General features: G+C 43.5%; 2 protein-coding genes across 2 annotated transcripts; one reads left to right on the forward strand and one right to left on the reverse strand.

Moving 5' to 3' along the window:
- Positions 1 to 43,488: 43,488 nt before the first annotated feature.
- Positions 43,489 to 85,576, forward strand: LOC311243428 (uncharacterized protein; the record flags this gene model as incomplete). The annotated part of the gene is made up of 4 exons (XM_084332659.1): positions 43,489 to 43,513; positions 46,410 to 46,502; positions 61,754 to 61,963; positions 85,557 to 85,576. Exons 2-4 carry the CDS (start codon positions 46,421 to 46,423, stop codon positions 85,574 to 85,576), a joined length of 312 nt encoding a protein of 103 aa, XP_084188785.1. The 5' UTR covers positions 43,489 to 43,513; positions 46,410 to 46,420.
- Positions 85,577 to 87,401: 1,825 nt separating this feature from the next.
- LOC311243429 (uncharacterized protein) lies at positions 87,402 to 120,577 on the reverse strand (the record flags this gene model as incomplete). The annotated part of the gene is made up of 7 exons (XM_084332660.1): positions 120,545 to 120,577; positions 119,845 to 119,954; positions 118,295 to 118,385; positions 118,041 to 118,150; positions 94,169 to 94,288; positions 90,462 to 90,681; positions 87,402 to 87,427 (listed from the first exon to the last, which is right to left on the reverse strand). The coding sequence occupies exons 2-7, from the start codon at positions 119,905 to 119,907 to the stop codon at positions 87,402 to 87,404; spliced, it is 630 nt and encodes a 209-aa protein (XP_084188786.1). The 5' UTR covers positions 119,908 to 119,954; positions 120,545 to 120,577.
- Positions 120,578 to 129,736: the final 9,159 nt, after the last annotated feature.

The raw sequence follows: 129,736 nt of genomic DNA on the forward strand, positions 1-129,736 counted from the left end.
TTGGTAGTGTGTTCCATAGTTTTGGGGCATAGTTGGCAAATGCCATACTTCCTATCCTTTTTTGGTTTCTGGGCGTGTCTAGTAAACCTGTAGTGGATGACCGTAGCGTTCTTGAGGGCAGATAACTAACTAGGGAATTTGCTATGTATTTTGGGCCTTGCTCATTAAGAGCTTTATATGTTAGGAAAAGGACCTTAAAATCAATTCTATGAGTTATTGGAAGCCAGTGCAGAGTGGCCAGGACTGGAGTGATATGTTCTCTTCTCCTTGTATGAGTTAGTAATCGAGCTGCAGAGTTTTGGATAAGCTGAAGCTTCCCAATGGTTGCTTTGGGAAGACCAGTGAACAGTGCATTACAATAGTCAAGCCGACTTGATACAAAAGCATGAATAAGTTTCTCTGCATCCTTTTTATTTACGAAAGGTCTTACTTTCGCTATGTTTCTTAGGTGGAAGAATGACGTTTTCATGGCCTTATTTATATGAGACTTAAAGGTCAGGTCTGAGTCCAAGATGACACCTAGGCTTGTAACCTCAGTCTTTACATAGGATGACAGACTCCCCAGGTTTTTACAAAGCACTTCCCTTTTCGCTTTTGGGCCGATCAATAGGATTTCGGTCTTGCTTTCGTTTAATTTTAGGAAGTTATTGTTCATCCACTTGTTTATTGCTAACAGACAATTTGTAATGGACTGTATGGCTGTAGTGTTATTTGGTTCTGCGGAGATATATAGTTGTGTATCATCAGCATAACTATGGAAGCATACATTGTGGTCTCGAATGATGTCCCCGAGGGGCAGCATATATAGTGAGAAGAGTAATGGACCAAGGCAGCTTCCTTGTGCGACTCCAAAATTGCTGTCATGTTCCTCGGATACATTGTCTCCAAGCTTAACATAGAACCTTCTCCCCTTAATGTATGTTATGAGCCAATTTAGTACATGATCGGAAAAGCCAACCAGTCTTTCTAGACGACTGATCAAGATATTATGGTCAATCGTATCGAACGCTGCACTAAGGTCCAATAGGACAAGAATTGAGACTTTGCCAGCATCGGAGTTTAGCCTGAGGTCGCTAACTATTTTGGTAAGGGCAGTTTCAGTGCTGTGATTTGTTCTGAAACCTGATTGTAGTTCCTCCATGATGTTATTATCTTTGAGAAAGGAGTTTATTTGTACTGAGACTATCTTTTCTAATATCTTGCTGATAAATGGAAGGTTCGATATTGGCCTATAGCTTTTTAGTTCGTTTACATCTAAGTTTGTTTTCTTTAGTAGTGGTTTTACTACAGCTGTTTTAAATGCATCTGGAAAAGTGCCTGTTTGAAGAGACATATTTATGATTTCAAGGACATGATTTGAGACACTATCAAACACCCGCTTGAGAAATGCTGTTGGTATAGGATCGAGGCAGGAGGTGGCGGAATTACACTCAGAGACAATCTTACAGAGGTCAGGTAATGTAATACATGTGAATTCCCCCATAGTTATCTCAGGTGGGGTTTCACTCATAGCCAGATCCATATCAGCGGTAATGCTTGCTCTAATCAATGATATTTTTTCATTAAAGAAAACTGCGAACTCTTCACATTTTGTGGCTGATTGCTGCGGTATATGGGGGGGTGGTATGTTAATCAGCCGGTCAATGGTGGAAAAAAGTACCCTGGAGTTACCCATATTTTCTGAGATCATTTTGGAAAATTATTCCTTTCTCGCAAGTTGTATTGCCTTATTGTATGCGCCCATGGCGTCTTTGTATAAATTAAAGTGAGCTGTGAGTTTGAGTTTCCTCCATTTTCGCTCGGCTATCCTACATTTTCTCTTGTTATCTTTAACATTGGTTTTATTTAGCCATGGAGAGATTCTATCAGTTTTTACCTTTTTAACCTTTAGAGGGGCAACAGTATCTAACACAGTTGACAAGGTGCTGTGGAAGTTTTGCACTTGCTGATTTAAGGAGGATTCACTGCATTGGTCGTATGATTTCATCATACTAGAGAATTTTGCTTCAGCTCTAGCGTCCAGAAGCCTTCTGTGAACTAGGAATTCGCTTCTGGTCTTATGTAATATTAGGCTTGTACCATAGAACACACAATAATGGTCAGAAATTGGAATTTGTTTTACTGATATATTCTCAATGTTTAGCCCTGTTGTTATTAGTAGGTCCAGAGTGTTGCCATGTTGGTGGGTGGCCTCGTGAACATGTTGCATCAGTCCAAAACTGTCCAGTAGGTTCAGAAACTCACAACCCCTGGGGTCATCCTTTTTGTTGATATGAATATTTAGATCTCCATTAAGAATGATTCTATCATACCTGGTAATGCAGATCGATATGAGTTCTGAAAATTCCTGTATGAAGAGTGGCGAGTACCTTGGTGGTCGATACAATGTCACACATATTACTGGCATTTCTGTTTTCAATACAATAGCAAGGTATTCAAATGATAAAAATGTTCCCAGGTCAATATCATTGCACACAAATTGAGTGGAGATGATTGCTGCTATTCCTCCTCCCCTCCCACTCTGTCTGTTTGATTGATAGAATTTAAAATTGGAAGGGCAGGTCTCAATCAGTGTTGCTACACCAGTGATATTGTCTAACCATGTCTCTACTAAAAACATACAATGTACACCATGTTTTACTATGAGTTCATTTATCAGAAATGATTTTTGTTTCAGCGCTCTAACGTTGAACAGTGCTAGTTTTAGCTGTACGGGTTCTGTAGTGGGGTGTGAGATAGTCTGTGGTTGAACACTGATATTGATAAGGTTAGATTTACATATGGGACGTGATAATGAGTAATTGATTAGTCTTTTGGTGATCAGAATCGGGATGACACTCAACGTGTTTTTTTGTAGTTTAGGCTGCTTCTGTATATAGTCTACAGAGCTAGATATGGTTGGTTGTCAGGCCAGTGATGCTATACTTTGTATGACGTTATGTATTAGCACATTTACCCCTGATATGTTTGGATGGATGCCATCGGGTCTGTAATGGTCTTTCCTGGACCAGAGCAGATCAAAGTTATTTATATAGCAAAGTCCTATAGTAGTACAGTGGGTCTGTAGCCATTTGTGCAACCAGAACAGACGGCTAAATCGCTCAGATCCACGACCTATGGATGGAATGGGGCCAGACACAATGCATATTTTACCCAGGCTTTCAATAGTGAGTATTAGTGATTCAAAGTCAAAGTAGGTAAATTACATTTCTTGAGACTAAAGTACCGAAAAAAGGTACCGTTGGGTACCGGTATCGATTCACAGGTACCGGTACCGGTATCGGTTCAAATGTGAAAGGTACCCATCCCTAGGTAGGGCGTTCCACATTGATGTGGCATAATTGCGAAACGTGTTTAGTCCCTTGTTTGAGCCGAATCTGGGTTTAACACGATTTGTGGAGCTCCCTCTGGTGTTGTGATCGTGGTATTCACTGACCTTTGGGACATGTACATGGGTACCTTGGTCGTGTAGTGTATCTTGTAGACCAGGCCCATTGCAAGTTGCTGTACTCTGTCGTCTACTCTAAGCCATCCTAGGTTGTCAAAGTGGGCAGGGGTGAGGTGGGTTCTAGGAGTAAGGTCAAGCAGTAGTCTGACCAGTTTGTTTTGAGATGTTTGTAATTTAGTTTTTAGCGCCTTTGAGGTTTGCTCAACTTGTGAAAACTCACGTTACAAGTAAAATGCACCACATTAAATGAGGTAATACATCAATCACAATATTACAAATAATAAATGCATGTGCCCAAATAAATCAAAGTTAGAACTTTGAATGTTTGTTATAATCATGCTGTTTTAGAAGCGCAGTGCAGACTGAGACTGACGACGAGAGAACTATCCTACATGTCTGATCAGTACATAGAACTATCCTACATGTCTGATCAGTACATAGAACTATCCTACATGTCTGATCAGTACATAGAACTATCCTAAATGTCTGTGATCAGTACATAGAACTATCCTACATGTCTGGGATCAGTACATAGGACTATCCTACATGTCTGTGATCAGTACATGATGAATTGAAAATGGGGGACCCTGATGTAAACAAGACGAAAGTCTTTCTCTGGTCTGACTGCATCCCCTTAACAATTGTGTGTATTGAGCTGTACTGTATTGTACCCATTCTGCAATCTGTTAATAAAGTTTTCAATCAATCAATCAATCAATCACATATAACTATCCTACATGTCTGTGATCAGTACATAAAACTATCCTACATGTCTGGGATCAGTACATAGAACTATCCTACATGTCTGTGGTCAGATGGCATGGTGTTTGTACTATTCCTTTAATACCCTTTTTGGTGCTAGCAGACTGTCCATCTCCTCTAGTGCATGATGAGCTGATTTGATTAGCTCTCTCGGGGACATTTGATCAAGCGGGTTGCTGGTGGCCATGATGGCCATGTCTGGGGACAGGACGCCTTGTGCTCGTGCTTGTATCATGAGTTTGATGCCCTTGGAAGTCACTAAGGCATGACGTAGGTTTGCTGCTAGAAGCCTCGAACCAAGGCGGTTTGGGAAGAATCCATTCCTCTGAAAGCGTTCAGGATTATTCCAGAACACATTAAAATTGTCAATGAAATTCAGTCCGTGTGTAATACAGGCAGATTCTAACCATGAATAAAAATTTAGGAGTCGACTAAAGGCTTCTTGTCCTCTGCGATAGCATGCAATTGGTCCACTGATGGATACATCCTGATATTTGTCTAGTGTGTTCATTAAACGTGTGAAATCGTCTTTCAAAGTCTCTGTGCCAGTCTTCTTTCGCAGGATGTCAAACTATCCAGAGTGAATGACAATTTTTGTTATGCCCGGTCTTATGAGTGTTGGAAGTATTTCGGCCAGCTCTTTCACAGATGTATTGTCTAGACAGATATTTTCTGTGTTTGCCATCTCCACATACCTTGTTTTGGAATCTCCAATCAGTATGCAGTCTGTTTTCTGTGTGAGGTTAGCATTTTTCTTTCCAACAGTTTTGGGGCCGTTTGTTTTTGGGCTAGGCCTAGTCTGCCGGTTCTTACCACAGTCCTGTGGCCTTGGTGAAGCCTCGCTAGCCTTCTCAATAGCCGGCATGTTAACGCTGGTCCTGTACCTTCGGCGTTGGCTACCGCAACGTTCTCCTCGGCACATGGTAGTCTCTTCGCTGTTAGCCGTTAGCTCGGTCTGGGTCGTGTTTGCTAGCCGTGTCGCTCGTGGCTCTGTTTTCCTCGTCGTCTCGTCGTTAGCGTGTGCTCCGATGTGCCGGCTGTTAGCTTCGCTAGCATTAGCGTGAGCTCCGGCATGCAAGCTGTTTGCTTCGCTAGTGTTAGTGTGAGCTCCGGTATTCCTGCTATTAGCGTCGTTAGCGTGAGCTCCGTTCCGCTCGCTGTTTGCTTCGCTCGCGTCGTTAGCCACGCTTCTATGTCTCTTTGCTTTTGGTGTTGATATGCGTGTTTCCGAGAGTAGGTTGAAACTATTTCCTGGCGGTACCGGGGGCGAGGTCCTGGTTCGTTTATTTCTCCTTTTATCCTTGACGGTGGTCCACTGCTTTGGTCTAGCTCCTTGCTTGTGCCAGGGACCGTCTTTTGGGGGGTGCTGTTCTGTAGCTAGCCTAGGCCAGGTCTCAATAATGGTATCGTTGGCTATATTTGTAGTAGCTTCAAAAATAGAGTCAATGAGTCGCTCATCCTGTTGGATTTGGTGCAGGATAGAAACTCGAGCCTCCAGCTCTAAAATCCTCTTACTCATCCTCATGCAGCTAGTACATTCTGTGGGAGAGCCGAGTCCCGGCATCTTCTAAGCTAGGTGCTTAGCTGGTGATGGTGGGTCTTGTTTTCTTTCAGCCGGGGTCTTTATGAAGTAAATATCTTTGCCTTCAGCAGTGCCCGATATAGTCCTTTGTGTGTAGCTGATAAGACGGAGACTTCTTCATCTCGCTGGTCCTCCCACGGAGAGATCTCGCTACTCTCCTTTCGGCGAAGTACTGCGGTCATAAATCTAAATAAATAAATTCACAGTTCTGGAGAAGTACCATAGGAACTGGGAGTTAACATACAGAGTATTTAGAGTTGAAAGGGCTATAATAAATCATTAAGGTAGCGATAGGTAGAAAAACACGGAGCGACAGTGAAAAGCAGCTTGCATAGCAGAAGCAGGAAGTATTTAGTATCATACTATTACATAGTATCATTGAACTGTTTGTTTATTAATTGATTATTCAATGTGTAAATGTTTATAGTGGACATATTTTAATTAAACGTATATTATATACTCTATACTTCTAAATTGCACTGAATGTTTGTGTAGTTATCTTTCTTCCAGCATGACTGTCTGTAAAAAAAATTATAGGCAATGAATAAAGATAATTTGATTGATTGAAAACTTTATTAACAGATTGTAGAATGGGTACAGTACAGTACAGCTCAATACACACAATTGTTAAGGGGATGCAGACCAGAGAAAGACTTTCGTCTTGTTTACATCAGGGTCCCCCATTTTCAATTCATAATAGTTGCTATATGACAAATGATATATGACAAATATATCAACAAAATAATAATAATTGTGTCTTATTACTGGATCTTGTAAACAAGTCACAGTATAATTGTAATGTCATGCTTTTCTAGTGTTTTACCTAGGCTACTCTATCACTGCACAGAAATTAGTAATTTTCTTTTGAAAGTGGTCATCAATGGTTACAGGCAGCCATACTGAAAGAAATATAATGACACAAACATTCCGTGCAAGGCCTCTATTGGGTAAAAAAAAGGACATTAAAGGCAATTCGAAACTGGCCCCCTCCAATGTACAGTTCCCCCAACCCCCACCGAACCTGTGTATTGAGCTGTACTGTATTGTGCCCATTCTGCAATCTGTTAAATAAAGTTCTTTCATTCATTATTTCCATCGTTGTCCCTGGAGTAAACGTTACGTTACCTCGTTCGTCGTCTGTGTAATAACAAAGCCAACACGTCGTAGTCTCTTATCACCAGGGCTCGCCTTCTCCTTCGGCATTGTCTCACTCTTCTCATTTGAAGAATGAAACGGTCTCTGCCTCGCTGTCTCGTCTGCTGCTCATATTGTGCGCCTTCTTGAAAAATGTGTAGTTGCTGGAAAAACCAAAGCAAGAGCAGAAATCCCACGACGGCACACATTTGTTGTTCCTCCATGTTTGTGCTTTCTATTCTACCTTGCCGCTGTTGTGTTTTCGCGGATCTCACTTCCTGAAGGGGGAGGGATCTTCACTCTCCATTGTGTCCAATAGACGAGCGCCCTTTTCGACCGTGTGACATTGTTCAGAAAGTTCGGTGCGCTTGACAAATTTCTATGTGAATGCATTGCAGACGAACCAAATGAAGAATGCAACAATGTTGCAACTTCACCACCAGAACCGCACCGAGTCCACCAAAACTATATGTGAAAGCGCCCTTAGTGCTGTCAATAGATACAATTAAAAAAAATAACTAATTAATCTCACAAGCTTCTGTAATTAATCTAGATTAAAAATAGCATTTTCCTACATGATTTTAGACATGATTTAGTAACAATTTATCTTTTACATTTGACATTTTCTAGAAAAAGATTTTTTAGATAAATATATATATATTAAACACAGTATTAGACATGATTTATTGCATCTATAGACAGCAGTGTGTAAAGTACTTTCTTTTGGACCCAGTCCAGGTCCTAGCCACTGAAAACAAAAAGGAAAAAACAAAGTAACCCAGAATGAAGACTATCTATTGACTGTCTCCTAGGGCTGGGCGATATGGCCAAAAACGTTATCGCGATAAAATTATAAAATTATTTTCATATAACTCGATATCGATAATTATCGTCGATATAATGTCTGTCAAGTTTAATTAACTTCTTATGCCCGGCGCTGAGGAACAGGCTATTAATAGACTTGTTTTGCTGCTGCGAATGTCTCGAGTTGATGTCGTCATCAGTCCGCGCACGTTAGCAGTTAGCCGACAAGCGGTGTATCCCATGACAATGTACTAAATATGACCCTAAAATACTCTGTTCCGCCCCAATACATTGCAACGACGTCCACCGTATACCCCACACTACTATAACCGTGGCATCAGAATTCACGCCAGACACCCACTCGGCACGTGAACTATAAAATAGCGCTGTGCAAGTTAATTAGCCTAGCCAGCCTAGTTTACAAAGTACTAAATATGACCCTAAAATACTCTGTTTCGCCCCAATACATTGCAACGACGTCCACCATATACCCCACACTACTATAACCGTGGCATCAGAATTCACGCCAGACACCCACTCGGCACGTGAACTATAAAATAGCGCCGTGCAAGCTAGTTATCCTAGCCAGCCTTGTTGACTACTAGAGTCCTACCTCTCTACCCAGAGGTGCAGCGCGGGTCTCCTTCCGCTGTCCGCCATCTCCTTCACTGATTGGTTGTTAGTGCGTGTGCTCATATCCAAGCTTGGAAAATCGATATATCGAAACTTTGTGACCACGTTTCATGTTTATTTCGAGGAAATAATTTATCGCGATAGTTATCGTTATCGTTTTATCGCCCAGCCCTACTGTCTCCCTCTATTGGTTTATTTGTTGGTGCCATAGTTTTGAGGTAATGGATCCACCATACTTCTCTCCTCAGTAGGAGATTATCTATATCTCCCCCTCGTCTTGGAAGATGCACTCTCTCTATTCCAAGGTATCTTAATCATGAGACATTGTGGTGTGCCTTTTTGAAATGTAAAGCTACTGGGCTTTTTTCATCCCCATCCGTATCGTACTCCTGTGTTCAGCAATACGTGTTTTTAAAGCATGTGTTGTCTTACCGACATGCTTTACCACATGGGCACTTGAGCATATAGATTACATTGGTAGTTTTACATGTTATTTTGCCTCTTATTTTGATCTCTTTCCCAGTTGATGGGTGATCGAAAAAAGTGCACTTTTCTGTAAAGTGACACTGAGCACACAAACCACAACATCTGTTGCCATCTGGCAGGTCATCTAAAAAAGTTTTTTTTTTTTTAGGAGGCAGGTCTGATTTGACCACAATGTCTCTGATGTTATGTGCTCTCCTGTATACTAGTCTAGGGAGGATCTGAACAGATTTATCCAATGTTGGATCAGAACTGAGATGCCAATGTTTTTTTATAGTTTGCTTAAAAAGGTTGCCTAGAGGTGAGTATTGTGTAACACACTGTAGGTTGTGCAGAGGTAGTTTTGTTTCTTGTAGATTGTAAGCAATCTTCTTGGGTTTTATGGCCTACTTTCAAAGCTGCTTTTTCTACAATGTCCTGTGTGTACCCTCTGGTTTTAAACATAGTTTTTAAAGTATCTGTCTGTTCCTGAAAAACTCATCTGTACTACAGATCCTGTAGAACTGGCTGATATATAAACTGTTCTTTAAAATAAAAATAAATTAAAAAATGTATCTCCAACCACGATGAAAGCAGCCTCTGGGTGTTTACCTTCTTTGCTGCTGATTGTTCTGGCGTGGAGTCTCCTCGCCCAGCCATGTCTCCGTCAAACATATGATGTTGCAGTCCCTCGTTTCTTGTTGGAATGATATCCTTGCTCTTAGCTCGCACAGTTTATTATCCAGAGAGTGTACATTGGCAAGCAGAATGCTGGGAGGTGGGGAGCTATTGGCTCACTTTCTCAGTCTCACCAGGAGGCCGGCTCTGCATCCCCGCTTTCTGCGTCTCTTTGACCTCGGCAGCACTGCGTTGAACGGGTCTGCTGCAGTTCGTATGAACAACGGATCTTTGTGTAAAAACTCTAGTTTTGGAGTGATTGACTCGTCAAATCTTGTATGTCCAGTAGTGTCTCTCTTGTCATATCTATAAATGCTGGTCACCTTTTGTGTAAAAAGTAGGGATGTTTGATATTGGCATTTTTTTTACCAATATCCGATATACCGATATTGTCCAACTCTTAATTTCTGATACCGATATCAACCGATACCGATATATGCAGGGTTTCCCCCCCCCCCCCCCAAAAAACTGAATAATTTCAGGTAATTAACATTACATATCTCTTATCATTGTATTAAAGGAAAATGCCAACATTTTGGGAAATTTGCTTAGTTGCCATCTACCCTGGAGTTAGACAAGAAGATACATACCTTTTTCTTCTCTGTGCATGCAGTAGGAGTAGGAAGACGTTGGGAACTAGGCTAATGGACGAACCGATTTCCAGTGACTGACGCTAAGCTAGGCTAACGGTGCACGTCTTCCTACTCCTACTGCATGCACAGAGAAGAAAAAAGTTATGCCTCTTCTTGTCTAACTCCAGGGTAGATGGCAAATAAGCTAATTTCCCAAAATGTTGGAGTTTTCCTTTAACACAACATTATGCATAATTTTGACAATAAATAAAATAAGAATTTGTTCTTAATTGTTTGCCTGGGTAAATAAAGGTTAAATAAATGTAAAAAAAATATATATATATGCCGATAATATCGGACATCCCTAGTAAAAACGTTACTAAAAAACAACATCATAACTAAAAGAGTTTCTAGGTCGATAAGGAGCGCACAACACATCTTACTTACTTATGTGGCGCCATCTTACTTACTGTCCAATGGAGAATGAACAGTCACCTCATGCTATGTATCCAGTGGAGAATGAACAGTCACCTCATGCTATCTGTCCAGTGGAGAATGAACCTCTGTAATTTCACTGTAAGGCACGGTTCCTCAGGTCTTAAAGCATACATCTATACATAGCCTTAGACTGCTTAGATCTCTTTATTTGAATGTTTCTTTCTCTCTCTGTTCCCCAGATCCATCCCCTGTCCTGCTGCCCGGCAACCAATAGAGACATGGAGGAATTAAGACGCCATTCCTGTGACCAGTGTGGGAAGAGCTTCAAGACAAAGACACATCTTAAACAACACCACATGGTACACACAGGAGAGAAACCTTACTGCTGTGACCAGTGTGGGAAGAGCTTTAAGACAACGTCTGATCTTAAAATACACCACATGATACACACAGGAGAGAGACCTTACTGCTGTGACCAGTGTGGGAAGAGCTTCAAGAGAAACTCGGCTCTTAAAATACACCACATGATACATACAGGAGAGAAACTTTACTGCTGTGACCAGTGTGGGGAGAGCTTCAAGACAAAGGCAGAGCTTAAACGTCACCACGTGGTACACACAGGAGAGAGGCCTTACTGTTGTGACCAGTGTGACATGAGCTTCAAGACAAAGACACATCTTAAACGACACCACATGGTACACACAGGAGAGAAACCTTACTGCTGTGACCAGTGTGCCATGAGCTTCAAGACGAAGACACATCTTAAACAACACCACATGGTACACACAGGAGAGAAACCTTACTGCTGTGCCCAGTGTGGGAAGATCTTCAAGACAAAGGCAGATCTTAAAATACACCACATGATACACACAGGAGAGAAACCTTACTGCTGTGACCAGTGTGACATAAACTTCAAGACAAAGGCAGAGCTTAAACGTCACCACATGGTACACACAGGAGAGAGACCTTACTGTTGTGACCAGTGTGACATGAGCTTCAAGACGAAGACACATCTTAAACAACACCACATGGTACACACAGGAGAGAAACCTTACTGCTGTGCCCAGTGTGGGAAGACCTTCAAGACAAAGGCAGAACTTAAAAGTCACCACATGGTACACACAGGAGAGAAACCTTACTGCTGTGACCAGTGTGACATGAGCTTCAAGACAAAGGCAGAGCTTAAACAACACCACATGGTACACACAGAAGAGAAACCTTACTGCTGTGACCAGTGTGACATGAGCTTTAGGAGAAGGGCAGAGCTTAAAATTCACCACATGGGACACACAGGAGAGAAACCTTACTGCTGTGGCCAGTGTGGGAAGAGCTTCAAGACAGAGTTTGAGCATAAAAGTCACCACACGATACACACAGAAGAGAAACCTTACTGCTGTGACCAGTGTGACATGAGCTTCAAGAGAAAGGCAGAGCTTAAACAACACCGCATGGTACACACAGAAGAGAAACCTTACTGCTGTGACCAGTGTGGGGATAGCTTCAAGAGAAAGTCGCAGCTTAAACGTCACCACATGGTACACACAGGAGAGAGACCTTACTGCTGTGGCCAGTGTGGGAAGAGCTTCAAGACAAAGGCAGAACTTAAACAACACCACAGACGGCGGAGGCAGCCATGCAAGGTGCCAACCTGCTTAACGGGAGCAGTTAGGGGTTATGTGTCTTGCTCAAGGACACTTCGACACACTGCCCGGGACGAGCTGGAATCGAACCAGGAACCTTCTGATTACCAGACGACCGCTCTACCTCCTGACCCACTGTTTATGCAGGTGATTATATCACTGTAATGATGTGTTTTGATCTAAATCAAGATCCGTGGTCCGAGGTATTAAGAATAGAAATCGGAATACTAATTGAAATTAATATCCGAATGAGACAATTCCTAAAGTTCATTAAGGTTGTCTATTATAATATGGATAAATACAGTTTGTGAAATAAAAATGTTCTTTCGTTAGTAAAAGAGTGGGGAAGAAGGGTGGCGAAGAGGAGAGGATAAAGAGCAGAGGATATGAGAGACAGTAACACAGTGTACATGTTTTATATCTCTCACAGACAAAGTCATATTACTTTATACATATTTAACATGTAAATTCTGATGTGTATGTTCTCATGATGCATCTACTGTGTTTCGATTATGTCCATATTAGTCCATAAGGTACATCTCCCTTCGCTGATTATATATCATAGGCCGTTTACATTATAGTGTCAGAAGCAGATACTGAGCAGAGACATGAGCCATACAGCGACTGAGAACATAGTGTACAGAATATGTTCATGTAAGGATGTGTGAATCATTTTATCTCCTTACATTCACATTGTAGGAGTCATACAGTATAATATAAACATCAGTAGCTATTCTCTATATTTACTAACAAGTTAAATATGACTATTCTTTATATTACTAACTGAAGTTATATCTTGACTATTCTCTATATTTACTAACTGAGGTTATATCTGACTATTCTCTAGTATATATAGAGGTTGAGTAGTTTCCTGTGATATATCACATTCACACTCCAAGTGAGTTAGATTAACTTCACAACTGCAAATATACCCTAACTGCAGTATTTTAGTCTGGTATCACCCTCAGTACCTGCAGTATTTTAGCCTGGTATCACCCTCAGTACCTGCAGTATTTTAGCCTGGTATCACCCTCAGTACCTGCAGTATTTTAGCCTGGTATCACCCTCAGTACCTGCAGTATTTTAGCCTGGTATCACCCTCAGTACCTGCAGTATTTTAGCCTGGTATCACCCTCAGTACCTGCAGTATTTTAGCCTGGTATCACCCTCAGTACCTGCAGTATTTTAGCCTGGTATCACCCTCAGTACCTGCAGTATTTTAGCCTGGTATCACCCTCAGTACCTGCAGTATTTTAGCCTGGTATCACCTTCAGTACTGGCATCAGTATCTGTGTATCCACATCAGTATGCATGGGACATATGAATCAGAGATATGAGCCTATAACTTACTGAATCTTCTAAACATGCACTCTTTAACTCTTCACAGTGTGAAAGTGCGGTCAAGACTGAAGCTTCACTTAAAGAGCAAGGGTTGGAACATGAAGATCTGCAACGTGAACAATCCATAGATCAAGACTCCACCTCAAAACTAGCGGCGTCTCCCTCCACTGACATAGAGGTGTTCGACTCTCTAGACGGGTTCCTAAAGGCCAAGAACATCAATTATGCGCACTGTCCCATTTTTTCTGGCCCAGAGGAGGAGGACGGCGACATTCAGACCGGGGATCAGAACCCGAGGCCACAGATGACACCTTCATGTGAAACTGAGTCTGAGCCTGAACATGATGGGGAGCTAAGTACCTCTGGAACTGAACACAGTTCTGATTACTCAACATCTTCACCAAAATATCACTATTTAACGCTGTCCAAAAGGTTTTCCAAAAAGCTTCCAAAAAGCTTCCGAAGAGCTCCCTCCAAGTCCAATTGTAAGGAGGAAGAAGGCGAGGACACGTCAGACGTATCGCAGAGTCATCCGTTACCCGAGTCTGACTCCACACATCAAGGTTGAAAGAAAGTATTCTTTTCAGCGACTGTTTATTACTGTTATCAATATTGTCAGAACAGTAATATGTTTGTAGGTGAAGTATTTACTTTGTTTAAAGGTACTATAGATAATCCTTATGTAGAGTAATCATTACAAATATATAGGCTACATCCACAGAGCTTTTAGAAAGGTGCAGAATAAATGTATTGCCTTTCCCCCAAAAAAGTATTGGTTAATGGATTTAGCATTAAAAACTAATTGTGGGTACAAAATGAATGTTGCAGCAGGCATGTATCCCCTCTCGACTTCCCATTTCTCCATGTGGAATACACCTGATAAATGACATGCTGGTGCTCTAGTGCGACACCTTGTGGCTGAATGTTATCTATAACACCAGCTAGGTGCTACAACCAGGAAATGCCCAAGAAAGTTTATGTCATAATCCATGCACATAATTCCTTTTTTACCCAGGTAATCTCTTGGTTACAACAAGATTGTAACAGTAATGTATTTTTATAGTTTATACGTGACAAGGCTTTCATTTTGGGTAAACGGAGTTTGTTTATCATGGCGACTTGTGGCCCTGTAGTGGTCTGAAAATAGTTACTGCCTCTTAAAGGTTTACAAAATAATAAAAAATGAATGTGTTAATTTTGACAGTCCTAGGAAATATGAGTGACAATTCAAATGTAAATAATTCATCATACCTTTCACCGGCCCTCTGCCGTCCACCGAATTCTGCTCCATGGCTTCTAAACCTTTCACCGGCCCTCTGCCGTCCACCGAATTCTGCTCCATGGCTTCTAAACCTTTCACCGGCCCTCTGCCGTCCACCGAATTCTGCTCCATGGCTTCTAAACCTTTCACCGGCCCTCTGCCGTCCACCGAATTCTGCTCCATGGCTTCTAAACCTTTCACCGGCCCTCTGCCGTCCACCGAATTCTGCTCCATGGCTTCTAAACCTTTCACCGGCCCTCTGCCGTCCACCGGCCCTCTGCCGTCCACCGAATTCTGCTCCATGGCTTCTAAACCTTTCACCGGCCCTCTGCCGTCCACCGAATTCTGCTCCATGGCTTCTAAACCTTTCACCGGCCCTCTGCCGTCCACCGAATTCTGCTCCATGGCTTCTAAACCTTTCACCGGCCCTCTGCCGTCCACCGAATTCTGCTCCATGGCTTCTAAACCTTTCACCGGCCCTCTGCCGTCCACCGAATTCTGCTCCATGGCTTCTAAACCTTTCACCTGCCCTCTGCCGTCCACCGAATTCTGCTCCATGGCTTCTAAACCTTTCCAGTTTTTTCCACTTTTTTCCACTTTTATCCAGTTTTATGGTGGAAAAAGGTGGGAAATGTGGAAAAACGTGGAAGAAAGTGGAAAAAGGAGTGGAAAAAAGTGGAAAAAACTGGATAAAACTGGATATAACTCAACTCAACTCATCAACTCATCAACTCAACTCATCAACTCAACTCATCAACTCAACTCATCACCTTTTGAATTTTTTCAGTTTTTTCCACAATAAATAAAATAAATAAAATAAATAAAATAAATAAAATAAATAAAATAAATAAAATAAATAAAATAAATAAAATAAATAAAACAAATAAAATAAATAAAAAAAATAAAAAAAATTGATTGATCTAATTTGAATTCTTGATCAGGACCTTTGTTTCTTTTCATAGGACACTGAGTCAAGGTTACAAGTGGAAAGATGGGAGACAGTCATGTGAAACAAAGGGTAAGACCTGCCATTTTGCTTGATAGGGTTCCTTCCTTCCTCTAATCATACACATTACTTCATCGCAATTCAGTTTCAGTTTATACTTCATTTGAACAGGGACAGCACACATTAATGAACATAAATGTAAATGTGTGAGACAGTGTTAGCCAAAGCAAATGTTCAACTGTTGTCCCTGGTCCTGGTGTTAAAGAGCAGCTAAAAAGACAGCATAACATATACAGTATGGCATAGTACAGTTAATTAAGAACAGGCAGGGAACAAAATTAACTTTTTGGCTTACTGGTAGATTTAAAAAAAAGAAACTACCAGCCAGGCAGATTTTTTACCAGCCAAACATTTAAAATAGCTTTTTAGTATATCGCCATGTGTTATTATTACTATATAATACTCTCATATCCAATTTTCAATTAATATTATAAACAACATAAGGAATATTAGCATAATTTTGAGTGAACTGAAGGAATGAGTCAGTGTTAGTTTAAAATGCAGATAATTTATTAAAACGTATATATTTAGTGTAGGGCTGTTCCGAATACCATTTTACAGGCTTTGAATACTCCTTGGTGTTTCTGCACGAGTATTCGAATACTCTTTCTCAAAAACACTATTAAAAACAATAAGATTTCCAATTAACCAATTAATCACAAATCATAAGTGTTGGCTACCATTCTGTTCTATCCAGTAGCAACCCGAGACCATCACGTCAAATTGCGTTGGCAACATGCATTCTGATCACCATTGTACTACCAGTATGCTTCTGCGTGTATAGACAATTGTGTGTACATCCACACAGAGACGGAACCGATCTTTTTCGTTTTCATAAAAAAAAAGTTCTGTGTTTTTAAACTTCACTCTTTTATTTTGAAACCCCCCGACCGGAAGTATTATTTTTGTCATCCGGTTCTGTGCTTCTGAGCTAACGCTAGTTAAGCTAGCTAATATTTGTCTTTCTTTGACTTGTTGAAAATGTCTAGGATACAAATGTTGAGATGGTTGGTGAACAAGCGACTAACTGCAGCTATGTTGCAGTGTGCACACACTGTCGAGTCTTGACTTTAGGCACAAAGCGGACATTTACGCATACAGTATAACGTAGAACATTTGCGCATATTGTTCCGGTCAATAATAATTAATAAAAGTTGAGACGTATGTAGTACCTACTTACTGGTCACAGGAGTCTTCAATAACGTTTGGATGGTAATCAATTTTGTGAATACATTTGTTGAAACAACATATTTGTTGGCAGACGACTCCTTATAAACACTGCTATCTAATGTTGGCAAGCTAAGCGTGCATAGCTCGACCTGTGTAACGTTAAGTAACGTGTGTTCCACAGGGAAAGACCGTTCATCACTGCATACAATTTGAAGTAAGCGGCGCACTCATCTCATGCTACGAACGGACACACAGACGCGTCACGTATAGAAGCGACTGCTGACATAGAAGCTATTTCTTTTATGAAAATTCAGAAAGTTGGCTCACAATTTTTTTACACTTTGTGCAATTTTTGTAGCCTCCGTAAGTTACCAGCCAAAGAGTAAATCTACACGCCATTGGCGCTTGGCGGGTGCTTATTTTGTTCCCTGAGAACAGGTTAAAAACACATCATGCAAGATATGTACAGCAGACATGTACAGACAATGTATGTACAAACAATAATACGACATATTAGGTACATACGATCATACATGTACACGTAGGCAAGCAAACAGGGTTAGGGTTCTGAAGGGCTGTTGTGTTCACATATTTAGTTATTTCTTAACCATGTTTTGAGATTGTGCTTGAATGATCTGTGTGTTTCAATATGGTGGATGTAAAATTGGTATGGAGTTCCAGCAGGGCCGCCTGGGAGAAATGCGAGGCCCTGTGCGAGATTTAACGCGAGCCCCCCCCCCCCCCCCCCCCCCAAAGGTAAAAAAAAAATAAAAAATTATATATACATATATATATATATATATATTTTTTTCTTTTTTTTTTTTTTTTTATACAGTCAACATATTCTTAAATAATAGCGCTGCCCGAGGCGGGGCATGATACAGTCAACATATAGCAAAAGAGAGAGCGAGAGAGAGCTCCCGTTCTACAGTCAATATACAGTGTACAGAGAGAGAGAGAGAGAGAGACACATTGGAAAGAAATTGAAATGCTATTTGGCCCTAAACAGAGAGTACACAGTGGCAGAATACCTGAGCACTGTGACTGAAGATCCTTGAGCACAGCCTAGCCATCGAGAAAGGCCGCCATAGGCAGACTGTGTGTGTTAGAAAGAGAGAGAGAGAGAGAGAGAGAACATGTGTGTTTGTCATGTGTGTGTGTGTTAGAGAGAGACTAGAGCATGTATGACAGATTCAAAAGGACAAAGATCAACACTTAAATCCAAGAGAGAGAGAGAGAGAGAGAGAGAGAGAGAGAGACACATTGGAAAGAAATTGAAATGCTATTTGGCCCTAAACAGAGAGTACACAGTGGCAGAATACCTGAGCACTGTGACTGAAGATCCTTGAGCACAGCCTAGCCATCGAGAAAGGCCGCCATAGGCAGACTGTGTGTGTTAGAAAGAGAGAGAGAGAGAACATGTGTGTTTGTCATGCGTGTGTGTGTTAGAGAGAGACTAGAGCATGTATGACAGATTCAAAAGGACAAAGATCAACACTTAAATCCAACAAGAAGAGGGTATACCAGAGAAACCAAAGCAGCAAGGAGCCAATGGCCGACATCAGCTAAATAGGCTAGCCAGGTACTGTGACACCAGGCCACACACAGCTTTGGCCAATGGCCCAACGCTACCCAAGCTACACAAACGACCATTCACACACAGCACATGTCGTATCTCCAAATGTTGTGAAGTAGCATATGTTTTGCCTGGAAAAAAACATCGTTATTAACAAAACATTCGGGAGGGGAAGGAAGGAAGAGTGGGGTAATGTCATGACATTTTCATTAATCCAAGTTACCTGCACGATGAACGCAGGGCGAAAGGCCGCAACACAGGTCTCCACGTTGACGAAAGGCCTCTCGCTGGCGGGACAAAAAGAAGCTATGGCCAGAGCCTTGTCATGGTGCAGGCCCGACTACATCTTCTGTCAAAGGGCCTGCTATTCTCAAGGCTAACTGATAGCATCAAACGAACGTTCCCAGCTGACGCTAAACAGCTAACTGGCTAACAGTTAGCTCACACAGTTAGCTACTAGTAGTATTAGCTAGTCGACCAGTTTGGCTCCAGAGAGAGATAGGGTCAGGTGACTCAGGTCCACGGCGGGTATATAATCATAAGTTGACTCACCATAACGCAGTATCAACATGGAAGTAGACTTTCTTGGCCCCACGGTGTAATTTCGGCGTATTGCTGCCTAACAGATTTATCTGCTCACAAGTTCTCTTCTCCTTCTTTTGAAAAGACATCCACTCGCCTCGCCTCGCTCCTCTGAATAGGTTAGCTAACGCTAGTTAGCATTTAGCTAAGCTAGCTACTAGCCGACATGGCTATACCATGAAAGGCTCCGGCCATTTGTCCCGCTAGCGAGAGGCCTTTCGTCAACGTTCCTTGGTGACCGACCGACTGATAATGACCGACCTCTTTCTTCGTCTTGGCTATTGGGCATAACTAAGCATAGTCAAAAGCTGCACGCGCGAAAATGTCAAACGCAGCCGACTCACGCTGCCGGCGTACTACACTGTCTACACATGATGTAAGTAAAACCACTCCCTTCGTTGAAACCAATGCTGCTGCAGAACCCCAGAGGCTGAGCTCCAATAGTGAGTATGTCTGCAGCTGCAGGACTGCAGACCCAGGAACAAGTCAGACACATTCTACAAACGTGTCTAATGTGAAATATATAAGCATATAAGCAAAACTAGATTTTAGGTCTGTGATGAAAAAGGGCCTCGCGGGAAGGGGGGCCTCGCAAAAAAATAAAAAAAAATAATAATAATTTTTTTTTTTTTTTTTTTTTGCGAGGCCCCCCTTCCCGCGAGGCCCTGTGCGACCGCACTGCTCGCACACCCCCTGAGGCGGCCCTGAGTTCCAGGTCTTAGCAGCTCTCACGGAGAGGGCTGATTGGCTAAATGTGCTTTTCCTTAGTGGAACAGCCAAGTCATCCGGTACAACAGTTCTGGTGAACCTGCTGCTCAGAGTGAAAAGAATCGGAAAGTGGGGGCTAGACCACAATGGAACAAATGTGAACGTAGTCACAACAATAACAAGCACACTTTCAGGTAGATAACTCCCAACTCCAACAGATTTTCTGTGGCTTTAAATATATAATATAAATAGTATATGAAATATATAGCCCTATTAAATATACATATAGATTTAGATTCAGATTCAGAGTTTTATTTGCCACATGGAAACAATACAATCAGAGTTCTTCATACTAAATCATAAATACCATACCATGGACAAAAGGAGCAGGAAGAAGAATAAATCTTATAGTTACATTACCTGAAAAAATACAATCAAGCTCACAATAAACTTAAGTCATCATATTCACCAAGACTGAGAGAAAGAGAGAGAAAGAAGCCTGTGTTTGCAGGTTAAGTATTTAAAGATCACTATTACCTATTATTAGGCCAGGGCCACGTAAACATGGGGAGAACATGCAAACTCCACACAGAAAGGCCCCCTGCTGGGGTTTGAACCCAGGCCCTTCTTGCTGTGAGTCAACACTGCTAACCACTGCTAGGGTTTGAACCCAGGACCTTCTTGTTGTGAGTCAACACTGCTAACCACTGCTGGGGTTTGAACCCAGGCCCTTCTTGTTGTGAGTCAACACTGCTAACCATTGCTGGGGTTTGAACCCCTTCTTGCTGTGAGACAACACTGCTAACCACTACTGGGGACTTGTTCATGTTATTAACGTCTTAAGCCAGATCAGGCCAAGGTTAATTTCACGTCACAAATAGATCAATACAGTCCGTATTAAGTAATGTTGCATTTCCTTTTAAAATGTAGCCAAGAGTAAAGACCCTAACCCTATCAAAACGGCAGTCAAAGTGTATATTTTCAGCACTACGTTTGTTTAGCAATGATTTTAAGTGTTATTAGCTAAATATGACCCCACACATAAATCTCTACCACATCCCCATCCAAGACACACACCCCAATAGCACGCCATGACCGAAGAAGAAAAACACGAACAGCCCTCGCGCCACTCACACCGCCAATGTGTCGATGTACACCTGAGAGAAGAAGAGGTGCTCGTACTGTGGGAAAAGCTTTCTAGAATCATTTGAAAAGACACATGTACACACACTCCTGCCCAGCAATGCTCCAAGAAATGTCCACTCGGGTCACCTAAAGAAGCATTACATGAGAGGCAGATGCTGTATTACCTACAATGACACCCTGCTTAGTAGGTTTTACATCATTTATATATTTTCTTCCTTAATTGAGACCCTTAGTATGTGATTGGACAGGGAAGGATACGTCACATTCAGCATTCTAATGCAATACATTTGGCGTTTGTGTTTATTTGTTTTGTGTCTGGGTTTAACAAAAATCCCCTTTCTACAGTGAAAAACTAATTTATTTGTAAGGCCCGACAACACACATTAATGTCCCCATGGGCCGGACACGTCTTCTTTAAACAAGTCGAGAAGAAACATCACAATTAATCAAAAACAAAACAAAAAACAACATGACATCCAAAATAAAATGTAAAATAAATAAATGCAACACTCCCAGACATGCCCCACGCGAAGGTAAGGAAAAACTCACTAAAAGCCTAGCAATAGGAAAAAAGCACCACAGGCAACGTGGAGGGGAGAAACTTTAGAAGGGCCGTTCAAGGGGGGATCTCCCTTCTTAGATGTCGGTGATAGTAGTATCAATGGGTGGAGAATAAAACGGGTGAAACAGTTGGTATGTATGTAATAAAACACAAATATGTACATGCAATAGCCAATGTGGTATTAAAAGATGGTATAAGAGACCTGTTTTATTCAAAGTGGACATATTTGAGTCCTTTTCAACAAGTTCTGTACGTAGTTCTTTGAGGTGAAGAAAGAGGTGTTTTTGCTGAAGAAAAAGCATTCTAGCAGCATCTATACCTCTGTTTCAGTCCTGTTCTCAACGGGCTGTTTCTGTGCCTGTAATGAGCGAGCTGCTTTTATTGTACAAATACAATAATTATTATACATCTAGCAGTGGTGCGTGACCCTGTACCATAATTATCATACATCTAGCAGTGGTGTGTGACCCTGTACCATAATTATCGTACATCTAGCAGTGGTGCGTGACCCTGTACCATAATTATCGTACATCTAGCAGTGGTGTGTGACCCTGTACCATAATTATCATACATCTAGCAGTGGTGCGTGACCCTGTACCATAATTATCGTACATCTAGCCATCACTGTGTTTTGATCAGTAACATGGTTTAGATTCGATTAGATTCAAATGTATTGTCATCATTATACAGCACAAGTACAGTACAACAAAAATAAGTTTGGCATCCAACCAGAGTGCAAATGTAGCAGTAAAGTGCAACAGCAATATACAATGTACAGGTGGTTAACTGGGTACACAATATACATATTACTACTGAGTGTAGTGCTAATCAAATGTATGTACAGAGTTATATTATATATATATGAGAGAGACAGTATGACTACTACTGGCCAGCAGCGTAACTAGTAAGTCATGAGTAGGATATATATAGATATAGTAAGGGACTGTGCAGGTAAGTACAGACATATATATATGGTATATACAGAATTATAGTACATGCTATCATATAGAGCTATGTGTTATGTGCAGGTGTACAAGCAAGTATATGAGGGGTTATATGTAGGTATATTCAGACAAATATGGGTATATGCTGTGATATAAAATTTATTTGTAAGGCCTGACAACACACGTTAATGTCCCCATGGACCGGACACATCGTCTTTAAACAAGTCAAGAAGAAACATCACAATAAATCAAGAACAAAACTAAAACATCATGAAGTCCACATTTTTTTTTATAAATAAAATAAATGAATGCAACACTCCCAGACATACCCCACACGAAGGTAAGGAAGCACTCACTAAAACCTAGCAATAGGAAAAAAATGCACCACATTCAATGTGGAGGAGAGAAACCTTATATATAAGTGTAAATATGTGGTATATTCAGCACCATTGTACATGCTATCATACAGAGTATATGGGTAGACAGTGGAAGCAGTTGGTAGGTATAAATTGAGTATAGGCAACAGAGTTCAGAGTCGTACAGTATGGGTAACAGAGCCTAGGGTGTAGGCAATGGAGTCAGAGTTTATATGGTGAGGGGGAGGGGGGGGGGGGTCGGTCAACGTCGCACAACGTCGTGAGTTCAGAGAGATGACCGCTGAGGGAAAGAAGCTGTTCCTGAGTCTGCTTCTTCTGGCGTGTGTCTTTAGACCTGCAGCTCCGTTGAGGCAAGCCAGGCCAACGTTTCATCGTCCAGTTCCATCAGACGGCGTTCTCCATACGGTGGCCGGTGTTTGGGGCAACTGGTGATGATATGTTCCACAGTCTGTGCAGGGGCTCCACACTCGCATGAGGCACTGTCCTTGAGGCCCCACCTCTTCGTTGAGGCGCCGTAGCGTCCAACGGCGGTCCTTAGGCGGTTGAGGGTTGTCTACTGCTTCCGGGGCAAGTCCTGACCAGGGACGTCCAGAGGGTCATTGATGTAGAGGTGCAGCCTGGATGGTTCTGCTGACCTCCACTGGTCCCTCCATCTCGTCCTGACCCAGGAGGCCTTGGAAGTGTCAGATGGTGTTGTGTGGAGTAGCCTGTAGGCTTGCATGGAAAAGGGGCGCCGTGACTTTAGGCGCACACGTCGTGGTGTCTCTGTGGTGGTATTGTGAAGGAGGTGGGATGCACCAGTGTGGCTGCTTCTCGTCTGATGGTAGCCGGGGCAATACCAGCGAGTATGGGCAGTTGGTTTACCCGTGTGGCTTGTGGGCAACCAGAGACTGTTCCTGAGTCTGCTGTGAACGTGGTTCAGAGTTCAGAGAGATGACCGCTGAGGGAAAGAAGCTGTTCCTGAGTCTGCTTGACCTGGAGCGGAGGTTCCTGGAGCGTCTCCCGAAGGGGAGAACGTCAAACAGTCCATGATTGGGGTGAGAGGTGTCCTTGACAATGCTGCGTGCCTTCCTCAGACACCGCTTGTGGTGGATAGACTCAATAGTAGGGAGTGGTGTACCGGTGATGCTTTGTTTTCACCACCCTCTGCAGTGCTTTCCGGTCAGAGGCCGTGCAAAAGACGTACCAGACTGTGATGCAGTTGGTGAGGATGCTTTCAATGGCACACTGGTAAAGGTTCACCAGGATCTGAGGGGACAGGTGGGCTTTCATCAGGCTCCTCAGGAAGAAGAGGCGCTGGTGAGCCTTCTTGACCAGTGCTGAGGTGTTGAGGTTCCAAGACGGGTCCTCTGAGATGTGGACGCTGGGTCTGGTCCTCCTGAAGTCCACCATGAGCTCCTTGGTCTTCTTGGTGTTGAGAGCCAGATTGTTGTCAGCACACCACGCCACCAGGTGCTGGACCTCCTCCCTATAGGCCAACTCATGGTTGTTTTTGATGAGGCCCACCACTGTTGTGTCATCTGCAAACTTAATTATGGGGTTGGTACCATGTATAGGAGTGCAGTCGTGGGTGAAGAGGGATGAATGAATGACTTATTTTATTTTGAATGTTTACAAATACAAATAAATAAACATAAACAAATAATTTTTTGAAAATGTTTACAAATAAACAAACGAAAAGGATAGGTTTGAAGCCGAAGGCTTATAGAGCAACCTACCCCTAATTCAAAAACTAATTCAAAACAGTTAAAGGTTTCAAAATATAACAAACAAACAAACAAAAAAATATCAACATCAAAAATCAACAAAAAACGATCCTGATGAGAACAAAAAAAGTTAAAGTTTGCAAGAAAAAACAAACAAAAAATCAACTATCAACAAAAAACGTTCCCGAAAAGAACATAAGCCAACATAGGAAAATCAAAACTTAATCTGCAATACCCAAGTTTCATGGTAGAGAAAAAACAGAGTAGAGAAAGGGGACTCAGCACACAGCCTTGCGGCACGCCGGTGTTCAGGGTGAGGGTGGAGGAGGTGAGATTAACCTAACTAACTGAGGTCTGTTCGTTAGGAAGTCTAGTATCCAGTTGCAGACCGAGGGGTTGATGTCAAGGTCCTTGGTTTCCAGAAGGTCACCACTGGTTTGGAGATGAGTTTGGAGGCGATGGTGGTGTTGAATGCTGAGGTCTATGAACAACATTCTCACATGGGTATTGCTCTCATCCAGGTGGGAGAGTGTAGCGCTGAGGGGATGGCGTCCTTCGTGCTCCCGTTCTCACGGTAGGCAGATTGGTGACTGTCCAGTGAGGGTGAGAGGCCAGATTTGAGGTGAGCCAGGACCAGCCTCTCAAAGCACTTCTTGATGATGGGGGGTGAGTGCAACGGGGCGGAAGTCATTAAGGCTCGAGGCAGAGATGTGTTTTGGACAACTGCCTGGGATAGTGACGGGTTGAATAGTGTCAGTTAAGACCCTGGACAGTTGCTCAGCGCACTTCCTGAGCACTTTGCCGGGGATGCCATTCAGGGCCAGCTGTGTGGGAGTCCAGGGTGGCCTGAGTGGCAAACATACTCCAGTCCGTGTGGGAGTCCAGGGTGGCCTGAGTGGCAAACATACTCCAGTCCGTGTGGGAGTCCAGGGTGGCCTGAGTGGCAAACATACTCCAGTCCGTGTGGGAGTCCAGGGTGTCCTGAGTGGCAAACATACTCCAGTCCGTGTGGGAGTCCAGGGTGTCCTGAGTGGCAAACATACTCCAGTCCGTGTGGGAGTCCAGGGTGGCCTGAGTGGCAAACATACTCCAGTCCGTGTGGGAGTCCAGGGGGGCCTGAGTGGCAAACATACTCCAGTCCGTGTGTTGGAACAGCTGCTGCAGCTCAGAGTCTGTCCTCTCAGGCCATATTATGACTGTTCTGACTGAGGGCTTCACACGTTTGATGAGTGGGGTGTACTTTGGGAGCATCAACGAAGAGAGGTAGTCAGATGGTCCCAGGTGAAGGAGGGGAATAGATTTGTATGCATCAGCCTATTGGTGTGACATGGTCTACTGTCCTGTCTCCTCAAAGGTTTTATAGTTTTTTCCTCCACAGATATGGTCCTGGCAGTCCAAAATGTGGGACAGCATGGAATTGAAATCCCATTACTCATGTAAACATAATCATGCAGATCTGTGCCACAAGAAGTGAGATGGAAAAACTGGGTTTTATCTTGTCTGAAGGAAAAACTGAAGCACATCCCTCGCTCGTATAGTTAAAGACTAGAATTATTTATTAAGAGTTTCCTGTTAAAGACGGAAATGACTAGTGCTGTTTTTTATTATTATTATTAGTAGTAGTAATATTATATATATATATATATATATATTTTTTTTTTTTTTTTTTTTGGTCTTTTTCCCCCTCCATTTTCCTCCGATTTTCTCCCATCCCAATGTTAGTCGTATGCCAATTCCCAGTCCCTTCCTGGTCGCTGCGCACTTACCCCCCACAGTCAGATCATCTGGGAGAGTGGAGGCTACCACGTGCTTCCTCCGACACACCGCTTCTTTTCACCTGGCAGCGCGGATTCTCATTGAGAGGGCGTAGCGTGTGGGAGGACCACACTATCCCCCTCACGTCCAATCCGCGCTTAGCAGGCGCCCCGACCGAACTGTAGGAATCGCTGTTTACAACGACCCGGACCCACCCCGCCAGCTTCTCCCACCCTCTGATACAGCCAATTGTATCAGTGCAGACGGCCAGCCAAGCTGGTGACAACCCCGGAGCTGTGAGCTGGATTCGAACAGGCAAATCCAGCTCAGCTCCGGGGCTGGTGACGAACGCAATCTCCGCTCGGCCACCTAACCGCCTATATATATATATTTCAATGTTCTTCTTATTATAATTTCTTTGACCTGTAGCCATTTATTTAGTTTTTAACTATAGGAACAAGTGATGGGTGCTGTTAGTGTTAGTGCTGGTTTTTAACTCCCATCCACTTTATCTTCCCAGTCTAGGGACCGGAGGTTGGCTGGAAACCTGGAGGCGGCCAGAAAGCACGGCTCCACCGCCCGCCGCCTCAACACCGCCACCCTGACGGGATCATCATCATCATCATCATCATCATCATCATCGTCATCGTCATCATCATCGTCATCAAAATATCACTGTTGTGGCCGAGTGTGTTGTCTCACCGCAATATATAAAGCAATATATATAGCAACAACAAACCAAAATAGTTAAAACAATAAATATATATGTTAACTTTATGTCTGAAAAGGAGTAGGAAGAAGTATAAACATATTTAATCCTACCCTTTCTCTACTACTAAGTGATTGTAATTATACATCATTCTAAGTCTAAATGCATACATACATACACATATCTACACATAGATGTACTGTTCTTTATACATTTAAATATATGTACCCACAATATTAAACTCAATAAATAAATAATAATCTATGTAAACACCTGGGCCCTCATTCATCAACGTGTTCTACGCACAGATTTGTGCTTACCCTGTGCGTACGATCATTTTTTTTTTTTTTTTTTTTGATATTTTTGCACAAATCTTTACATTATTTACAGAGTACCTTTTCACAGCATAATATGCAACATCCAAGATTCGCCTTTTTCATTTTTTGTGACAACATACAAAACATGCAAGAGACTCATACAAATACACTAATAACTGACATGGAAATTAAAGAAGCACTTACAAAAAAAAACATACTATACATTGTGCATATACATCCCTGATATATATATATATATATATATATACGTCATACGTTACATGTAGACCGATCTACCTGCGAGCAGGTATGTGCTGCATCTTTTCTTTTCTTTTCTCTTTTTTTTTTATTTTTTTACGTTTCAGCTACGCCTGTGTGTCTCCTATATACTTGTGTATCCCCCTATGTGTCAGTGAAAGCCTATATCTCAACTATGTGTATATGTAGGTGTATGTATGTCTATTTCCTATATATGAGTATGTGCATGTATGTGTGCCCCTGACGTGTATACCTTATCCTTGTGTATATGAGTGCGTGTAAACCTATTATGTACACATATGGATATGTGTATCCTAGATACTTGTATGTGGCTATATCTGCGCACATGTGGGTGTGATAGAGACAGTGACCGTTCCATAGACACACCATCCGGACATAAAATATATGTACATATATACATAATATGCGTACGATCATTTCTAAGCAAAGAGTGGGATTCATCAATTTCAACTTGAACTTGACTCCGTGCTTACGTCTACGCACAGGTCAGAGCACACTTAGCTGACGCCCAGTGGTAGAATATCGTTACTACGCATAAGCACTCCTCAGTTCTGCATTAGTTTCAAGGCGGAAATAAGCTTCCGTGCATTAGTGTTCAACTTCTGTATGACCCGTAATTAATTATAGTTCATTGTAAAATAGCGACAGTAGTGTAATTATAACGGGCTCACACGCGAACAAGAGGTTGGCCTGCTTGTTTGGCACGGGGGGGCAGACGCAAAACACCAACCTCCAAACGCGATTAAATATTGTTTCAAATAAAAAGCTAATTATTTTGTGTCATGTTTCCAAATAAGATTGGTCACGAAATGCTTTCTACTTCAATTTGTTGGTTAGAATAGATGACCACCGATGAAACTTCACTGAGACTAACAGTCTATTTGTGAGCTCCCGCACAGATGTGATGATAATAATAATAACAATAATAATAATAGCTTCATTTTATATAGCGCCTTTCAAGAGACCCAAGGTCGCTTTACATAGATAGGGGGGGGGGGGGGGGGGGAATAACAAAGTAACAAACATAGTGGACAGACACACAACATATATATATGATGATGGAATTCATTCAAGATCCTCTCCACCCTCGGGTCTTTGCCACCGGCACGGTCCATCGTGATATTGGAGATGGATCGAGCAATAGACTGTTACTGTAGCTGTCAAAGCTCCATCACAAATGCAGTTATGTGAATAGAAAGGGATTCCACTCAGTCAATGTTGCGATGCGCATTTGCCTGATACATGTTATTGCTGGATGCCGGGAGGAAGGCGATGCTGAATGTTTTCAATTCATTAAATAAAACGGATACTTTTTGCAAGGGTTTACTGACTGTCATACAAATAATCAACCAACTACATACTGTAACTTTTCAGTGCACGTTCTTATTTACATTGTGACAACAGCCTTGTGAGTTCCCGCAGTGACCCGCACACAGACATGATGGAATTCAAGTTCATGTTTGTATTGATCACATATAGGCAGGCTACACATGGCGTATCTGCTACATCATACATGGCAGTAAGATTCATTGTTCTTGTATATGCTCTCTGTTGTGAAGGGCCAGATTAAACCGAATATATATATTTATTTATATATATATATTTAATTGTATTTGTATATTCTCTAATATTCCCTGATATCCCTTGTATATTCCTTGTACAATATGCATTGAATATCCATTCTAGCCTACTGAACATCCCATAATAGTCTCCATTCTACTATTGGTCGAGACCTTGGTGCCAGGCTGCCATACCCCTCAGACCCAGTTCAAACGTACCGCTCGACATGTACGAACAAGTCCTAGTTCCGCGTAGGAATTTGGCTACCGCACCACTAATGGGACTATTTGTTCATAGTGCGTATATATACTGCGCTACTAAAGTAGGACTTTCTTTTCTGTCCAGTTTCTTACCCTCCAATAGAGTCACAGACGTAAAGCCTCCCCGCGATGCCACGTGTGGGAGTAAGGCCAAGTTCGGCCTACCATCGGTATTGAGACATCGTGTATATTAATATTTGAATAGTCATATTTGGCACTATATCGTCGAGTTGGACGTAGTCTATTAAGCTAATAATAGTCTGTTAATATATAGTGCTTCGTGCGGTGAGAATACTACCGTAGTCAGTACCCCATCGTTTCGGGCAGAGAACTGGCTGCTTACCCAGGGTGGTTGACCCTATGTGAAGCTGCACCCGAGGAGCCCCAGAGCCGACGAGCGAGTGGACCTGTATACCGGATTATTCTACCGACGACAGCCCGCCTTCCCAGGCACGGATTATGCTTTGGATACTTTGATTATTCTATGGATAAAGACCCCCGACACTACCGTGTGTTGGAACCCCCCCCCCTTGAGAGGACGCAAGGTGAGGAGACGCTCTGCAAGACGAGGTCTCTCCACATCTCTCCCCCGTGGACCGGAGAGAGCCGGCCCACAAAGAGTCCACCTGCTTTCATCTGTGGTCCAAGGATCGCCGGCGCATTGAACGGCACTACAGTGGGTTCACCTGGGATACCCTTGGCCGGACGAGGCAGCTGGATTCTACCCCCCCCCCCCTCCTACTCCTGTCGGCTTACAAGCGACCGGATTAACCCCCTCTAGTGTATCCAGCCTATAATCATTAAAGTATCATTGCTGTTATTCCTTAACTATTCCAGGTCGTATATTTACCACCTGCGCCTTCAGAGATTGGACATTATCTATTGATATACCGACGAATACTCCTTGCCATAAAAGTGCATACTATTTCAATTCATAAATGTAATTAAGTGATTAAGTACTTATTCTACACACCATCGCTGTGTAGGAAATAAAGACCTGTTTCTAATTCGTACATTTGTGTTGGATCCGTTTCATCTACGTGAGAGTGTTCATGATAATATATTTATGCCGTGTACTGGGTGGCCGAATATTAAGTACAAAGATAGTGGTAGTAAGTATCATATCTAGTAATACAGTCAGGGAATTGTACCCCTCAGTTACAATTGGTCCTTCGAGCCGGATGGTAATTAGTGTAATATTAATATAGTGTTATTAATATTGAAATGGCCTATGATGAACACTCCACGAAACGATCCTCCTAACCAACGCCCGCAGCGCGAACGACGGCTCCCTCAGTACTTAGAGGCTTACGCTGTCAGTCAACAACCTAGTCTTCTACTAACAGTAAACGCGGTAAAACTAGAAAGTAAAAGTATGTCTAACCCCAACGCCCAGACTACCCCGACCATAGAGGCCCCTACGGGCTCTAATGTAACTGACCAAGTTCACGGTGGGGACCAGTGGGAACCAGACATGACTTCACACCCCGCCAGTACTGAAGAAGTAGTCCCCGATGAGTCCCGGGAGGAATACAACGCTACCGAGAGAGAACTCGGCACGGAAGAAGACGGGGAGAGCACCGTGGAGATAGAGCTCCAAGGCTCCGCAAGGAGTACCCCGAGGGAAGGCTCCCCTATACAACCGCCTTCTCCCAGCGAGGCAGAGAGGACCCTACAGCAGGCATTCCTCGTCAGCCTGAAAGCCTCTACTGAACGCGATAGACTCCAGGGTGAACGCGATCGATTGCAGATACAGCAACGGAGCGAAGAAGAGCACATACGCCTGGAAATAAGACGCATTCAGATGGAAGAGAATGTGGCCCGAGACCGAGCAGACAGCCAGCGAGCAGCTGCTGGTGCTCTACGGGACGCAGAGCGCGACAGACAGCAAGCGCAACTAATAGAACAGCTGATCAGACGGACAACACCCTCTCCCTCCGCCAGAGGCTTTAGGAACTCGTCTAGACACACCTCCAGGGCGGCATCCCCTAGCCGAGTAAACAACCCTGAACTTGACCAACAGACGAGGTCTATACCCCCCACAGACCACCTCCCCCCACCGGTCCAAGCGAGACCTAGCAACCGGGAAGGAGCAGCATATCCTGTGGAGAGGCTAAACCAGAGACTACAAGCACTGGATGACCTAACTGAAGACGAAGAGGAAGAGGAGGAGAACCGCGCCCGAAGACAGCACAGTACTCTACCGGACCAGGAGGTCCGGTACAGCCCAGGCTATACTCCCGCGGAGCTGCGCTACAGACCCCCGACTCTATACACGGGTGAGCACGACGCACGACCCGCACCGAGGAACAGCACCTGGACAAGCGGGCCATGGTACACTGCCGGTACCAGCCCATACCAAGGAGCGGGAGGAGACTCGCCTAGGAGGCCTCTCCCCCAACGCTCGCCGATGTATCCACAGTCAGCGTCATACATTGGCACGCCTATGGTACCCGACTTCACCCAAGAGAACCGGGCCCAGTATACAGAACTCCGCATGTGTCTGGAGACCATGTTGGTGGATGTATTGGATGAACGCCACAAATACGCCATCCTACTGCAGCACTTAAAGGTGCCCCGCGCACATAATATAGCGCTCGCCTACGCGACTTCCACCACCCCATACACAGCAGCGCTGGTAGCATTGGACCAGAGGTATGGGCGCATATGGGATTACGTGATCCAGGAGATCCGACACATCGACCGCTTACCCCCAGCAATAGACAATCGAGCACTGGACGACCTGTCCATCAGAGTGCAGTCCCTGGTAGGGATGTTGGGAGCGCAAAGAGAGAAGGGGAAGTATGAACTTTACGCCAACTCAAATGTGGAAAGGATTCTGGAGAAGCTGCCGCCCGCTCGTCAGGAGCGCTTTAGGCGGCAGAGGGACCACAGAGACCCGAATGGCCCCGAACCGAACCTCCTCGATCTAGCAGACTTCCTGGCGAGAGAAGTCAGCAGCCTACGGCTAGATACATTTGGACGGAGCACCCCTGGCTCCAGAGAAGGAACCAGACGACTAAATGATGGAAGAAGATCGGTGACTGTGATGCACCAATCGGAGTCAGTACCGAGCAGCAGGAGCCACAGTACCCCCTCCAGAACGGAGAAGTGGAAGATAGTGTGCCCCTACTGTGAGAAAGAACACTGGCTAGCGCAATGTGACTCCTTCCCCAAGCTGAACGCGGAGGAAGCAGGTCAATGGATAAAGTCCAACAAGCGCTGTTTTCGCTGTGCGCGCTCACACATGGCAGCCGAATGCGCTTAAAGAAAAGGTGCACCAAGTGCGATGGAGCCCATCTGGACATACTTCACGACAGTAACAGACGGCGCCCTTCACCTGCACCATCCAGCCGCAAAGCGAGCGTCATGTACATCGATCCCGCCAGCAGCAGTGGAGCCCGAGTACTCCTAAAAGTAGTGCGTGTGACACTAAGCTACCAGAATAAAGTCCTGGACACTTACGCCGTCCTCGATGACGGGTCAGAGAAGACCCTGCTGCTCGCCTCCGCTGCGGCCCAGCTAGGGCTGCGGGGAAGCGAAACCCAAATGACAATTCGGACAATAAGACGAGATTTGAAGACGATAAAGGGCGAGAATGTCTCATTCTCTATCGCAGCAAGCGGCCAGCCTGAGCGACGGTACCAGATTGCAGACGCTTTCACCAGCCAAGAAATAGGACTGTCGCGGTACACATACCCCGTCGCCAAGCTGATGGAGAAATATGCACATCTGCGCAAGTTACCGATCCCGCTCATAGACAATGCTATGCCGACCCTGTTGATAGGCTCCGACCATGCAGACCTCATTGTCCCGATAGACCGGGTTCATACCGGACCCCGAGGCTGTCCTGCAGCAGTCGAGACCCGTTTGGGATGGACTCTCCAAGGCCCGCTCGCCAAATCTCTCAACCGAAGTACAGCCACTAGATGTCTCCACTCCCGAGTCACAGAGGGAGAAACCGCACTCCTGCAACACGTAGAGCGGCTATGGAGCTTGGAACAAATGCCCTTTAAGAATGGAAAGAAAGACATTCGCTCTAAAGATGACATTTACGCCATTCACCTCCTCGAGACAGGGACCAAGAGAGTCCCGGTCAACGGCGTGTTGAGATACGCCACGCCACTCCTGCGGCGAGAAGGAATGCCTACTTTCCACGCCAAGACAGACGCCATAGAACGGTACCTGCTGAACACGGAGCGGCGCTTAGCCAAGAACCCCGCCCAAGAGAGTGTATACCGCGCTGAGATTGAGAAGCTCATCACAGCGGGACACGTCACAAAGATGGACATTAAAGAGGCTGACCAGACCATTGAATCGTGGTACGTGCCCCACCACAAGGTCCATCACAACGGTAAAGACCGCATAGTATTTAACTGCAGCTACCAGATCGGATCCCAAAATCTGAATAAAGAGTTACTGCCCGGTCCCACACTCGGCCCCTCCCTACTCGGCGTTCTACTCCGCTTCCGCCAGGAAAAGGTGGCCATCAGCGGGGACATTAAAGGAATGTTCCTGCAGGTGAGATTAGTAGAGGCGGACAAGCCCCTGTTACGGTTCCTATGGAGAGAGAAGCCAGGAGATGAGCACCCAGCCATCTACCAATGGGAAGTCCTCCCCTTCGGAACGACGTGCAGCCCCTGCTGTGCGACATTTGCACTACAGAAACATGTAGCAGAGGACCCAGCAGCGGACGAAGAGGTCCGACGCAGCGTAAAGAACAGCTTCTACGTAGACAACTGTCTACAAAGCCTTTCAACCCAGGAAGAAGCCGAGGCTCTCCTGATTAAACTCCGCGTCTCATTGATCAAAGGCGGCTTTGATCTCAGGCAGTGGGCCAGCAGCGATCCGCAAGTACTGCGCAGCCTCTCCTCCGAGGACAAGGCAGCCAGCAGCGAGACCTGGATGGCTACAATCCCGGGAGAAGCCCAGGAGATGACCCTGGGATTGGTGTGGCGATTCAAAACAGATTCGCTTCACTACAGACACAAGCCCCTGACTACGGAGCAGGGAAGGCCGGCGGCGGCGCCGACCACCAGATGGAGTGTGTACACAACACTCGCCCGACAATATGACCCGCTAGGATGTATTCTACCGTACACCACCAGGGCAAAAATGATTGTACGAGCATTGTGGGACAAGGACCAGGGCTGGGACGACCCCATTCCCGCACACCTTGCATCCACCTGGAGAGAGTGGGAGATGGAGCTCCACTCACTCCCAGGCGTTAATATGCGCCGAAGCTACTTCCCACCCACGGTGAGGCCAGAGACATGTAAAATGGACTTACACGTCTTCAGTGACGCCTCAGAGGTCGCATACGGATCAGTAGCCTACTTGCGGGCCTAAGACCAAGGGGGAGAGATCTACACAGCATTTGTCCTCGCCCGCTCGAGAATAGCCCCACGCAAGCAACAATCTATCCCACGTCTAGAGCTCTGCGCAGCCCTAGCCGGAGCGCACCTAGCCACGCTCATCCAACGTGAGCTCACCATACCGGTGTCTAGAACAATCCTGTGGTCAGATTCCACGACGGTACTCGCCTGGATCAAATCGGACTCATGCAAGTACAAAGTCTTCGTGGGAGTCAGAGTCACCGAGATTCAAGACTTAACCGAAGAGTTAACCGGAGAAACAGAGTGGCGCTACGTTGATACAAAACAGAACCCAGCTGACGTCATCACCCGGGGGATGCCCCTGGATGACCTCACCCGTCGCAATGTCTACAGTGACGGCCCCGCATTCCTAAGACTCCCGGAAGGACAGTGGCCCATGCCTATCCCGAGGGAAGCAAGTCCAGAGGAGGTGGAAATTAAGAAGTCTGTGTTCTGTGGATTGAGCACCGTAGCCTCCACCGACCCTAACATAAACGATTGCACGTCCATAGAGAGTGCACAACAAAGAACATTCCTGCGGTACCACCCGGAGTGCAAGTCCCCCGCTGATATGTCAGCGGCTAACTACGAGGAAGCAGAATTGCTTCTACTGCAGCGAGCCCAGATAGACTCGTTCCCCGATGAATTGGCCTGTCTACAGGGAGGAAAGCCCGTCCCATCCGACAGCAGATTAATTCACCTGGCCCCCGAGAGCGACGCTCATACCCTCATCAGAGTGGGTGGTCGCCTACGCAGAGCCCCCAATCTACCGGATGACATTAAATACCCGATCGTATTGAACAGCCGACACAAGGTCACAGAGCTGATTATAAAGAAATACGATGAGGATGTACATCACGCAGGAGCAGAAAGAGTCTTCGCGGAAATCAGACGTCGTTACTGGATCCTACAAGGAAGAGAGGCGGTACGACGCTTCCAACGAACATGTCTAGACTGCCGCAAGTGGCGCGCGCAGCCCAGCATACCAAGGATGGCTGACCTTCCTCCATGTCGCCTCCGAATCGGTGACAAGCCATTCCACTCAACGGGTATGGACTGCTTTGGCCCGCTGCACATAAAGAAAGGAAGAGGAACCGAGAAGCGGTGGGGTATTGTATTCAAATGCATGACCACCAGAGCGATACACATCGAGCTTCTCCCGACCATGAGCACAGACTCATTCCTTATGGCCTTCCGTAGATTCATATCACGGAAAGGAAGACCGTCTACCCTATTGTCCGATCATGGGACAAACTTTAAAGGCGGCGAAAGAGAGCTGAGAGAGAGCTTCCAAGCTATGGGCCCAGAACTTAAGACCCACCTCGCTCCAGCACAGGTTGATTTCCAATTCAACCCCCCAAACGCACCCCACTTCGGTGGCACTTGGGAACGAGAAGTGCGCTCCATAAAGACAGCCCTGTACGCAGTACTTGGGGCCCAGACTGTGGCGGAAGAAGTCCTAATGACAGTCCTCACGGAGATTGAGGGAGTACTTAACTCGAAGCCCCTCGGATATGTCTCCAGTGATGTGGCGGATATCGACCCAGTTACCCCCAACACACTCCTGATGGGGCGGCTAGATCCCACATTACCCCAGACAATGTACCGGCCTGAAGAAGCGAACGGCCGACGAATGTGGAGGTACAGCCAAGTATTAGCCGACAAGTTTTGGAACAGTTTCCTACTGCACTACCTACCGTCTCTACAGACCCGCCAGAAGTGGGTAAAGGAGAGAGACAATTTGACAGAAGGAACAGTCGTCATGATTATTGATCAATCACTGCCCAGAGCTATGTGGCCGGCCGGCCGCGTAAGCAAAGTGATCACCGGTGCCGACGGCAAGGTCCGAGCAGCTGAAGTGCTCGTCCAGGGTCGCACTTACACCCGTCCCGTGGCAAGGCTCATAGAACTGCCTCGACTCCCAGACACAATCGATGATGACCATGACCCTACAACCCTATGACTTTGTGAAGTTGACTGACCCCTACAGCAAACCCTTATGTGTAAATAGACAACGCGATTAATCTGTCTCCGTTTAACTGATTAGGTCTGGGACCTATTCAGGGGGTGGCTGTTGTGAAGGGCCAGATTAAACCGAATATATATATTTATTTATATATATATATTTAATTGTATTTGTATATTCTCTAATATTCCCTGATATCCCTTGTATATTCCTTGTACAATATGCATTGAATATCCATTCTAGCCTACTGAACATCCCATAATAGTCTCCATTCTACTATTGGTCGAGACCTTGGTGCCAGGCTGCCATACCCCTCAGACCCAGTTCAAACGTACCGCTCGACATGTACGAACAAGTCCTAGTTCCGCGTAGGAATTTGGCTACCGCACCACTAATGGGACTATTTGTTCATAGTGCGTATATATACTGCGCTACTAAAGTAGGACTTTCTTTTCAGTCCAGTTTCTTACCCTCCAATAGAGTCACAGACGTAAAGCCTCCCCGCGATGCCACGTGTGGGAGTAAGGCCAAGTTCGGCCTACCATCGGTATTGAGACATCGTGTATATTAATATTTGAATAGTCATATTTGGCACTATATCGTCGAGTTGGACGTAGTCTATTAAGCTAATAATAGTCTGTTGATATATAGTGCTTCGTGCGGTGAGAATACTACCGTAGTCAGTACCCCATCGTTTCGGGCAGAGAACTGGCTGCTTACCCAGGGTGGTTGACCCTATGTGAAGCTGCACCCGAGGAGCCCCAGAGCCGACGAGCGAGTGGACCTGTATACCGGATTATTCTACCGACGACAGCCCGCCTTCCCAGGCACGGATTATGCTTTGGATACTTTGATTATTCTATGGATAAAGACCCCCGACACTACCGTGTGTTGGAACCCCCCCCCCTGGAGAGGACGCAAGGTGAGGAGACGCTCTGCAAGACGAGGTCTCTCCACATCTCTCCCCCGTGGACCGGAGAGAGCCGGCCCACAAAGAGTCCACCTGCTTTCATCTGTGGTCCAAGGATCGCCGGCGCATTGAACGGCACTACAGTGGGTTCACCTGGGATACCCTTGGCCGGACGAGGCAGCTGGATTCTACCCCCCCCCCCCTCCTACTCCTGTCGGCTTACAAGCGACCGGATTAACCCCCTCTAGTGTATCCAGCCTATAATCATTAAAGTATCATTGCTGTTATTCCTTAACTATTCCAGGTCGTATATTTACCACCTGCGCCTTCAGAGATTGGACATTATCTATTGATATACCGACGAATACTCCTTGCCATAAAAGTGCATACTATTTCAATTCATAAATGTAATTAAGTGATTAAGTGCTTATTCTACACACCATCGCTGTGTAGGAAATAAAGACCTGTTTCTAATTCGTACATTTGTGTTGGATCCGTTTCATCTACGTGAGAGTGTTCATGATAATATATTTATGCCGTGTACTGGGTGGCCGAATATTAAGTACAAAGGTAGTGGTAGTAAGTATCATATCTAGTAATACAGTCAGGGAATTGTACCCCTCAGTTACACTCTCGTATTATTGTTTATATAGGCTACCCAATACTGACATCAAAATAGATGCCTCTAAAAATCATATAGCCAATCGAACACAACTAATAAAGGCATTCATATTACAGCACGGTTATAATGACACACAACCAACGCCAAACTGGTCAACGAACGGTCTTTATTAGTATTTTGAGCTGTCCAGGCAGAATTGCAGCAATGGTCTTAGGGAGCCGTTGATATCTGACATCACCGTTTACAAGTCCGCCTTTTATTTATCCCATAATACGCGATAGTGTCTTCTTGGTTCGACAGCAGTGAACATTGAACAATCTCCGTGAAGTTTCTCAGAGTTCCGCTCGGGTCAGTCCATTATTTCACATCCCATGGGGGGTGTTTCCTCACTTTCATGACTGATTGATTGATTGATTGAAAAGTTTATTAACAGATTGCAGAATGGGTACAGTACAGTACAGCTCAATACATACAATTGTTAAGAGGATGCAGACCTGAGAAAGACTTTCGTCTTGTTTCCATCAGGGTCCCCCATTTTCAATTCATCATATGACACACATGACATACAAATAGACAGTACTGCTACATCTATACATTTATGACATACCAGATTTTCAAATACAGTACTGTTTGTGATACTAAAAAAATCCAGAAGAAGAGTATATACATTTGACATAGAAACTGTGCATTGGGGGAGGTTGGGTAGGTGGGGTGGGGCTGTACATTGGAGGTGGGGGGGGGGTTGGGTAGGGGGGGGGGACACTGTACATTGGAATACTGACATACATTTGACATGGAAACTGTACATTGGAGGAGGTTGGGTAGGTGGGGTGGGGCTGTACATTGGAATAGCCATGCTTGGTCTTTATTGTACAACTGGGTTAGGACATTTGTAGGGGCCAGTTTTGAATTGCAGTCTCCCGTAGGTGTTCTTTGAGAGTGTTTTTGAAGGTGGGTAGTGATTTACATTCCTTTACAGCTTTGGGTAGGGCGTTCCACATTGTTGTGGCATAATTGCGAAACGTGTTTAGTCCCTTGTTTGAGCCGAATCTGGGTTTTACATGATTTGTGGAGCTCCCTCTGGTGTTGTGATCGTGGTATTCACTGACCTTTGGGAAGTATTTTGACATGTACATGGGTACCTTGGTCGTGTAGTGTATCTTGTAGACCAGGCCCATTGCAAGTTGCTGTACTCTGTCGTCTACTCTAAGCCATCCTAGGTTGGCAAAGTGTGCAGGGGTGAGGTGGGTTCTAGGAGTCAGGTCAAGCAGTAGTCTGACTAGTTTGTTTTGAGATGTTTGTAATTTGGTTTTTAGTGCCTTTGAGGTGCTTTGGTACCATGAGGTGCAAGCATAGTCGTAGTACCCTTGAATGAGTGCTCCTGCCAGAGTCTTCAGGGTATTCTTGTTTACCAGGGAGGAGATCCGGTACAAGAATCGAGTTCGTTGATTGACTTTTTTTATTACATTGGATGCCATTTTGTCACAGGAAAGATTAGCCTCTAGGATGGAACCCAGGTAGGTAATTTCATCTTTCCTTGTGACAATATTGTCACCCACTGTAACTGAGAAGCCGTCTGTTTTGCTGAGTTTGTTATTTGAACCGAAGAGAATGGATATGTATGGATAATCATGCACGAGCATTGACGGTAGAACAAAGTGGTATTCATCAACACGGAGGAGCATAGGACCTGCGTACGCACGGTTGATGAATCCCGACTTTCCTGTGCGTACACTCATTCTAAATTCTGTGCTTACGTGTGGAAATAGAACATGTTCTACGCACACGATGAATGAGGGCCCTGGTGATTGTCGAAGCCCTTCTTCATCCTGGTACCTGGTGAGAATCCTGTCCTCATAGCTCTTTTTTAAACTGGTTCATGTTTGTACCTACAGGTGAGAATCATGTCCTTATAGCTCTTTTTTAAACTGGTTCATGTTTGTACCTACAGGTGAGAATCATGTCGTCAGCTCTTTTTTTAAACTGGTTCATGTTTGTACCTACTGGTGACAATCATGTCGTCAGCTCTTTTTTAAACTGGTTCATGTTTGTACCTACTGGTGAGAATCATGTCGTCAGCTCTTTTTAAACTGATTCATGTTTGTACCTACTGGTGAGAATCATGTTCTTGTAGCTCTTTTTAAACTGGCTACCATCAGAGTTAATGGGGGGAAGCTCAGAGAGAGGGAGGTGCTGTGCTAGCTTAACGGGAGAAACACTGCATTGGAGTGGATGAAGTGATAACACTTGGTACTTGTGGAGAGAGATACTATGATCTCTAGAGTGAGCAGAGAGAGATACTATGATCTCTAGAGTGAGCAGAGAGAGATACTATGATCTCTAGAGTGAGCAGAGAGAGATACTATGATCTCTAGAGTGAGCAGAGAGAGATACTATGATCTCTAGAGTGAGCAGAGAGAGATACTATGATCTCTAGAGTGAGCAGAGAGATACTATGATCTCTTGAGTGAGCAGAGAGAGATACTATGATCTCTAGAGTGAGCAGAGAGAGATACTATGATCTCTAGAGTGAGCAGAGAGATACTATGATCTCTAGAGTGAGCAGAGAGATACTATGATCTCTAGAGTGAGTAGAGAGATACTATGATCTCTAGAGTGAGCAGAGAGATACTATGATCTCTTGAGTGAGCAGAGAGAGATACTATGATCTCTAGAGTGAGCAGAGAGATACTATGATCTCTAGAGTGAGCAGAGAGATACTATGATATCTATGAGTAGAGAGAAACTGATCTCTAGAATGAGTAGAGAGAGAAACTATTATGTAGTTGGTGAGTAGAGAGAGGGGATTCTGTTTCCACACATGCATGGAAAAAGAGAGAGAGAGACTGGAAAAACAACAGCTATGTGAATAGACCTTTTTCGAGCTGGTCAAACTAGAGGTGGTGGCAGAGAGGAGGATGAGAAGAAGGAAGCTGGCCGCTATCCTGGAGAACCCCTCCCACCCCCTCTATGAGGAGCTAGCCAAGAAGAGCACGTTCAGCCACACTCATACCCCCCCGACACTCCCCTAACCACCTCGGCCAGTCCTTCGTGCCAGCAGCCATCAGACTTCACAACCGTGGGCATAGACCGTGTCTTAACACTTTAAAATGTTTATTCTATATTTATTAACAATCTGTTTGGTTTATTTTTTCACCAAACACGTTTAATAAACTAGTTAAATGTCTCAGCAGCATCGCTGCACCTCTGCTCCCATTGAGAACTCATCATAATAATAATAATAAATTATATTTGTAGTGCACTTTTCGTTCACTAGGATCCCAAAGTGCTAATGGATCTATGGTTAATGTACATGCTATTATACAGTTATATGCAGGTGTTTTAGTAGGTATACAGAAGGATTATATGCAGGTATATACAGACAGATATGGATCTATATTGATTATGTGATAAATATATATATGGTATATACAGCACTATAGTACATGATATCATAGTTATATGCAGGTGTTTAAGTAGGTATACAGAAGGATTATATGCAGGTATATACAAACAGATATGGATATATATATAAATATATATATATGGTATACAGCACTATAGTACATGCTATCATAGTTATATGCAGGTGTTTAGGTATACAGAAGAATTATATGCAGGTATATACAGACATATGGATATATATATAGATATATGTGATAAATATATATAGTATGTACAGCACTATTGTACATGCTATCATACAGAGTATATGGGTAGACTATAGTATGAGGTGGGTAGTTATGATTATGATTACAGTGTAGGGCAGTTATAGACAGTGAGAGCAGTAGGTACATTAGAAATACTGTACATTAGAAGTTCACACAAATTAAAATATCATTAAACCCCATTGTGTGTGTGAGTGATAGGACTCCAGAGGTCAGATAGGTGGATGTGCTGCTGTCTCGTCTCCAGTCTCCAGATCGGTCCTTTCTGTCCCCGTCTTCATGAAATGACACCGAGGGCAGAAGACCGACATCCTGAGGCAGCAGCTGAAGCTTCCACAGCTCCTCCAGGTTGTTACTGCGGTGATGAAGCCGTTTACAACCCGGCTCCAGGGTCATGTGTCTGCAAAGAGGACGGTAGAGACCTGGAGTCAGTGGAGAAAGCTGTGTACTGAAGTTACTATACTCTGTATAGGGGACAGTACAGATCTGGAGTCAGTGGAGAAAGCTGTGTATTGAAGTTACTATACTCTGTATAGGGGACAGTACAGATCTGGAGTCAGTGGAGAAAGCTGTGTATTGAAGTTACTATACTCTGTATAGGGGACAGTACAGATCTGGAGTCAGTGGAGAAAGCTGTGTACTGAAGACACTATACTCTGTATAGAGGACAGTACAGATCTGGAGTCAGTGGAGAAAGCTGTGTACTGAAATTACTGGAACTAGCTTTGTTGTCATCAGCAAGAAAGCTAATATGCTAGCGGGCATTATGGTCGCTAGCGTTGGCATATGTTTTGCACCAGTGGATATGATCTAACAGTATGTTTAACACAAAGCTAGGTAGCTACCCAGCCCTGTAATCAGGCATGCGTTGTTCATGGGACTGGGTAGCACGGTGTGTAACCTCACGCGCTATTTGCATATCAATAGCGCCGGTCGTCAGGTGTGTTAAATACGTTCTCAGACACATTCACACCTAACTTATTGTGAAGACGTGTTACATTCCATTCGTAGAGGCGAATTAGGCACTGTCTTTGGTCTGTGCCCAAGCGAGGGGACATTAAATGCGCATTCGCGGGAGCGCGCGCACGCGCCGGGAGCGCGCATGCACGTGGTGCGTGTCACCCCAGATGATTTCAATAACGCACCACTGCCTGTAATTAAATAAAATAAATAAACACTGGACAATGGACATCTTCTCGAACTCAGCTTTATTCTGTCATCTGTTTGATACAGTGTGTGGTTATAAAATAGAGCAAAGTCATGTATTAGTCATCATCACGTGTTCTTTTAACATGCATCTCGCAGTCAAGTTCACTGCAGACTTACCTCTCGAGATAAAGCTGGGAACGAGGTTACTGCAGACTCAAACATTAAATACTGTAGCGACCCTAGTATCGGGCTCATTGGTCGGCCGGGCTGTCACTCTGCTCTCCACCAACCCGGGCCTGGCACGTGACGCTGTTGTTCCCGCGAGCCTGCGGGTTGGTGGAGGGGAGGGACAAGGGCTGAAGTGGATGAAGCCTGTTGACGGTTGTCCGGATAGCGTAAACAAAGATACAAGTAAGTGATCTACAAATGCTTTCATCGTCCATTCTTTAAGTTAGCGAACGGAACAGAATGAAACAGCATCTATTCGTGTTCTTCTTGTAACATGTTGCCTAACGTGAGGGAAACCAAACGTGAACATGTAACGGCAGCCACTCAAAGATAAAATGGCGATTGCTAACATGCAAGAGAAACACACGGCCAGCTGCTAGTTTGCTCAACTTGTGAAAACTCACGTTACAAGTAAAATGCACCCCATTAAATGAGGTAATACATCAATCACAATATTACAAATAATAAATGCATGTGCCCAAATAAATCAAAGTTAGAACTTTGAATGTTTGTTATAATCATGCTGTTTTAGAAGCGCAGTGCAGACTATCCTGATTGATTGATTGATTGATTGAAAAGTTTATTAACAGATTGCAGAATGGGTACAGTACAGCTCAATACATACAATTGTTAGGGGATGCAGACCAGAGAAAGACTTTAGTCTTGTTTACATCAGGGTCCCCCATTTTCAATTCATCATACATCCTACATGTCTGATCAGTACATAGAACTATCCTACATGTCTGATCAGTACATAGAACTATCCTACATGTCTGATCAGTACATAGAACTATCCTACATGTCTGATCAGTACATAAAACTATCCTACATGTCTGATCAGTACATAGAACTATCCTACATGTTGATCAGTATATAGAACTATCCTACATGTCTGATCAGTACATAGAACTATCCTACATGTCTGATCAGTACATAGAACTATCCTACATGTATGGGATCAGTACATAGAACTATCCTACATGTCTGATCAGTACATAGAACTATCCTACATGTCTGATCAGTACATAGAACTATCCTACATGTCTGGTCACTCAGTACATAGAACTATCCTACATGTCTGATCAGTACATAGAACTATCCTACATGTCTGTTGTCGGTACATAAAACTATCCTACATGTCTGTGATCAGTACATAGAACTATCCTACATGTCTGTGATCAGTACATACTAGAACTATCCTACATGTATGTGATCAGTACATAGAACTATCCTACATGTCTGTGATCAGTACATAGAACTATCCTACATGTCTGGGATCAGTACACTTTTTCACACCTTAACGACGCAAAGTTATCTGCTCTTGGTAAGTCATATTGTAACATGTCCCATATCCAATGTGTTGTTTGCTTAAACCTTGACTAAAACTTCTCAGTTTGTGATTGTTCTGTTCTGTTAGAACAATCATATTTTATGTTGCATTGTTTGGAGAGCTAGGAGGCTACCTAGAGAGACTCAGAGTTCAGTGTAAAAGTGAGAGTAAGACAGACTAAAGTAAACACGCTCTAGCCTAAAGCTAACATTTCCTTTTTTCCCGTCGCAAACCGTTATTTCAACTTGTTAGGAAGTTATATCAGCTGTCATTATACAGCATAAGTACACTACAACAAAAAGAAGTTAGGCAGATCTAGGCTATTTTCGGTACATAATGAACCATGACATGAAGGTATCTTTTTCTCTTAATTAAGCATTACATCACACGCAGGAGTGGTTTGTGACCAATAAACCATGCCTAGGGGTGGTTGTTAGGCCCGAGGCGCAGCCGAGGGTCGTTAGACCCCCCTAGGCATGGTTTATTGGTCACAAATCACGACTGCACGTGGTGTAAAGCTTTTATACAACTGCCAGATTCATCCAACCTTATTTCTATACAATAAACACACATTAATCGAAGATTTATTGAAAAAACCATCCGCCAGAAAAAGTAGTTCCCACAACTCCATGTGGAAGCAGCTTGAAGTGCATCCAACCAAACTAACACATCCAACTGTGTATTATTGGAATGATTGAGAGAAGTTGCCTCATGTGGAAGCAGCTTGAAGTGCATCCAACCAACTAACACATCCAACTGTGTATTATTGGAATGATTGATTGAAAATTTATTAAAACGTTTTCTTTGCCCTATAGGAAAAAAACGTTTTCTTCGCCCTATTTTTTTATTTATTTCTTTTAGCCTAAACTTAACCAGTTGGAAACCAGGGGTACAGTAATAAAATTAGCAATCAACCAATCAATCAATTCAATAGACCATGCTCACTTAAAACAGCGCTGCTTCTCTCTCAGTCTGACTCCCCCGCTGTTGCAGACAGGAGTGTGTGTGTGTGTGTGTGCGTGTGTGTGTGTGTGTGTGTGTGTGTGTGTCACAGTGTGTGTGTGCGTGTGTGTGTGTATGTGTGTGTGTGTGTGTGTGTGTGTGTGTGTGTATGTGTGTGTTTGTGGGTACGCCAGCGTCGGACAGTGTGAGAGAGAACGCTGCAGTCGGAAAGTAGGAAGGAAGAAATTTAAATCAATCAATTAATCTATCAATCAATCCGCGATTTTTCTTTTGTTCTAGATTGAGTCAAGACCCATCAATTACATCATCCAACATTGTTTAAAATACTAACACATTCCCCTTGACAGAATCGCTTTATATTTAGTCGTTATGAAGCTATCAACATATCCATTTGTTAAAGATTATTGTCCGCCATCTTGTTTTTTCCGACGGAGTGATCCGGCGGAGTGATGTGATTCAGTTGTGGGCGGGTCCTGGGACCAGGAGCGTGGATTGTGAAGGATACATACGTGTAAATGGACTGTTTCAGCCAATCAGAATCGAGAAATTTGCATGCCGTTGTATAACCTGCTGTAATTTAGCCTTCAGTTTTTTGGCAAATAATCCACTGCGTCCACCATGATTGATTGATTGATTGAAAAGTTTATTAACAGATTGCAGAATGGGTACAGTACAGTACAGCTCAATACATACAATTGTTAAGGGGATGCAGACCAGAGAAAGACTTTCGTCTTGTTTACATCAGGGTCCCCCTGATGGATTTGTGATCTTTGTGTCAACGTCTAGAGAAAACCCTAATGGATTGTCCAGACGTCCACACGCTTCCCATCACCCGTGGCAACGAGGATGGTCTGCTGGACATGGACACGCTTGCCAGAGGTGATAATTTTACCTCTTAATTTACATTCTTTAAAGGGGAACTATCTTATAAATGGCATTTTTGAGTGTTTAGCATTGTTTCCTAGCTATGTGAACTTATATTAATATGATCTATGTCTCAAAATTCTCATATTGGTGCATTCTTCCAATTCTCCTCTCACAATATTCACCCTCACTGAACTGAGTCATCTGAAAATGTGCCTATCTGTGATGTCATAAAGACACCGCTGCATGTTAATGTTGAGATACAAGATGAGCTGCACACAGTGGCACCTGCACCTGCACCTGCAGCCCAGGCTCAAAACGGCTCGAGATCTTGAGGTAGAAAAATGCTGTTTTTGAGGACTTGATTAGAAATACAAAACAATGAATAAAAAAAATATATATATTACAGAGGTGTTCCATAGACTCACAGGAATTGTGTAAAAGTGCCCAAATAGTGAAAGAAATAGTAAAATAGTTCCCCTTTAAAGTAATTTTGTTCTTAATTTATATCATTCCTAAACACCTCATGGATGTCAATCAATCTACATTTTATTACAGACTCAGGGTCCATATAAAAGACAGGACAATACATAGAATAAATTACATATAAAAGCACAATAAAAAAATCACAGTTTAAAATAAAATACAGATTAATGTCTTGCATAAAGACAACTGTCTTTGTTTCCATGGAGGACGCCATAGCCCATGTGCTGCACACAGCAGCATCACACCTGGACAAGAGGCAGGGGAACTATGTGAGAATGCTGTTCATCGACTACAGCTCAGCATTCAATACCATAGTCTCCTCCAAACTCATAGCCAAGCTCAGGGACCTGGGCTTGAACTATGACCTCTGCCAGTGGGTCTTGGACTTCCTGACGGGCAGACCCCAGGTGGTGAGAGCAGGCAACTGCACCTCCTCATCCATCACTCTCAACATAGGGGCCCCCCAGGGCTGTGTCCTGAGTCCCCTCCTTTACTCCCTGTACACACATGACTGCGTGGCACAGCGGAACAACAACACAATCATCAAATTTGCTGACGACACAGTAGTGGTGGGCCTGATCTCTGCAAACGACGAGAGGGCCTACCTGGAGAAGGTTAAGGTTCTAGCGGGATGGTGTCAAGAGAACTGCCTCTCCCTGAACGTCAGCAAAACAAAGGAGATGATTGTGGACTTTAGGAGGTCGGGGGTCAGGGACTACAGCCCCCTCAGCATCGATGGGACACCGGTTGAGAGAGTGAACAGTTTTAAGTACCTCGGAGTCCACATATCCGAGGACTTGACATGGACCACACACATTGACAGTGTTATCAAGAAGGCACGACAACGCATCTACTTCCTTAGGCGCTTAAGAAGTTCAACGTGAGTCAGAAGATCCTCAAGAACTTCTACTCATGCACAATAGAGAGCATCCTGACTGGCAATATCACCTCCTGGTTTGGGAATAGCACTGCACAAGACCGCAGCAATTGGAGGGGGGCTTCCCACTCTCCAGAACATTTACAACAAGCGGTGCATGGGCAAGGCGAAGAGAATAATCAAAGACTCCAGCCACCCAAACAACTGCCTCTTTGAACTGCTGCGGTCAGGCAAGCGATACCGGAGTCTCATGGCAAGCACAGAGAGACTCAGAAGGAGCTTCTATCCCCAGGCCATCAGGATGCTCAATGAACAAGGTTTGAACAATGAACAATCGTAACAACCATCAAATGCACTCACAGCACACACATCCACAGGCACACACTCACTTTAAACAAACAACTCACTGCTGCACCCACTTTACAACACCTAAACACACTTTATATTTATTGGCAAAGAATTTGCACTACAACCCATACCGCATCTTACTGTAAATTGTACCTAAATTGTACCTCATCCCATTTCTGCATTGTACTGTATAGTATATTGTATTGTAACTCAGTTACTTTTCTACTCTGCATTGTACATTGTATATATGTATATATTGAACACTTTTTGTCTACGTACTTGACTTCTATTTTATACTTACTATTAGGGATGTCCAATATTATCGGCCGACCGATATTATCGGCCGATATCGGCAGTAAAATGTGATATCGGAAAATATCGGTATCGGTTTAAAAAAAATAAAAAACAATAACAATATTTGTTATATATATATCCAGTGAAATTATTAGTTACCTGAAATTATTCAGTTTTTTGGACGGGGAAACCCTGCATATATCGGTATCGGTTGATATCGGTTGATATCGGTATCGGAAATTAAGAGTTGGACAATATCGGAATATCGGTATCGGTAAAAAAGCCAATATCGAGCATCCCTACTTACTATACTTTTTATACCCATCTAGGTAACACTCAGTTATAAGACCTTTTATAAGGTATTTGTAGATAATGAACTAATCATGAACAAATCATTTATATACATTTGTAGATTATTATTAAATCATTTATAACTATTTGTATAACATTTATAAATTAGTTCTACATTATTTATAACTCATTAACAACATTGTTTGTACTTGATTTGTTCATCATTAAATAATGTTGTTTAATGTGTAGTAAGTATGCTTTGAAAAATGGATATGAAAAAACGACTATACTGTACCTCCATTTATTTGTTCAACAAATGGTTTGTTAAGACATTCATAAAACATCTATAAATCATTTGCAGATGCTATTGTGTGCCCTAATCTAAAGTGAAGCCTATTCATCATTAACAAATGTCTAATCGTTTGTTTATTTGTGGACTTTTATGAATACACTCAAAGCAATTACCAGACTTGTATTTTCATGTTTAACAAATGATTTGTTAAGACATTCACAAAACATCTATAAATCATTTATCATTTGCATTTATCTATAACCCTAATTCTGTCACTGTTTTATGTCACAAAGAAGGGTGGATCCGAAAGCTGTCTACAACATTTGTAACGTGATGAAAAAGTCAACAAATATTTAACAAACTATTAGACATTTGTTGATGATGAATGAATGATGAATAGTCTTCACTTCAGATTAGGGCACATAATAGCACCTGCAAATGATTTATAGATGTTTTATGAATGTCTTAACAAATCATTTGTTAAACATGAAAAGACAAGTCTGGTAATTGCTTTGAGTGTATTCATAAAAGTCCACAAATAAACAAACTATTAGACATTTGTTCATGATGAATAGGCTTCACTTTAGATTAGGGCACACAATAGCATCTGCAAATGATTTATAGATGTTTTATGAATGTCTTAACGTGTAATTTCTTGAACATGAACAAATAAATGGAGGTACAGTATAGTTGTTTTTTCATACCCATTTTTCAAAGCATCTACAAATGTGTTACTACACATTAAACAACATTATTTAATGATGAAAAAAATCAAGTACAAACAATGTTGTTAATGAGTTATAAATAATGTAGAACTAATTTGTAAATGTTATACAAATATAGTTATAAATGATTTAATAATAATTTACGAATGTATATAAATGATTTGTTCATGATTAGTTCATTATCTACAAATACCTTATAAAGGTCTTATAACTGAGTGTTATTATAAAGTGTTACCCTTGTTTTTGTCTAGCACAATCTCTGGAGCAAAACAGAAAGAAGCATTTTATATAAAAGTATTCTGTACTTCTGTATGACACAACTAATAAAGAAACTTGAACTTGAACTTCCACTGCTGGGATTGAAGGACAAAACCGAGATGAGCTCATTTACAGAGTAATTTACCAGACAAACGAATGTATACGATTTCTTAAGGCAGCTTGGGGAGGAAGTCCTGCAGCCACAAACATCTTACTTGCACTACACCATCTGACCCTCTTAAAGGGGCTATGTATTATAAATGTCATTTTTCAGTCTCTATCATTGTATTATAGTAATAGGAGTTTGTATCAATGTGTTTTAGTGTCTAAATACCATATTGGCGGATTGCTCAGATTCAGCCCAGCCCCTTTCGTCCTGCAGTAAATCAGGTCATTTTTTTTTGAACGGCCAATATGCGTCATACGGCCGCTGGGTGATGCGATTGGCTCTGTGGTTGGAGCTAATGCCCGCCCCCATTCTACCTAGACTAGACAGCGAGTGGAAAGAAAGAAAGAAAAAAAAACACAAGCTGCCGCGAACTCTCATGAGCCGAGAGGGAGAGAAAGGAAGAGAGAGGAAGGGAGGGAGAGAGGGGGGCTGTTTTTTTTTTTTTTTTTTTTTTCTCTCTCTCTCTCTCTCTCTCTCTCTCTCTCTCTCTAGCAATACATAGCCCCTTTAAGTAATATTACCATGACATCATTCTAAGCTACTTGTTTCTCTAAGCTTGCTTTTTTGTAGTTTGAGTGCAGTATAGAGTGTTGTACAATATGCTCTGGACAGAGACATCTTCACTACATCTGTACACATAGTAAACTAACTGAGAGAACATATATCTTCACTACATCTGTACACATAGTAAACTTACTGAGAGAACAGAGACATCTTCACTACATCTGTACACATAGTAAACTAACTGAGAGAACAGAGACATCTTCACTACATCTGTACACATAGTAAACTAACTGAGAGAACAGAGACATCTTCACTACATCTATTCTGTACACATAGTAAACTAACAGAGAGAACAGAGACATCTTCACTACATCTGTTCACATAGTAAACTACCTGAGAGAACATATATCTTTACTTCATCTGTACACATAGTAAACTAACTGAGAGAACAGAGACATCTATTATCCACTACATCTGTTCACATAGTAAACTACCTGAGAGAACATATATCTTTACTTCATCTGTACACATAGTAAACTAACTGAGAGAACAGACACCTTCACTACATCTGTACACATTAAATTAACTGAGAAAACAGATATCTTCACTACATCTGTACACATACTGTACTAAACTAACTGAGAGAATAAGGACATCAGTATGTTCCCCAACATATAGTATCTTCCCCAACATAGATATAGTATTTCCCCCAACATAGATATAGTATCTTCCCCAACATAGATATAGTATTTTCCTCAACATAGATATAGTATTTTCCCCAACATAGATATAGTATTTTCCCCAACATAGATATAGTATTTTCCCCAACACAGATATAGTATTTTCCCCAACATAGATATAGTATTTTCCCCAACACAGATATAGTATTTTCCCCAACACAGATATAGTATTTTGCTGGCTTGTTGCAGTGTTCTTGCTTGATGCAGACATTGGCTGTATATATTTTTATATATAGTCGTCGGAGGAGGAGGATGAGGAGGAAGACGATGAGAGCCATGAAGACTGGAGCTCACATAGTGGACTTGCAGCAGAGGAAGAGAAGAGAGGGGGGGTGAACTCAGAGGATGAAAGGGGTAAAGAAGAGGAAGGTGAGGCAGAAAGTGAAAAAGAGGAAGGTGAGAATGACGTGGGATGGGAATACATTATTAAGTCTAAATTATATTAAAAAAATTTAATCTGGCGGGCGGCTAGGTGGCGCAGTGGGCAAGGCGCTCGTTACCAACGCAGGATATGCTGGGTTCGAGGCTTCGAGCCCAGCTCTCGGCATTGCTACCAGCTTGGCTGGTCGTTCATACTAATACAATTGGCAGTATTAGGGGGTGGGAAGCTGGTTGGTGGGGATCGGACGTTGTGGACAGCGACTCCTACAGGTCGGTTGGTGCGCCTGCGCAGTAGAATCAGGAAGCGACGGGGGCGGCGTGTCCCTCCCACGCAGACCCTCGCCGCTGAGAGATCGCGCTGTGCAGGTGAAAAGATGCGACGGCTGCCTCCTCGAGTACCGGAGGGGACACGTGATGCAAGGCTTCGTCCACATTGCAGCCGGCTTGTGGGAGGCATGGTCCTGGCTCTGCATCGAAGGCAATCTCTGTTGGCACGAAATTGACAGAGCTCCACTCATCCTGGCTCCCACGAGGAGCTGACCTGCTTCTACGGCCTCTGCCCCGGCCTTTGCCCTGGCCTGTAAATTATGAAAATGATTTGAAAATGAAAATGATTACAATAACTAACTAGTATACTATGTACATGTACACCCTATACTGTAGACATACATTCATATAATACATAGTTAGAAACGTGTGTGAGTGAATGAGTTAGTGTGAGATAGTGATGCCTAACTTACCCCTCTGCTTAGAAGGGACATCTTCTTCCTCCTCCTCCTCTGCCTCAGAAGCTGGGCCTCTCTCTGAAATAACAAGGAACGGTCAGCTTTGTCACAATGCATGGAGTACAAGGCCTTGTCCCTGATCTCGCGGCCACATTGACATCGGATTCGTTGTCTGATTCCATGTCATCCATAGCACCCTCATCAACAGAGTCTGTGTCGGAATCTGCAATAAAAAACAGTCAAGTCAGATTTTTGAGAGAGAGAGAGAGAGAGAGAGAGAGAGAGAGAGAGAGAGAGACTAATATATGATTTATGAAATGCAGTAAAGGTTATATGGATATTTTGGTCAAAACGAATGTTCTTTACATGTGTGTTCTGAGGCACAAACTCAATGGCGTTTTATCTGAAGTAAATACATTTCCACTTCATCAAGTGTCAAGTGTTTATTATATACAGAATGCAATGCTTTTTTATAACTTGTGTGTCTTAGATTAGAATATACAGAATACATTATAATGCAATGCAAAAATAAGATGAGACATTCCTTTATTGATCCCCTTGTGAAATTCAGGCATCATAGCAGCATGGGAAAGGGGGGGGGGGGGTACAGGTAGTGTCAGAATACGTGTCGGACGACTACACCATGATACACAGGTAAATTCATCACAAACAGCTGAGTATGGGTTATATATTGTATACTGTCAAAAATGTTGTCGTAGTTGTTAGGGTAAAATCGTAATTTAGGTTGTTTCTGCTCATTTCTATATTGCATATAGATATTTCTATATTGTATACATTGCATATATATATATATATATATATATATGCAATTATACAATATAGAAATGAGCAAATAACGACAACCACCTATTGTTTATGATTTATGAAATGCAGTACAGGTTCTATGGATATTTTGGTAAATGGCTGCTTTTTATATAGATATTTTGATTTCCGTTGGATATGCCTATATATAGTATTGCTATGTTGATCTATTTATGCAGTAAGTGTGTGACATTGAGGCTATATATATTAGGGATGTCCCGATCACATTTTTTTGCTCCCGATCCGATCCCGATCATGTGATTTTGAGTATCTACCGATACCGATCTTTCCCGATCCGATCAAAAAAAATAATAACTGTATCCCAATTTCTCACATTACATTCACCCTGAATGTTGACGTTATCCAGGTGAAAAGTTAACTTCATTCAAGCGAGGCATTGCAATCCTTGACATAAATCATTTGATGTATATTAAATCAAAGGAAATGCGTTTGTTTTGGCAAAATTCTTCTGCTCTGTGTGACAATAAATAAATGAATGATGATATGCAATTTAAAACCAAAACTAAGGCCTCAGTATGAGTTTAAAACGTGAACATGGTCATGTTTGTTGAATAAAAAAAAAAAAAGTAAAAAAAAGAGAAAATCAATTTTCTATTTATTTTTTGTCGATCCCGATCTTCAGAAAATCATGTGATCAGCCCCGATCACGTGATCGGATCGGGACATCCCTAATATATATACAGTAATTGTAAAAAGAAATATAGGCATACAACGTAATAAAAAAAAAATCCTTATAATATCTGTATTGCATATCATGAATGAGAGAGAGAGAGAGAGAGAGAGAGAGATAGAGAGAGCTGAAACAGACTCTGACTAACACACAGATCAAAACCATTAGCATCACACCCCAACCCCCATCACATCTATACACTGGCTAGAGAGAGAGAGAGATAGATAGAGAGAGAGAGAGAACTGAAACAGACTCTGACTCACACACACAGATCAAAGCCATTATCATCACACCTGGCTAATCACACGGTGCCGGTACATCAAGGTCTACGATTACCCTTCCCCCATGATTACAATCTAGGACAAAATGTACTTTTTTTACCTGCAATTCTGCGATTATGGGGCCACACTCCATCCTGGGATCTGCCTAAAATAAATAAAAAATTACCGTTTGAGCCAGATCGCGTTTTCGACAGCATCCACGGTACACAGGCCTACATTAGCTTGAAACGCATCTACAAACATTTTGCTCAGACGAGGAAATAACGACAAACATCATGTATAATATACACTAGCAAATAACGAGACATTCAATATACAATCTAGCTTGACACGCATGATACATCGATGTAATGCGTTCAGAGTGACGCATGCACGTGGAAACATTTATTGAATTGAAATTATAAATCATATACATCATGCACACGCCGCGTTTACAGTAAATTGAAATACAATGTATGAATGTACGGGACAATATACAAATAGCCACATATGAGCCGATGACATCGATGTAATGCGTTCAGACTAAACGCACGTGGAAACATTTATTGAATTGAAATTATAATCTTACCTGGAATCCACTCCTCCTCCTCCTCCTCCTCCACAACGTCGGAATCATCCGAGCTGGGTGCTGGGTTTTGGCGATCCTCTTCCTCATGGCCCTGGCCGGAGGCCGAGGACTGCTAGGCCCCGCACTCTGCGCTGGTGGAGGCTCATGCCTCGGCCCAGCTACCGGAGTTCCCGGGGCTTGGACGAACGGGAGTGTGGTCTGACGATTCTTATCCGGTTTTGAACCAGCTTTGCCTTTGGTCTTTCGGATCCGTTTCATAGTGAATACCTACTCTGAAACTATGACTATAAAAGGCTATGAAACAACTACTAACAACTAGTGTTACTATCTAACACGACTAAGCACTTTCTAAAAGTGCTGTACTATAGCTAAAAGTACTGCAACTACTATTACCTTCGACTACAAAAAAATACAAGTATTACAAATAAAAAATATATATTACCACTACTACTAATGAAATACTAGGAAATACTATCAATGCTCAACGGTCAAAATCAAATCAAAACGCTAATCTCTCTCTATCTATCTCTCTCTATCTCTCTCTCTCTCTCTCAATAATAATAACTGTATTCACAAATATCCGAAGACGCTCTGAGGTCTCGCTGCGTGTGACCAGGTTAAATACCAGGTGGGCAGGCCGTGACCTTTACTATCGACCAATCATAGCAGAGATCTATTCTCCTTCGAATAATGCAGGTAGGTTGGTAACATTATACGTGTTACAAACATAGGGATAGACTGCCACCTAGCGGATTCGAGCAAAAGTGCATCTCTAGAGGTTCAAAATTGTGGTAGCAAGAGGGGCATTGGTCTCTAGTTCCTGAAAAGCGAATAAAAAAAAATACGATAAAAAACGCTAATACACGTCGTGGGCATTCAGGCATTGGGCTGATAAAACGAGTTATGACGTCCGTGGCACTGAAAGTGTTAACATCAAACCAAGTTTTGAGAATTTCAAGCTCTCTTTCAATATCAAACAAAAGTTCCTTTAAATTACTTCCTGAGCAATATAAATTTGCATCATCTGCAAAAATAACAAACTTTAACAGTTCAGCAACATTGCACATATCATTAATATAAAGTATAAAAAGTTTTGGACCTATCACAGATCCCTGGGGTACTCCACAGGTGACCTTCCTAAATCCTGAGAGTGTCATTAATTTGCACACATTGCTGTCTGTTTTCCAAGTAGCTCTTCAGCCAAGAGTTAGCTATACCTTGTATCTCATACTTCTCCAGTTTTCTCACTAATATGCTGTGATCTATTGTATCAAAAGCCTTCTGTAGGTCAATATAAATACCAATAGAACACATGTCATTGTCAACTGCTTTAGTTATTTCTTCTACCATCTCCATCACTGCATATGTAGTAGTTATATTTTCCCTAAACCCATACTGGTGTTCACTCAGTATTTTGTATTTGCCAATGAAAAGACCAGTTGTTTCACAAATAATTTCTCTAATATTTTAGAAAATTCTGGTCTATAATTGTCCATTTGATGTTTATCTCCATTTTTAATTGGTATTACCTTTGCTGATTTCATATTATTAGGAAAAACACCTCTTTCAAAAGACAGATTGCATATATAGGTCAAAAGTTTTACAATAGACTCAATTACTTCTTTAATAATTACCATGTCAATGGAGTTTATATCAGTTGATGTTTTGTTTTTGAATTTACTTACAATTTCAATTATATCAAGTTAATTTACCCCACAAAGGAACATAGAACTGATATTACCATTAATGAGATTATTAAACATGTCTTTTTTATCCTCAGGCACAACAATTTTGCTGGCCAAAGTAGTTCCAACACCCACAAAGTAGTCATTGAAATCTTCAACGATGCTTTTTACATTGTCCACTTTAGCATCTGAGCTATTTAGAAAATAACTAGGAAATTCAGATTTATAACCTCTATTCCGAATAATATGATTGATTATTTTCCAGGTCTTTTGTATATTATTTGCACTGTCCTCTAATATTTTATTGTAGTATTCCTTCTTCTGTACTCTCATAATGGAAGTCAGTTTATTCTTATACAGCTTATATTTTTCTTCGCTTTTACTGGTTGTAAAAATGTCTTGTAAAGTAAGTTTTTCTTTTTGCACGCCCTTTGCATAGCTTTAGTCATCCATGGCTTTCCTTTATATGTATCGTTCACCAGCTCTTTCTAATAGGACAGTGTTTGTTGTATAGCTCTGTGAACGTCAACAAAAATGGATCATATGCCTGATTTGGATCGTCAACATACACCTCATCCCAGTTGTAGTTTGTAAGGTCCATCTTTAAGGCCTCCATTCTTTCTGGTGTCCTAATTCTTACAAATTTACAAGAAGGTTCACTTACATCAACTGAACATTTTACCTTTAAATTATGTAAAATCACAAAAATAGGAAGATGATCACTGATATCACTTAACCCATTCTCTGCCATTCACGTGTTAAGGCGGGTTTCTCCGCCATGCGTTGTCTGCCAATAACTCCGTAAGGCGTTTTTGAGATCAATATTTCATATTTTTGTCATGGTATTCATATTTCACCCACGGAGTCTTGGGTGATGCTGTCTGGGCCATCACAACTCTGCAACGCTTCAATACCGCCACCTCGTGGCCGATCGACGAGTTGCCAAACCGGAAGTGCTTGGTCCGTCCCCTATTTTCGTCCGGCCACTCGCTTATCGTCCCGGGGCTCAATACAGACACCGTGGATATTGATCTTTGCCATAACTCAATAATCAACATGATTTGGACGTGTATTAGTAATATACAAACCGGAAATGGATCGCATCGATCAACATCCCATAATAGCGATCTTTTTGCTCCACTCTCATCGCCCAACACTACGAGGAGACTGGGGTGAGTTTCAGTGTTTTTCTTTACCATTTTCGATACAAACTGCTCTGATCTATATATCACCCATACTACATGAATCATTTAACGTCGGCCATTGAATTATAAATGACCGCCCCCCCCCCTCCGTTCACCCGCAGATGACCAGTCATGATGTTTAGGACCATGTACAGTTGAAATTTTTTATATAACGTTGATCGGTATCAAACTGCATTTGATCATCTAATATATGCATTTATGCCTATATCTCATGTTCTATGAAATACAGCAGAAAACGATAAAAACATATTTATACTCTAGACGGTATTTTAGTATGAATGTGTGAATAAAAAAGTAAAACGTTCCTACATCCTGAACGGTAGATAATTGATGTTGAATGGGCCATAGTAATGTCAATTTAGCAATACAATTTAAAAAGTTATAGCCCTGCAAAGAAGGTGAACATCTCCATAGACTTATAGCGCTGGCAGAGAGGGTACAATGATGGGTACAATGCCCGGCAGAGAATGGGTTAAGAACAAACCACTTGTTGCTTGGCCATGAACATTCGTAAATATGTTATCAATAAGTGTGGCACTATCTTTAGTTATCCTACTGGGTTTGCTTATAAGGGGCCAGAGACCAAAACTAAACATTGCATTACAGAAGTCTGTTGTTAGTTTATGTTCATTACAGTTTAAGAGATCAATATTAAAGGATTGGACTTTGTGAGCTAACTGTAATACAATGTTATTTTTTACAATCATTTACATGGCATCTTAAGAAATTACTAATGTGTATGGGAACTGAAGGTAAAGGTAACGCTTAAAATGTATTATTGCAGCGGCAAAAGGCGCAGTGAAAATGTTTGGGTGCACCTAAATTATGTGCTGGTGCACCTAAATGAAAAAGTTAGGCGCACTGGTGCAACCAATGTAAAAAGTTAGTCTGGAGCCCTGGTCACTAAGCCAATGAAATGGCTTTTCAGAAAATAGTATCAGGCCAAACAAGGACAGGCTTTTTTGAATAGTAGACTTAAAAGAGGGTCTAGAATTTCAACAGTTCTTAATTTTAGAAGACATACTATCATTTCCTGCCACAACAGGTGGCTGTTGTGAGTCCATATGAATTTGATGACATTCCCTGTGAGCACATATAGAATTGCCTTGTGTTAGCAAAAATAGCCAAAGTCTCACACTACCCAGTCTGTTTGGATGGACTCTCAGTTCTAAAAAGCGAGGAACATTCCCAAAACAGATTCAACTTGTCAATGAAAGCCATGTTATGAGCACTGGAGCCAGGTGTGAAGACTGAGGATTCTACTCATCAGGCCAGTGTGGGAATGGGACCAGAGATAAAAACAGACTTTCCACATTAACTTAAGAGGTTAAGAAGAAGAAGAATCTTTGGTCAGCTCAGACTGCTGGTGAGCTAGCATAGACTGTAAACATAACTAGACAATTCCGTGCGGGGGAAATTGTGAAAGTGTGGGTGACGCCTGTGCACCGCCGGCCAACGGGGGAGAGGGTCTCTCGCGAGTCTCTATGACAAACGGTTCAAAGGATACAAAAAGGGGGCGCGGCCTAAGGATCGGGGGAGTGGTCAACATAGACCATTTGAAGATCGGACTTTTCCGAGTTTTAATTTTTTTTTGAATTTTTCAGAGTTTTCGAATTTTTCAGAGTTTTCGGATTTTTTTCGGGTTTTCGGACTTTTCCGAGTTTTTGAACTTTTTTGGATTTTGGATGTTTCCGAGTTTTCGGAATTTTCCGAGTTTTTGGATTTTTCCGGGTTTTCGGACTTTTCCGAGTTTTTGAACTTTTTCGGATTTTTGATGTTTCCGAGTTTTGGGATTTTTCCGAGTTTTGGGATTTTTCCGAGTTTTTGAACTTGAACGATTTTTCCGAGTTTTCGGATTTTTCGGGTTTTGGGATTTTCCGAGTTTTTGAACTTTTTCGGATTTTAGATTTTTCCGAGTTTTTGAAAGGGGGTGTGGCCTAAGGGGGCGTGGTCTAATGATCGGGGGAGTGGTCAACATCGACCAATGAAAGAGGATATCCCTACCGAGTACAATGGCACAATCCGCAAGTCTCTACGACAAACGGTTCAAGAGATACACTGAGGGGGTGTGGCCTAAGGGGGCATGGTCTAATGATCGGGGGAGTGGTCAACATCGACCAATGAAAGGTGGTCAACATCGACCAATGGCACAATCCGCAAGTCTCTACGACAAACGGTTCAAGAGATACACTGAGGGGGTGTGGCATAAGGGGGCGTGGTCTAAGGATCGGGGGAGTGGTCAACATCGACCAATGAAAGGGGGTCAACATGGACCAATGAAAAATGAAAGAGGATATCCCTACTGAGTACAATGGCACAATCCGCAAGTCTCTATGACAAACGGTTCAAGAGATACACTGAGGGGGTGTGGCCTAAGGGGGCGTGGTCTAAGGATAGGGGGAGTGGTCAACATCGACCAATGAAAGGTGGTCAACATCGACCAATGGCACAATCCGCAAGTCTCTACGACAAACGGTTCAAGAGATACACTGAGGGGGTGTGGCCTAAGGGGGCGTGGTCTAAGGATCGGGGGAGTGGTCAACATCGACCAATGAAAGGTGGTCAACATCGACCAATGAAAAATGAAAGAGGATATCCCTACTGAGTACAATGACACAACCCACAAGACAGAGGGCGCTGTCCAGCAATTCAGTACTGCAACACAGTGATGGGCAATGATGGGTTAAGTGGATGATGTCATTGGCAGGTCAGCTCAGCCATGAGCCCTGAGCCTCACAGCTGTTAAGGCTGAACCAATCAGCTGTGAGCACAATGACTTGCATATTCTGAATTTTCTTTACATGACTGCATTGTCACGTTGATTAAAAGAAAACTATAAGAGATGAAGCGTTGTGACGCGCACAGAAGCACTACAATGAGTAGGCGAAGGGTTGTGTGCGATATTGTGGCATTCGTGCGATATTGTGGCACTCCTTCGGCGATCGGAACAGAAGGCTAAAAAATAGTGTGAAAAAAGAGATTTCTAGAGTGCGATTGCATGGCGGTCAATGGAGAGGAGAACCTTCAAAGAAATGGTCGTCAGTTGAGATATAAATGTCCAATTCCATTTATTTTTCTTTTGTGAGCGGGCTGACAGCCGTGTCATCGTTTTGATGTGTTTGTTTTATTTCTACGTCCAAAATTGAGATCACACTCGCAATTCACCCAAGGTAGGGGAAAAAAGATTATTTCAGCTGCTACACTCTAAATTGCAATGCATTTCCAATGGGACCGAAATTTTACCGTTTAAAGTCGATTCGTAGCCAGACGGTGCGGTGAAACTTTACGAGTTCGAATACCGGAGTTGACATAGGCAAGCCGCTCGTTTTGATACCTTTCACGTGTATGGGGCGCGAACGCTCTGGCACGAGTGGTGTTTGCAAAATCGGTGGAATAAAGAAAGAAGAATAAAAAGAGTATAGATATCTATAGTGTGGGTGGCAACCTGGCTTCGCCAGGTCACCCACACTAATAAAAAGAGTATAGATATCTATAGTGTGGGTGGCAACCTGGCTTCGCCAGGTCACCCACACTAACAAGCATAGACTGTAAAAGATGAGATACTCATGTACATGTCTTACTTTATAGCCTTATGTAATAGAAATGTTAAACCTTTGGCCAATATCTCATCAAGCGGAATCGGATCTATTCTGGAGGAAAGCTGGGAACCTTTTCCTTCTCCTCTGATGTTACTGGAGGAGGAAGCTTTATGACAACTTGGTAATAGATCTGACCAACTGTAGTCGATACAGATCAATCAAATGTAGCTAGTATCACCCTGATAGCGATATTGGGTATATGATCTGTGCATCCCTATATAGGCCTATTCGTTCAACATGTTACTTTCCTGGCAAGAGTATAGTGTGTGTTACTTTCAAAAGTAATGGTTACAACAAATTACATTTAAATTCTTCTTCTTTCTAGACTCCGGTACCTTACAACTGTTTATCTGTGAGGAGGAGGTTCCCCCTGAGCAGCAGGAGAGGAGCCCCAGTCTGGACCAGGAGGAGCCAGAGCCCCTACAGATGAAAGAGGAACAGGAGGAACTCTGGACCAGTCAGCAGGGAGAGCACCTCCAAGGTCTGCAGGAGGCTGATATCATGAAGGTCACATTCAAACCTGTCTCTGTGAAGAGTGAACATGATGAAGAGAAACCTCAGTCCTTGTGGTTTAACCAAATCAAGGACACAGATCCCCTACAGATTAAAGAGGAACAGGAGGAACTATGTCAAGATCTAGAGGAGTCTGATAGGTGCAAGTTGATCTTACATCCTGTGAAATATGAAAACTATAGTGAGAATACTCTGTCCTCACAACTCAGCCAAACCCAGGACCCAGAGCTCCTACAGATTAAAGTTGAACTACATCAAGGGCTGGAAGAAGCTGATCGCTCCACGATCACAGTAGACCCAGTGCAATGTGAAGATGGTGAAAAGAATGATCAGCCTCTTCAAACCCAAAGGGAGAGAAACGGAGAAGCATACTCTTTACCCAGCACCTCAACTGAACACATGAAAACAGAACCTGATGCTGAGGACTGTGGAGTATCAGAACCAGCCAGTAACCTAGATCCAGCTGGTGATTTAGAACCAACTAGAGATGGCCAGCTCCTCTCTTCACACTGTTCGGGAAATGAGACTGATGACAGTTCTGAAACTGAGACTGATGACAGCGATGATGACAGTTCTGAAACTGAGACCAATGAAGGCGATGAATGGAAGGAGAGTGGAGGACCAGGTTTGTTGACTCTGAAACCAAAGAAGACACAGACAATACAAAGTTTCTCTAACAGCAGTCCTGGGTTCAGAAAGAAGGGAGCTCTGAAGATGCACATAAATAAGCATATGGGAGAGAAACCATTTAGTTCAGTTTGTGGAAAAGGGTTCAGTATGAAGGGAGATCTGAAGAGACAAACGATAACTCATACAGGAGAGAAACCATTTAGTTGTTCGGTTTGTGGGAAAGGGTTCGGTGTGAAGGGAGATCTGAAGAGACACATGATGACTCATACAGGAGAGAAACCATTTAGTTGTTCGGTTTGTGGGAAAGGGTTCAGTCAGAAAGGATCTCTGAAGATACACGCAATAACTCATACAGGAGAGAAACCATTTAGTTGTTCAGTTTGTGAGAAAGGGTTCAGTTCAAAAGGACGTCTGAAGTTGCACGCAATAACTCATACTGGAGAGAAACCATTTAGTTGTTCGGTTTGTGGGAAATGGTTCAGTCAGAAAGGATCTCTGAAGTTACACGCAATAACTCATACTGGAGAGAAACCATTTAGTTGTTCAGTTTGTGGGAAAGGGTTCAGTCAGAAAGGATATCTGAAGATACACGCAATAAGTCATACTGGAGAGAAACCATTTAGTTGTTCAGTTTGTGGGAAAGGGTTCAGTATGAAGGGAGATCTGAAGAAACACATGATGACTCATACAGGAGAGAAACCATTTGGTTGTTCAGTTTGTGGGAAAGGGTTCAGTATGAAGGGAGATCTGAATAAACACATGATGACTCATACAGGAGAGAAACCATTTAGTTGTTCAGTTTGTGGAAAATGGTTCAATATGAAAGCAAATCTTAAGACACACGTGAGAACTCATACAGTAGAGAAACCATTTAGTTGTTCAGTTTGTGGAAAAGGGTTCAGTATGAAGGGAGATCTGAAGACACACATGAGAACTCATACAGGAGAGAAACTATCTAGTTGTTCAGTTTGTGGGAAAGGGTTCAGTATGAGGGGAGATCTGAAGACACACATGAGAACTCATACTGAAAGAAAAAATATTTTGTTGAGTTTAAGCTGGGAGTAGACTTGAAAAGAAGAGAGAACAGGTCCCAAAACACAGTTTGCAGTTTACATAATAGTAACCCCATGTACCTATTCTAAGCAGTATACTCAATAGGATCCACATGTACCTATTCTAAGCAGTATACTTAATAGGATCCCCATGTACTTATTTTAAGCAGTATACTCAATAGGATCCCCATGAATGCTTGCAAAAAAGAACACCTTATATAGAGAATTTATAAAACATAGAAATAAAGAGAAATAAATTAAGTATAAACTAACTGATATTGTTAGAAAATGTAAGAGTACTATAATAATGTATTAGAAAAAAATAAAAAAGGGAACATGGAATATATTAAACTCAATTATAAGAAATAAATCAACTAGTTCTGGCTTTCCAGATGAATTTATAGATGAGGGAAAGTCAGTAAGTAAGAAAAATGAGGTGGCAGAAGGATTCAACAGATTCTTTGTTAATGTGGGGCCCAAACTGGCGGAGGAGATAACCCCGCCACAAGTGGGAGGTGTTTCTAATTATTTTGAAGAATGAAACCCATGTACTATCTTCTTGAGAAAAATGGATAAAAATGAAATTATTGATACTGTGAACAATTTTAAGAATAAAACATCAACAGATTGGAACGGCATTGACATGACCTTAATTAAACAAGTAATAATAGCCATAGCAGACCCTTTAGTGCATATTTGTAACCTCTCATTCAAACTGGGTGCCTTCCCCACCAAAATGAAAACTGCAAAAGTGATACCGATCTTCAAAGCAGGTGAGAAAAATCTATTCACCAATTACAGGCCGGTTTCCCTCCTTTCCCAGTTCTCAAAGATAATGGAAAAATTATTTGCTGCACGATTGGACAGTTTCATTGATGAACACGCATTACTTATAGACAGTCAATATGGATTTAGATCGAATCATTCAACGTCATTGGCACTAATGGACCTAGTAGAAGAACTGACAAGCATAATTTATAATAAGAAGTTTGCAATAGGGGTCTTCATAGATCTGAAGAAGGCGTTTGACACTATAAATCATGATATTCTGCTACTAAAATTGGAAAGGTATGGGATCAGAGGAGTAGGGCTCAAATGGTTAAAGAGTTACTTAGAACAAAGACAACAGTTTGTGCAGTTGGGGGAGTACAGGTCCACTCAGTCAAACATAATCTGTGGTGTGCCGCAAGGGTAAATTCTGGGCCCGAAACTATTCATACTGTATATAAATGATATAGGTAATGAGTCTAAAATATTGAAAAATGTAATTTTTGCTGACGATACAAATGTCTTCTGTGAGGGAGAGAACCTCCAAATGCTTTTAAAGAATGTTGCAGCTGAGCTATCCAAGCTGAAAGTGTGGTTTGATGTAAATAAATTATCATTAAAGGAAAACTCCAACATTTTGGGAAATTAGCTTATTTAACATCTTCCCTCGAGTTAGACAAGAAGAGACATACCTTTTTTGTCTCTGTGCGTGCATTTAGCTTAGGGAACAGTCGCTCCGTTAGCATAGCTTAGCTTCATCACTGGAAGTGGGGGGGTTTTAGAGCCTGACGTTCCCTACAGTCACCAAATACAACTCCAAAACGTTCCTGTAAACATGTTGTGACCTGTGTATATACCACGTGGAGAAATAAAAAATAATTGAATTTAGGCCTGCCGCGATAAGCAATAAATCGATTAATTGCCGCGATAATTAAAATTAATGCAATGATTTTGACGGGCGCGATTAATTGCTATTTGCGCGTTTGTTTTAATGAGGCGGAACCAGTGCCCCTTGTCAGTCACTGTCCGTGTTGGGAGGCGGGCCGCTGGCTTTACTACAGAGCAGAGAGCACAGCACATGAGCTCCGTGGGGCAACACCACATAGCTTAACTACATTTCTCAATAGTGTTGCTCCTTTTAACCAAGTAGCGTTATTTGTAGTGTAACGTTAGCGTTTTAACGTTAGTAGCTAACGTTAAAACTAACTTAAAGTTAGTTGTTCACCAACAATCTCAACATTTGTTTTATCATTAGCTCATGTCGATCTACTAGTAGCATCAGCAAGCTAACGTTAGCTGGCCCCAGTCCACTAGCAGCATGTCGATCTACCAGCAGCATCAGCAAGCTAACGTTAGCTGGCCCCAGCCCATTAGCAGCATGTCGAAGTAGTAGTAGCATCAGCAAGCTAACGTTAGCTGGCGCCAGTCGCGTCTATACAAATAGTAGCTCTAGTTCTGCAGACGCGTGAGGGGTCTGCAGAACTAGAGCTACTATGTGTATAGACGCGCCCCGGTCCACCAGCAGCATCAGCAAGCTAGGATAATAACAACAATACTTCCGGTCCGGTCGGTGGGCTTCAAAATAAAAGTCTAAAACACCGGAAAAGACGGAGCGGTGGGCTTCAAAATAAAAGTTTTGGGAAATAAATGTCTCAAAAAAAAAAATCTCTAACCGGTCGCAATAATATCGCTTATCGCGATATTTTCGGGGGCAATTAATCGCCCAGCAAAATTTGTTATCGTGGCAGGCCTAATTGAATTAGACAATTACGTTTTCTAAGCAGATATACTCGGAACAATTTTTTGCCGAACGACTCCTCTCTGAGCGCAGTCAGTGATTTCTACATGGAAGCCGTGTTTGTTTACATTCTCATTCATTCAAAGTGTTACAAAGGGTCAGATTAAACCGAATATATTTATTTATTGAACTAGATAGGACTCGTGCACATCTGGTTGGACCCCGACTGGAGGTGCAGGTCAGCGCAAGAGAGATAAATAAACTAAAAGGAGAAAACCTTCAAAGGAAAGAAGGGACCGCACACTCCACAGGACTCGTTTTTGCTTATTTATTGTTTGCACAACGCGTTTCGCTGTCGCTCATAGCACCTGAGGAAGCGACAGCGAAACGCGTTGTGCAAACAATAAATAAGCAAAAACGAGTCCTGTGGAGTGTGCGGTCCCTTCTTTCCTTTGAAGGTTTTCTCCTTTTAGTATATTTATTTATTGATTGATATATATTGCATACTATTTGTATATCGTTTGATATCCCTTATATATATATATTCTTTGTACATATGCACGGAATATCCCTTTTAGCCTACAGACCATAATATTTCATTCTCCTATTGGATGGCGTGCCACCAGGCGCCAGTGACTTACCCCCCAGAGCCGCCTTGAAAGCTACCGACAGGACTTGTCTCAACATGCCCGCTTCTGCTCAGGGCTACGAGACAGTGAGCAGGCTGGCACTTGATTATCCCCCGTACATATAAATATGGCGCGGCGAATACAGAACTTCCCTTTTCAGTTCCCTTTCAGTTCGAGTTGGAGTTCAGTCCTGTTCAGTTACCAAGTAAAGCCTCACCCACTACGCAACGTGCGGTGACGGAGGGCTCGTATTGCCTCAAATAGAGTCGTGTTATCCTACTACGTTTGTTCAACGTATCGTTCGCTATTTACTAGTAAGCCTTCATTACGAGTCAAAGACCACGTGAAGTGAGTAATGGTGTGTCTACATAGAGCACTTATTGCCGCGTGCTAATAGGATAGTAACGTCAAGTTCAACTGTGAACTACCGTGGACCACGGAGGATTTACACCGGTGATTGCAGAGCCACTTTCCGGCAGGATTATTATTCTTCATTCTTCACCAAGCTGCTGGAGCAGAGAACCGTCTACACCCACTGCTGTGGGATCTACACATGCCCGTGAGGACATCACTCGAGCCCGTCTGTCGGAGCAGAGGCTCCACGGCTTCACCTGTGCGGCGCGCACACTGAGAGTACAGAGGCTGCCTTTCCCCGCTGACACAGGGAGTAATTGTCCCTGTGGAACCATTGACTTTGTATAGAGCATTGCCTCCCCCTGCTGGCTTACAACCGGTAGTAACTCCCCTACCATTATTCCCTAGATAATTCCTAATATTCAGTATTGACTTGCCTACGCACATTCTTTGCCTTATAAGCGCATCCAAATTGATCTAAGTAATGTAATCTAATATTCTTATCTGTAATAAATATTCTAAACGAGTATTTGTGTGGAAACCGTTTCATTGTGGAGAAGTTCTCATCTGATATACTTGTGTACAGTATGGCCAGTAATGTACATAAGACGGTAGTGGTTTAATGATACCAATACTTGATTAATACAGTCAGGGAATTGTACCCCTCAGTTACAATTGGTCCTTCGAGCCCCGGATAATAATTAGCGTAATATTAATATAATATTAATATTGACATGGCCGATGACGAACACTCCACAAACGGTTCTCCTAAGCTAGATCGCCCGCAGCGCAGACGGCAGCCACCTCCCTATCTAGAGGCATACGCTGTCAGTCCAATACCTAGCTTTAAAGGGAAATTAAATACGGATAAAATAACTAAAGCGGATAGTAAAATTATGTCCGACCCTATCAACCAGGATACCCCGACCACAGAGGCCCTAGTGGGTTCTAATGTAACTGACCAAGCTCACGGTGGGGACCAGGAGGGAACTGACACGACTTTATCCCCAGACAACGTCGACAAGGTAGTCCCCGGAGAGCTCCAGGATAAAGAAAGCCCTCCCGGGATGGAACCCGACCCACCACAAGAAGAGACGCGCACCCAGGAGATGGATCTCCTCGGTACGCAACAGGAGAACGGATCTCCAACAAGTACTGCCGGGAGCCGATCGCCCCGAACGGCGTCTTCCCCCAGCGCGGCGGACAAGATGCTGGCGCAAGCACTCATCGCCACCCTGGCAGCCTCCACCGAACGCGATCGACTTCAAGCGCAACAGACGCGCGAGCGCGAACATTTTGCAGGCGAGCGAGAGCGCTTCCAGGCGCAACAAAGGAGTGAAGACGACCGCATAAGACTGGAGACCAGACGCCTCCAGACAGAAGAGAACATTGAGAGAAGCCGCGCCGATGCACAGCACGCCGCCGCCAATGCACAGCACGCCGCCGCCAATGCACAGCGCGACGTCGCAAATGCACAGCTCCACGCCGCCCATGCCAGCGCCAATGCCCAGCGCGACGCCGCCAACGCACAGCGCGACGCCGCCCAGGCCAGCGCCAATGCGCAGCGCGACGCCGCCAATGCCCAGCGCGAAGCAGCGCGCGACGCAGCCCATGCCCAGCGCGAGGCAGAGCGCGACCGGCTGCAGGCGGAGCTGATGGACAAACTGGTTGCCATGGCGACACCCCCTCACTCCGCACGGAGCTCTCAGAGATCGTCAAGACATGGGTCTAGGACACATTCCCCTACCCGACGAAGCGACCCGGGACTCCGCCAACAGGAGGATCCTGTCCACGTCTCCGAACCCCCTTCCCGGCCGGTCCATACGAGACCCAGCAACCGGGAAGAACCGAACCACGCCGAGAGACTGAACAGAAGACTCCAGGTCCTAGCAGAGGGAGAGGAGGAGGAAGAGGAGGAATGTCAAGCCGACCAGCAGCAACGTACTCTGGCCCAGGAGGCCCAGTACAGCCCCGACCAGCAGCAACGTACTCTGGACCAGGAGGTCCAGTACAGCCCAGAAGTCAGCCCCGAGGCCTTGCGCTACAAACCCCCGACTCAACTCACGGGTGAGTTTGACGCACCGCCAGCCCCGAGGGACAGCACCTGGGTACCCGACCTTCGGTACCCACCAAGTACCAGCCCAAGACGACACGCACGGGGAGACTCGCCTAGGAGGCCTCTTCCCCAACGCTCACCGATGTGCCAGTCATCCATGGCATCGTACCTTGGCGCACCGACGTTTCCAGACTTCACCCATGAGAACCGAGCACAGTACACGGAGCTACGGATGTGCTTAGAGACAATGATGGTTGATGTAGCTGATGAACGCCACAAGTATGCTACCCTATTGAAGCACCTCAAGGTGCCCCGAGCGCACAATATAGCGCTGGCCTATGCCAACTCTACTACCCCATACACAGCGGCTCTAGCAGCACTCGACCAACGGTATGGACGCGTATGGGACTACGTGATACAGGAGATAAGAGACATTGACCGTCTCCCCCCAGCCAGAGACAACAGAGCATTAGATGACCTGTCTATCAAGGTACAGTCCCTGGTAGGGATGCTGGGGTCCCAAAAGGAAAAGGGTATCTACGAACTGTACGCTAACTCTAATGTAGAGAGGATATAGAGAAGCTCCCTCCCGCCCGACAAGAGCGCTTCAGGCGGCAGAGAGACTACCGCGACCCCAACGGTCCAGAGGCATCCCTCCTAGACCTATCTGAGTTCCTCGCCAGGGAGGTCAGTAGCCTACGACTCGACACGTTCGTATGGAGTGGACCAAGCCCAAGACTCGGACCTCGGGGACAAACGGATAACCGCCGGTTGGTGACCGTTATGCACCAAGCCGAATCAGTACCACACAAGAACCACAGTACCCCCTCGACGAAAGAGGACCAGTGGAAGATTGAGTGCCAGTACTGTGAGGGAGAACATCGGCTGTATCAGTGCGAAGATTTCAAGAGGCTGACCACGGATGATGTGAGTCAGTGGGTCAAGGACCACCGCCGCTGCTTCCGCTGCGCGCGCAGCCACCTAGCAGCTGAGTGCCGCTTGAAAAAGAAGTGCAGCAGGTGCGGTGGCACCCACTTGGAGGTCCTGCATGACATCAACAGGCGTCAGCCAGGACAACAGAGTGGGCCCGTCGCGGTAATGTACCATGCCGAGGCGGTGGCACCAGCACCAAAGTTCCACCAGACCGCTCCCTGGTGTCCCGACTGCTACGGCAGACACTGGGAGCCACGGTGCGACTCGCTTAGATTAGAAAACAGTAATCCAATGGCTGGTATTGATAATATACTACTAAGTCGGGATTCAGAAAATATCATAGCACTGAAACTGCCCTCACCAAAATAATCAGTGACCTCAGACTAAACTCTGACGAGAATAAGATCTCCATCCTTATCCTGCTAGATCTCAGTGCAGCATTTGATACAATCGATCACGATATTCTAATCGATCGTCTTGAAAACCATGTCGGTTTCTCAACATGTGCTAGGCTGGTTTAAAACATACATCAGAGGAAGGAAATTCTATGTTAAACTAGGAGATCACATGTCTGATATATACGACAACAACTATGGAGTTGCACAAGGGAGTTGCTTAGGTCCTTTACTTTTCTTCCTTTACATGTTACCGCTGGGTGATATCATCAGAGAACATAATGTAGATTTCCATAGCTATGCGGATGATACACAACTGTACATATCTGCTGAACCAAATGATACAGCGATTAGCTCCATTACAGACTGCTTACTGGCAATAAATAAATGGATGAGTAAGAACTTCCTGAAACTAAACGAGAACAAAACTGAAATTTTAATTATCGGCTCCAAAACTAAAAAAGAAACATTAATAAAGAACCTGGGGGGACTAACCCCTTGGATCAAATCTGAGGTCACTAGTCTCGGGGTTATCATAGATTCAGAACTGAACTTCAATTATCATATTAGCAAAGTGACGAAAACATCGTTCTTCCATCTCAGAAATATAGCAAAAGTACGACCATTTATTAATCAGAACGATGCTGAGAAGCTAATTCATGCATTCATATCTAGCCGGTTAGACTACTGTAATGCACTTTTCACAGGTCTCCCTAAGAAAACCACAGAGAGGCTTCAGCTAATCCAAAACTCTGCAGCCCGACTGCTAACTAGAACCAAAAGGAGAGAGCACATTAGTCCAGTCTTAGCTGCTTTACACTGGCTTCCTGTAACATTTAGAATTGACTTTAAGGTCCTTCTCCTTACATACAAAGCTCTAAATGGACAGGGACCTAGCTACATCGCCAACACTCTAATAAATTGCACACCAGCAAGAACACTGCGATCATCAGCTGCTGGACTACTAGATGCTCCCAGAAGCAGTCAAAAGAGGATCGGTAATGCAGCCTTTATCAACTATGCCCCAAAACTATGGAACAAACTACCCCAAAACATGAGAGAAGCCAACTCGCTAGACATCTTTAAAAGAAAGCTTAAAACCTATCTCTTTGCTCAGGCATTTCACTGATAGATATCTGCTACCACCTAGTGGCAAGAGGAAACATCAGGGATATCCTGACACAACTTGTACTTACCTGCACTATTCTTACCCTGCCTACTCTTATACACTGCCTATCAAATTCAGTCGGTTATCGCACTTTTTACTTCTTACTGATGACTATTTTTCCAAATGTGAAACACTGTGATTATTTGTATTACTGAATAGAGAGCCTATTAGGATGCTAGATCCTAATGTGAAACACTGTGATTTACCATACCTTGCTATGCTCACTCATGCCTGTATTTTGTATGTCCGTTCTATTTTATAATTTTTAGACTATTTTTAAACTGAATCATTTTAAACTTTTTATTATTTGTATTACTGAAAACTGTAAGCGGAGAGCCTATTGGGATGCTAGATCCTAATGTGAAACACTGTGATTTGCCATACCTTGCTACCTGTATCTTTTTTATGCCCGCTTATGCCTGTATTTTTTACTGTTGTGAAGCACTTTGAACTGCAACCTCTGTATGAAAAGTGCTATACAAATAAAGTTATTATTAACTACTGCACGCTCGGAGCTAACCGGAGCTAACACAGAACCGGACGGTCACTAAAGCAAATATAATGACTTCCTTTCTGGGGGGTTTCAAAATAAAAGAGCGACGTCTAGCAGCGGAATACGTTTATTTTGTACATTATCTAACGTTAACACGAACCTAAACTAACTTTAGGTTAGTTGTAACGTTAGTTTAGGTTAGTGTTAACGTTAGATAATGTACAAAATAAATGTATCACACTGGACCCACAGCACTAATAGTCCATGGGCCAGAGTCCAAAATTTCACTTGTCGGTACCACTCAAGGTGACAAAATTTACATATCATTTTTTTAAAGATCCATGTCTGTACAGTAGATTATATTTTGGTATGGTAGCCCTTCCTGAGTGGTAGCTGTATCATAATTATCAAGTCATGAAGTATACCCACCCCCTCAGGAAATTGCATTTCAGATGCTGGTGCATATCATGCTTTAGACTCACGAGGACATCTGTCAATGTTTCACAATATTGTCTTTGGTATCATTTTAAAGGGGACTGTCATCTTTCATTCAAGCTAATATGTGAATATTTCTGACCAATATAGAGGTCACTGGAGCTCTTTGAGTAAAAATGTCAACATATTTTTACACGATTTCCGCCTAAATTATATACTATATTTATATATACTATATATACTATATTTATATATACTATATTTTAGCCTTGTGTCATCTAGGAGCAACAGGGACACAGAATACAAAATCTACAACACTCTCAGGACCATAGGGATTCAGAAAAAGCATAATATGCCTATACTATTTCTTGTCAGGGGTGATTGTGAGCCTTAAATTAGAAGAGCAGTACTAGGCTCCTATTAAACTATGTACAGCACAGCCACTAGGATAATGTCACAAAGTGGTCTGTCTTTATCATACATATACAGGACATAAAGGACACCACAATGAGATAAGGAACCACTTAGAGCTTTATAAACAACCTATTAAACAGAACAACATTATAAACTAAATTAACATTGAAAGTGAATTATACATTTAATCCCACACTATACAGTATCGTTATTAATGGAATAGGCCTATGTCAAGATCTGATTATAGTCAGGCTATCACGATCTGTGTGTACTTAAGATACCCCTTTAAGTCTTAAGGCCCCTTTTTTATGATTTCTCAGGAAGCGACTTCCCGTAGAGGGCATTGGGGACTCCCTCCCTATTGGAGGGCCCTCCCGCGTAGCCCCCCTTATAAATAATAAAAGGGGGGACGTCCTCCTCAGCCGCGTTGAGGCAGACCAGGACCGTGATGTGCTCCCTGGTTCCCTGGGCCTTTTTGTCAGACATAACACTGGCTATATGGCTAGCAACATAGCCAAACTATTTGACGTTCTCTTGGGGCAAGTAGGGAGTTAATAAACTATTAGAGAGGCTACCTGTACTTGGAAACACTGTCGCCCAAAACACATTCTAAAGATTCCCACTTCTTACTGGTACATACATTCATATCTAATAGTCTTTAGATTACTAAATATAGATGAATACTCATGAAATTTGTAGAAATATCGCAATATAAATGTACACTCGGGAGTTGAAAATGTCCGGTAATGTCTGATGTTTGGCAAAGGTACTCCCCCCTGCATTGCTACAGCACTATTTGGTCGCTTCTGCCCAGGCAGGGGACATGCAGGTGGCTTTGCTTTCAAAGCATGCACGAGCAGAACAGCAGTGACTGACAAGCCTGCGCGTGGGCTGTTTGGTCAACGACCGGCCCACTAGCCTGTCCCAGCGGCCCATTTGGTACTGACTGACACTGGGCCGGCCAAATAATCACATCTCTGTTGTCAACGACCGGCCCACTAGCCTGTCCCAGCGGCCCATTATGCTGGCCCGCCTCCCAAGCGGCCCAATCACATCTCTTAATAAGCCCCCCCCCCCCTCTCTCACCTGTTTCTCGTGAACAGATGCGGAAAAGAGAGAAATATGGAGAAACAGAAGAAGCGCAAAGGGGGTGCAGAGAAATTGCGGGCGAAAAAATTCAGAAATCTAGAGGTGGATGCTGAAAAATGTAATAAAATTACAGACATGTTTGCTGCTTCAACATAATCATCCACAATAATAGTGCAACAAGTTCAACAGCCTCAGATAGCCACTACCAGCCAGGCAGAGGCAGCAGGGCCGAGGAGGGACAGTGAGTTGGAAGAGGAAACTGAGGTAGTTTGTGTGTGCCATCTCTGCCATGGTGATGTCGATAATAATATGAATGATAACGTTATTTGGTCAGCATCGCGAGTGACCGTCACCTAAGCTGATCAGCACTACTAATGAGACGCTGCCCCCTAGTGGCTGGCGGGTCAAACTACCCAAACAAACAAGCATACCATTGATTTTAGATTGAGTTGTGTTTTGCTTTTGTTATTGTTTGTTTGTATTCATTGCATGTTCGAAATAAAGATTTCAAATCAAATCAAGTGGAGAAATATGTTAATACTTCAGTAAAATAATTTTTTACCAACAACAGGTGACTTTTTATTATAGATAATGCATTTTGAATGAATAGGTTGGGTTGTATAACTCATTTTGGTATGCATTTTGCCCATCCACCAAATTATAAATGCATAAGAGACCACAGGGCTTTGGTGCACTCTTTAGGCCACTCACCAGTACGTGCCCCCACGTCCTGTAAATTACTTTGTGAGTGACTGACCTTAACACTTTGGTCGCCGGCCAGAAATCCGGAAATGACGGTGCCTGGCCAGGATTCCTGGGCGATTTGAGCATATCTCATGATAATAGTTACCGAACGTGTTATAAAGCAATTTAGACTGGGATGGATGGATGGATGGTTTGTTTGATTGATTGTTTTATTGTTTGATTGATTGAATGTTTGATGGTTTGATTGATTGAATGTTTGTTTGATTGATTGTTTTATTGTTTGATTGAATGTTTGATGGTTTGTTTGATTGATTGAATGTTTGATGGTTTGTTTGATTGATTGTTTTATTGTTTGATTGATTGAATGTTTGATGGTTTGTTTGATTGATTGAATGTTTGATGGTTTGTTTTATTGTTTGATTGATTGAATGTTTGATGGTTTGTTTGATTGATTGAATGTTTGATGGTTTGTTTGATTTATTGTTTGATTGATTGAATGTTTGATGGTTTGTTTGATTGATTGAATGTTTGATGGTTTGTTTGATTTATTGTTTTATTGTTTGATTGATTGAATGTTTGATGGTTTGTTTGATTGATTGTTTGATTGATTGAATGTTTGATGGTTTGTTTTATTGTTTGATTGATTGAATGTTTGATGGTTTGTTTGATTGAATGTTTGATGGTTTGTTTGATTGATTGTTTTATTGTTTTATTGTTTGATTGATTGTTTTATTGTTTGATTGATTTATTGTTTGATTGATTGTTTTATTCTTTGATTGTTTGATTGTTTGATTGTTTGATTGATTGATTGATTGATTGACAGTCCGACTGACTGACTGACAGTCCGACTGACAGTCTGATTGACTGACTGACAAACTTGAAATGCAGTAATACTATTATATCGATCAGGTGGGAATATATTGTATTGATCAGGTTAGTAGATATTGTACCGATCAGGTATTATAGATCATGTGCATGCAATAAACTAAAAAAAAATCATTTTGACTGTTTCTCATTCATGTACTGTGCATAATCTGCTCCTGTGTTGTAGACACTGTGTTGCTCTGTACCTACCTGTTTTCCAATTTATTCGTCCATACATGATAAACACATTCATAAAGTAATAATATCTTGTATTGATAATATATCAATTAGTTTCACTTGGAAATACTACTACCTTATCAACCACCATGCCTGGCGCTAACGAACAAGTAAGTTATAACTACTGGTGTAGGTCCAGAAAACATTATAAAATACAGAATACTTTACAATGCAAAAAACTTGAAAAATGAAGACGTTTTTATTTCACAATATGTTCAATAAACTGGGTGACAGTCATCAGTACCAACCATTGTTGCTGTGCATTAGACACATATGCTGGTAACATTCACAGTATAAAATTATGGTAATTTACCAAGACAATACCTTATAAAAAGTGAACACTGGCTGATGATAACCAACCATTGTTTCAGTGCATTTAGAAGTTTGCTGGTAACATTCACAGTATAGGATTATGGTAATTTACCAAGACAATACCTTATAAAAAGTGAACACTGGCTGATGATTACCAACCATTGTTTCAGTGCATTTAGAAGTTTGCTGGTAACATTCACAGTATAGGATTATGGTAATTTACCAAGACAATACCTTATAAAAAGTGAACACTAGATGATAACCAACCATTGTTTCAGTGCATTTAGAAGTTTGCTGGTAACATTCACAGTATAGGATTATGGTAATTTACCAAGACAATACCTTATAAAAAGTGAACACTAGATGATAACCAACCATTGTTTCAGTGCATTTAGAAGTTTGCTGGTAACATTCACAGTATAGGATTATGGTAATTTACCAAGACAATACCTTATAAAAAGTGAACACTGGCTGATGATAACCAACCATTGTTTCAGTGCATTTAGAAGTTTGCTGGTAACATTCACAGTATAGGATTATGGTAATTTACCAAGACAATACCTTATAAAAAGTGAACACTGGAGGATAACCAACCATTGTTTCAGTGCATTTAGAAGTTTGCTGGTAACATTCACAGTATAGGATTATGGTAATTTACCAAGACAATACCTTATAAAAAGTGAACACTGGAGGATAACCAACCATTGTTTCAGTGCATTTAGAAGTTTGCTGGTAACATTCACAGTACAGGCACGTCACATGATCAACTACAGGGCATATCTTACAGTTGGTCTCTCGCATCGATGACTGCATTGTCCATTGATAAATGGATGAAGCGCCAGATCTGTGGACCAAAAAATATCCAATACATGCTTCCAAAGTATATAAATAAGAGGCCAATGGACTGCATTAGAAAAGTGTGGTATGTTACCTACAGTATATACTTTTATAAACTGGGTGACTGTCAGCAACCATTGGTTCTGTGCAAACGGTAAAAATGAGGCGGGAAAAAGATAAATAAAAAATAAACTATATACACACACAATGCAAATGATGAATGGAGTCGACACAGCTAGATCGCTAACATAACGTCTCATCTGCAAGTGGTCCAAACATGCCTATGCAATATCGACAACCGTGGCCCAAATACATGTGTTCAACGCATTTGTCTTGTACAGAAAACAGTGCAACTACCCATACACTATACTATACTATACTATACTACACTATACTACACTATACTACTCTCAGCTAGCTATACTGGCCGCCTCAGACCTACTCCTATCCAAGCTCCCGGAGGGTCATCAAAGAGAAGCCGCCTATTCTCAGTCCTTGCCCCACAATGGTGGAATGAACTACCCATCCCAGTTAGGACAGCCGAATCCCGTCCAATCTTTCGCCGTCGACTAAAGACTCACTTCTTCAACCATTATCTGAAATGATAAAAAAAATAAAATAAAAGACCCTGACTAACCTTACTGTCATGCACTTGTCCTAATAAACTAACCTACACTGTAACACGCAACACTTGATGAACATTGTTACTCAGCTGATAGAGTTGTACCCTTCTTGCTGTCTTGTCGTACAGAACTTGTAAGTCGCTTTGGATAAAAGCGTCAGCTAAATGACTAAATGTAAATGTAAATGTATACTATGTACCGGAGTGGTACACATGGTTCTGTCTGTATCACACAATGATGGATTATTTAGAAGTAATCTGTACTTCTGTGTGCCGGATTATTTAGAAGTAGTCTGTACTTCTGTATGACAACTAATAAAGAAACTATTTAGAGAAATCCCTCTTTGTGTGGTACAGAGTGAAGCATTTGTCACGATGCAGGGGGACTTTGCACGATGTGCAAAAATATCTGGTCTCACTCCTGAGGCCACGCCTACTGCAGACCCGACATTTCCTACACGGTAGCTTTTGCTTGGGGGTGGCTTTGTATGCAACCATTACATGCTTCCCAAAGCCACCCACTAATCTGCTCTGCGGGTCCCCCGGTGGGGCCCTAGGGTCGCGCTGCCCGTCACGCCCCACCTGCTCAGCCCCTGCCTCCTCCTCACCCCCACCCCCTGCCTCCGCCTCCTCCTCCTCTGTCACCCCAGGAATCTTCAACTCCTGACCCCCTGTGTAGGTCCGCGCCACAGCCCTGGTGAACCGGAAGAGGTTGTAATAATACCCTTGTGGGTGCCTGGTTTTGTACAAGACAAAAGCGTTGAACATACATATTTGGATCAGATACATCACAAACCTTTTGGTCCACTTTCCAGTCTTACGTGCAGCCGGATAGTACGAGAGATTTTGATCCAACTGGTCGACGCCTTTCATGAATTTATTATAAGACATGATGGCTGACGGCTTGAGCATCTCCACCCTCACCGCTTTGCCCTTCTTCTGCTTCTGCCACACTCTTGCCATTTCCATGGTGTCCTCGTGGAAGCTGGTGATGGTCTTCACAATCCTTTTATCGCGCCATGCCACGATCATGACCTGCTTATTGTTGACAGCAATGCGCTCCCCCACACCGATGTCAGCTTTGGTCAGGTTCTTTATGATGGCTGGCTCCCCCCGGTGCTTCCTGAGGGTACCACAGACATCGGTCCTCAACTGTCGGAGCCTGGCGGACATGCTCACAGAGTTACAGAAATTATCCATAAACAACGTATAACCGGCGCCAGACAAACGTCCAAGCAGACCGACGACCGTGTCCCCCAGGTTCGCGCCATCCCGGCAATATGGCTTGAATGCGAAGCAATATCCTGTGCGTGATTCGCACAGGAAGTACGACTTGATGCCATACCGGGTTGGCTTGTTGGGGTTGTAGACACGGAAAGTCAGGCGGCCTCCCCCCATATGAACTCCCCAGCACATGTTGTGGTGAATCAAGGCCTATATGAATCTCCAAATAATGTAGCTGTATCGATTTGAACCTGCATGAATAAAATAATGACAATATAATCTCCAAATAAAAGAACTTGACATTAGTTAGATGCAGATCATTGTGAATCAAGGCCTGTATGACACACACACACACACACGTACATCAAAGCCATGGTCACTCCTCCCCCCATATGAACTCCCCAGCACATGTGGTTGTGAATCAAGGCCTATATGAATCTCCAAATAATGTAGCTGTATCGATTTGAACCAGCATGAATAAAATAATGACAATATAATCTCCAAATAAAAGAACTTGACATTAGTTAGATGCAGATCATTATGAATCAAGGCCTGTATGACACACACACACACACACATCAAAGCCATGGTCACTCCTCCCCCATATGAACTCCCCAGCACATGTGGTGGTGAATCAAGGCCTATATGAATCTCCAAATAATGTAGCTGTATCGATTTGAACCTGCATGAATAAAATAATGACAATATAATCTCCAAATAAAAGAACTTGACATTAGTTAGATGCAGATAATTGTGAATCAAGGCCTGTATGACACACACACACACACACACACACACACACACACACACACACACACACACACACACACACACACACACACACACACACACACACACACACATCAAAGCCATGGTCACTCCTCCCCCCCATATGAACTCCCCAGCACATGTGGTGGTGAATCAAGAAGGCCTATATGAATCTCCAAATAATGTAGCTGTATCGATTTGAACATGCATGTAAATACACAATATTCACATTGCATTCGTCAAAATGACTTACCCTTCTCCCCTCGACCACCACCACCACCATGTCCCCCGTCATGGCCCTCGTCGTGAGATGAATCAGATTCATGGTATCTCCGACCAAGATCAAGGTCGTCGTCAGATGACTCCCGATCTATAATGAATGCATACCGGCGTTGGTTGGCGAACTAGCGTTACATATTCACAGTATACAATGAATCAATTAGCGTTAGGTAAAGCATCATCAAATATACACGTTTCACACACACAATCACATCTACACGACCTTACCTGGTGGTTTCCAATCGGCGCTGCCGTCAGATTCATGAACAGTTGAATCGCTGTCCGATGAGTCTGAAGAAGATATCAGCACAGCCACCTTCCTCTTCCTCGAACTGCGACGGGGAGATACGCTCCCGGTCCCGGGGCGAGACACGTCGCTGGGCCCAGCGACGGTCTCACGGCTCTCCCCGGTCGGAGCTACCAACGGACCGGTCGTTGGTGCTGCAACGGGTCCAAATGCCAGCTTGGTTTGAACAAACCGATCCGCCGTCGGCCTGTCCCCTCGCCTACCTACACTACGTCTCCTCATACTGAACTAATAATCTAAATGGAATAACTAACTGATCAAACTACTATTACTACTACTAAAATATACTAACTAGACTACACACTAATCCCTCACAATAGTACTACTAGTTAGCACGACTAAGTACTTCTAAAGCACAGCTGAAACCTTACAATTATTCTGATACTACCACTATACTGTATAAAACTATAACTATACGACTATAGGCTGATCTCAATGCAAATATCTCTCTCTCAATCTCTCTCTCTATCTCTCTATCTATCTCTCTCTATCTCTCTCCCCAACAAAACCTTGTCGATTCTGGGACGGCGTAAACTTTTATACCTGTGGTCAGGTATGCTGGCCAATCAAATGTCAGCTTCATTGTAGGCTGCAATATCATTATATTGGGATACAGTGTTAGAAAATAGGGGGACACTGCCACCTAGTGTAATTTGAGAGGAAATGCAGTTTCCGGTTCAAACTCAATGCCAAAAGCTCCGCGGTGAAGTTCAGATTGGGAAAATGGAAAAAAGATGTAAACAGATCAAAGACGTGTTACGGCGTCTTCGGCAGAATGAGCATGGCGGGGAAAGACGAGTTACGGCGTTCCCGGTGATTAAAGTGTTAAGTTGATCTCTAGATAATAAAGTTTGTATACAAAAAAATTTACCTCCCTAATTTCTAAACCCTGGCTGGGTGGTGTCCGACCGATTATAGTGGGCCGGTCTGGGCAACAAAACAAAAAAATGGACCTCCCTAATTTCTAAACCCTGGCTACGGCCCTGTCCCCATGTACTTCTACTAAGCAGTATACTCAATAGGATCCCCATGTACTTATTCTAAGCAGTATACTCAATAGGATCCCCATGTACTCATACTAAACAGTATACTCAATAGGATCCCCATGTACTTATACTAAACAGTATACTCAATAGGATCTCTGTGTACTTTGTTTTAAGTCGCTCCACGCCACTGCGGGGCACAGGACGACTATGAGGTAACTATCACCAGAGCCAGACTCAGAGGATTTGGAGCAGCTGTCGTGGGTTGAGGTCCTAGTCTGGGGGAGGGGAGGGGGGGTCTGGCCTAGAGTTCTTTTTTTTTTGTTTATTGATTTTTTTTTTTTTTTTTTTTATCTTTTTCCCCCTCCATTTTCCTCCGATTTTCTCCCATCCCAATGTTAGTCGTTATGCCAATTCCCAATCCCCTTCCTGGTCGCTGCGCACTTACCCCCCACAGTCGGTCTGGGAGAGTGGAGGCTATCACGTGCTTCCTCCGACACACGTCCAGCCAATCAACAGCTTCTTTTCACCTGGCAGCGCGGATTCTCACTGAGAGGGCGTAGCGTGTGGAAGGATCACACTATCCCACTCAAGTCCTATCCGCGCCTAGCAGGCGCCCCGACCGAACTGTAGGAGTCGCTGTTTACAACGACCCGGACCCACCCCGCCAGCTTCTCCCACCCTCTAATACTGCCAATTGTATTAGTGTGAACGGCCAGCCAAGCTGGTGACAACCCCGGAGCTGTGAGCTGGATTCGAACAGGCGAATCTAGCCGCTCCGGGGTTTGGTGACGAACGCAATCTCCGTTACGCCACCTGACCGCCCATTGATTTTTATTTTGAATCTATTTTTCTGTAACTCGGGGAGGGGGGGGGGGCAGTTGGCAGCATTTCCTTTTGTATGGTTGTTGAACTGTTGAACTGATGCTGTAAAACTGAAAAAAAAGAAAAGAAATACCAATAAACATAGTTTAAAAAGAAATTGTGTAAAATGACTTACTTTAATCGAGTGGTATAGATCTGGTAGGTAGGTGGGTTGGGTTGATACAATGTAGCCTACTGTTTTGTATATTGTGAAAATGTACAATAAAAATACCTTGATCACCTTGTTTCTAAAGTGTCTCATACATTTTGGCCTAAGCAGTTGAATGTACTACAGTGGGCTGTGGGGAAATGTATCAATACACTTTTCATACTTGCATTCAGGCAGTGGCCGACTCAGGCTGTTTGAAGGGCAGGGGCACCTAGCAATTGGTTCGTCAATTTAAATGTTTAAGACACATCTTCTGTGTTAGCACCGGATTCTCAGTGATAATCCAAACTATGGCTCTGCGAGACAAGCTAGTACATAACTAGCAGTGAGGACTTACAAATCCATACCTTTATCCTTATCTCCTCCCTGACTGTTGTTGCTTTGGACCCAATCTTTCAAGGAGAAGCTGCCTCTCACAGCATTATTCAGCTGCTTTTTAATGTTCTTCAGTTTTCTTTCTCTCCTTGGCATTCTGTAACCATAGTGCTGCTAGCCCCCTTTTAAGTTTACTACCACTCTTAAATTAGCTTTAAAAACCAATTTACACTGAATTGTAAAGTCCTATGGGTATATTTGTGCTAATTATCCCTTAGGAAAGGATTTTTACACTTCTGCTTTATTTCAAAATTGAGAACACGGGTTAGCATAGAATAGGGTGACCATATTGTGATTTCCAAAAAAGAGGACACTCAAGCCTCAAGATACTTAAAAGATACTTGAAGTTTACTCAAAGATGCCTTATCATTTTAATATATTTAAAGTATGCCTCCTCTGTATGGATATCCAATTATTATTTATATTATTTTATTTATATAACAACATAATATATCTCTAACTAAAGTTACTCAACATGCTTTATTATGCCTAAAGTAATCTATATGACGAATCTCAATGGTACAAAAATAACTTAAAAATCAACCTATAACAAAATAATAGCTATTTTCAAGTCTTACTGGACAAAATAAATAACAAAACAAATATGAATTAATGTTCTAAATAATACCTCTTCTGTATTAGAAAATGCAACTTTAAAAAATATCTTTTCAATGTAATGTAAATTATAAAACAGTAACCTCACAAAGATACTCATTTAAAAGTACACTATGCAGTTTCGGATCTGTTTACATTTGCATTGATTGATTGAAACGTTTATTAACAAATTGCAGAATGGGTACAGTACAGTTCAATACATACAATTGTTAAGGGGATGTAGACCAGAGAAATACTTTCGTCTTGCTTACATCAGGGTCCCCCATTTTCAATATGACACACACGACATACAGATAGATAGACAGTACTGCTACATCTATACATTTATGACATACCAGATTTGCAAATACAGTACCGTTTGTGATACAAAGTGTCCAGAAAAGAGTGTATATTTGACATAGAAACTGTACATTGGAGGAGGTTGGGTACTAGGTGGGGGGGGGGGACTGTACATTGGAGGTGGGGGGGGGGGGGGGGGGTAGGGGTGGGGGACACTGTACATTGGAATACTGACAAAGCCATACTTGGTAATTTACTGTACAACTGGGTTAGGACATTTGTAGGGGCCAGTTTCGAATTGCAGTCTCCCGTAGGTGTTCTTTGAGAGTGTTTTTGAAAGTGGGTAGTGATTCACATTCCTTTACAGCTTTGGGTAGGGCGTTCCACATTGATGTGGCATAATTGCGAAACGTGTTTAGTCCCTTGTTTGAGCCGAATCTGGGTTTAACATGATTTGTGGAGCTCCCTCTGGTGTTGTGATCGTGGTATACTATTCACTGACCTTTGGGAAGTATTTTGACATGTACATGGGTACCTTGCAATTAGTGTACAAAACGAATTTATTACACACAATCCTTGATTGTATCATAAGCATCTTATGTCATCATAAATCAAGCCAAAACATAATTTTGAGGCATCAAAATAGTTTTCAATTATTTTCTTTCTCTGTCTGTATATAGCTGCATACTTCAATCAATTCGGTCAACTTTGCCGTCAAACTCTCGCCTCGCACAGCTTTATTTTGAATGTTTTTCTGCGTCCATGTGAGCATTGAGATGCATTGAGATCTCCGGTACCTTTATTAGACACCGAAACATAATGGGAAAGCTTTGCACGCGTTGCATTCCGCCTCCCATTTGTCTTGACCGGGACGCGTCTATTCTTATCCTAATGGATTTATGCTTCCGCGTTCGCGTTTTGCGCTCTGATTGGCCACTGACGTTTCTGGTCGCGCCAATCGTGTGACGGCAAGTTCTTTCGCCGGTTAAGCTTAGGCACTCTTTCGAAGTTGGTTAAGGTTAGAGTTTGTCTTAGAGCAGGGCGATAGACCGCCAGCCCTCTAACTCTAACCTTAACCAACTTCGAAAGAGTCGCCTAAGCTTAACCAGTGATAAACTAGGCGTTAGGTAGTCTGCTGCTGGTCGAGGCGGAAATGGGCGCGTCACGCGATTGGGCGCACATGTCACATGACCAGAAACGTCAGTGGCCAATCAGATCGCACCAGAAACGGCAGTGGCCAATCAGATTCGCAAAACGCGAACGCGGAAGCATAAATCCGTTAGGATAAGAATAGACGCGACCGGCGTAGTAAATTGGGAATGTATCTCTGCAGTTAATCTGTAAAGGTACACTTGCCTAGCATTGTGAGCAGAATCAATGCTGCTCCGTTTGCGAGTAGAATCAAATCCGTCCGCTTCCTCTGTTTGCGTGTGATGTAATAGCTCCGTCCACAAAGCAGTCTTCTCTGGGATTACGTCACACGCAACAGAGTACCGTAGTATTCTGTGCAATGTGCCAAAAATTATGAAACCCGGACATTTCATGAATAAAAAAAAATAAATGGACGCCCCGGACAGGGCGTGAAAAGAGGACATGTCCGTGCAAAAGAGGACGTTTGGTCACCCTAGATAGAATCAACTAAGAAAGGTAACTTTAGTTAGCTAGCTACTTAGCTAGGCATCTACAGTAGCATAGGCTAAAACATGTGATACTGCCATCAATAAAAGCACTGAGACTCAAATGACTCAGGGGGGGGGGGGGCAAAAACGCGTGCTAAAGTGCCCTTTTGAGTGGCAAAAAATTAGAGGGTGTGCCCTATTGGTGCTCTTCCAATGGTCTAAACTTGACCATATGCTCCTGCAGTTGAAAAACATCACGCAAAAGTGCCCTTTTGAGTGCTTTTGTGCTCCATGGTTAAATAATGTCATGCAAAAGTGCCCTTTTGAGTGGAAATAATTAGAGGATGTGGCCTATTGGTGCCCCTCTAATGGTTAAACGTGACCATGTGCCCCCACCCACAGTTGATGTAAATAGGACCTGACCCCTTTAAGGATCCAAAATGGCCGAGATCATGTTAAACCAATAGAAAGCAGTGACGCCCCTAGCTATAGTCACCAGGATGACGCAGGAAAAAGGGGCAGAGATTTGTCTTTATCTACAGACGCTGGGAAGACGATCCAAAAAAGAGAAGACAAAACGAGCGCTCCCAGCTCTGAGCCAGGGGATCACGGAAGACCAGGGTTGCCGTGCCAACCAGCACAAACAAAGGACGGGCCTCGTGTTGCCGAGACGACCTGAGACAACAAAACCGGAGAAGACGTTCTGAGCTCGGCACCAGCCGATCAGAGACATGAACCGACAGCCAAACCGAAGACGATGATTTTAGATATAGAAAGTAAATCCAGTACTTGTTTGATTCATTTAGTTTGTGTTTATTGGAATGGAATAAACATAGCTGCTTTATTCAAAACATCTCGGCCGTGCTTCCTTCCTGCAACCGAACCAAATTGAAATGCAACAAATGCAGAGAGAAGGGTAATTTCCACTATACGATCAGAGATACGATAGACATTAATGAATGAATACTTCACTGTCAAAATGAATCACTACACACTTTCAAAAACACTCAACATTTTTGCAACTGACTGCAATTCGAAACTGGCCCCTGTAAATGTCCTAACACAACCCCCTCCAATGTACAGTAAATTACCAAGTATGGTCTTGTCAATATTCCAATGTACAGTTTTGCTTGTAGTTGTACAGTGTCCCCCACCCACCCCTCCTACCCAACCTCCCCCAATGTACAGTCCCCCCCACCTACCCAACCTCCTCCAATATACTTCACTGTCAAAATGAATCACTACCCACTTTCAAAAACACTAAATTTTTGCAACTGACTGCAAGTCGAAACTGGCCCCTGTAAATGTCCTAACACAACCCCCTCCAATGTACAGTAAATTACCAAGTATGGTCTTGTCAATATTCCAATGTACAGTTTTGCTTGTACAGTTGTACAGTGTCCCCCACCCACCCCTCCTACCCAACCTCCCCCAATGTACAGTCCCCCCCACCTACCCAACCTCCTCCAATATACAGTTTCTACGTCAAATGTATATACTCTTTTTTCTGGACTCTTTTCGTATCACAAACAGTACTGTATTTGCAAATCTGGTATGTCATAAATGTATAGATGTAGCAGTACTGTCTATCTGTATGTCATGTTACGATGAATTGAAAATGGGGGACCCTCATGTAAACAAGACGAAAGTCTTTCTCTGGTCTGCATCCCCTTAACAATTGTATGTATTGAGCTGTACTGTACTGTACCCATTCTGCAATCTGTTAATAAAGTTTTCAATCAATCAAACATAAATTTTTTATTATTTTGTAAACCTTTAACACAATGGCAGCAAAGGACGTATATACCCGTGTTTCGAATCCAACGGTTGTGGACCGTGGGAAGGTTGTGTTAGGGATTTCCTCCCATCAAACCATCCCAAGTCCTTAGATTGATATTAGTATGAACCAGCTGACCAGATATTCAGAGCGACAAAGTTGTATTTCTCAGACGGTGTCTTTATTGTCGAACACAAGAACACAGAACTCAGACCAGCCCTTCCACAGGACTCAAGTCTCTCAGAATGAAGACACACATGACATTTATACCTCATGGACAAAATAAGAGAAGGGAGGGGTGTGTGTGCATGTGTGTGTGCTTGTATCCAATTGCCATATATGGTCTGGTTTGAGATGAATGTTCATCTGCCCCCTCCTCACTGGCCTGTGTTGTGTGTGTGTGTGTGGGGGGGGGCAGATGTACAGAGACGAGCATGTGAGCTATAGCATGTGAGCTGTCGTCATGCTGATCAGGAGGGGCACTGGACCCTACAGCCTGAGGGCCCGGGGGAGACATGCTATCATCAGAGGAGAGCTTCAAATATTAATGAAATATCCTATAGTTGTTTTGGCTTTTATTCCATTTTAATAACCTATTCAAGGTCGCCGAGCGGCACTGCAGATCTTATATTCAAGACGCTATAAAATGAGGACGTATTGATGAAAAAACTATTTATTTAAGCCATTTTGAAGGGACGGTTTATGGTCTCAATTGACAATGAGAATGGACAGATAGCAATACTATAAAGTATAGATTTAGCTCTACAAACAGCCCCACGGACTATGCAAGTCTGTTTTGATATGCTGGCCGTCTAGAGTGATATTAGACGCATCCAAGTGGCCGGGAAAGTGTTAAGATGCAGTAACTATTTTCAGACCACTACAGGGCCACAAGTCGCCATGATAAACAAACTCCGTTTACCCAAAATGAAAGCCTCGTCACGTATAAACTATAAAAATGTATTACTGTTACAATCTTGTTGTAACCAAGAGATTACCTGGGAAAAAAAGGAATTATGTGCATCATGGATTACAACATAAACTTTCTCTTGGGCATTTCCTGGTTGAAGCACTGGCTGGTGTTATAGATAACATTCAGCCACAAGGTGTCGCACTAGCGCACCAGCATGTCATTTATCAGGTGTATTCCACATGGAGAAATGGGAAGTCGGGAGGGGATACATGCCTGCTGCAACATTCATTTTGTACCCACAATTTGTTTTTAATGATAAATCCATTAACCAATACTTTTTTGGGGGAAAAGCAATACATTTATTCTGCACCTTTCTAAAAGCTGTGGATGTAGCCTATATATTTGTAATGATTACTCTACATAAGGATTATCTATAGTACCTTTAAACAAGGTAAATACTTCAACTACAAACTAGTGCTGTCAGGCAATTCATTTTTTTTTATCTAATTAATTACAGGATTTGTAATTAATTAATCTAATTAATCGTATTTTAATCGCATAACCATTTTATGCCTGATATTCTATAATCATATTTCAAATTGCATGTGTCCGGATGGCAGAATTCAGTACTGTATCTACAAAACCTTCTGTTTAATCATCTTCCATCTATTAATTTGCTTAGATTTTTCAGGTCTGGTCAATTTGAGCATGGTGTTATTCACAGTCAAAGATAATAAAAAAAATTATTGATATTCTCATTTGGTTCATTACAATTTACTCAAGCCTAGTAACAGACACAGTATTTCTGACACTGGGAATACATTCCCTGAGATCCATAGATGTCCCTAGAATCAGATACCAAGAACATGCAAATGGCCATATATTTAAAGGGGCTATGTATTGCTATTCCTAGCACTATTTGGGCAACTTTACACAATTCCTGTTAGTCTATTGAAGACATTTGTAAGTTTTTTTTTTTTTTTTAATTCATTGTTTTATATTTCTAATCAAGTACTCAAAACCATAATTTTTCTGTCTCAAGAAATCAGGCCGTTATGGCCTGGCTCCGCCCATAAGCACTTTGAGTGACAATCAGTCCACAGTCTGCACTGGTAGAGGGAGGGAGAAAGAGAGAGAGAGAGAGAGAGAGAGGGGGTGGGAGAGAGAGAGAGAGAGATAGAGATTGAGAGAGAGAGAGAGAGAGAGAGAGAAAAAAGACAGCCCCCCTCTCTCCCTCCCTTCCTTTCTCTCCCTCTCGGCTCATGAGAGTTCGCGGCAGCTTGTGTTTTTTTTTTCTTTCTTTCAATCTCCCGTTTGCGGGTCTGTGGCGCGCGGCCGGCAGGTACCCCCCCCCCCCCCCCCAAGTGCCCCCTCTCTCTCCATCTCTCTCTCCCTTTCTCTCCCTCTCGGTGATGAGTCCGCGTGCGGCAGAGAGAGAGAGAGAGAGAGAGAGAGAGAGAGAGAGAGAGGGGGTGGGAGAGAGAGAGAGAGAGAAAAAAGACAGCCCCCCTCTCTCCCTCCCTTCCTCTCTCTTCCTTTCTCTCCCTCTCGGCTCATGAGTTCACGGCAGCTTGTGTTTTTTTTTCTTTCTTTCTTTCAATCTCCCGTTTGCGGATCTGTGGCGTGCGGCCGGCAGGTACCCCCCCCCCCACCCCCAAGTGCCCCCTCTCTCTCCCCCTCTCTTCCTTTCTCTCCCTCTCGGTGATGAGTCCGCGCGCGGCAGGGAGAGGGAGAGGGAGAGAGAGAGAGAGAGAGAGAGAGAGAGAGAGAGAGAGAGAGAGAGAGAAAAAAGACAGCCCCCCTCGCTCCCTCCCTTCCTCTCTCTTCCTTTCTCTCCCTCTCGGCTCATGAGAGTTCGTGGCAGCAGCTTGTGTTTTTTTTTCTTTCTTTCTTTCCACTCGCTGTCTAGTCTAGGTAGAATGGGGGCGGGCATTAGCTCCAACCACAGAGCCAATCGCATCACCCAGCGGCCGTATGACGCATATTGGCCGTTCAAAAAAAAATGACCTGATTTACTATAGGACGAAAGGGGCTGGGCTGAATCTGAGCAATCCGCCAATATGGTATTTAGACACTAAAACACATTGATATGAACTCCTATTACTATAATACAATGCTAGACTGAAAAATGACATTTATAAAACATAGCCCCTTTAAAAAAAAGTCTGTAAATGTGTATTCTACGTTATTATGGAATGAATGAGATAAAAAAAATGTCATAACGCGATAATTTGCTGTGTAATTAATTAATCTAATTAACACGATAAACTGACAGCACTACTACAAACATATTACTGTTCTGACAATATTGATAACAGTAATAAACAGTCACTGAAAAGAACACTGTCTTTCAACCTTGATGTGTGGAGTCAGACTCGGGCGCCTTCTCCATCCTTACAATCGGACTTGGAAGGAGCTCTTCTGAAGCTTTTCGGAAGCTTTTTGGAAAACCTTTTGGACAGCGTTAAATAGTGATATTTTGGTGAAGATGTTGAGTAATCAGAACTGTGTTCAGTTTCAGAGGTACTTAGCTCCCCATCATGTTCAGGCTCAGACTCAGTTTCACATGAAGGTGTCATCTGTGGCCTCGGGTTCTGATCCCCGGTCTGAATGTCACCGTCCTCCTCCTCTGGGCCAGAGAAAATGATGTGCGCATAATTGATGTTCTTGGCCTTTAGGAACCCGTCTAGAGAGTCGAACACCTCTATGTCAGTGGAGGGAGACGCCGCTGCTCGTTTTGAGGTGGAGTCTTGATCTATGGATTGTTCACGTTGCAGATCTTCATGTTCCAACCCTTGCTCTTTAAGTGAAGCTTCAGTCTTGACCGCACTTTCACACTGTGAAGAGTTAAAGAGTGCATGTTTAGAAGATTCAGTACGTTATAGGCTCATATCTCTGATTCATATGTCCCATGCATACTGATGTGGATACACAGATACTGATGCCAGTACTGAGGGCGATACCAGGCTAAAATACTGCAGGTACTGAGGGTGATACCAGGCTAAAATACTGCAGGTACTGAGGGTGATACCAGGCTAAAATACAGCAGGTACTGAGGGTGATACCAGGCTAAAATACTGCAGGTAGTGAGGATGATACCAGGCTAAAATACTGCAGGTACTGAGGGCGATACCAGGCTAAAATACTGTAGGTACTGAGGGTGATACCAGGCTAAAATACTGCAGGTACTGAGGGTGATAACAGGCTAAAATACTGCAGGTACTGAGGGTGATACCAGGCTAAAATACTGCAGGTAGGGTATATTTGCAGTTGTGAAGTTAATCTAACTCACTTGGAGTGTGAATGTGATATATCACAGGAAACTACTCAACCTCTATATATACTAGAGAATAGTCAGATATACCTTCAGTTAGTAAATATAAATGGTCATATTTAACCTCATTTAGTAAATATAGATGAGTGATATTTAATCTCAGTTAGTAAATAGAGAATATTCATATTTAAACTCAGTTAGTAGATATAAAGAATAGTCAGATTTAACCTCAGTTAGTAGATATAAAAAATAGTCAGATTTAACCTCAGTTAGTAAATAGTCATATTTAACCTGTTAGTAAATATAAAGAAGTCCAGATTTAACGTCAGTTAGTAAATATAGAGAATAGTCATATTTAACTTCAGTTAATAAATATGATACTGTATGACTCCTACAATGTGAATGTAAGGAGGAAAAATTATTCACACATCCTTACATGAACATATTCTGTACACTATGTTCTCAGTCGCTCTATGGCTCCTGTCTCTGCTCAGTATCGGCTTCCGACACTATAATGTAAACGGCCTATGATATATAATCAGTGAAGGGAGATGTACCTTATGGACTAATATGGACAGTCGAGACACAGTAGATGCATCATGAGTACTTACACATCAGAATTTACATGTTAAATATGTATCAAGTAATATGACTCTTTGTCTGTGAGAGATATAAAACATTGGACACTGTGTTAGTCTCTTATATCCTCTGCTCTTTATCCTCTCCTCTTCGCCACCCTTCTTCCCCACTCTTTTACTAACGAAAGAGCATTTTTATTTCACAAACTGTATGGATTCATATTATAATAGACAACCTTATTGAACTTTAGGAATTGTCTCCTAATCATTCGGATATTCATCTCAATATTAGTATTCTGATTTCTATTCTTAATACCTCGGACCACGGATCTTGATTTATATCAAAACACATCATTACAGTGATATAATCACCTGCATAAACAGTGGGTCAGGAGGTAGAGCGGTCGTCTGGTAATCAGAAGCTTCCTGGTTCGATTCCAGCTCGTCCCGGGCAGTGTGTCGAAGTGTCCTTGAGCAAGACACATAACCCCTAACTGCTCCCGTTAAGCAGGTTGGCACCTTGCATGGCTGCCTCCGCCGTCTGTGGTGTTGTTTAAGTTCTGCCTCTCTCTTGAAGCTCTTCCCACACTGGTCACAGCAGTAAGGTTTCTCTTCTGTGTGTTCCATGTGGTGACTGTCAAGATGTGCCTTTGTCTTGAAGCTCTCCTCACACTGGTCACAGCGGTAAGGTTTCTCTTCTGTGTGTACCATGTGGTGTTGTTTAAGATGTGTCTTTGTCTTGAAGCTCATGTCACACTGGTCACAGCAGTAAGGTTTCTCTCCTGTGTGTACTATGTGGTGTTTTTTTAGGTTTTCCTTCCTCCTAAAGCTCTCCCCACACTGGTCACAGCAGTAAGGTTTCTCTCCTGTGTGTACCATGTGGTGTCTTTTTAGGTTTCCCTTCGTCTTAAAGCTCTCCCCACACTGGTCACAGCAGTAAGGTTTCTCTCTTGTGTGTACCATGTGGTGTATTTTTAGGTTTCCCTTCGATCTAAAGCTCTCCCCACACTGGTCACAGCAGTAAGGTTTCTCTCTTGTGTGTACCATGTGGTGTAATTTAAGCTGAGTTTCTCTCTTGAAGCTCATGTCACATTGGTCAGAGCAGTAAGGTTTCTCTCCTGTGTGTACTATGTGGTGTTTTTTTAGGTTTCCCTTCCTCCTAAAGCTCTCCCCACACTGGTCACAGCAGTAAGGTTTCTCTCCTGTGTGTACCATGTGGTGTCTTTTTAGGTTTTCCTGTCTCTTGAAGCTCTTCTCACACTGGTCACAGCAGTAAGGTTTCTCTCCTGTGTGTACTCTGTGGTGTTTTTTTAGGTTTCCCTGTCTCCTGAAGCTCTTCCCACACTGGTCACAGCAGTAAGGTTTCTCTCCTGTGTGTACCATGTGGTGAATTTTTAGCTTGTCCTGTCTCCTGAAGCTCTTCCCACACTGGTCACAGCAGTAAGGTTTCTCTCCTGTGTGTACCATGTGGTGAATTTTAAGTTCTGCCTTTCTCTTGAAGCTCTCCCCACACTGGTCACAGCAGTAAGGTTTCTCTCTTGTGTGTACCATGTGGTGTAATTTAAGCTGAGTTTCTCTCTTGAAGCTCATGTCACATTGGTCACAGCAGTAAGGTTTCTCTCCTGTGTGTACTATGTGGTGTTTTTTTAGGTTTCCCTTCCTCCTAAAGCTCTCCCCACACTGGTCACAGCAGTAAGGTTTCTCTCCTGTGTGTACCATGTGGTGTCTTTTTAGGTTTTCCTGTCTCTTGAAGCTCTTCTCACACTGGTCACAGCAGTAAGGTTTCTCTCTTGTGTGTACCATGTGGTGTAATTTAAGCTGAGTTTCTCTCTTGAAGCTCATGTGACATTGGTCACAGCAGTAAGGTTTCTCTCCTGTGTGTACTCTGTGGTGTTTTTTTAGGTTTCCCTGTCTCCTGAAGCTCTTCCCACACTGGTCACAGCAGTAAGGTTTCTCTCCCGTGTGTACCATGTGGTGAATCTTTAGCTTGTCCTGTCTCCTGAACCTCTTCCCACACTGGGCACAGCAGTAAGGTTTCTCTCCTGTGTGTACCATGTGGTGAATTTTAAGTTCTGCCTTTCTCTTGAAGCTCTCCCCACACTGGTCACAGCAGTAAGGTTTCTCTCTTGTGTGTACCATGTGGTGTAATTTAAGCTGAGTTTCTCTCTTGAAGCTCATGTCACATTGGTCACAGCAGTAAGGTTTCTCTCCTGTGTGTACTATGTGGTGTCTTTTTAGGTTTTCCTGTCTCTTGAAGCTCTTCTCACACTGGTCACAGCAGTAAGGTTTCTCTTCTGTGTGTACTATGTGGTGTTTTTTTAGGTTTCCCTTCGTCCTAAAGCTCTCCCCACACTGGTCACAGCAGTAAGGTTTCTTTCCTGCGTGTACCATGTGGTGTCTTTTTAGGTTTTCCTGTCTCTTGAAGCTCTTCTCACACTGGTCACAGCAGTAAGGTTTCTCTTCTGTGTGTACCATGTGGTGTTGTGTAAGATGTGTCTTTGTCTTGAAGCTCTTCCCACACTGGTCACAGGAATGACGTCTTAATTCCTCCATGTCTCTATTGGTTGCCGGGCAGCAGGACAGGGGGTGGATCTGGGGAACAGAGAGAGACAGAAACATTCAAATAAAGAGATAGGTTTATAAACTGGCAGTCTAGATTTATGCTTTAAAGGCCAACCTCTAGGTTAAACCCTACTGATCAATTATGGGTAGTTTACATCATTGGTATATAATTTCATTATTTATTTATTTCCATTTGACACCGGAAATGCCACTCTGAAAGAGTTAAAAAGGTCCACGCACGAATAACATGCACGCGCGAATCAAAAAAGCTTATCAAAACGCCGACGTCACAACAGGTGTGGCTTGCATATTAATGAGCCGAATCTAATGTTGCTTTTCCACTAAAATAAAGTACTCAGTTTGTCTCCGTGTGGGGAGGCGGGGCTGCTGGTGATCAGCATGAGAGCTCCAGAAATGACACGTGAAAAACTGCAGACCACTGATTGGTCAGAAGAGAGACGCGTGACGTCACTGTTTGGGGAGTCTGAACGAAAACAGAATGTCCGCGCCGCCATCTTTAATGTCTCGCGTAGGATATCTTTTGTACGTTTGCAGCAAGAAACGAGTGCAATAAAAAAGGATACAGTCACTGTGTATTCTGCCTCATTTATTGATGAAACAAAACCGACATCAACACAATTTGCCACCGAGCGGAGAGTTTAGTCTGACAAAAAGATCGCTGATTAGTTACGCTTGTTGTTGGGGGTTAGGGACGTAACGTTAGTTAGCCTAATGCTAACGTTAGCAGATAGACACGAGAGGCTATCTGTGTAGAATAGACACAATGAGGTAACGTTAGCGTTAGCATAATAGACACAACGAGAGTCTGGTTAATGTTGTTATTGATTGATTGAATGAAAACTGTGTTTTACTCTGGCTTGCCAAGCTCATCATAGCCCCTTTCGTGACTGATGCACCGAGTGAAGCTTGTGGACTCGACAACAGCGGCGGCCGCAGGGCGCCGGAGCCCGCAGCGCTAGTTAGCTCATAGCTATCGTGTAACACTAGCCTTTGCGGGCTCGGGCGCCCTGCGGCTGCCGCCGCCGTCGCGTCCATGGGCCCCCCGGCAGGGCACCCGTGGGGTCGGGTCGGGGTGTACAGAGAGGAGAGAACCATTTTGGGTCGGCCGTTCATGCCGGCCAGCGAGCCGGATGTCGGGATATGTTGTTAGCACAATAGCTACCAAGCTAAGCTATGTTATCTACTAACGTTATAAACACAATGTGTACAACGACACAATGATTTACATTATTACAAATATGGTAACGTGGTTAGCTTTAGAGATGGATGGATGGCTATAATCACGGAGCAATAGTGAGGTGAAACAGATACATTTCCATTCGGCTAGTAGTAGCAAGCATATATCTATGGTAGCAAGGCTCTCTGCCTGCCACTAGCTGTGTGACTCTCAGCGCCCCCTGGTGATACCCCTGGTGACCAATACCTGTTGTGACGACATTACACGTGCGCGTTATAAACCATTGATTAAAATATGCAAGTGCATGTTGATTGTGTTGGGCAGACAAAATGTTTTGATAAAAACGCTAAAACTGGGTCAATTTCAATACTTTTTTTTACAATTCTTCATGAAAGTCACTGTTGGCCTAGTCCACATTGTTTATTGAACAAAAATACAACGTGGAGGTTGCACTTTAAGACCTGAGGAACCGTGCCTTACAGTGAAATTACAGAGGTTCATTCTCCACTGGACAGATAGCATGAGGTGACTGTTCATTCTCCACTGGACACATAGCATGAGGTGACTGTTCATTCTCCATTGGACAGTAAGTAAGATGTGGTGTGCGCTCCTCATAGACCTAGCAACTCTTAGTTATTATGTTGTTTTTTAGTAATGTTTTTACACAAAAGGTGACCAGCATTTATAGATATGACAAGAGAGGCACTACTGGACATACAAGATTTGACGAGTCGATCACTCCAAAACTGGAGTTTTTACACAAAGATCCTTTGTTCATACGAACTGCAGCAGACCCGTTCAACGCAGTGCTGCCAAGGTCAAAGAGACGCAGAAAGCGGGGATGCAGAGCCGGCCTCCTGGTGAGACAATAGCCCCCCGCCTCCCAGCATTCTGCTTGTCAATGTACACTCTCTGGATAATAAACTGTGCGAGCTAAGAGCAAGGATATCATTCCAACAAGAAACGAGGGACTGCAAAATCATATGTTTGACGGAGACATGGCTGGGCGAGGAGACTCCACGCCAGAACAATCAGCAGCAAAGAAGGTAAACACCCAGAGGCTGCTTTCATCGTGGTTGGAGATAAAAAAATTATATATATTTAAAGAACAGTTTACCCATCAGCCAGTTCTACAGGATCTGTAGTACAGATGAGTTTTTTTTAGGAACAGACAGATACTTTAAAAACTATGTTTAAAACCAGAGGGTACACACAGGACATTGTAGAAAAAGCAGATTTGAAAGTAGGCCATAAAACCCAAGAAGATTGCTTACAATCTACAAGAAACAAAACTACCTCTGCACAACCTACAGTGTGTTACACAATACTCACCTCTAGGCAACCTTTTTAAGCAAACTATAAAAAAAAATTGGCATCTTCTCAGTTCTGATCCAACATTGGATACATCTTTTCAGATCCTCCCTAGACTAGTCTACAGGAGAGCACATAACATCAGAGACATTGTGGTCAAATCAGACCTGCCTCTTAAAAAAACCACACTTTTTTAGATGACCTGCCAGATGGAAACCGACGTTGTGGTTCGTGTGCTCAGTGTCACTTTACAGAAAAGTGCACTTTTTTCGATCACCCATCACCTGGGAAAGAGATCAAAATAAGAGGCAAAATAACATGTAAAACGACCAATGTAATCTATATTCTCAAGTGCCCATGTGGTAAAGCATAATGTCGGTAAGACAACACATGCTTTAAAAACACGTATTGCTGAACACAGGAGTACGATACGGAATGGGGATGAAAAAAGCCCAGTAGCTTTACATTTCAAAAAGGCACACCACAATGTCTCATCATTAAGATACCTTGGAATAGAGAAAGTGCATCTTCCAAGACGAGGGGGAGATATAGATAATCTCCTACTGAGGAGAGAAGTATGGTGGATCCATTACCTCAAAAGCGTCTATACCAAAGGTAACCGCATTTCTGGCAGACGTTTCTGGGCATGTGACATGTGCGCCCAATAGCGTGACGAGCTGTGTCTTTGCCCATTTCCACGTCAAACAGCCTGCAAACTACCTGGCGTTCTATCGCCATGCTCTAAGACAAACTCTAACCTTAACCAACTTCGAAAGAGTGCCTAAGCTTAACCGTCGAAAGAACTTGCCTAACCTTAAAGGGGAACTATTTGACTATTTCTTTCACTATTTGGGCACTTTTACACAATTCCTGTGAGTTTATGGAACAGTGGAACACCTCTGTAATTATAATTTTTTTTAATTCATTGTTTTGTATTTCTAATCAAGTCCTCAAAAACAGCATTTTTCTACCTCAAGATCTCGAGCCGTTTTGAGGCTGGGCTCCTAAACCACTGTGTGGCCTGGTGGCATCTGCCACATTATCATGCAGCTGAGTCTCTCTGACATCACAAATCATCACATGTTCAGATGACTCAGTTCAGTGAGGGTGAATATTGTGAGAGGAGAATTGGAAGAATGCGCCAATATGAGAATTAGAGACATAGATCATATTAACATAAGTCCACATAGCTATGAAACAATGCTAAACACTGAAAAAGGCCGTTTATAAGATAGTTCCCCTTTAACCAACTTCGAAGATTGCCTAAGCTTAACCAGTGTAGAAACTGACGTCGGCCAATCAGAGAGCGTCTGCCAGAAATGCGGCTACCTTTGGTAGAAATGCACCTCAAAACTATGGCACCAACAGGACTCAATGAGGACTTTGACATTAGGCCTTATTTGTAAATAAACCAATAGAGGGAGACAATCGACTTCATTCTGGGTTACTTTGTTTTTTCCTTTTTGTTTTCAGTGGCTAGGACCTGGACCGGGTCCAAAAGAAAGTACTTTACACACTGCTGTCTATAGATGCAATAAATCATGTCTAATACTGTGTTTAATATATATATATTTCTCTAAAAAATTTCAAATGTAAAAGATAAATTGTTACTAAATCATGTCTAAAATGTATAAGAAAATCATGCAAGTCTTGGTACCGCCCCTGATCACCAGGTGGGGCTGATAGCTAATTTATTCATTTGATTTCCTGTATAAAAAAGATGCAATTTTCTGTTGTGTTCATACTTGAAAAAGACCGGAAGAGTCGAAACATTGTATCTGCTATTTTTCGTCACAATTAAAACACCTTGGAGCATCAAAAGTGAGTTGCGAGCCCCACTTTGTTTCATGTACTACTGTTTTTACAATTTGGCTCAGCACCAAGGAACGGAGGATGTGCGTTATTTATTCTTTCTGGACATTTCAACCAAGCATCTCTGTGTGAAGTATTACCTAAATACTTTCAGCACATCGATGTGAAAACACAGGGAAATAACATCCTGGATCATCGTTACAGCCCATTCAGGAAATCATACAAGCCCCTCCTCCGTCAGACCATTCTTCCATCCTGCTTCTACCTGCCTATAGGCAGAAACTGAAGCAAGCACCGCCCACCGTTAACTCATTCGGGGCCATTGGAATTCCCCATCCTGTTTAAGCACGGCCAGGTTTTCATTACATAGTTTCACTGTGCATCACGTTGTTTGTAGAGCTAAATCTATATTTTATATTATAGCTATGGATGCAATACCATGGTCATTTGACAGTAACTATCTTCTGTTCAAGATGCAAAAAATAAATACATTTTTCATCCATACGTTCCTGTTTTATACCGTGGTGAAAATTTGTATAATTTCGGAATGATCCGGGCTAATTCCTGGGAGGCTGGTTATAGCTTGCAACGTGTATTATACTAAAGCCATTAGAGTTGCGTCCCTACACACGCTACTATTTAAAAATCAAATGCATATGATAGGTATTATGTTTAATCATGAATGCATGAAAGGGGGAGGGCGTTTCTGATTAATTGATTGCCAATAACGGCATTCGTTATTACCACAACACTCGCCGATCAGGGGGATGGGTATGAAAACTATGCATGATCAAGCTGAAATTTACGTCAAATTGTCCTGTGGTCGGTGGTATTCCAAAAAGAATATTCCAATTATTTGATCGCCATCTGGTAGATCGTATGTCCATTTGGTCCACGACATAACCCACCACAGCATATGGATCGGGGGTCCCGAAAACGATTCAATGGGATCGGGTGAAGCCCTAGGTTCCCCATTACTAGAAAAGAGAGCCCGGAGACATTTGAGTGTAGCACCCGGTCTGGAACAGGGGATACTGCACTCTCGATACTGCCTACTAGCAGGATCTGGCCGGTACTGCACCTTCGGAGTCCCAGTATGCCTTTTACAGGCACCATTCAGGTCCCTGATATTGAATAGGATATTAAAATCGAAAAAAAAGGAAAACAATCTAAAAACGTATATATGCATGTTACCCGTTGGCGCCCAATAACTTATATATACACTTGGATGGCCCCGAAAGTGTTAAGAAGTACAGATCTGGTCTGACCAATCGGATGAGGCACTACGAGACTGTTTTGATCATGCAGAGTGGGAAATGTTCCGTGACTCATCGGACAATAACATTGAGGAAAACACGGAGGAATCACTGGTTTCCCCTCCTGCTTCAAATCAGCCCACATTGTGCCAGTACCAAATTAGAGCAAGGTAACAAGCCTCAACGACTGGCGCCCAGTTGCTCTCGCCTGTCTGGGGGAGATAAGATTGATGAGGCCCCCGTCCCCCCTCCCTCCACCCCCATTCTCTACCCAATCCCCCCTCCCGCGTGTACGCCTGGCGCCTATGACGGCAGCCTACTAGTACGCACGCTGGAGGGGGGGCCCTAAGACTGTTTCATTACCCAAGTCCTATCCCCCAGCCTCCCCCGATCCCGCCCCTCCCTCCCTCCTGCCATCTGGCGCGACGACACTTTGTTTTCATGTACTACTTAGTGTTGTTGCAGCCTGACTATCGCATATGGCGTCTCAGGCTTTCTGTAGATGACATGTGTCAACAAATGTACATGTCTGTTGAATTTATGCTGTGCCGTTGTTACTGTAAAAATGTAATGATTGTGATGTTGTTATTATTAATGAGACGTTGAGCTGTATGTGTGTGTCGCTAGGGATTAATAAAGGAGGGGATTAATAAAGGAATATCTTATCTTATCTTATACTGAGCAAATGCTTTGAGAAGCACATCAAGACACTGCTCAACAGCAACCTACTGCTCAGCCTGGATACCAATATGCCTACAGACAAAACAGGGAGGTTGACAACCTGGCAAATTGGTGCCAGGAGAACAACCTCTCTCTCAACGTGGACAAGACCAAAGAGCTGGTCATAGACTACAGGAGAAAGGGAGAGAAGCTGGACCCATTACCATCGACAGGGCTGCAGTGGAGAGAGTCAGCAGTTTTAAGTTCCTCGTGTTCACATCACCGACAAACTCACCTGGGACGTTTACACAAATCATGTGGTAAAGAAGGCCCAACAACGCCTCTACCACCTCAGGAGGCTGAAGAAGTTCGGCATGACACCCAAGATCCTGAAAGTGTTCTACAGTGGAACAACAGAGAGCGTCCTGACGGTGTAAATCACCGCCTGGAGGGGGAGCTGCACCGACCTCAACCTCAAAGCGCTGAGCAGAGTCGTGAGGACAGCCCAAAAAATCCGTGGATGTGAGCTTCCCTCCATACAGGATAACTATGAGAGACGGTGCGTCAAAAAAGCCAGAAAAATCATCAAGGACTTCAATCACCCCAACCATGGACTGTTCCAGCTGATGTGGTCTGGAAAGCGCTACCGCAGCCACACAGCCAGAGCCAACCGGCTGAGGTTTTCTCCTACAAGCCATCAGACTCATTAACAGAGCCCATTGACCATCCTCTCTGCTCCTACTATGTTGACTTATATGTTTTTATTTGTTCATTGATTGGGTGTATTATATGTTTTTTGTATCGCTTAATTATCTTTTTAGATTGAATATTTCATATGCAGATACATTTTAGTTTCTATTTTATCCTTTCTTGTTGCACTGCTCTGGGCTGAGAGGAACAGTATTTAGTTTTTTTTTTTAAATAATAAGTACACAAGAATAAACAAATCTTGATTTTTTATTCTAATGCTGAAGCCAGACATCACAGGAAACTGGCGATTTGTCTACACTAATTATGATGCTATAGTTCCAGTCATTCTATTCTGGCCTCTAACAGCTGGTTCCATACAGTAGATGATTAGTGCATTTTTCAATCAGTACATATTTGTTTTTATAAAAAATTAGGAAGTAGCCCAGTATATACGCTTATACCACGGTGTCTGACCACCTTCCTTCCAGAAGCACCATGACCTGCTTATTGTGTCAAGAATCATCCCAACAGTGTCAAACAGACTCTAACTCTCTCCACCTGGTCAACCAAGACCTCAGTGTCAAACAGACTCTAACTCTCTCCACCTGGTCAACCAAGACCACAGTGTCAAACAGAATCTAACTCCTCTCCATCTGGTCAACCAAGACCACAGTGTCAAACAGACTCTCTAACTCTCTTCACCTGGTCAACCAAGTCCTCAGTGTCAAACAGACTCTCTAACTCTCTCCACCTGGTCAACCAAGTCCTCAGTGTCAAACAGACTCTCTAACTCTCTCCATCTGGTCAACCAAGACCACAGTGTCAAACAGAATCTAACTCCTCTCCATCTGGTCAACCAAGACCACAGTGTCAAACAGACTCTCTAACTCTCTCCACCTGGTCAACCAAGACCACAGTGTCAAACAGACTCTCTAACTCTCTCCACCTGGTCAAACAAGACCACAAAGTTTCTCTCAAAACTCACCTGCACGCTGATAAATCAACCCAAAGACATTGTCTGGACTAATGAAATGCATGAAACATCTCTCTCCACAGGTCTCGCCCTCCAACTATCAGACAACAGTGCCCTTTCACCTCCACGTGGACATGCAACAGGCAACGCAGGGGGGGGGGGGGGTCCATATTACTGGCCTGTAACAAGAATACTCATTCCAAACCATAGTCATCCAGCAGCGTGGCTACATGGTTAGAGCTCCAGACTCATGGAAGATCACTGCTTCAAGCCCAGTCAAGGCCGTTGTGGGAAAGTGGTGTTGGACTCTGTCCTCTGGACCTGGTGGTGGTGTTGTTGTCCAGCAGGGAGCTCTCTGTCCTCTGGACCTGGTGGTGTTGTTGTCCAGCAGGGAGCTCCCTGTCCTGTGGACCTGGTGATGTTGTTGTCCAGCAGGGAGCACTTTGTACTCTGGTTGTGTTGTTGTCCAGCAGGGAGGACTCAATAACAATAACAATGCCCCTGTTATGGTGATAGGGACACCGTACAGCTGAGAGTGCCATTCTTCAGATGAGACGTTAAACCGGGGTCCCGACTGAATTTGGTCGTTAAAGAACCCAGTGCGTCTGGTTCCCCGACGTTCCTGGACAAATTCCCAATCAGGTCTCCGACATCAAGGCCACATTATCATCCCTTCCCCTGAATTGGCTGGTATCAATCCCCGTTTCCTGAGCCTTTCAGCCACTGTGTACACTAAATCACTGGGTAACATTATCACGTCTCATGGCTTCTCCTACCATTGTTATGCCGACGATACTCAACTCTTCCTCTCCTTCCCTCCCTCAGATATCCACGTCTCTGAGCGGATCTCGGCCTGTCTGTCCGACATCTCCGCCTGGATGACGACCAACCACCTCAAACTGAACCTAAGCAAAACAGAATTGCTCCACCTGCCGGCCAAATCCTCCCCCCTGACCGAACTTTCCATCACAGTCGAGAATGCAGCTGTGACCGCTAGGGATGGGTACCGAATTCGGTACTTTTGAGGTACCGAACCGAAACACGTCGGTACTACCGAGTATCGAATCAAGTGGTTTTTTTTTTTTTACTTTTTTCTTTTCATGTCAACGTTCACACGCACAATATATGCTTACCTAGGATTTGACTTGATTCAACAACAAAGCAGTCGGAGCAATGACAAGCCGAAAACTGTCGAAATTGTAGTTATTTGAAGTTTGGATTATTTTTTTCGACTGAGGTAGGTCAATTAAATTTCGACAGTTTTCGGCTTGTCATTGCTCCGACTGCTTTGTTGTTGAATCAAGTCAAATCCTAGGTAAGCATATATTGTGCGTGTGAACGTTGACATGAAAAGAAAAAAGTAAAAAAAAAAATAATAAAAAAAAAATTTTTTTATTTTTTTTTTAAAGTACCGAAAAAGGGTACCGTTGGGTACCGGTATCGATTCACAGGTACCGGTACCGGTACCGGTATCGGTTCAAATGTGAAAGGTACCCATCCCTAGTGACCGCGTCCCCGACCGCCAAGAACCTTGGTGTTGTCCTCAACGACCAGTTGAACTTCTCTGCTCACATCGCAGCGACAACCAGAACCTGCCGATTCCTCCTGAGCAACGTCAGAAGGATCCGCCCCTTCCTGACAAAAGAAGCCACCCAACTCCTCGTCCAATCAACAATCCAGTCATCTCCCGCCTCGACTACTGCAACGCACTGCTCGCTGGCCTCCCGGCCACTGCCACTAAGCCTCTTCAACTCATTCAGAACGCAGCGGCCCGCCTGATCTCAAACCTACCAAAGTCGGCCCATGTCTCCCCACTTCTTAGGGACCTGCACTGGCTCCCCATTGCTGCACGAATCCGCTTCAAGGCCCTCGACCTAGCATACCGTGCGGCAAAGGGAACCGCTCCCGCCTACCTCCAGTCAATGGTCTCCAACTACACACCCTCAAGACCTCTACACTCTGCATCTTCTGGCCGCCTCAGACCTACTCCTATCCAAGCTCCAGGAGGGTCATCAAAGAGAAGCCGCCTATTCTCAGTCCTTGCCCCACAATGGTGGAATGAACTACCCACCCCAGTTAGGACAGCCGAAACACGTCCAATCTTTCGCCGTCGACTAAAGACGCACTTCAACCATTATCTGAATTTAAAAAAAAATATTTATTTAAAAAGAATTTAAAGAAATATCGAACCATAACTAACCGTACTGTCATGCACTTGTCCTAATAAACTAACCTACACTGTAGCACTCAACACTTTGATGATCATTGTTGGTCAGCCGATAGTTGTGCCCTTCCTGATGGCTTGTCGTACAGAACTTGTAAGTCGCTTTGGATAAAAGCGTCAGCTAAATGACTAAATGTAAATGTAAACTGACCTATCAGATGTATGGGGGGAAAGAATCCCAAACGGCCACGGCATCGGTCCCAGACCTCAGGGTGAGGACCGCCCCGCGACATCACACCTGTACCCACATTCACCCTGCCGGGGATGTGGAGAGCCCACCACTGTGCAGAGAACGCCAAAAGTTAAAACTTGTGTAAATACAAGTCCCCGCCTCAGCGTTCTCTCCATCCACCTCGACATATGGTACTGCTGTAGCCATATGTGATGATACTCAAACGCACCCGCCGCCATTTGGCGCTGGTCCGCTAGGAACTGTAGATAGGCGGCCCGGTCCCACCCGCTGTGCGTAGTCAACCCTGGATCCGCTAACCGTGTGAGCAGAACGTTCCGTGGAGTCGGGACATCAGACCCTGACACTACCCACGAGGCAATCGCACCCAAGGGGGGACCCCGACAGAAAGGGCCGGTTTGATACGGGGGAAGCTGACATCATACTAGGTGACAAAAGCTCCCCCACTGAACACCCCTCCAGCACATGCTGAAGAGTTGTTCTGCAGCTGGACATGCAAGGTGTGAGGCCCCCATGGGTTCCTACACACCGTGGCCCTGCAGTGATATTACTACCACCCAAATCACGCGTGCCTGCCAGACCACTGCCGATCTTGCGGGAGTGGGAGGCACCAACGTGACACCCGGCCTGGCGAAGGCGAGGTCGGGGAAGCCCGCACCGTTTGCCTCAAAAAGGTCTCGAGCCCCCATGCTGACAACACTTGTAGTTGACAGACGTAACACCAGGCTCAACCAAACACAGCTTATGGTGTGGGAGCCGCTTGACAGCACAACATTCTCACGGACAGACCCAGTCTCAGCCATCAACTGGGTGTCAGCCCCTGTCCCCATGAGAAGCGAACGTGGGGCCGCCTGCGCATCATTGAAGACACGCGGCCCGCAGCCAAAGGAAACAAATCAGAGCCCCTTTTCCGCTGGTGTTGGGGAAGGGAGTGACCGGAGAGCGGGCTGCACACAGCCGGACGGCGACTTTTTTTAGGGCGTGCTCATCCAATGTAGCCGATCCCTCGGCCGCCAAGGCTGTCGGCCTTGTGGACACCTGTTGACATTGAGCCCAGGGTACCTCAGGCGGGGGAAACATGGCCGCTGGTCGAGGGCATCGCCACAGCCGCTGGCGAGGCCGTGCTCTCACCTCTGGCTGCGCGGCGTGAGGCGGTGTGGGGCCTAGGTCAAATACCGCCCGCGCTCCAGCGGAAGACCAAAGATCCTCTGCGGAGAGGGGAGCTCTGAGGAGGGAATTTTTTTTTTAACTTCTCACCCCCTCAAGGGAGACTAATCCAACCAAGATGTCTGTAAACAAGCGTTGACAGCATCCTAGCCCTCCCTGCGGTTATAGCTTGCGGCTAGGTCAAAGCTAATAATGTCAAAAACCTCGCGCGATGTTTCGATGTCGAGATTCATTACGCTGACATTCAGACTTTAATTAATAGGTTCGAACGTTCGGTGAAAAAAAATAAAGGATGCGCACGGGGTTGAGGTGATGTGAATGCGAGGCGCTCGACAGCGGGATACTATTTCTCAACCAGAGCTCTATTTTGATTGACAGGCGATTCTGCCAATTACGTCACACACCGCTTGCACCCGCCTCTGCTGTTACCACCAATCGGCAAGCGTTTATTAGTTTTTTACTTCAGGCAATGCCGCCATTGATCTGCTTGCGAGAAGCGTCAACAGACTTACCGTAGCTACCGGGGAACCGTAGTTAGCTCCCCGCCGAGGAAGTAATCGGTAACAAGGTTTCCGTAGGTGAACCTGCAGAAGGATCATTAAGGAATACCAGCCTTTTTCGGCCACGGAGCGCGAGCTTCATGGCGGGAGGTGGTTGCGTTGGAAACAACAGCAGGCACACGCCTCGGCTCCTCAACAGACCAGTCCACCGTCTACCTCGGAACGGTGGTAGGGTGGACGGGCGGCAGGCGTGTTGGGAGCCCGTCCGACGGGTCTGTTGAGGAGCCGAGGCGTGCGCCTCTCCTCCCGGCTCCCCGTCGACCAAGAGTGAATACCTGTTATTGAACGTGTAACACTAACTATATAACGTTAATGCCACAAAACGAATGCCTTTGTTTATCTAGCCCCTTACGTGACTGCAAGGGCTATTGTTTATCATAAGTAGTAACTTTTGATGCAGTAGCTTGTTTATTTTCTTCTGAGTGCTTTGTTTAATTACATGTTTACATGAACAGCCACCACTGTAAAGAACATGTTTTTCACCAATAGACTATGCAATGCCGCCCTCCGTAGGATCTATAATACAATAAAAAAAAAAAAAATTATTTAAAAAAATGAAAAAAAAATGTATTAAAAAAAATGTTTATTAAAATTTTTTTTAAAACGAACGTTCGAACGTTCGTTCGATAAACCCTGGCGAACGTTCGAACCCTAAAAACAGGGTTCGGGCTCAGCCTTAGTAACCGGAGATGATGTGTGTGTGTTGTGCACTGGTGGAGCAGGTAAAATAAACGGTAAAACGTTACTTCGCAGTCCGGTGCGTTATTTGAATACACAATATTGGCAACGAGGATGGGATTATGGATTCCCTACTTTCACCTCTTTCTCCGTTCCTCGCCCTGCCTGGCGAGCCACCGGTTCCGTGGATTCACTGGCTGGAAGCGTTTAATACGTTCATAGTAGCCGTCGGGCTCGCCGAGACTAATGCTGCTCGGAAGAGAGCCCTGCTCATTCACAACCTAGGAACCGAGGGACAACGGATCTTTAGGACACTCGGAGCTGCACAGAATTATGCGGACTGTGTCACTAACAACCCAAAGCTCAGAGATAAGCTATTAAGATGAATTGACATTGACAAAGGCTGTTAATATTGCTTTCCATCTCGAGTCAGCAGCAGGTTTGGCATCACAGCTAGCACCCTCCAGTAATGTTTTCCCCAAACCTCTGATGTTGACTCAAACAGTGGCGCCGTCCGGGGAGTTTCCCGAACCGGTTTTCCCGGAGGACAGCCTGGAGGTACATTTCGCTGCACGCCGGGGTACGACCGTGACAACAGCAGGGGACAGAGGTGTCAACACTGTGGCAGGCAGAACCATTTTGCCTGAGTCTGCCGCTCTGCTCCCGGCGCTGATGGCACGCCGCCACGCTCGCCACGTCCACCTACGCAGACAACCATCCATTCAGTGGACGCCACCTCTCGTGCATTTAAATGGTGCACGGTGGAACTGGACAGGGTGGTTCTCCCACTCCTGTTGGATACGGGGGCCTCCAAGTCACTTTTGAACATTTCCACGGTTCGACGACTCTTCCCGCGCCGGACGCTCACCGCCAACGCAGAGGACCTGTATGGGTATGGACACTCTAAGATAGGAATGGCAGGCACAATCACCTTCACCGTGTGCTACGGGACCAAGGCCCTTCCCTCATTCACTTTCCAAGTGTCTCATCAGGGAGCCAACCTCATGGGCTACGATTTGTTTTGTGGGCTCGGGTTCTCCCTGGTGGACAATACAGGGGCTGACATTCTGTCTGTGGGTTCGCCCTGGCACCAGCGCTGGCCTGCTCTGTTTAGTGGGTTGGGCTGCCTCACTGCGTTTCACCACCAGCCTCTCCTCATCCCGGAGGTGCGTTCGGTGATCCAGCCGCTGCGCCGCCTGGCCCTCGCCCTATGCGACGATGTCACCGCCGAGCTGCAGAAGCTTTTGGATCCGGGCATCATCGAGCGCGTCGACGCTTCACCGTGGGTTTCCAACCTGGTGATAGTCGAAAGAAAATTAGGGGGACTGCGTCCATGCGTCGACCTCAGGCAGGTGAACAAAGCGGTGATTCCGGATAAGTACCCATTGCCCACAGTGGAGGAACTGGCGGCACAGTTTTACGGCTCCTCAGTTTTCACCAAACTGGACCTTCGCCAGGGCTACCTGCAGGTTCCACTGCATCCTGACAGTCGCTACCTTACGGCTTTCGTGACGCATGTCGGAGTGTTTAGGTATACCCGCATGCCTTTTGGTCTCAGCTCGGCCCCCAGCTGTTTTCAAAAAAGAATGGCCACCATCTTCGCCGGCATCCCGGGCGTGGTCGTTTTTTTGGATGACATAGTGGTCCATGGTGCAACATCAGCAATCCACGACGAGCGCCTGGCGAGGGTGCTGGATGTCCTTTCCAGTCACAACCTCACGCTGAATGGGGACAAGTGCACCTTCTCTGTCCCAGTCATCGAGTTTGTGGGGTTCCGCCTGTCTGCTGATGGCCTCAGCCCGCTCCAGTCTAACGTGGAGGCCGTGCTGCGCCTGCCTGAGCCGTCCTGCCCAGCGCAGCTCTCGTCGTTTCTGGGGATGACAGCCTACTACCTTCGCTTCCTTCCCCAATACTCCACAACCACCACCCCGCTTCGGAGGCTCCTGAAACAGGACGCGGTCTGGGAGTGGACCCCAGCCTGCTCTGTCGCTGTTCGCCAACTTAAAACGCAGCTCACCTCACCACCGGTGCTCGCGTTCTTCGATCTGGCGAGCCCGACGTTTGTCACCTGTGATGCGTCCAATACGGCGATCGGTGCTGCGCTGTCTCTGGTCCAGCGGGGCGTGGAGCGCCCAGTGGCGTTTGCCTCCCGGGCTCTCTCCCCAGCGGAACAGAAGTACTCGGTGGGGGAGCGCGAGGCTCTGGCCTGTGTCTGGGCGTGTGATCGGTGGCACATGTACGTGTACGGACGACATTTTACGCTGCGGACGGACCACCAGGCTCTTACCGCCCTGCTCGCTACATCCGGGTCGGGCCACAAGCCATTGAGGATTCACCGCTGGTCTGAGAGGCTCCAGCCATATAACTTTACCACAGTGTTTACTCCCGGCAGGGAGAATGTAGTGGCTGACCTGCTCTCCCGTGCCACCCCCGGCCCGGCACCCAAAACGTGCCCGGATCCAATGGAACCGGAGCTTGTCCTTCAGCTTCAAGGCCCGCTCCAGGCCACAGTCTCCCTGGAGGACCTTCAGCTTGCATCGGAGGGGGAGTCCACGCTCGCCCAGCTCCGCACCTACATCAGGGGGGGGTGGCCCGTGAAGGTCCCGGAGGTGCTGGCGCCTTTTCATCAGATCAAGGATGAGCTGTCCTGCTGGAGCAGTGTTTGTGTGGCTCGGGGGCTTCGCACAATCATCCCCAGTGACCTCAGAGCACGCATACTGACCATGGCGCACAAGGGGCACCTGGGCATCGTGAGGGTGAAGCAGCGCTGCAGGGATCTGGTGTGGTGGCCGGGCATTGACCGGGATATAGAGACAATGTGAGGGACTGCTCAGCCTGCCTTCTCAGCGGTAAGACGGGGCCGCCGACCCCAGCGCCTCTGCAGCCTTTGCCATGGGCACCCGCACCTTGGAAGCACATCCAGCTGGACATCTGTGGGGAGCTCCATGGTGTCCCACACCACCAGCGTTTCCTCCTGGTTGCCTATGACCTCCATTCCAAGTGGCCAGAGGTGGCCGCCTCGGGGTCTGTGACTACCCGTGTGGTCACGGAGGCCAGGGGGATTAACCACGTCCGTACAGCTTTCTACCACCCGGAGGCAAACGGGGGGGGGTGGAGAGGTTTAATCAGACATTGAAGAACGGGATCAGAGCGCACCTGACGGAGGGTCTGCCGTTCTCAGCCGCTTTACTCCGCACTCTGCTTCACTACAGGGCGACGCCGCACACAACTACGGGCAGTTCCCCAGGCCTCCTGATGATGGGACGCGAGTTGCAGCTTCCCCTGGATCGGCTGAGGGTCCCGGCAAGCATCGTGCCGGCAGTGATACCCTGCATGGCACCAGGGTCGCAGATGCTCAGCGTCGAATGAAGCAGCGGTTCGACAGGAGGCGGAGGGTGAAAGCGCCTTCCTTCACAGAAGGAGACTGGGTCCGGATTCGTCGTCCCCACCGGGACCACAAGCTGCTCTAGAGCTGGACATTGAGGACTGGGTTTTGCCAGCCGAGCCCCAGGTTCACCTGGAGGCCTCTCCAGACCGCGCCCAGCGGGGCTCACCATTGCCATTGCCAGTCGGGCCCCAGGTTCACCGGGACGCGCGTCCAGTCCGCGTCCGGAATAGACCTGCCTACTTGAGAGACTATGTTACTTGAGAGATAGACTATTTATGTTACAGATTATTTATTCATTAACCGTTTTAGTCAGAGCATAGTCTGTTGCGTGGCAGAATAATCTACAAGACTATGTCGGTGACTGGCAGTCTACCCGGTTCACCTAGGTAGATTGCAGGGACTATTAGTATGAATTAAATATGAATTAAACTGTATGGGGATGTTCTTCGGGGTTCCCTGTGGGGGGGGGGGGGAATATGTTGTGTATGTGAATCACAACAGTGTTCACCGGGCCCTTTAAGATGGCACGGTAATGTTGCGACACTGCTAGAATATACCGTAAAGCGGTGTGGTAACAGGAGATGATGTGTGTGTTGTGCACTGGTGGAGCAGGTAAAATAAACGGTAAAACGTTAGTTCGCAGTCCGGTGCGTTATTTGAATACACAATACACCCATGAAGGGGTTAATGAATAAATGAACTAAAACACCACTGTAGAATGGGCTAGCCCATACACACAACGTTAAGGAGATGCGGACCAGAGAAACACCAGTCCCGCATACCATTCATAATATTCACAAAAAGCACACCAGCCCTAGGCCTCAGCCCATTCACCCATGAAAAAGGTAAACAAGCCCCTGTTAATACTCCCAACAGTAGCCACCGATTGACAGTCATGAATGGTTAAGAGGGAAGACCTTTTAGAAAGACAGCCCTCAGCGGGGAATCAAAAACAGAAACAGTAACCCAGCATAGCATAGCGTTAGCCGCGCGCTCCAGGATAACCGGGAAAACAACAACGTTTACCCAGATATCCTGCCCCTTGCGCCAATACACAACTCGGTTGTCTCCCGGGACAACTCGAGCAGCATCACCAACGCCAGCCTTGTTATGCCTAGTGGCGCAGATCTTACCTGGACACGAGTTAGCCCGATAGCTAAACATCGCGTGACGTCCCTCGATCTGCTGTCAAAATATTTATATTTATTAATCTGCACTAGCACTAAATGCACTTGGGACAATGATGGTATGTTATATATTGAGAACATTGGGACATTGATACTTTATTACTATATTACTATTATTATTGACATTATTATTTTGCACATGCTATATCTTATGTTGTATGCCAGTGGTGATGTTCCTAACAAATTTTCGTTGTACCAACAATGACAAATAAAGATCTATTCTATTCTAAAAGACGAGGAAACCCCAGGACAGGCCGGACGCGCCGTTGGAACATGCCGAGAAGATTCCAGGGGCTGGCAAATCTCCGGCGAAAACCAACATTGTTCAAATTCCCTCTGCATTTCATCACAGCTAGTTACATGGGATGCAAAGCACGTCCATGATGGAAAACGAAAAGAGGAAGGGCGAGTATGACCACACCTGGTGACTTATAGGAGGTCACTGGGGCGGGCCTGGTCAAGTGCACGGGTGCTTTGTTTTCGTTCATGTAGTACAATAGGTACTGGAGATGAGGTATATCTCGATATGGCGAAAGAGCGAGACGCGATTCGCCAGTACGACCATATAACTTAGAAGCAGGCCAGGCCGCTTGAAGCCTTTTTACAACGCATCCGCGTTTCCGGGTTCCCGTTTTGCGCTCTGATTGGCCAGGTCATGTGACATGAGCGCCAATCGTGGGACGGCAAGTTTCTACACTGGTTAAGCTTAGGCACTCTTCGAAGTTGGTTAAGGTTAGAGTTTGTCTTAGAACGTGACGGCAAGTTCTTTCGCCGGTTAAGCTTAGGCACTCTTTCGAAGTTGGTTAAGGTTAGAGTTTGTCTTAGAGCATGGCGATAGAACAGCAGGTAGTTTGCAGGCTATTTCGACACACGGAAATGGGCAAACACGCTATTGGGTGCACATGTCACATGACCTGGCCAATCAGAGCGCCGGAAACGCGGAATGCGTTGTAAAAAAGCTACACGCGGCCAGGCCAGTGTTTCTAGTTGCGGCAGCGCAATAGTTTGATAACCTAGATGGGGAACAACCAGGAGATCACTGCAACTCACACAAGTTGGAGAACTATCTCTCTCTCGCTCTTGCTCTCACACACACACACAAAGGGAGCCGCATGTGATTGGTGGAGGCGGGACCCTTACAAAAAACTGTTGTTGCTAATCATTGACACATGCTAGCCTGTAATAATCTCCCCCAGACAAATCTACTTTGGATTTGATATATTGCAAATATATGCCATCACACACACTGGCATTTAAAGGGTTAGAATTAAAATGAATATGTGGTTTTATGATCAGGGCTGAAGTTGAATAAAAGATTGTATTTTTTCAATCTGACATTACAAAAAAACTGAAAATCCATCAAAATTCTTGTTCTTGCTAATCATACATATGCTAGCCTGTTTTTTAACAATAATTTGTGATGCCATCACAAACACTGGCATTTAAAGGGTACAAATAAAAAAATTCCTGCACCAGAATGCAGGAAATGAAGTTTTTGTAACAAAAAATTCCTGGTGGGGGACCCCCAGATCCCCTGCTTAAAAAGTGGCCTGACTGGGGCTATATTTTGCACTATATTTCCTGGCCTGAATGATTTCCCCAGTCCGGCCCTGGTTAAAAGCCTTCAATGCTTATTAGTGTGTGTGCATTTGAACGTTTGCATTTTTCAACCATACATTTCCATTTATAATTTTTTTTTTATTATACTTATTTTTTTTTTACCTCCTATAATAGTGGGGGTCGCGGCTCTCTGACACCGTTATTTGGGGGTCGCGGCCTGAAAAGTTTGGGAACCCCTGGGTTAGTTGACCTGGAATCCAGGGCGAGGAAGAACAACATCCGCATATTCGGGATGGAAGAGGGAAAAGAGAGGGACTCGGTTCCAAAGTTTATCTAACAGTTTCTCAAAAACAAGTTATCGCTCCCATCGGACATAGAATTCAAGCTGCAAGAGGCCCACCGTGCACAGGCCACGAGACCGCCAGAAGGCGCCACGCCGAGACACATTATCGTTATCTTCCAGGAATACCTGACCAAGGAGCTGGTGTTGAGAGAAGCATGGAAGGGAAAGATACAAATGGGCAACAAGACAATCTATTTCGACCATGACTATGCACCTGAAGTCACGAAGAAACGAAGGGAAACTGTATAAAAAAAGCACTAAAGATAAAAGAAATCTGCTTCCAGACTCCACACTACAGCATGAGGATCCACTGGGACACCAGAGTCAAGACCTACACGAGCGCAACCGAGGCGCACAGCGAGCTGAAGAGGTGAGGCATCACGGTGGAAGAAATGGAAGGGGAAAAGGAGAGAGATGGAGGAGAGGGAACGCGGAGACGAGGAAAGCGGGACCAGACACCGGCACCAACACCAGGCAGGCAGAGGGGTCGAGTAGCAGCACTAAGGGCGAGAGAGAAGCTCAGCGAATACATACGTCGTAAATAACAATGAGTAGAATCCTTCGGACCGGTCATGATGGCCGTGGTAATGTTCAAATAAGCGCCCGGGAGGAGCGAGGTATTTTTTATTAGCGTAGGTTTTCTTTAGTTGTTAACGTTGGATTTAAGGGATGGAGGGGTTTCAGTTGGTCACCTTGTCTCACACCCTTAGGGAAGGGCCCTCTCCCTCGCACTTACCCACGGGATAAATACCGAAGAGGAGTGGGTGTTCCCCCCTCGTTTTGGAGGTCACTATATGTGCCAAATGTTATATGTTTAATGTCGGGAGAAAATGTATGGTAAGGGAAGCCGCTAATGTATGCAAGAACTGGAAAAGGAATGTCGGGAAACCATAACTTGAAAATGGCGTCTTTAAACGGCAATGGTCTTAGTAACCCAGTTAAGAGAAGTAGAATTATGACGAAAATCAAAAGAGAGAAGACACAAGTGATCTTCCTACAAGAAACACGCATGTCAAAAATAGAGCATGAAAAGTTGAAAAAGTTTGGATATCGAAATAAATTTTTTAGTTCTTGCAAGAATAATAGGAAGAGAGGAGTGGCAACCCTGATTTCAAACTCTCAATTTTGAACTGATAAGAGAAAAAGGATAGAGAAGGGAGGTACTCGGGCGGCTAGGTGGTGCAGTGGGCAAGGCGCTCACCACGAATGCTGGAGACGCTGGGTTCGCCTGTTTGAGCCCAGCGCTCCACATTGCTTTCAGTTTAGCTGGTCGTCCGTACTAATACACATTGGCAGTATTAGGGGGTGGGAAACTCATGGGTGGGGATCGGGCGTTGTGGACAGCGACTCCTACAGGTCGGTTGGTGCGCCTGCGCAGTAGAATCAGGAAGCGATGGGGGCGGCGCCCCTCCAAAGCGCAGACCCCTGACGCTGAAAGATCGCGCCGTGCAGGTGAAAAGATGCGACTGCTGTTACCTCGAGTATCGGAGGGGACTCGTGCTATGTATGACTTAGTCCACATTGCAGCCGGCTTGTGGGAGGCAAGAAACAGCGTTCGAGACAGGGGAGGGTTGAATTGGACGATACGAAATTAGGATGGGAGAAAAATAGAAAATAAACATTTGTGATATTTGAATGTTCCTGACGAAGCTTGTAACCTACTGTGCCAAATGATTGACGGCGCTAGAGCCCCGGGAGTCGGTGTTGTATTTTTACAACACTGTGTACTTCGGCGCACACCTCACATATCGGCATGTAACTCGAGAACCGCTGAACGGATTGGGTGAACGGTGGGAATCTGGCGCTGTAGACAGCGACGCCTACAGGTCAGGTCTCAGCGCTTGCTCAGCGGGGGCAGGACTTGGTGGAGATAGTGTGCCCTCCCACGCGTTACACTTCACCAATAAGAGTCCTCGCTGCCAAGTGAAAAGACGTCACTGGCAGTCGCCGCACGTATCGGAGGAAGCATGCGATCGGCTTCGGGACGCCCTTGTACCGACTCGTAGGAGAACATGCGTACAACAACCAGGTAGGGGAGGGGGGGAATTGGCACAACGACTAAATTGGGATGGGGAGAAAAACAGAGAAAAATTGGAGAAAAGAGAAGGTTAAAAAAATATATATATTAGTAATGTTAAGGAAATATATACATTTTGAGAAAAATTCCGGTCGCCCCAAATTACTTTTAATTCAACTTTAACACTTTGGCTGCCAGGAAACGCTTAAACACGTCATTCCCGGCCATGCTCAAGTTGCCGAAGACGCTTTACAGCGTCTTTGATATCAATATTTCAAAAATCTGGGACCGGATTCATATTTCCCCTCCGCTGGCCTGAGATCCACCAGGAGGACCCACTGAGCTCTCTGGCAGTTCAGGAGCGCCATCTGGTGGCCGATCGGCGCAATCGCTTAACAGGAAGTGCCGTAGAGGTTGTGCTGGACGGCCGTATTACTTCCGGGCACTCGCTATAGGTCCCGGCATTCTAGCTCGTCACAATACACAGCGATCGATTGCCAATAACTCGATAAACAACATGATTTGGACGTATATACCATTATACAAGCTGGAGATGGACCGGGTAAATCTACATCCCATAATGATAAAATTTCGACTCTACGATGATCGGCCAACGGCGCGCGGAGACTGGGGTGAGTTTTAGCGTGTAAAGTTACCGTCTTCGATACTAACTGCTATTATCAACATTTGACCCACATTAGATGATTGGTATAACGCTGCCCACGGAATTATAAACGCCCCCTCGCCCATCCGGTCAACATCAGATGACGTGTAGTAACTTCTAGAAGTACGTCTAGTTGGAATTTTTTATATCGCGCTGATTGCCATAAAACTGTATTGCATCATCAATATAATGTATTTGGGGCTATAGATCACGTTCTGGAGAAAGCTGCAGAAAGAGATGAAAACATACTTATACATTAGACCATACTTTACTATGAATATGTGAATGAAAAAGTTTAACGTTGCTACACAATGAACAATACATATAGGACTTTGAATGGGCCCTAATAATGGCAATGTAGCAATAGAATTTAAAAAGTTATAGCCCTGCAAAGAAGGGGACTTTCTCTATAGACAAATAGAGCCGGCAACCTACGGTTGATAATGAATTTAAAAACACTAAAATTAATTAAATCTTAATTTGTATTTTTTTGCATAAATGCATGTACATTTACATTTACATTTAGTCATTTAGCTGACGCTTTTATCCAAAGCGACTTACAAGTTCTGTACGACAAGCCATCAGGAAGAGCACAACTCTATCAGCTGAGTAACAATGTTCATCAAAGTGTTGAGTGCTACAGTGTAGGTTAGTTTATTAGGACAAGTGCATGACAGTATGGTTAGTTAGGGTTAGATTTTTTTTTTTATTTTTATTTTTTTAATTCAGATAATGGTTGAAGAAGTGAGTCTTTAGTCGACGGCGAAAGATTGGACGTGTTTCGGCTGTCCTAACTGGGGTGGGTAGTTCATTCCACCATTGTGGGGCAATGTATACACTAGTGCACTGCAACCTTGCCCAGGCCCGACGGGGCCCGGCCCGGCCCGGCGGGTTCGGGCTGGGTAGGGCTTTTTTTTTAATAAATAATTCGGGCTCGGCCGGGCCCGGGCACCGGCGTTTTTTTATTTTTATTATTACGTTTTTTTTTTTTTTTTTCATATAACTAGGGTTATATGATAACCTTCGTTTTAAGATTCGCTTTCTCTTTTGCGCCAGAGAAACATTTGGATGTAATTACTGCAGCGCGCAGAGAGAACTCAGGGGACAAGTTCAACTCGATTGGTTGTGTTGGAATATAGCCAGTTGGCGAACGTTTTAATTTGTTCTTGGGATGTATGTAGCCGGTTTTGTTAACGGTGTTCAACGCATTGCTGACGTCTGGTGAGTGAGGTTTACTATTTGCTGGGTCGCGACTGCTACTTGTTTTGTTGTGATTTTCATTACGTTGCTCTGCTCGAAATCTGATTTCTGTTTTCTGTTTGTTTGTTTGACTGAGTAGGCTATTGTGTGTCGTGTGTGTGTGTGTGTGCGTGTGTCAAAGAAGATTCTATATATAGCCTTCAATACGTTTTACGAGGCTGATGTGTGACAGTGTGAGTCAGTCTATATAAGCGAGCACTGGGAGAGACGGCATTGCGAAACAGGCTATGTAAATGCTTCTTAGTTTTGTTTATTTATTACGTTCATATAAAACCGTGTTTCGAATATTTAAAACAAATACAAAAAAAATTATATTTTAATAATAATAATAATAATAATAATAATAATAATAATAAATTTTTTCGGGTTTTCACGCGGGCTAGGGCTTAAAATATTATTTACAGTCGGGCTTATTTTCGGGCAGGGCCTGAAGTTCAAGGGCTCGGGCTTTATTTCAAGGCCCTTGCAGACCACTAGTATACACTACATTCCAAATGTTTGAAAAATGGCCAAATATATATCCTTATTTTTTGTATTTTAAAATTGGCCTATTCAAAAGTCTTATCCGTCAATGACCCGTATATAAAATCTGCAAATGGATTATGCAAAACACCCAATGTAATCTCCCCCCCCCCCCATCTTACCGCTGACAATCTCTTGAGTGGGATTTCCAAGAGTCTCGTCTGTAGTTTAGCTCCACTTTTCATTCCAAGCTCCTCATAACCTTGGATTACAAACCAGTCTGTGTCCTTTTCTGAAACAGAGAACAGTCATAATGCCACACTTTTGAAACTAAATATTTAAAAGCTTGAATAACTGGCCATGAGGTGTTTAGGAATGATATAAATTAAGAACAAAATTACTTTAAAGAATGTAAATGAAGTGGTAAAATGATCACCTCTGGCAAGCTTGTCCATGTCCAGCAGACCATCCTTATTGTCACGGGTGATGGGAAGCGTGTGGACATCTGGACAATCCATTAGGGTTTTCTATAGACATTGACACAAAGATCACAAATCCATCATGGTGGATGCAGTGGATTATTTGCCAAAAAACGGAAGGCTAAATTACAGCAGGTGAAGAGAAAAAGATACCTTCATGTCATGGTTCATTATGTACCGAAAATAACCTAGATCTGCCAAACTTTTTTGTTGTACTGTACTTGTGCTGTATAATGACAGCTAATCTAATCTAAATGAGGGAAGCCTCCACTTCCTAACAAATTGAAATAACGGTTTGCGATGGGGGAAAAGGAAATGTTAGCTTTAGGCTAGAGCGTGTTTACTTTAGTCTCTCTTACTCTCACTTTTACACTGAACTCTGAGTCTCTTCTAAGGTAGCCTCCTAGCTCTCCAAACCTAGCAACATGAAATATGATTGTTCTAACAGAACAGAACAATCACAAACTGGGAAGTTTTAGTCAAGGTTTAAGCAAACAACACATTGGATATGGGACATGTATGTTACAATATGACTTACCAAGAGCAGATAACTTTGCGTCGTTAAGGTGTGAAAAAGTGTACTGATCCCAGACATGTAGGATAGTTCTATGTACTGATCACAGACATGTAGGATAGTTCTATGTACTGATCACATACATGTAGGATAGTTCTATGTACTGATCAGACATGTAGGATAGTTCTATGTACTGATCACAGACATGTAGTATAGTTCTATGTAGTGACCACAGACATGTAGGATAGTTCTATGTACTGATCAGATATGTAGGATAGTTCTATGTACTGATCAGACATGTAGGATAGTTCTATGTACTGACCACATACATGTAGGATAGTTCTATGTACTGATCAGACATGTAGGATAGTTCTATGTACTGATCACAGACATGTAGGATAGTTCTATGTACTGATCACAGACATGTAGGATAGTTCTATGTACTGATCACAGACATGTAGGATAGTTCTATGTACTGATCAGACATGTAGGATAGTTCTATGTACTGATCAGACATGTAGGATAGTTCTATGTACTGACCACAGACATTCTATGTACTGATCAGACATGTAGGGTAGTTCTATGTACTGATCAGCGAAAGGCCTCTCCTCTGACCTGATTCTCCTAGATCTCATAGATAACCTAGATGGGGAACAACCAGGAGATCACTGCAACTCACACAAGTTGGAGAAGGTTAAAAAAATATATATATTAGTAATGTTAAGGAAATATATACATTGAGAAAAATTCCGGTCGCCCCAAATTACTTTTAATTCAACTTTAAAAATACTAACATCTCTTAATTTGTTTTTTTTGCATAAATGCATGTATACACTACATTCCAAATGTTTGAAAATGGCCAAATATATATCCTTATTTTTTGAATTTTAAAATTGGCCTATTCAAAAGTCTTATCCGTCAATGACCCGTATATAAAATCTGCAAATGGATTATGCAAAACACCCAATGTAATCTCCCCCCCCCCCATCTTACCGCTGACAATCTCTTGAGCGGGATTTCCAAGAGTCTTGTCTGTAGTTTAGCTCCACTTTTCATTCCAAGCTCCTCATAACCTTGGATTACAAACCAGTCTGTGTCCTTTTCTGAAACAGAGAACAGTCATAATGCCACACTTTTGAAACTAAATATTTAAAAGCTTGAATAACTATCCAAGATTCAAATGTAGCGCAGTGGACTAAGCGTCTGTCTACCACCACAGAGACAGTGGGATTGAATCCAGCTGTGGTGCTTCCGGGTTGGCCGACCGTCCATACTAACACAATTGGCAGTGTTAGCGGGTGGGAAACCCGGCGAGGGTGGGTCCTAGTCGTTGTAAACAGCGACTCCTACAGTTCGGTCGGGGCGCCTGCAGGGCAAGGGAAGGATCTGGGAGAGGTAGAGTGACCTTCCACATGTTACACTCTCCCAGTGAGAGTCCGCGCTGCCAGGTGAAAAGAAGCGGTGGGCTGGGTACACATGTGTCGGAGGAAGCATGTGATAGTCTCCGCCCTCCCGGACCGACGGTAAGGGGTAGTGTGCAACGACCAGGAAGGGGATTGGGAATTGGCATAACGACTAACATTGGGATGGGAGAAAAAATTACTGAAAAAGAAGGGGGAAAAAGATAATTCAAAAATATAAAAAAAATAAAAAATAAGAAGAAGAATGTATTCCCATCCCACATCATTCTCACCTTCCTCTTTTTCACTTTCTGCCTCATCTTCCTCTTCTTTACCCCTTTCATCCTCTGAGTTCACCCCCCCTCCCTTCTCTTCCTCTGCTGCAAGTCCACTATGTGAGCTCCAGTCTTCATTGCTCTCATCGTCTTCTTCCTCCTCCTCATCCTCCTCCGAGGACTCTGGACAGTAAAAATATATACAGCCAATGTCCACATCATTGAAGCAAGAACACTAACAAGCCAGCAAAATACTATATCTGTGTTGGGGAAAATACTATATCTATGTTGGGGAAAATACTATATGTTGGGGAAGATACTATATGTTGGGGGAAATACTGATGTCCTTATTCTCTCAGTTAGTTTAGTACAGTATGTGTACAGATGTAGTGAAGATGTCTCTGTTCTCTCAGTTAGTTTAGTATGTGTACAGATGTCTCTGTTCTCTCAGTTAGTTTACTATGTGTACAGATGTAGTGAAGTATATGTTCTCTCAGTTAGTTTACTATGTGCACAGATGTAGTGAAGATGTCTCTGTTCAGAGCATATTGTACACCACTCTATACTGCACTCAAACTACAAAAAAGCAAGCTTAGATAAACAAGTAGCTTATAATGATGTCATGGTAATATTACTCAAGGGTCAGATGATGTAGTGCAGGGGTGCCCAACCTTTTTTGAACCAAGATCTACTTTTTTATTTACCACCTAGCCGAGAGCTACCAGCCAAAATCTGACCTACTCTCGGCTAGTATTAATAGTATTACTAATACCCATTCAATATGCACATGACAGAACATATTATATGGCATATAATATTTTCTGTCATGTGCATATTGAATGGGTATATAATATAATATGATATTTTATATATCATTGTAACGGTGTAGTGTAGCAATTACAAGAATGACGAGACTAACTTCTCACGTTGGGCATGCAGGCAGCATGACCCATTTATTTCACACTCTGCATACACAGACTACACACACACTCAATTCAATGAGAAAACATGAGTTTACATTGCCAAAGCAAAAGCGGAACAATACAATCAAAACAAAAATGATATATGTACAATTAAAAGGGAATAGGAATGATGTGTAAACAGAGCTGTCACATTGCAACTGACAACACACTAGTGTTTAGGGCTGTCTTAAATACTTCGAACGACGTTCGATGGCACAAGCTTCGAACATTAAAAAAAATATCAACGTTTAAAAAAAATATATATAATAATATTTTTTTATTTTTTTTGCCTTCAAAATCTTGCGTCTCCATTCCAATGAAACGAAAGTAAGCGGCGCCTTCCCGCCTCCATTCCAATGAAATAAAAGTAAGCGGCGCCTCGACTCCACCTCTCTACAACAAGCACGTGGAGATTATCTGTGTTGAAAACAATGCAGCAGACATGTCGACAAAGAAGCGAAGCAATGCCGTTTGTTATTTAAGACTATGTCGGACAGAGGTGTTCATTGTGCTGCTTTTTTAATGTGTCCCGACCCATATAAAAATATGTCTTAATAAAACGTGCTTAATCAAGTCGAATTCTGCCTTTGTCTCTATCAACTACATATAAATATTTATATAATTGTTTGCTTGATAGACGAAGGTTGCAACATAATTATGTAATGACATGTCGTTGGCTGTGAGAGCAGCCCCACTGCACCCAGGCAGCGCAGCTGAGTGAAACTACTTAATTAATTAATCCAATCCACTTTATTTATAGAGCACATTTAAAAAAAAAAAAAAAACGTTTACCAAAGTGCTGTACAAGTCCCACAACATAAGATACAAAAAAATGTATTTATTTTTTTAATAGATAAATATATATATATATATTCTTTTTTTTAACAAAATGTTGCTTTTGTTGCTGGTCGATTCTCCTCAGCTTCTCTCTGGTACTATAAGAGAAGATAAATATAACACTTTTAAAACCCTTTGTTTATCTTTAGATCAGACATTTAAAAATAACTAAATGATCTAATCTTAGAAATTAAGTAAAGTAGGGATGGGTACCATTCACATTTGAACCGATACAGTACCGGTACCTGTGAATCGATACCGGTACCCAACGGTACCTTTTTTCGGTACTTTAGTCTCTAAAAATGTAATCTACCTACCTTAGTTGTGAGAAGAAAAAAAATCCAAACTTCAAATAACCACATTTTCGACCGTTTTCGGCTTGCCATTGCCCCGATTGCTTTGTTGTTGAATAAAGTAAAATCCTAGGTAAGCGCATATTGTGCGCATGAAAAGAAAAAAGCCAATTTTTTTTTTTTTTTAATTTTAAAACAAAAAAAAAATGTTTACGGTATCACGTGAATCGATACTCAAGTCAAGTCAAGAGTTTTAATTGTCACGGCATACAAGTATACAATGAAATGCGGGTGGTCTTGCCCGCAACGTAAGTACCTTTAAAAGTACCGAATTCGGTACCCATCCCTAAAGTAAAGTTAATAGTACTGCATGTTAAGCATAACAGATTGATTGATTGATTGAACATTTTATTAACAGATTGCAGAATGGGTACAATACAGTACGGCTCAATACACACAATTGTTAAGGGGAGGCAGACCAGGGGCTGTTAGGTGGCGTAGCGGAGATTGCGTTCGTCACCAACCCCGGAGCTGTGAGCTGGATTCGCCTGTTCGAATCCAGCTCACAGCTCCGGGGTTGTCACCAGCTTGGCTGGCCGTTCACACTAATACAATTGGCAGTATTAGAGGGTGGGAGAAGATGGCGGGGTGGGTCCGGGTCGTTGTAAACAGCGACTCCTACAGTTCGGTCGGGTCGCCTGCTAAGCGCGGATGGGACCTGAGTGGGATAGTGTGATCCTTCCACACGCTACGCCCTCTCGGAGAATATCCGCGCTGCCAGGTGAAAAGAAGCGGTTGATTGGCTGGACGTGTGTCGGAGGAAGCACGTGATAGCCTCCACTCTCCCAGATGATCTGACTGTGGGGGGTAAGTGCGCAGCGACCAGGAAGGGGATTGGGAATTGGCATAACGACTAACATTGGGATGGGAGAAAATCGGAGGAAAAATGGAGGGGGGAAAGATCAAAAAAAAAAAAAAAAAAAAGGGGGAGGCAGACCAGAGAAAGACTTTCGTCTTGTTTACATCAGGGTCCCCCATTTTCTATTCATCATAACATTTGACATACAGATAAACAGTACCGTTACATCCAGCCATTTATGACATACAAGATATTAGGGCTGACCCCTATTAATCGATTAGTCGACTAATCGGTCGAAAGGAGCCTTGGTCAACTGGCCAACCTCTTAGTCGAATATAATAAAAAAGAAATTATTATTATTATTTTTTTTTATCATTCTTTCCAAAAGAAAAGAGGCCTAGAAGCGCGGCTAACGCTAATGGCACGCATACCAGAGGCTAACTGCCTACGAAAACAGGCACAGAGGCACTGAAAGAGGATTTCACCCATCTAATGAACACACTAGACTAGACAAATATCAAGATGTATCCATCAGTGGACCAATTGCATGCTTTTGCAGAGGACAAGAAGCCTTCAGTCGACTCCTTCAGACATTAAGCACCCCCCACAGCCCAAATGGAATGATAAAAAAAAGAAATATATATATATATTTTTTTTTCTTTTTTTTCTTTTTTCGACCAATAGTCTACTAACGGCAAATTTTGGCCAATCCTAGTCGACCATCCAAATCCTTAGTCGGGGACAGCCCTACAAGATATACAGTACTGTTTAAGAGACAGAGTTTCTAAAAGAGAGTATATACATTTAATTTACAACATTAGCCAGCTACTGCACCACGAACTGCCAGCCAGCCAGGTGGCTACCTTAACCCATAACAGCTATCCAGCCAGCTACGAACTGCCAGCTTGATTGATTGAAAAGCTAGCCAGCTGGCCACCCCCAATCCAGCCAACCGTACAAATTACGGTCTCAGCCAATCACATCGATTTGTACAGTTAGTTAGCTAGCCATTCCATTGCGAATTAAAAGGTAGGCCAGTATTAGCTAGCTAGTAGCTAACGTTAGCCAACTGAGAACGATAGCTAGCTAACCAACAGCTGCAAGCCTGCAAACAACAACGCCGTTGATATAATGAGCTATCCGTAGTAGGGCTGACCTTCAAATTTGTTTTGGGAATTCGAAGCTTTGGGGCCGAGATTCGATTTTAATTCGAAGCTTCGAGATAAATTTTTCTTTTTTTAATATAATATATTTTTTTAATGTTGTGGGACTTGTACAGCACTTTGTTCAACTTTGTCAGTGCTGTAAAGTTTAAACCTTTTTAAATCTTAGACAAACAAAACACTTTGCTTTCATGAAATATTGTAACCCGTCATTTGAGGCTTTATAAAAGCAGCATAATGAACACAAATCTGTCAGTGCCGAGTCCGACCTCATCTTAAATAACAAACAGCATTGCTTGTTGTAGTTAACAAAGAGAGGCAGAGTTGATTTTGCCAAAAAAACACTTGAAATCAGCCCGCGATCTTGGTTGGGCACCACTGGTGTAGTGCAAGTAGGGATGGCACGATACCACTTTTTCATGTCCGATACCGATATCACAGCCTTGAGTATCGGCCGATACCGATCCTACCCCCATCTATTTTTTTTTAAATACTTCTTTTTTATAAAAAAAAAAAGATTTATGTTTTATATACATTTATTATTTGAACGGCTTAAGGCTATATGTGTACTTGATGTTTGTTTGTTGTGTTGCATATTTGAAATAAACTTCAATCAAATCAAATCCCCCCTCTTAACACTTTGAGTGCCAGCCGACGAGAAATCTCGTTTTTAATCGTTATTTTTTTTATTATCGATTTCCATTCATTTTTCATCAATATAGCCTCACGTTACCTCGAACAGGGAAAATACCGCCCCCTATCGTCTCTCCGGATGGTACTGCACCCCATTGGATTGGATTGAATGAAACGCATGGGGAAAAAAATTGTCCGGATTCCACATTTTACTTGTCAGGCAAGTAACCGGAGACGATTCCAGTCATTGCCCACCATCAGAACAGCGTGGAATATGTCTTTCGACCACCCAGCGTTGGATCAATAAACGCGATCGATATTTGGAATGGCGATCAGGAATTGGAATAATCTTTTTGGAGAACATCTGATCTGAGGTAAGGAATCTATTTTACCAGTATTGGGATAATCAGAGCTGTTTTCACCTATATATCAACGTGTCCCATATGTGTGTGTGTGGCTGTGAGTGTGTGTAGCTGATCAGAAAATAAGATAATGGATTTTTCAGCCCGCTTCTATAGCGTGCATAAGTACACATATACTATCGATAATCTAGCGTTTATTTGAAAACGATTCATAAATAGGCCAAAAAATGACAACGTGTTTTGTGTATTACAGTAAAGCGCGATTCCTGCAAAAAAAAAATCTGAAATTTAAAAAAAACAAACGTTTTTCAAAATGGTATAAAACGGAAATGAACCGATTAAAAAACAATCCGTTTTGACAACGTTGACTGCAAACAAGTCATTGATAAGCGACAGTCGTATTAGACACATAGCCATAATTTAACCACTTAACTGTCACTGTGACGAATGCGTCACGTTTTGCACTCACGGCACTTTGGCCTAGTTTTTAAGAGCGGAGAGGGGCCTTGCTTTGTTTCAGTGTGTGGCTGAAACGTATTCTGAGTTGATAATTAACCCTTTCTCTGCCACGCTTATATCCATCCTTATACCGTCCTCTGCCAGCTCTATTTGTCTATGGAGATGTTCCCCTTCTTTGCAGGGCTATAACTTTTTAAATTGTATTGCTAAATTGACATTACTATGGCCCATTCAACATCAAGTATCTATCGTTTAGGATGTAGCAACTTTCTACTTTTTCATTCACACATTCATACTAAAATATGGTCTAAAGTATAAATATGTTTTTATCGTTTTCTGCAGCATTCCATAGAATGTGAGTTATAGCCACAAATACATATATTAGATCATCAAATGTAGTTTGATACCGATTGACGTCAGATAAAAAATTTCAATTGTACAAGGTCCTACACGTCATGCCTCATCATCTGCTGGTGACCGGAGGGGGGGGGGGTTTATAAGTCCGTAGCCGACATTAAATCATTTATTTAGTATGGGTGATATGTTGATCGGAGCAGTGTGTATGTATAATAATAATCAAACACTCCTCGTAGCGTTGGGCGATCAGCGTGGAGCAGAAAGTTCTCTATTATGGGATGTCGATCTAGTTGGTCCAGTTCCAGGTTGTATAATACTATATACGTCCAAATCATGTTGTTTATCGAGTTATTGGCAACGGATCGCTATCCAGTGTATCAAGCTGGAGTCACGCTAGCGATAGCGAGTGGCCGCACGAAATATGGGTGAGCACCACTTCCAGCACGTCACTTCCGGTTTTGCCGATTTGCCGATCGGCCAACAGGTGGCGGTCTTGAACCGTTGGAGAGTTGAGAGGAGATCAACAGCAAGTCTCAAGTCTCCGTGGGTGAAATATGATTGCCATGACAGATTTTTGAAATATTGATCTCAAAGACGCTGTACGACGTCATTGGCAGATTAAGCATGGCGTCTAAAGTCGTCCTCGGCGATTAAAGGGTTAATGTATCTCGATAACTAAGATGCAGATTTTGTCAGGGCAAAATGCGTTATGTCGCTAACAATTATATATCGAGACTGGATTATTTTTCTTCCACGTAACATTTACGCTCTAATTGTGTTTATTGCTTGATGCAATGCAGCCCTATTTGCGAGCTGTACAATAACAATGAAATGCAAGCAGTATTTTCACGTCACGTCTAAAGCTAAACAGCACTGTCTGGCATCATGCACTGTAAAAGATAGCTAAAAACACAGACAGACGCCACGTATTTTCAAATACGTTCTTTATTAGATGAATTCATACAGCAAGTTACCTCCAGTAACTATTTCGTTAGTATGTGCTGTGGGGAGGGGTTGGACCATTACAGTCTGATGTGTGCATGGCGGGGACAAGTTTACAGTACTATCAAATTCATTGCATTATTACTCGCAAATCTAAGCCCAGTCTATATAAGATAAAAACAGCAACCAGCAATTCGTTATTCTGAGATTATAATTCATGTATCTCGATAACTAAGACGCGGATTTACACAAGGTACAGTGAAATGATTGGTTCTGTATGAGCCTCCTGAGATTGTGCTTCATTTACAAAAAAAATAAAATAAAAAATTAACATTAAATATTTTTTTTTGTTAGTTTTTTTCATTTTTTTTATTATAAATAATGTGTAACTATGTGTAACCTTTCATTAGAGCCCGATATTTTTACTGTACGTTGAAGCGTTCAAGAGTTATAGCGTTTGGAGACATAGGGTGTTCAAGTGGCCATTTGCAGTCTCCAAGCGGCCATTTTGGAAAAACGCATAGACATACCATTATAAAAAGTTTAATAAAACACAAATTTTCTGTGGTATTGTTATCAATTTTGGACCTGTACTGGATAAGTCTTTAGGCTATGGACCCATTGTGGTTTCCAGGTCATACCCATCAGCTGGAACCTGTAAGAGGCCTCCGTTTGCAAGATAATTCAAATGAGAGTAAAAGAAAATGTAAAAACTTAACTTAAGTTAATTTCAAAATTTTAAAAGCACCCAGAGTGATTATTCCTGTTGTGGATGAAAATTCAGAATATTTCCTTTCAAAAGAGACCAGAGTCATGCATGTGCTATAAGTATAAAGTATAATAAATTGCAGATTACTAAGGGCGGCTACGTGGCGTAGTGGGCAAGGCTTGCCTGGGCTTGCCTGTTCGAGCCCAGCGCTCCACATTTGCTTTCAGTTTAGCTGGTCGTCCGTACTAATACACATTGGCCGTATTAGGGGGTGGGAAACTGATGGGTGGGGATCGGGCGTTGTGGACAGCGACTCCTACAGGTCGGTCGGTGCGCCTGCGCAGTAGAATCAGGAAGTGTCGGGGGCAGCGTGAGCCTCCCACGCGTTACTCCTCGCCACTGAGAGATCGAGCTGCGCAGGTGAAAAGATGCGACTGCTGTTACCTCAAGTACCGGAGGGGACTTGTGCTATGTATGACTTAGTCCACATTGCAGCCGGCTTGTGGGAGGCAAGAAACAGCGTTCGTGACAGGGGAGGGTTGAATTGGATGATACGAAATTGGGATGGGAGAAAATATAGAAAAATGGGAGAAAAAGTGGACAAAAAAAAATAAAAAATTGCAGATTACTTTGGGTATGCAATATTCAGGCGTTTTCTGAAAAATTTGCCCATCAATTAAGTGGTTAAGATATAGTTTATGCGTTCACAAATGTGAGCGCTCAGTCATTGAATAGAGCGGTGGCACGCAACAGGGTATATAGGTCTGGCACGGCTGGTACAGAAAGTGTTAATAAGACTACAATAAGACTACATAAGACTCATGGCGGCTTAGGCTGTCCTCGCGTTTTCCGATCCGGTGCAATGCACGGAGATTTTAAAATCATTGGTAAACAAACGTAGTGCTGAAAATATACACTTTGACTGCTGTTTTTATAATAGGATTATGGTTATACTCTTGGCTACATTCGAAAAAGAAACACAACGTTGTACTTATTTGGAATAGCAGTGTCGGAGATCAAATGCCGGTTTGGCAACATGAAGCGACGATACCTAACGTTACATTTTCAACAACAGAAAGGGGCTGTTGGTCCAGCACAATACATTTTGTTATTTTCTCGGTTATAAGCTCTGCTTTGTTACCGTCTGCAAGGAGTTTCTCGCGCTTCTGAAGGGTTTCCAGCGACGTTAACGTTAACTGCTGCTGCAAAACATTTCCTCTCTGCATTCGTGAACTCGACATAACGTTACTCTGTTTCCATGAAGTGTTTAATTAAGTCAATGGCATTTCCAGTGTTGCTGCCACCGTTGCTTTGCAGATGGTACACTCGGCTGTGTCGTGTTATTCGACAAGTATCTAGGGCTGGGCGATATGGCCAAAAACTTTATCGCGATAAAATTATAAAATTATTTTCATATAACTCGATATCGATAATTATCGTCGATATAATTTCTGTCAAGTTTAATTAACTTCTTATGCCCGGCGCCGATGGACGGGCTATTAATAGACTTGTTTTGCTGCTGCGAATGTCTCGAGTTGATGTCGTCATCAGTCCGCGCACGTTCTACGCACCAGTGCATAGATTATTATATTCCAACAGGGGGCAACCTACCGCCACTTATAAGAATGGAACTA

Source organism: Notolepis coatsorum (genome assembly GCF_963971535.1).
Source record: "Notolepis coatsorum genome assembly, chromosome: 17".
Lineage (NCBI taxonomy): Eukaryota > Metazoa > Chordata > Actinopteri > Aulopiformes > Paralepididae > Notolepis > Notolepis coatsorum.